The sequence below is a fragment of the Akebia trifoliata genome, chromosome 7 (genome assembly GCF_017979445.1).
Source record: "Akebia trifoliata isolate Shusen 1 chromosome 7, ASM1797944v1, whole genome shotgun sequence".
Lineage (NCBI taxonomy): Eukaryota > Viridiplantae > Streptophyta > Magnoliopsida > Ranunculales > Lardizabalaceae > Akebia > Akebia trifoliata.
In genome coordinates this window covers 28756362-28899427 of record NC_141381.1, presented here as the reverse complement: position 1 = coordinate 28899427, position 143066 = coordinate 28756362, and the positions used below count along the sequence as shown (strand labels likewise).

At 34.6% G+C, this 143066-nt stretch overlaps 11 protein-coding genes, 1 long non-coding RNA gene and 1 pseudogene across 30 annotated transcripts; 4 read left to right on the top strand and 9 right to left on the bottom strand.

The window, feature by feature from the left end:
- Positions 1-10162: 10162 nt before the first annotated feature.
- Positions 10163-18908, top strand: LOC147398836 (type 2 DNA topoisomerase 6 subunit B-like). 2 transcript variants are annotated; one of them, XM_086448169.1, is made up of 12 exons: positions 10163-10263; positions 10393-10501; positions 10763-10846; positions 12078-12104; positions 12572-12680; positions 12768-12843; positions 13741-13761; positions 14311-14507; positions 15528-15675; positions 16499-16695; positions 16823-16946; positions 17636-18908. In XM_086448169.1, exons 1-12 carry the CDS (start codon positions 10228-10230, stop codon positions 17906-17908), a joined length of 1401 nt encoding a protein of 466 aa, XP_086304295.1. In that variant the 5' UTR covers positions 10163-10227; the 3' UTR covers positions 17909-18908. The 2 variants fall into 2 exon arrangements, with proteins under 2 accessions (XP_086304295.1, XP_086304293.1); XM_086448167.1 differs by having other exon boundaries at positions 16817-16946; positions 17636-18906.
- Positions 18909-21263: 2355 nt separating this feature from the next.
- LOC147398835 (galactinol synthase 1-like) lies at positions 21264-24464 on the bottom strand. Its single transcript, XM_086448170.1, has 4 exons — positions 24001-24464; positions 22634-22957; positions 21766-21900; positions 21264-21664 (listed from the first exon to the last, which is right to left on the bottom strand). Exons 1-4 carry the CDS (start codon positions 24334-24336, stop codon positions 21443-21445), a joined length of 1017 nt encoding a protein of 338 aa, XP_086304296.1. The 5' UTR covers positions 24337-24464; the 3' UTR covers positions 21264-21442.
- An 11499-nt stretch (positions 24465-35963) lies between these two features.
- Positions 35964-41568, bottom strand: LOC147398834 (iron-sulfur cluster assembly protein 1-like). The gene is made up of 3 exons (XM_086448166.1): positions 40954-41568; positions 39993-40047; positions 35964-36172 (listed from the first exon to the last, which is right to left on the bottom strand). Exons 1-3 carry the CDS (start codon positions 41243-41245, stop codon positions 36013-36015), a joined length of 507 nt encoding a protein of 168 aa, XP_086304292.1. The 5' UTR covers positions 41246-41568; the 3' UTR covers positions 35964-36012.
- Positions 41569-42655: 1087 nt separating this feature from the next.
- On the bottom strand, positions 42656-47857 carry LOC147398833 (ADP-ribosylation factor 2). The gene is made up of 7 exons (XM_086448165.1): positions 47699-47857; positions 46679-46838; positions 44631-44701; positions 44303-44422; positions 43221-43339; positions 43008-43089; positions 42656-42817 (listed from the first exon to the last, which is right to left on the bottom strand). The coding sequence occupies exons 2-7, from the start codon at positions 46824-46826 to the stop codon at positions 42812-42814; spliced, it is 546 nt and encodes a 181-aa protein (XP_086304291.1). The 5' UTR covers positions 46827-46838; positions 47699-47857; the 3' UTR covers positions 42656-42811.
- A 3895-nt stretch (positions 47858-51752) lies between these two features.
- On the bottom strand, positions 51753-60483 carry VPS34 (vacuolar protein sorting 34). Its single transcript, XM_086446766.1, has 17 exons — positions 60160-60483; positions 59795-59891; positions 59615-59711; positions 59176-59334; positions 58876-59085; positions 58203-58383; positions 56696-56871; positions 56140-56275; positions 55897-56018; positions 55368-55562; positions 54940-55110; positions 54684-54821; positions 53795-53949; positions 52751-52894; positions 52314-52461; positions 52033-52219; positions 51753-51890 (listed from the first exon to the last, which is right to left on the bottom strand). Exons 1-16 carry the CDS (start codon positions 60269-60271, stop codon positions 52082-52084), a joined length of 2379 nt encoding a protein of 792 aa, XP_086302892.1. The 5' UTR covers positions 60272-60483; the 3' UTR covers positions 51753-51890; positions 52033-52081.
- Positions 60484-62786: 2303 nt separating this feature from the next.
- ECHID (enoyl-CoA hydratase/isomerase D) lies at positions 62787-67737 on the bottom strand. The gene is made up of 9 exons (XM_086448164.1): positions 67340-67737; positions 67083-67205; positions 65855-65956; positions 65696-65734; positions 65511-65609; positions 64454-64501; positions 63943-64038; positions 63330-63452; positions 62787-63050 (listed from the first exon to the last, which is right to left on the bottom strand). The coding sequence occupies exons 1-9, from the start codon at positions 67595-67597 to the stop codon at positions 62934-62936; spliced, it is 1005 nt and encodes a 334-aa protein (XP_086304290.1). The 5' UTR covers positions 67598-67737; the 3' UTR covers positions 62787-62933.
- Positions 67738-69350: 1613 nt separating this feature from the next.
- Positions 69351-75491, top strand: LOC147398830 (uncharacterized). Of its 4 annotated transcripts, XR_015180047.1 has the most exons (5): positions 69351-69613; positions 69810-69881; positions 71818-71961; positions 72111-75049; positions 75161-75491. It is a non-coding gene; the product is annotated as an uncharacterized LOC147398830 (long non-coding RNA). The 4 variants fall into 4 exon arrangements; XR_015180045.1 differs by lacking the exon at positions 69810-69881 and having other exon boundaries at positions 69353-69613; XR_015180048.1 differs by lacking the exon at positions 69810-69881 and having other exon boundaries at positions 69354-69613; positions 71910-71961.
- Positions 72343-76358, bottom strand: LOC147398829 (Pectin lyase-like superfamily protein). The gene is made up of 7 exons (XM_086448163.1): positions 75955-76358; positions 75136-75267; positions 74791-75021; positions 74652-74696; positions 74358-74565; positions 73446-73636; positions 72343-73090 (listed from the first exon to the last, which is right to left on the bottom strand). Exons 1-7 carry the CDS (start codon positions 76249-76251, stop codon positions 72698-72700), a joined length of 1497 nt encoding a protein of 498 aa, XP_086304289.1. The 5' UTR covers positions 76252-76358; the 3' UTR covers positions 72343-72697.
- A 7229-nt stretch (positions 76359-83587) lies between these two features.
- On the bottom strand, positions 83588-89328 carry LOC147398828 (PPR superfamily protein). 9 transcript variants are annotated; one of them, XM_086448156.1, is made up of 5 exons: positions 87023-89327; positions 86571-86650; positions 86373-86479; positions 85865-86008; positions 83588-84087 (listed from the first exon to the last, which is right to left on the bottom strand). In XM_086448156.1, the coding sequence occupies exon 1, from the start codon at positions 89143-89145 to the stop codon at positions 87148-87150; it is 1998 nt and encodes a 665-aa protein (XP_086304282.1). In that variant the 5' UTR covers positions 89146-89327; the 3' UTR covers positions 83588-84087; positions 85865-86008; positions 86373-86479; positions 86571-86650; positions 87023-87147. The 9 variants fall into 9 exon arrangements, with proteins under 9 accessions (XP_086304282.1, XP_086304280.1, XP_086304284.1 ...); XM_086448154.1 differs by having other exon boundaries at positions 83589-84087; positions 85865-85987; XM_086448158.1 differs by having other exon boundaries at positions 83589-84087; positions 85865-85987; positions 86373-86474.
- Positions 89329-96088: 6760 nt separating this feature from the next.
- On the top strand, positions 96089-103698 carry LOC147398827 (boron transporter 1-like; annotated as a pseudogene). The gene is made up of 12 exons (XR_015180044.1): positions 96089-97647; positions 97959-98041; positions 98134-98326; positions 99059-99197; positions 99607-99772; positions 99984-100150; positions 100425-100598; positions 100686-100781; positions 101526-101662; positions 101748-102067; positions 102815-103079; positions 103163-103698. The product of XR_015180044.1 is annotated as a boron transporter 1-like (transcript).
- A 4836-nt stretch (positions 103699-108534) lies between these two features.
- On the bottom strand, positions 108535-122652 carry LOC147398826 (Transducin/WD40 repeat-like superfamily protein). 6 transcript variants are annotated; one of them, XM_086448148.1, is made up of 19 exons: positions 122494-122652; positions 122162-122389; positions 117689-117783; positions 116117-116178; positions 115304-115465; positions 115030-115130; positions 114663-114769; positions 114409-114444; positions 114180-114265; positions 112449-112516; positions 112260-112370; positions 112036-112161; positions 110722-110865; positions 110116-110224; positions 109893-110029; positions 109758-109793; positions 109578-109671; positions 109364-109405; positions 108535-108893 (listed from the first exon to the last, which is right to left on the bottom strand). In XM_086448148.1, the coding sequence occupies exons 5-17, from the start codon at positions 115461-115463 to the stop codon at positions 109579-109581; spliced, it is 1314 nt and encodes a 437-aa protein (XP_086304274.1). In that variant the 5' UTR covers positions 115464-115465; positions 116117-116178; positions 117689-117783; positions 122162-122389; positions 122494-122652; the 3' UTR covers positions 108535-108893; positions 109364-109405; position 109578. The 6 variants fall into 6 exon arrangements, with proteins under 6 accessions (XP_086304274.1, XP_086304273.1, XP_086304276.1 ...); XM_086448147.1 differs by lacking the exon at positions 116117-116178; XM_086448150.1 differs by lacking the exon at positions 116117-116178 and having other exon boundaries at positions 108535-108841.
- A 5249-nt stretch (positions 122653-127901) lies between these two features.
- Positions 127902-130403, top strand: LOC147398825 (transcription factor MYB3R-3-like). Its single transcript, XM_086449002.1, has 3 exons — positions 127902-128363; positions 128869-128995; positions 129743-130403. The coding sequence occupies exons 1-3, from the start codon at positions 127954-127956 to the stop codon at positions 130217-130219; spliced, it is 1014 nt and encodes a 337-aa protein (XP_086305128.1). The 5' UTR covers positions 127902-127953; the 3' UTR covers positions 130220-130403.
- A 7600-nt stretch (positions 130404-138003) lies between these two features.
- On the bottom strand, positions 138004-141434 carry LOC147398824 (SBP (S-ribonuclease binding protein) family protein). The gene is made up of 7 exons (XM_086448146.1): positions 141274-141434; positions 141105-141171; positions 140925-140985; positions 140333-140389; positions 140121-140232; positions 138775-139139; positions 138004-138684 (listed from the first exon to the last, which is right to left on the bottom strand). The coding sequence occupies exons 5-7, from the start codon at positions 140224-140226 to the stop codon at positions 138148-138150; spliced, it is 1008 nt and encodes a 335-aa protein (XP_086304272.1). The 5' UTR covers positions 140227-140232; positions 140333-140389; positions 140925-140985; positions 141105-141171; positions 141274-141434; the 3' UTR covers positions 138004-138147.
- Between the last annotated feature and the right edge of the window lie 1632 nt (positions 141435-143066).

The window sequence follows — 143066 nt, the reverse complement described above, 5'->3', positions numbered from 1 at the left end:
CTCGGTCGGTTCGAATTCAGTTTTGGCCTTTGTCACTTTAGAATGAATCTTATTCATAGAGATAGTTTTTGTAGCATTTATTTGCAATAGTCTCGTGTACAAAGAGAGCACTCTAATATTGACTAGGGCTACAACTTGGGCTAGTTGGTCCAGCCTCAACCTGATTGATAAGAGAGCTTGGACCAAGTTATTTAGAACATGAGTTGAGCTTGGGTTAGAATAACTCAACCTAGGGCAAACCCGGCCTTAATTCAGATTGAGCTCGGTTCTAACAACAAACTCAACCCGAACCCAAGGCTATATACTATTATATACATATTCTTATTTATTTATGAAGTATTTTTTTAAATGGGTTCAGGATCCCTTAACTCCTAAAAATGACTCATGAAAAAAAAAAAACACATGATCCCAACTCTTTGAATGCAAAATTCAATGGTTGAGATTTATCCTCAAGACAAATATCTCCAAGATTTGTGTTATCAAGATACTCATAAATCTCAACCATTGGATTTTGTGTTTAAATGGTTGGTATCATGTGTTTTTTTTTTTAGTGAGTCATTCTTAGGAATCAACGGATCCCAATCCTTTTTTAATTATTTATTCTTTATGATATACAACTCAAAAAATACCTAACTTGGGCTAACCTGACTTTAGAAGCTCAAGCTTGGGATTGAACTTGGGTTAATGAGCCTAGGCTCAATGCTTGGGTTGAGGGCTCTGCCACTTGAGTTGAGCTTGGGTTTACCCTCCAATCCTCCCAAGTTGCAGCCTTAATACTGACAAAAACCCAAAATATGTCTCTGTACTATTGATTGAAATGTGGGGTATTCCAATATTGAACAAAATCTAGGGAGGAGGGTTGGGGTGCATTTAACATTGACCAAAACAAGAAAAGGTGGTTCTTATCCACATACCCACAATACGAACTAGTTCGTCTCATGTTGGTTCATGGTTCAACGTAGTAGAAATTCATATGAAAAACCTATCCAAACCCTTTAAAACATGAAATTTGTAGGAGATTTTTTGGATCTCTCACTCCTCGATATTCCCGTGACTTTTGATGCTATAGTCCTCGAACTCCATATTGTAATAAATGCTAATTTTGGTTGTTCTCTTTGATGATCTCTTTTTATTTGGTTGTCTTCTCCGTCTATCTTCACCTAAAAAGATACTAGTGTGGAGTCAATCAAAAGACCATCGACAATCAAATTAATATTTGATGAAAATTGCATAACAAAGTGAATAGAACAAAAGTAAGAGATTTTATGTGTGGTTTGTGCCTTGGGGATTGGGTGGGAGAGGTCTTCCTATTTATAAGGTGAGTTCTTTAATGTGGAATAACAAACTTAATTATAGCATTAAAAGCTTATGATACTTTGATGATATTGAAGACTCACTCCTTATGATTCTTGTAACTTATATCAGGAGTGATCTTAATTATATAACTGCTCCAATTCAATGGTCATTCGGATCTTTGAGTTGACTCAATCAAATTATGCATATGTAACTTTTCAGGGACAATATATGTTTTACCTTGGCGATAAGACTTGCTGCAATGACTTTTGATACTTGGGAAAGCATTATTTGTGATAAGATGGTGCATCAGTACTTCGTTATGTTGCTACTCGAGTGGCTTTGTATTAATCTCTTTGGAATATTTCCTTGGAAATAATAAAGGATTAGTTCATAGTTTGAAGTGAAACTTTAGTTAGTGAGGATTGGTCAAATTCATGTAGTTGATAGAGGGTGAGAGAGGCTGGCTTGGCAAAACCTCCTTTATGTAAAATGCTATGGGGAATCAACTCCTATGGGGTTGGACTTTCTTAAGAAAGAACGTTAGGGGGTCGACTTTGGGTGCCAAACCTCTTAGAGGAAATAAGATAAGGAGTCAGCCTTGGGGACTGCCTAGAGGTATCACAATGAGGGAGCGGCCTAAGGGGCCGGATCCTCCTAAAGGAAATAAATGAGGGATCAGCTCTCCCCTTCGGAGCCGACCTCCTATGCTCTCGAGTCTGGTTGGACTGGATCAAGTTGGAATGGATTAAATTGTTTTGATTTAGTAACTTTACTAATCCCTAGGAATTGAATGAAATATTTTTGGTTCCTAAAAAAATCCAATGGCAAGGATAAAACACACATCCTGAATATATGGTGTTTCTCATTTACACGTTGTTAGTGTGAGATGCTTTCCTACCATCTTTATTCCTCTGTTACAAGAATCTCATTATTTCTCTTTCTCTCTCTCTCTCTTAAAAAAAATAAAAAATTTATTTTTCAAAGAAGTTTAATTGACAAATCTATCAATTACAATTCCCTAAATTGGAGTGATCATCTTCACAACTATACGAGAGTAGTCAACAAGTTCACATTGAGAGAGAGAGAGAGAGAGAGAGAGAGAGAGAGAGAGTAGTCAACAAGTTCAATTAGTCCTAGACAGGTGAGTATGGTGGTGATATATATGGTCCCAAAAGGCACACATAATACCTTCTCTTACATATCATTCTCTATTTGATTGGTTTATTAACAAATGTAGGGTCTGTTTGGGATAGTTGTCAGCTTCTACTGTTAGGAACGTCGGAAGCAAAAATCCTAGAAATAGAAGCTAAGAAGTGTGTTTGGGGTAAAGATTGGTGTTTGACAACTATGCTAGAGAAGTGTCTGTCATGTGTGTAGGGTTGTCAATGGACCAGGCCAAATAAAAATTTACCAATTTTTCAAGCTCGACTTGGCTTGCAAATATAATAATAATAATAATAATAATAATATAGATAAAATTATCAGGTCGAGCTGGCCGACGAGCTTAGCTCCGAAGGTCAAGCCTCACAAAGGGCTGGACCAAAACCTAGCCCATTGATAGCTTTATCTACTTGTAGAAGTTGGGATTATTGTTTGATAAAAATAATTGTCAGCTTCACGATTTTGTCTAACAACAACAATTAATGTACGTAATTCCATCGCCAATCTATAAAGACCATTCATTGCTCGTTATGACTTGTATTTCAAAAAATAAAATAAAACTAACCATATTTTTTATATAGATTTTAGAATCTAAGAGCGGAGATGTTGATTGATCGATTATTCGTAACAACAAGCAACATCGACATATATAATGGAGTTATAAAGATGACTTATAGTCAGCTGTTGGTGTGGACTAGTAACCCAAAATAATAAGAAGAAAAGGATTTATACAAACTGGAGCAAAATGGGAATTTGAAAACATATTATGGCGAAAACGGAAAAATTCCAAGGCACTTTTCAATGATAAACTACTTCTCGCAAATGCTAGAAGCTGGTCTAAGGTGCTCTCCAAAACACATTCTTGGAAAACATACACTTATGGAATCAAGTTAAAAAAAATCCATTTAGCTTATATTATTAAAATAATTGTAATATAAAATAAAATTTAAACGTGATTACAATAAACAAAATATTTGTTCTCTGACCATCTTATTTAACAAACCTTAAACATTAAAATGACTTACTCCTAAGAAGGGTGTCATAATAGGGACAATTCCAATGACAATCAGTCTTATTAATTTGTAGATGTAAAAATTTGTATTACCTTGAAATCTATAATGATGCATTGTAATCTCCACTTCTTGTGTTCCTGGATGTACCTGCAACACAATCCTCCAATGCCCAAGTCAGATTAAAGTACAAAAAGGAGTGAAATAGTTTATAGAGGAGAAAAAGAATACCTTTATGGTGTTTAAGTCCATGTATTTATAGAGCTTTAACCTTAGGATCTTCGTTGATCTTCTTACGAATTCCATCTCTAACCGTTTTAATTTATTAGCAATGTAGCTAACCCAAATTTCATATCCTTACTGTTTCCTTCGGGTTTTCCGCTTAAATATTATAGATCTTTCGAATTTGACTCTTCCACGTCCTTGATTTTCAGGGATTTGATTCACAAATCCTATATGTCGTGTGTCCAAGTCTTCTGATCGATTGCTCGAGGTTTGACCCTTTTTTGAATATGAGCTCCAACTTATCAGTGAGCCCTTGCTCAGATACGAAATCACAGAGTCCTTTAATCAGTTATGAGAAAAAGTGATTACAACCACAAATATGTATTATTTAGCCATCTTATTTTATTTACCTTAAACACTAAAAATGATTTATCCCTAGCAAAGGCTTCATGAATGGGACAGCCACTGACCATCTTATTAATCTTCTTTTTCAATTGGTCAACCAAAAAGCTAGATACAAACTTTGAAGTAAGCAAAAGTTGCATGGAAGCATTACTATTGTTGGAGAGGATAAGGGATTAGACATACCTTGGACTTCATCATTCTATGGGAGACTAAAAATAAATGACTGAAATAGCCTCATCTGCACCGTCTTTGCAAGGGTGTACGAATTGACACTACTCATTAGGGTAAAGATTTGTCAAAACCGTGGGCTCTTGTTATTATATTTTTTTTTTACATGTCAAGAGAATTTTAAAAGATGAAAAACATATTTTTATTTTAAGACTAATACTGAAGTGACCTTAAGATAACACCTCACATCACATTTATTGACGTGAAAGTGTGTAGGAACCATAGATGCTTTTTAACTCATATTTCGATATAAAGTATCTACGGTTGCTACACACTTTCACATCAAGATATGCAATATGAAGTACAATCTTGAGGTCACTCCAGCACAACTCTTATTTTAAATACCATGCATAAATTATTTTAAATGCATAGGCGAAGCTGCTAGAAGTGCTCGTTTCTCGTCCTTGAATGATTATTCACAAATGAATTTGGAAAGCCAACAAAAGATTTGTTTATGACTTCGTAAAGTTTGTGCTATTGTTGCTTGCGCGTAGGGTCATCCCCCAATCCTGTCCTTTGGTGCTAAGGGGCTTTTGTTTTTGGAACAAACATTATTGTTTTGTTGATGCCTCGAATTAATCCTCCTTCGTCCCCCCTCAACATTTTATTTTTTCAATGACTCATAACTTCTTGTTGGATGGGTAATTTTGTAATTTAAAATAGTTATTTAATTAGAACTTCAGTCAACATTACCAACCCTCATAACTCTACTTATTGTATATTTATTCATTCATTGATCTTACCCCTCCTGGAGAAATATACTTATATTACACTTCAAAAATCAACTTGATTAGTGATTTTTAGTCATTTGATATGGGCCTTGTTTACATTATGGGCCTCATAAACAAGTTAATGGGTTAATTCTTGGCCCATGATATAAATGCTTTAATCGATGCCTAGAAATAACCGATCATTTTTCAATGGACCCAAAAAAAAATTGCTAGAAGGTACTTAAAGAAGACAAAGAATCAGCTATAGCAATCTAACACTCAGGAGTATAGGATCCAAACTCAAATTTCCTAGATTTTAAACGTTACAAAACAGATACAATCTAGCCCATTGGACCAAAAAGTATAGCTCGTCCATTACCCATATCTAACTCTAATAATAGTTTGTTGGGCCTAAAATCCTACCGACCTGATCATCCATCCTATAAAAGAAAAGAAATTCCGTTGGCACACCAACTTTTATTTTTTTATAACGCTTAATAATAAATCTAAGGGAACGTTTGAGTGCAGAGAATTTAATTTTCAAGAAAATTCAAATTCCTTGAAAAAATAATAATGGGAAAATGCATCATGTGAAAAAATAAATTCCACTCTTTGATTGCACCTGTGAAAATATATTAAAAGAGAGAGAGAGAGAGAGAGAGAGAGAGATGGGCTCACTGTTGGATTTGGTGGCATTAGGTTGGATTTCATTTTTTCCATATGATTTGGTGGGAAAATGAAATCCAACTAACACTGAAATTTTAGATGGTGGTGTAAACATATATATTTTCTTGGAAAATGTGCAACTAAAAAATTGAAAATTTTTCTTTCTCTAAATTTTCATCATGTCACCTAATTCCTTCTCTCGACAACCATAACCACTCCCATATAAACCTTACAATGAATTCAATTGTTTAGTTGAATTCAATGAAGCTGAAGGATTGTTTATGCCTACTGGTTTATCGGACCATAGCCTATGTCTAGTGCTTACCTCTAGAACCATGGCAGGGGGAAAAAAGCCATTCAAATTCTTCAACCATTGGGCTGATGAGAATGACTTTCTTACTATTGTCAAGGAAGCTTGGGACATGAGAGTGCATGGGAACCCTCTGTACAGATTCACCATCAAACTCAAAGCTGTCAAGGCGAAGTTGAAAGCTTGGAATAAGGATAAGATTGATAACAGATCTAAATCCCGTAGAGAAGCTCGTAGTAGGCTAGCTGCTGTCCAATTCACTGCTCAAACAGATCCTCGGCTTGCTTTCCCGGCTCAAGTAGAGAGAAGGCTTTCTCATGCTTATGCCACTATCCTTAGAATACAGGAATCTAAAAATCAACAAAAATCAAGAATCAACTGGCTGAAACTTGGAGACAACAACAATGCTTTCTTTCACCATTCTTTGAAAGCTAGGAGGGCTAGAAACAGGATCACCAGCATTGTTGGGAGAGAAGGTCATCTTATCACTGATGTTGCTGAACTAGAGCTGGAAATAGTGGAGCACTTTAAATCTGTAATGGGATCCATCAGCACGAACAATGCTCTGGGTAACTGGGAGAACATATCTTTCCCTAAACAACTTTCTAGGTTGGATCAAGATATTCTAGTTGCAAAAGTCCAAGATAGTGAGATCCAGAGTGCCCTCTTAAGTATGGATGAGTTCAAAGCCCCCGGCCCTGATGGATTCAATGCGTGCTTCTATCGGAAAGCTTGGAACATCATCAAATCAGATATCTTCAAGGCTATCAAGAGCTATTTTCGAAGTGACAACTTGCTCAAGGAAATCAATGCAACAGCTATACTCTTAATTCCTAAAATTGAATTGCCTAAGGATCTTTCTAACTTTAGACCTATCTTTTGTTGTAATGTGCTATATAAAATTATCTCTAAAATTCTTACCAACAGGATCAGTCAGGTGGTTCACAAACTTGTGGGGCTGAACCAGTCAGCCTTCATCAAAGGAAGAAGCATCTCAGACAATATTCTTTTAGCTCACGAGCTGGTCAGAAACTATCACAGGAAGAAGACAAACGCCAGGGGTGTGGTCAAAGTGGACCTAAAGAAAGCTTACGATACGGTTGATTGGGAAGCTGTCAGGTCTACCTTAGTAGCCTTCAAATTCCCCTAGATCTTTATTGATTGGGTGTTGGAGTGCATCTCGAGTGTGTCCTACACAATCTCCTTCAATGGCTCGTTTGTTGGGTGGTTCAAAGGAAAAAGAGGCCTTAGACAAGGTGATCCGCTGTCTCCATACCTATTTGTCCTCATTATGGAAATTCTCAACCCTCTATTCCAAGGTAAGGTCAAGAGCAATCAGTTTGACTACCACCCTAGATGTGTGAAGCAGGAAATTACTCATCTTTACTTAGCAGATGATCTTCTAATCTTCTTCAAGGGTAATAGGAAGAGCGCATAGGCAATCCGTTCAGTTCTATCTGAGTTTAGCAACTTAACAGGTCTGGAGGTCAACTCGGATAAAAGCGCGATATTTTTTGCGGGGGATAATAAACACCTAGAGGATGATATTGCGAATATTTTAAGAGTAAGAAAAGGGAATCTCCCAGTCAGATATTTGGGGCTCCCCCTTCTTTCTTCTAGGCTCACCACTAGACATTGCCAACCTCTTCTTGAGAAATTATCTTTGAGAATTAACTCTTGGAAAGGTAGATTCCTCTCTTATGCAGGAAGATTAGAGTTGGTCAGATCAGTGCTTCTTAGCATCAAAGTTTATTTGTGCAATTGCTTCATTCTTCCGTCCAAGGTCGCAAAGGAGATGGAAAGAATTTGTGCTCGCTTTCTATGGGTTGGTCCTGATAACCAGAAAAACTATAGCTCGGTGTGATGGAAGGATGTGTGAAAACCTACTAATGAGGCAGGGCTAGGCTTAGTGAGCATTACAGAGTGGAACAAGGCCTCAATAACTCGCTATGCTTGGATGATTGCTTCGAACCAAGATTCAATGTGGGTAAGATGGGTCAAATCACATCTTTTGAAAGAAAGAAATTTTTGGACTCTTAAGATTCCTAAGGAGGCTTCCTGGAGTTGGAGAAAAATCCTAAAAGCTAGAGACAATGCCCTCACCAACATTACTCACCTCATAGGCAATGGATGCAACACTAGGTTTTGGGATGATCCTTGGCATCTTCTAGAAATCCTAAGTCCTATGTTCAACGAGGATCTTTCCTATGACTCTAGAGTTGGCCCAAAGGTTAAAGTCTCAGCCTTGATCATGGATGGTCAACGAAGAATTCCGGAGGGAAGAGAAGGCTCCCTCTTTGAGCTCACGCATCAACTTAATCTAGTTCCAATCCACTGTGGAGTTACTGATAGAGTGGTATGGAAAAGGACAGCCAATGGAAAATTCTCAGTTGCTTCTGCTATCCGATTGAACCGTTTTGATATTCCTAGACCAAGTTGGACCTCCTTGGTGTGGAACAAATCTCGAATCCCGAGACATAGCTTCATAGCGTGGCTGGCTATGAGAAATAGGCTTAAAACTTTGAAGAAACTTAATGAGTGGGGCATAAGGGTGGATGCTACTTGTAGACTTTGTAGAGGACACATGGAAGACAATGCTCATCTCTTTAGCGAGTGTTCTTTTGCGAGATGCATTTGGGCAGACATCCTCAAGAGGTGCCTTTTGAATAGAGCTCAGAGGACTTGGGAAGAGGAAGTGGTTTGGGCTGCGGACAACTTCAAAGGAAATTCTATAATTCATAGGATTAAACAGGTTGCTTTTTGCGCCTTCATCTACCACATTTGGTGAGAGAGGTGCAATCGTATCTATCAAAACAAATTTAGGAGTCCATCATTGGTACTCCATAACATCTTGGAGGATATTTGGATCAAATTCGAAGGTAAAATTGACAATGTTGAGGACACAGATCACAACAGGGCCTTCATGCATGCTTGGGACTTACAAGCATCCTTCACCCATAGACGAGGTACATATTGCTCTTGGAAAAAGCCTCAGATTGGCTGGTGGACCCTAAACACAGATGGTGCTCTCTCCCCCATGAGAGGTGGCTATGGAGCTATTATCAGGGACAATGAGGGCAGTATGATAGGTGTTCTTGCTGGAATGGACACTCCCAAATCAGTCCTACATCATGCATTGCAAGGAATCCTCGAAGGGATCCGTTTAGCTATCGCCCATCAATGCACTCGTATTGAAGTTCAATCTGATTCCCTTGTTGCTGTTAATATCCTAAACAACATGTGGAAGACCCCTTGGCATGTTCATCATCTTTACTTGGCTATCTTAAGGTTAAGTTCATCTTTCCATGAAGTTATTTTCTCCCACGTGTTCAGAGAAACTAACAGGGCTGCTGACTTCCTTGCGTCGCTGCAACCCGTTGTTGGCTGCCATGTGTTGGATTGTAGCTCTTCTCCTATTGATCTTTTGTTGATCCTTGATAAGGATCGTAGTGGTTGGCGGTTCCTAAGGTTGTAGCTGGTTTGGGTCTGGCCTTAACCCACTTAATCTTCCAAAAAATATATATATATAAACCTTACAAATAAAAAGTGCTTTAAAAAAATCATTTCTGTAAATATTATTTAGTCATCAATCACCCCCCCCCCCCAATATATATAAATATTAGAGTTAATGGTTGATTTATTTGAAGAAAATGAGGCTTTGATGTGGAAGAAATTAAAAGATTAATGATTTTTTGACGCCCCTCTGACATACGTTCCCCTACGCCCCATGGCGTGGCATGTGCTAGAATCATAGATTTTCCTTGGAATACATAATTGCACATATTTATGGGGATATACAATTGTGTATCCCGAAGAAAATCTATAGTTCTAGCCCATGCCATGTCAGGGAGCGTATGTCAGAGTGGACGTCAGAAAATCACGACTCAAATTAGAAAGTAAGTGAAAAAATTTAGGAAATTTAGAACAAGTATAGGAGGCATGAGAAATATCATGGTCTTCAAAGTTGATATGCCAATAGAATCTCTCTAAATTTAGAGAGATTTTATTGTCTCACAAACTTTTACTAGGAGCACCCCAAGACGTCGTGTTAATTCTTTGGTGATTTCATATGAGTTGCGGCGCTCTATTAGAAAGAGTTGGTGTGGCAATAGAATCTCTCTAAATTTGCAGGCGTATAAAAAGCAAAAGTTAGTGCATCCCACGCTTGTAACAATTTTGCGAGAAAAAGCGCGGGAAATCCTTCGAAAGAACTTCCATGGAGACGTCTTCCACTAAAAAACTCAGCCAAAATGTGAGTTTTAATCTCCATTAAACGCCATTTTCGTTTGATTTATTCTTCAATTTTGTATTTATTGTTTGTTTTCTGTTCACTATAATGTATCACTGATTATTATTTTTCATCTCTTTGTGTTTTTTTAAGCTAATCTGTTCTGCGATTCAAAGATGCCGGATCTCTGAAAATATCTGCAGATTATCCGTTGTTCTTAAATGTTCTTCAGATCAAGATGGTCCAATCGTTCGGATTTCAAGTGAGGATCCAATTTTCTCGAATCAATTCGATTTATGTTCAATTTTTCGTTCGAAATTTGTCCCGTAATCCCTCTCTATACGCCTATCTTAAATTTCGAATGGATTTAATGTGATGATCTTAATATTATCAAAATTTCCTTCAAGGACTGTTGAAATTAACTAGAAATCAAAAGTTTCCATTGTAATTTACCCAAAAAAAGTGGAATATTATTTAAATTGAAAAAAAATTCTGAAAATATCCTCAATTTCGTTTTGAGCAGTTTCTGATACGGGTGTTGGAATCTGCTTGGAGGAGTTTCAGGACCCGAATTATACAAAAAATCACGTTTCCGCTGAAATGTGGGGTAAGTTCAGTAATGGAAATTGTCAATATATCTGATTTCTGTATTTTAAATTGAGCTACTATAGTGTTTTTTTTTTTTTTGTTAAGTTTAGTCCCACATTGGACACAAATTGCCTTGTCTCTCTCCTTATTATAAGCTCCTGGGCCTCTTCACTCATTGCCAATTGGTTTCGAGTTGATCCCCCAATTTATCAAATTTTTTTTTTTGTTTTATGGAAAACTTTAGTACATTTATAGTTATAGATCGAACTGTGTCATCCAAGCGATAGAGACACCTCTTATATTAGATGTAGCCCAAAGATAAACCAATGATCAATGGGACCATTTATGTGGTGCTTTGGTATATAACTTTCGTAGACGTTCAATTTTATACTTTGGGATACTTCAAATCCATCAGTTCTTCCATTTCTAAGTATCACTTAGCATGTCTTGGACATTTTCTATGGAGAACTGATTATATTTACTGGATCATTGTACCAATTTGAACAATTGAGCCAAAATTGTTTTTACGAGGGGAAGGGCATGTCCAATGCTTGTAATGCTGAAGTAATGTCATTACTAAAGTTATTTTTGTGAATGATTGAGGGTTTTTTTTTTTTTTTTGTGGGATAAATTTATAGAGAGTTCACTTAACCATACTAAAAAGAATTTAAAATAGAAGTAAATATGAAGTTTATTATCAAATAAAACTATCTAGTTTTAAAATCATCGTGAAGTTCTCAATGGGAGCTTCCCAACATGAATTTTTTTTCAGGGCTTGGACCCATAGCTCAACTGGTTTGACACATTGCAAAGCAACTTTGAGGTTGTGTGTTCACGTCCAGCTTACCCATAAAAAAAATGATTTTTTTTAACTTTAAACCAACTTACCGGTTAACAGTTGTGGGATTTTAAGATTTCCAGGAAGAAAAAACTTTTGTAGGGAAAACAAGAATAAGAGGGAGAGGAGGAGATAAGAGATTGTGTGTTGTTTCTTTAGGTTATCTTATATCTTATTAAAATTACAGAATTGCCTTCATCTTTTTTGTAGATATTTTAGAAAATGTATAATGTATTATGACTGGAGATTCTAATAAAATTTCCATTGTCGCAGAAGGTGGTGTGTTTTTGTTATTAGAATTTAGAAAAGATTTGTACAGGCATGCTTATAATTAGGCAGGCAATATTTATGATTATATAACTTGCTTGAGAAAATTAAGGAGATAAGGGTAATCTTTAATGTTTTGATGCAGATGGAGTGCTTTCCATTACAACCACGAGTAAGTTTCCATGACAACTATGAGTAAGTTTCCTTGTTTAAGGTTGGAAGTCAGAGAAGCAGCCTTCACTTTCATAATTGAGATTGCCACAAACTGTGGTGCATATAATGCAAAAGTTCTTGACATTACTCAAATTTACCTCAGTTCACATATTAACATATACATTTATATGTCTATTGTATCACATTTTTCTTTATATATAAAATAAATGGTTTGTAAATCTGTTGTCTAGCATAATAACTACAATACTTCTGGAGCTTGAATTCTGCTGACTGAAGTGAGTAGTTGAAGGCCAAAATACTGACCTTGCCAACCATTGGGATGAGAAAACCTTAGAAAAGTTTGTACATTTTAGTAATAAGTTTACTTTTTTAAATGCAATAATATGAAATATGATGAAATTTTCATTTCTCAATCTTCTACAATATTTGTCTTCAGTTCTCCCACATTCTCTGTGGAAATTTCAGGCATTTGTGATGAAGAGATTTATCACTACAAGTTAAATTTAAGAGAAAGTGTTGCAGCGAGAAAGCTAACAAGGTTGGCTTCTACGTCTAAAAACGGAGGGAAATTCAGGCATGCATTTTTCCACAACTTGTAGATGGTTTTTTTTTTGCTTAGATTATCTTAGCTCCAACTAATTGATCATCATTTTTTTTTCAGTGGGACTGAAATATCTTTATCCACCTATGAAAGCGCTGACTACTTAGCCAAAGGGATCACTTCCTTCCTTCAAAAGGTTTGGCTTGCCCCACTTTGCTTTCTTTTGTACCATAAGGTCATTAAGTTGGTGAATTTGTCTTCCTAGGAGAGTGAAGCTTTTGATGAACAAATAAAAATATTTATTGAAAGTTCTGTATAGTTTCCACTTTTGGTTCCCAAGGTGACTTTTTCACGCTACTTATCACCAAAGAGAAATGAACAAGATAATAATTGTAAATACATTATGGGTAGAAGTCAATCTAGGATTCCCTCAAATTGGTGGGCGAAGCATAAAAGAGTTAAAGTTGACTGCCATGTCCTTCCTTGGTGCCAATGTTGATAACTGGAAGGCAAGTAGGCAATCTTATCGGTTCATTAGGTTGCACTATAACCAGCACAATAAAATTACTAGATAAGGAAATCCTGAATCAAGTTAACAAAAACACCCAACCAACTGTCATTGATTAGAGCCCTTTAATAGATGAATCACCTGATAATGAGGCTATCTAAAACCAGCTGTACCAACTCAGTGACCCATTAAGTAGCAAAACTCTTAGGCATTTGGTCTAAGACCCAAAAATTTTTTTTGCCAAGTTTTTCAAGTTTACATGGTGCCAGGTAACATTCTAACTTTCCACTATACAATATAGGGTGATCATGGTTCTTTAATTTTTCACTATGCCCCGATCACTGAAGGGGTAGTTTATTCTAATTTCGGAGCTTCTGCAGTATATATGCATGTTCTTCTGAAAAGAATATGGAGCCAGTATCTTCATTGCATATAGTAAATACATCTTAATTTCTGCTAGTTGGGAGTGCAAACATTTATGCATCAGTTTTGTTTTTCTTTGACGGGGTATTGGATATTGCATTTTATTTACTGTTTTTCTTTTACTCACTCCTTTTCTTCTTTATCATTGTTTTGTTTTTGCAGATGGCCATCTTAAAAATTCCTGTAAGTTCAATTCACAAGTAATATGTATAATATCAAGAATAATAATTTTCTGACGCCCCCCTCTGGCACGCGCCCCCTGACGTGGCATGTGTTAGAACCATAGATTATTTTCCTCGGGAGACACAACTGCACATATTTATGGAGATGTACAGTTGTGTATCCCAAGGGAAAAATTCTATGGTTCTAGCCCATGCCACGTCAGGGGGTGTGTGTCAGAGGGGGCATCAGAAAGTCATGACTCTAATATCAATTATTGATGAAAGCTCTTTGCTTGCTTAGCAAAAAAAAAATCACTGGTAATATTGCTTTTCGTTCCTTCATGTTTATCTGTATATTGTTACATCCTAAGGAATTTTCTTGAATAAGACGCCGAAGAAAATGAATTTTTCCATTAGTTTTTGCTCATATACCATGATGATGTTGCTTCATTATAAGGTCTGTTTGTGTGCTGCTTGGCAGAGCCATTCCAGAACTATTTCGTTTCTCTTTGGTTACTTGGTTGCGAGACCAATGTTCTGAATAAATTGTTAATATTTGATTATTTTCCAGAAGGTAGCCATTGAACTAACGGTTGATCGCGCCCACAGTACTGGGTCAAAATGTGAAAATCTTTTTCTGGCAAATGAGGGCCTTCTTTCCCTTACTCCAGTATCAAATATTGAACGTCTGATCTCTGGTCTTGAAGATCACGTGCTTAAGCATGGAAACACTTTAGATAAGGAATGCCAGTCTTGCTTCTCAAGCAGGTAAGTTTGTTAACATTACAAGCTCACACTGATTTATAAGTTGGTTTAATTTGCTATGGTAGTTTAATTCCTGATTTCCAAGTTAGTTTACCGAGAGACATTTTATAGTGAAAATGATTCACAGAATTCAAGAAGGAGAGGGAAACAATACCTAGCTTCTAAACCAATCTCTCAAGTGATTTGCAGTTCAACCCATTTGGCAATTCATAGGGTGTGGATGCTGGAGTTCACCACTAGGATTTTTTCAACTTATTTTGAAAGTTTACCTCTTCCATTATGTTTGATGTAGTTCCATAATATACTGGAGAAATCCTGAAGGTTATGAGCCTTTATTGGGTAAGATAAAACCATCAAAGTCATTTTCACAAGATTCCTTGAGTAAAATCTCACAAACCTGGCCTCTGGTGACATTCTTATGGTTCAACAAGAAAGGAATCTGTTTATCCATTGTAAATGGCACTGTTTCTCACCATGATTATCTAGGAGAGAAAAATGTGTGTTTTAAGTACATCTACTTGATTACACGGAGGTTCCACTTTCAAGTAAAATTTCAGATTATCACATTGCTCCATAGCTTTTTGTGGATTAATGATTTGACAGGTTCCATGGTTACTTATATCTCTCTCTCTCTCAGAAAGCATCTTATTCCCTTCTCTCAGCTTGTTTTTTGGGCCCAGTCATTACAACCCATGATCTCTGGATCATTGAATAAAATTGAACTCTTAGAATTGGCATCATATCACATTGACGTCTTGTTTAAACATATATTTTTTTGAAAAAGGAAAAGTAGTTTTTCTCAATAAGTTGAACTTGTGAAACATGATCCTTCAAGCATAACCTTCTTATAGTTGTTCAACATTGGTTCACTAACTGGAAATTTGTATTTCCTTTGTGTTTAGGCTGGCCACTTAATTCCATAATGGCATGCTTTACACTCTATCCATTATATTTCGCATTGCATTAAAATATTGTTGATGCGTCAAACTTAGTATATTTTTTAATTTTTTTTTCACTTACTAGAGAAGATTTAAAGGTTGGAATTGGAGTGAAATGCAGTGCAGAAAGCATAAAAAGTACAGGACAGGTGATTGAAGCTGTGATTATAATAACAGAATTACCAGAGCTATCAAGTCCTTCCTGCCTGGCTGCCTGCCGTACTAGAACGGAGGTTGGTTTCAAGTTACTCTCAATTTTTTTTTTTTTTTGATGGATATGCTGGACTTGAACCCACGTTATGAAAGTTCCATTTCAACATGCCAACAACTGAGTTATGGGTCCAAGCCCAGTTACTCATAATTTCTTGTTTCATGGGGCTTTATTGTTTGTGTAGTTTTAGAGTAATTATCTTGTTTTATATGTAGAAGTGGCATGTGACGTGGAAATTTTATGACAGAATGTTTCATTTGTTTAATTCTTCAGGATCCTCTCTCTTTAGGTATTTTTATATGAATTAGATATATGAAATCAATAAATTGATGTGTATAATCTAGGGTATATAACCATTTCTGGCTTCTATTATGACAGGATACAAATTCCATTTAATTGCATTATCCACTTAATAGTTATCAAGTTTGCCAAAGTCGCTACACTGGCTAAACAGTTGAACAAACAAAGGTGCCACACAGACCAGGTCTAAGAACCTACCTTCGCCCACTAACCAATATCCTACTTGGCTATTAAAGTGGCTAAATTAAGTTACTTCTCACTTAACCCACAAACATGTGGCTAAGGATAAATCACATAGATCAACCTGACAGCTAATCAGCTACCCGTTCCACATCAATGTGACAAATATAGGTATGAATGTAGTGAAGTTGCCATACATGTATCTGAAGGTGCACAACAATAGTGTTGCCAAAAGAAAAAGAACAATGGTAATTTATTTTGCTCAGATCTATGCCTTGGTTTAAGTCATTTGATCTATATGATTGCTGATGTTTATCATTCATCTAGTTTTTGATGATCTAACTAATACAGAAATCTATTTCCAGGTTTTTTATTTCCAAGACTTCTTGCCTTGTTCAATCCCTCTGTCATGTCTAAATGCATTGATAAGCATAGACTGGAAAAGTTACGGTTTGGGCTTGAGAACGAATACCATTGGTGAAGATGGCCACACGGTGCTAGAATGGGAAAAATTACCTCCATTTACCCATATTGATATTGTCATCCATTGTTATCACAAGCAATATCCATTATTACATTATATACATCATTGTGTTGATATTGTCCTCAACAACTTCAGTAACATGTTTGCCAGTTATTATTCTGAGTTCAAATTATTAATCTATTCCTTGACATATCATTAAGTTCACGATACCAAGAGCACGGAAAAAGGTTCGATTTGATAGAAACCTTGTAAAGAAAGCGATTAAGCTTGCATTGGATGATTTGAAGGAGAAATATTCAGGAATTTTTCTTAGTGAACATGCTCAAAAGGTAAATCTCTCTCGATATAGAAGCCAGCTTTAAAGTTTCTATATGTTTTTTTATTGTTATTTCCTATAGTTATTGTTGAAAATTTAAAGTTTTTGAATCAATCTCAACCGTTGGGACTGGTTGTCCAAATGGTGGTTTTAACCATTTCGTGGAACAGTGTAAAGTCTTGTGCCTTTTATTTTGACCCTATGATCACTTTTAAACTCGTGTTCTCTTTTAATCCCAAATTCCCAATAAATTCTTTTCAAAAAATTATCTCTTGAGCCTTAGGTTTTTTTTATCATAACGTGCTTTAGCAACCATTGACCATTTTTATGTGATATAAGGCGTTTCTTAGGCCCCATTTCTTCATCTATTTAAAAGGGTTGATTTCTCTCATTTGTGTACACAATTTCAATTGTAAAAGCTTATTTTTCATTCTCCCCTTATTTATCGAAGTATTATCGATATCTTGGTGTTTGGAGAAATGTGAATAGATTCTGCAAATCTATTACAAGAATTCATATTCGATCCATTGTATCCTGTAGCCAACTTTGCTGGTAACCCATTATTGAACACGTTTTACATGTTGGGGGTAAATATCGGTGTAAAGATAATGATATTTCTTGTTGGTTTCCAATTTCTTCAACAGTTATCACTTTCTCTGCCTGCTATCAAGTGTAACATTTGTTTTGCTTCTTCATCTTCAGATTCAGAGCTACGCCCCTGATCTTGCAAGAACAATTGCTGGCCTTGTCTTGTCGTCCAACGATACTGATTTCCAAGGAGAATGCATTTCTCTCCTTGGACTGCAACCTCAAGAAAATGTTGAAAGAAAAATTGAAGACTTGATTAAGGAAAAGATTATCACTGTTATAGAGATGAATGATAGGAAATCAGAGAGAAGTAGAGAGTCTGCACCATTCCTCCTCTTTGAAGAAGAAGATGAAGATGAGGAAGATTTTGCTATGATGGATGTCTAGATGCTAACCCAACCTGTTGGCACTATTTTACAAGGTGAGACTCATTATCCTGTAAAACTCTATATACTTCTTTATACAAAAATGCATGGCTTACACGTTTACACATTCAAAGGAAAATGTCAACTTTCTTAGATATATCTCTTAAGCATACTCATAGGAAGAGTAAAGCTCGTGATATAATAATTTTACAATGACATAACAAATAATTGTTATATTATGCAAATATTTTTCAGAAAAATGCATGCATACTATGTTGGGATTCAAACGGAGCCTAGCAGAATTTAATGTGCTTTTCACACAATACTAGGGCTGTCAATGGATGGATGTGGACCCAATCAAGAGTTTGGGTTCTGATAAGGATCCAATCCGATAACTTATCGGATTGGATCTGGATCCTCCATCTTCTGATTCAATAAGGATCCAATCTGATAATGTGTTTGAATTACACACACATGGGTCGAATTTGTAGACTCGTGGAAAAGGAACTTGTATGTTGACACATGTGAAATCCAACAGTTAAAATAAAAGATGTATCCCAAGAATACATCACGAACAAACTATTGAATTTCAAATTTATCATTTGGGTTATGTGTGAACATGAGTTCCTTGTCCACGAGGCTATGTATTCCATCCCATCTATACTTTTTCTTAAATCTAGTCAGGTTGGATTAGGGCCTATCTGAAAAAATATTAATTTTTTGGATTGGATCTGGAACAATACATATGGGCTTGGATTCACACTTAAAATAACCGGTCCTATTGGATTTGGATTAGGTTTAAGTCTATCGATGCCCAAATTTTATTATGAACATGGAGGATAGGTCTTTGTGCACGTCACGTACCAAGTACTTAGGGTGGTCCTACCACGTTTCATTGTCGTTCGATGTTGGTATTATGTTGGATTTTGATTGTCTCCATACAATCTTGGTCTATGATGCCTTAGTTGAGTGACGCTTCAATTAAGGTTTAAGTGGCGTAGTAAATACTACAAAGGAGGAGGAGGAGGAGAGAGAGAGAGAGAGAGAGAGTAAAATACAAAGATTTGTTCACGGGATTCGTCCAAAATTTGAACTATGTCCCCGGGCTTCGAAGAGTTGTTTCACTATCTTAAAGTTATTACAATATTACATTACACGAGAAAGAGAGAAAACCCCCTTGTGAGAGAGAAGTAAAGCTAGAGATAAAAAGAATGGAGCCCGATGAGAGAATCAAGTGAGGGAGCCAAGTGCGAGAGAGCCAGATGGGAGAGAAGTAGTGATAATCCTTCCATAGAGAGCTCCCTCGTATGTAACCATCTTGTCTTCTTTATAGGATCAAATGAAGGTGAAATGACCCATTTAATTTGCATCATCTACAAAGTTTAATAAATTTCTTATTAGATTAGAAGCAATTTGATACCAATCAGATCTGAACCTGATCAATTGACGGTCCTCATCTATAGAAGAAGGAAAATGCTGAAGTGATTGAAATTTACTTTTCATCGAGATAAGAGTGAAAAGCATCTATGATTCTGTGGGCATCTTCACGTCAGCAATGTCTGAAACGATGTAAATTTCAATGTCCCTACAGCACGACTCATAGAAGAAATCAAGAGGATTCTTTTTTTATCTTCCCCACCATCTGTCACACACTATTATCTTTAGTGGTGACTAAATGTATTCCAAGCTTTTCCTGTCTATATAAGAGATCCAATGAGGATATGCCACCTCGATGTGGCATAATTTACACCATGTCCAAAGAATTGGACTACGGTCCAACTTCAAAGTAGTCAACTAAAGCTTCTTTTAATAAATAATTATAATTATTTATTTGTAACATATGATATTAGTCAAGAACAAGCCCAATTTTAAAGTTAAAAATGCTCTTAAAAGTTGAAATCTATCCTTAATCAAGTGGGTTTTATAAAATAAAAAAAAAAGGGATTTGGTGATGGATTGATCGAAGATTTGAAGTCATAATAATAATAATAATAATGATCATTGAACGGTCAATTTGAAAGATTAGACATCCAAATCCTCATATAAATTTGATGCTCAAAGCATAATTCACTCACTTTGTCATTCCTTCAGATATGATTTGCTTTTAAAAAGAATTAAAAGAAAAGAAAAGAATGAAAGAGTGTCCAAGAATTCAGTTAGTAGCCTACTTTAACTAAAACAGATTTATTAGAATCTTAGAATCACTAATCAAGCTGATTCTCAATGTGTGGGCCCACCAAAACATTCATCATATGATTGCTGGATCCATACTCTTCTCATGAGTCATCGACTGAGTGAGAGACAGAGAGAGAGAGAACTGAGGTGTTTTTTTTTTTTGGTTCCAATCAATGGGCCCAGCTGGAATCTTCTACCTCAATGTATGTCCACCCAATTCAAGTGGTCTTAAAATCTTGCCAATTACATGGTTTTGACAGAACAGATCAATTTAGCTGATGCTTTAAACTTAAGATTATCAGATATATAATATTTTTTTGCATGGAAGATCCTTTAGAACCCAAACATGCTTGCCAGGTGTAAGATCATGCTCAGAAATGACTCCAAGTAGACACAAAAGGATGAACTATCCGTCGTGTTGCACTTGTACACATGTTAATGTTTAACCGTTAAAATAACAGATTAATTTCAACAATTAATTATTTAGGAGAAATTCTATTGGAGCAACATATTTTACTTATAACACACCAAGAGAGAGAAAGAATCATTCTTTACTCCTCCAAAATCCAAATACTCTCTTTGAACAGAGAAAAGTGATAATAATAATAAAAAATTAGAGTTTCATTCATGTTGGAGTTTTGAAATGCTGAAGGAGAGGCAAATCGAAACATTTATTCTCCTCCAAACGGAAAATCGATGAATTTTTCAAAGAATTTCCTTCTTAGAGAATTTTTAAAAGAATGATAATGAATGCACGTGTTTGCGTATGCGGTTGACATGGCCAGGGCATAGAACCGTACATCTTTTTCATATGTATCCCAATGAAAAAGAGCTATGATTTTGTGCTCTTATCACGACGGCCATGTACCCAACCGCATACCAAGACCACGTGCATTCATCATTATTCTTTCTTATATGATTTTTTTTTATTGTTACCTCTCCCCCTTCCTCATGTTACTTCCCTAATCCTAGTAGATGGTTTTAGTGTCTCTTTAATTTTGTCTGAATTGTAGTGTAAGTCCATTAATTGGTATACTACAGAAAAAGGTTGGTGCATCAATAGAAGTTTTCTTATTTTTGTATCCACTTAGCTCTGTAAACATGTGATTAGATGTGGTTATGTGTGTGTGTGTGTGTGTGAGAGAGAGAGAGAGAGAGACAGAGAGACAGAGAGACAGAGAGAGAGAGAGAGCCAAAAAAAATAAGAGGAACCATTAATCTATATCTGTGTAATAACCTCAACACATACATGCTATCTTTTTTTTTTTTTTTTTTCTTTTCTTTGATGTGGGAAGCAGATAGGCAGGATTGAACATATAAAAAAGATAGGGAGAAGTATTACACCAACTTTATCCACTCTCTTAAGAGATCTAATTAAATATTAAGCAGCAGAAGGTGCAGGGATGTAGGAAATAGTAGGATCAGGCATTGTAGCCATGATTGATGGCGCCATCGTATACGTCTCTTCCTCGGGATTGGCGTCATTCGCCTTGAAGTCGAGTGAGGCATCATTGTAGATATCCCACCATTTTTTCACTAACATCTTAATATCCTCTCTTTCCATGTTAGCTTCTTTGCCAGTGTACCTCCATGGCTTGGATCCCTATATTGGACAAACATTATTATTAAATAACTAACCTTTTTTTTTTTTTTTAATTATATATATTTTTTAAAGATTATTGTTTTAAGGTAGAGGGAACTTACAGCAGCACAGTAATGCACCACCTTAACGTTCTCGAGATCAACATTTTCGGGATGTTGCCATAGCATGGCTAATACCAGATTGTATATCGGGGGGATAGGCTTGTACATGTGGTTGAAGAACTTGTTCAAGAAATCCTGTCATTTACACCCAAAAACAAATTAAAATAAATAAATAAAATCCATGTTCTTATAAATTAATGGTGATGGTAGTGGTGGTGGTGGGGATGTGGTACTGAGGTCATGAGATGGGGTGGTGAATATGATCCACTCCTCCAATCATCAACCAATACCATCATCATCATCATCATCATCATCATCATCATCATTAACTAGGCAATCTTTATTAATCACCATATAGCCTTGAATAATATACAAGCATCCCAATTATGATTGTTACACTAAACCCATTAAAAATTGTAGCTTCAAATGTCATGTCATCACCATCAAAGTCTTATTCTAAAAATTTCGATTTTGAGAAATAAATCCTATTTCTTTCATTCAATATCATTAAAAGTCACGTCCTTTAATTAATTTAAGTGTGTTTATATCTGCTTTCATTGACTTGTATTTTTATTTTTTTTTGCTTTCACCTAGAGCCTTTGAAATTGTTATGTTACCCATTAAAATTCTAGCTTCAAATCTGTCATCTTTAACATCAAAGCCTTGTTATTTGATTCAATTTTGTTTAAAGTGATGATATCTTCTATTAATTTCAACTACTTTTTATATTTGCTCTCACTACCTCAATTTAATTACATTCTTTTTGGTCTTCCTCTCATGTTTTAGAATCTTTAATTTGCATTTTATTTAAAAGTGATTAACAACTAACAAGAAGAATATAATAAGATTGTAGGATGTAAGAACTCACTTGCTCGGCAAATGGTGTGGGAGTAGAGATACGAAGAGTGTCAAGAAGAGTTTGGTAAGTTAAGCGGCTAGGCTGAAACACAAACATGCCAGCATTGAAGTACAAGGGAGGAGGAGGAGAGTTCATGTGAGCAGGCCAAGTAACCTTGTCCGGGCACTGCTGGCAATACCCGATTGAGTATTGGGGCGTATGGCTCCACGTCTTCTCGCAAAAGCAGTCCATCACCGCGTAGAAGTAATTGTCTGGTGTGTCGAACAAATGGTCTATGTTTTCGAACACTTGGATATCGGCATCCAGATATATCATCTTGCTATACTCCTCAAACTACAATATATATCATTTAATCAATAAATCAATTAACCATATATTAAAAGGGGAAAAAAATAAAAAAAAAGAAGAGAAGAGAAAACTTTTCCTTACAACACACCTTAGTGTGCTAATAGAAGCTCTCAAAAACTTAGTGTTTGAGAGACACCAATATTTTCTTATAACAAATTAAATAATGAAATTTGAGCCAACCATCATGGAACTCCGTCGATTATTAATAATCAGATCCAATACATGTTAATAGAACACCACCGACTATGAATTTGATTATCTCATCCGTATCAAATCTGATATCTAAAAAAATTGAAGAATATTTGATTATTTAAATATGAATTCGAGTCAGATTCGAATAATCGACTATCTATAGACAAGGCCGCCTAAGGAAAACATGTCTCTTACCTTTTTTTATTTTTCGTTTTATTTTGGACAAATGATAAATTGATCTGAAATTCACTAGTGTGATGTGGCATGTGCACAAAATCATAGATCTTTTTCTTCGGGATACACAAGGAAAAATATCTATGATTTTGTACAAATGCCACGTCAAGCTAATGAATTTCAAATCATTATTTTATGTTTCAAAGGCTAGTTTATGGCTAGAAAAAATACTTTAAAGCTGCTCAAAATCCAATCTGACTCGATAAAATGTAGAGTGCTGATAATCTGACTTAGGCACATAGCAACTCAATCGACTTACCTGACATGATAGGCTCGAGAATTGTAGATGTGCTCTCCTCGAGATACAAAATTATGATTTTTCATTAAAAAAAATGCAGTTTTGTATCTCGATGAAAGCAGATCTACGATCTCCTCCTTGTCGATTGAGTATGTCACATGCCTAAGCCAGATGGTACGTAAGCCATAGCATATATATTTTATTAAATATATAAAGATCATTTAAATTCTATTCATCAAACGGGTCTGACTCGATTCGACCCAATTTAACCGGTTGAGTAGAGTTTTGGAGTTTTAAAATAATATAATAATAATAATAATAATAATGTTTTCCAATGAAGTGGGTTTGTGTGCGTGAAACTTACATCCCATATACGTAGCTTGGAGTAGTTAATGACATAGTAAGCCATGGCGAACTGGATCTGGTTATCGGGCGGATATATCGGTTCGATCTCACGAACGATGCAACCTTGAGATCTCAATATCTCACGATGCTCTTCGGGCACATCTGGTAATATTGCCACCACAAGAGGATACGCACTCTTAACCTTACGAAGACCCTTAGCTAATCCCACCACACCTTTCACGTAGTCACCATTACCAGCTAGAAAGGTCACGTACCCTCTCTTCGAATACCCGTATCCGTATCCGGCCTTCCCCGTACCCGTAAATACGTCAACTGTCGTCACTCCTGGGGACATTTTCGTAATTTCCTAATGCACCAACAAGAAGAAGAAGAAGAAGAAGAAGAAGAACTGAAATGAGGAGGGAAAGTAGACTTAAAGTGAATTAAACCTAACTTGCCTTTGTTCCTGAGTTCTACTATGGCCACCTTGCCTTGTTTAAATAGACATCAAATGAGAGTTAAATGTGTGTTAAATGAAATTCAAATGAAGATTCAACTTCTGTTTTTTTTATGTGTATGGGTCTTTTTCATGTTAATTATTTTATAATTTTTGTGGGTTGTGAGAAAAAATGTGGTTGCTGTGGAACCAACCGTCCATCAATCCTTATCATGTCTATTTGGACGGATGAGATTTATTTGTGTCATAATTATAGTATTTTTCTATAAGAGGGATGGTGGAGGCAAAGACTTTTGTTTTCATGTATATATTTAGAGAAAAGTTTGACCTCCACAACTATATTGACACGTGGCATTTTCATTCTAAATGAAGTCGGCATTTTAGTTAGTGGGTCCGAAATTGTGCTAGGTGGTAATCTCTTGCTTGTGTGGACATCAAAATTTGATATAAGTGATGGACAACGAAGATTTTCTCTCAAGTGGGCGTCATTTTCTCTGTGAAGGAGGAACGAATCTATGCTGACATGGCATTTCGAGGTCTCTTGCTTAATTTGGAGGCCACACACATCAAACTCGTCTTCGATGACTCGTTCCACATTTTGAATCGATTAAATAAAATTTCGGTCGAGTTATATTTTAGTGATTTAAATGTTATATATATTGGGTCACGATCCATCTACAAGTATATTTTTACTCATACATCTACATCGTGTTTTGTCCTATGTGGGTTAAAAGTTTAGGATTGAACTGATTTTTAGTGAGGATAGAGATCATCTTCATAAAAAATTAGCTTTATCCAAAAATTTTAACCTTATCAAAAGTGGTCAATGATTTAAGTTTTATGATTAGTTGATTTTTGGTGAGGATAATCTCTATGACTTTTAGCCTATAAAGGACAAAACACATTGTAGATATATGTGTACACGGATGCTTACCCACACATATATATATGTAGGGTAAGGATTCGTAGACACATAAAGCTACTAATAAAACTATAATGTTTTTGTCTTATATGGGCAAAAAGGTTTAGAACGAGCTGATTTTTTGTGAGGATGATCTCTATAGTGAGAGTATCACCCTTGTAAGAAATCAGCTCATTCCAAAACTTTTAACCCCATTAAAAGTGATTTACAAAAAATGGACGGTCCAAAATTCTTCAACTTGTAAACATGGGGCTAGAAGTTTCAGAATTGGCTGATTTTTGGCAAGGATGATCTCCTCACCATAGAGATCATCCTCACAAAAAAAAACTGCCCATTTTGAACCTTTTTGCCCATATTACACAAAACACATTATATTTTTATGAGTAGCTTTATGTGTATAAGGATCCTAATCCATATATATATATATATATATAGAGAGAGAGAGAGAGAGTCGGAATCCATAGACACATAAAACTACAACGTGTTTTGTCTTATATAGGCAAAAAAATTTAGAATGAGTTGATTTTTTGTGAAAATAATCTCTATGATGAGGAGATCATCCTCACAAAAAATTAGCCCATTCCAAACCTTTTTACTCATATAAGACAAAACACATTATAATTTTATTAGTAGCTTTATGTATCTACGTACTCTGAACTATATATATATATATATATATATATATATATATATAGCAGGGTGTTCAATGGCCAACTTTTTGGCAAAACATTTTTCAAAACATGAGTTAGAGGTTTTGGAATGGGTTGATTTTTGGTGAGGATGATCTCTACGGGGAGGAGATCATCATCACCAAAAATCAGCCCATTCCAAAACTTCTAACCCCATCAAAAACAGTTTACAAAAAATGGACGGTCTACGATTTTTCAACTTGTAAACACGGGTTAGAAGTTTTGGAATGGGCTGATTTTTGGTGAGGATGATCTCCTCACCGTAGAGATCATCCTCACCAAAAATTAGCTCATTCCAAAACTTCTAACTCATGTTTTGAAAAATGTTTTGCCAAAAAGTTTGCCATTGAACGCTACCCATATATATATATATGGATGGCGTTATTACGACCCCCTATTACGACCCCCTTTGCGACACACCATTTTATCTTATATGGGCAAAAATGTTTGGAATGGGCTGATTTTTTGTGAGGATGATCTCTGTGATGAGGGGATCATCCTGGCAAAAAATCATCACATTCCAAAACTTCTAACCCCATCAAAATTGATTTACAAAAATTGGATGGTCTAAATTTTTTTAACTTGTAATCATGGGGCTAGAATTTCATCATGAGCTGATTTTTGGCAAGGATGATCTCCTCACCATAGAGATCATCCTCACAAAAAATCAGCCCATTCCAAACATTTTTGCCCATATAAGACAAAATGGTGTGTCGCAAAGGGGGTCGTAATAACCCGACCCTATATATATATGGGTCAGGATCCATGTACACATATATCTACAACGTATTTTGTTCTATGTGGGCTAAAAATCTTGAATTGAGTTGATTTTTGGTGAGGATGATCTCTATGACAAGGAGACCATTCTCATAAAAAAACAGCTAATTCTAAAACTTCTAACCCCATATTTACGAGTTGAAGAATTGTGGACTGTTCATTTTTTGTAAATCACTTTTGATGTGGTTAAAATTTTTTGATTGTACTGATTTTTGGTGGTAGAGATCATCCTCACAAAAAATCAGTTCAATTCGAAACTTTTAACTTACATAGGACAAAACACATCGTAGATATATGAGTACATAGATCCCGATCTTACATGTAAATAGATTCTATTGGCACACCAATTTTGGTTAAAAACACCCCAATTTATATAAAATTAAGTCATGCTACAGTGACCTTATATCGCACTATGCAAACAACGACGTAGAGGTAGGCACAAGACCACAGATGCTTTACACTCATAAAAGCTGCACACTTCCACCAAGGAAAGTGGGATATGAGGTCAATCGCGAGGTCACTTCAACATTATTCTAAAATTAACACACATATTTTGGGTGCTCTTAATAAAAGTTGGTGTGGTAATAGAAGCTCTCTATATATATTAGAATAACATTTGGGACATTAATTAAAGCTGTTTATGTAAATTGAAAAATGGTGAATATATTTATTTATTTACGAAGGAGTTTTACTACCTTGACTGAACACTGCATATTCAACATTGCGCTGACGTGGTATTACATAGATAATCATAAATTTCTTTCCTCTAGATACAAGGTAAAAAATGCTAATATACATTTATGACGGAGAAAATAATATGGAACTTGTTGACTCAGAAACCAATCTTAATTTCATTGAAATAAAATATATCTAATAGAAGAAAAAATGTATTTAATATATATAAATAAATTAAAATAAAAGCTGATTTTTTTTTTTAGAGTGTCATGTAATTACTAAACAGGCCAAAAGAAGAGGGTTGTCATGGACATGCACCACTCAAATGAAAATATCCTATTGGCTGCTACTTGAGTTATGTGACGATAACATCGACAAAGAAAGATTCTTAAGGCCGAAGGATGGTGATGCTCGAAGAATACCTTAGGTCCATGGCTTCTCGGAACATCTAGAGAGCGTTCTACCACAAAATATGAAAAGATATGTGAATTACAATGCGGGATGGTTGAATTTAATCTAGAAACTTCTAACCCATGTAAGACAAAACGTTAGCTAAGAATTTGGTTGTTAAACCCAAATATTTAATAATGATTTTCTAATGCACCCTTCTGACACACGCCCATTGATGTGGCATGCTAGAATCATATATTCTTTTTCTTGGGATACACAACTGCACTTATTTATGGAGATGTAGAGTTGTGTGTTCTGAGGAAAAATATCTACAGTTCTAGTCCATACCACATTAGGGGGGATGTGTTAGAGGGGGCGTCAAAAAATCATGACTAATATATATTTAATAAAACTCAATTATAAGGCTCATATAACTACAATTTTGTGGGAGATAAATTTTCTATAAAATCATAATTGTAAGGGATAAATATTTTATCGAACTACAATTTTTTGTGAGATTTACTTTATTATCTTTACAATTTACTCTTCACCCATGTTAACCGTACTATATTTCCCCTTTCACCCCTTTGTTATTTTTCATCTTTTATCCTCTTAACCTTAATTTTTTTTTTAATAATACCATCCAATTTTATTTTTTTTGTTTTTACCCCTCTTAATTTCAAAGAGGTGCCTTTCACCCCCTCAAACTTTATTATATATACCTTTTAACTCACTTTATTATTTTTTATTTTTTACTCCCTTAATCTAAATATTTTTTTATAATACTATTCCAACTTTATTTTTTTTTCATTTTTACCCCCTAACCTCCAAAGAGGATGCTCATGTTGTAGGCCCGGGGTGAACTATGTTTATATATATATAAATAGTGTAAACTTGCTAAGTTGGTTAATGTCAAAATGTTGAAAGGACGTTTTGGATTCAAAACCTGCCTTATATATGTATGTATAAATAATATTTTCATTAATATATTATATATTTTTTTAACCAGGTCATGGTTGATATTTAGAATTTAATCAACTTGGCAAGTGGACACTTATATATAAATCTTAAAAATTAGTAAACATGCTCAAAGATCATGATTTATTACATATTAAAAAGAAAAGGTGACCCAGTTAAAAGATTAAAGATCTTACATCATCATTATCATCGAAGCCATCTTGATCAATGATTTAAGGTCGGCACGAAAGAATCTTATCTCAAGAATATAAAAAAATATCTAAAATTTTCGATCATCACAACTCAATTTCCTTAGTACCTTGAGTTATAAATATCATACATTGTAAATGTTGGATCATGTCAAACCCAACTTGCCTACCTTTGAGAGGAAAAGAAACCCTAACTTTATTGCCCACTTCTTTAGACTATAATATATAATATTTCTTTTTTAAAAGGTTTCTAGTACATTCGGATGTTTTTGGGTCCAGCCCTTGTAGTTGATTGTTTATGTGTAGCATCGCTTTCATGAGATTTGGATCTTTAGCTTAAAAAAAGCTAATGAAGATATTTTTATATTATTATAAATAATATTAATTAATTATCTATAAATTTAGGAAAAATTACTTAAAGGATCCTCGTGAAAGGACTTATTTTTAAATAGTCCTGTTGAGTTTAATCCCACATCGAACATAAATTACCTTGTCTTTCTCCTTGTAAGTACCTGGGCCTCTTCACTCATTGCCAATTGATTTTCAGTTGGACCTCAAAATTTATCATGGTATTTGAACAAGTCTTTCTCTCATCCACGTCACTTAGTTCATATCTCCACGTGCTTCGGCCTGCATATGTGAGGACGTGTTGAGTTTAGTCTCACATTGGACATAAATTGACTTGTCTCTCTCCTTATAAGTTCCCGAGCCTCTCCACATATTACCAATCAATTTTGAATTGGACCCTAAATTTTTAGCTATTGCTTAGTAAGACATAGAGTAAACTTTTTCTTTCTAAATGGTCTTTGGACCTCATCTCCCACATTTCTCACGATTGAATGTTCTAACTGTTTAAACTCGTAGTTTTCATTCAAAAATTGGATTTTTGACATCTTAGTCGATTTTCGGAGATTCTATTCCCGAAAAAAGGAGTTAAGAAAGAAGAAGAAATTATTTTCAAGAGTTTTTTCAAATATTTTGAAGAAGTATTTAAAAAACTAAGGGTTTTTACTTTTTTTTCTTAATTTTTGGATGAAAATCGATCAAGAATGGTTCTTTTGAATTTAAATCATCCAAACAAGTCGTTATTTCAAGTTTTTAGTCGATCTTTCCATATATTTTAGTCAGCAAAATTTGAAAATGGATAGATTTTACCAGTGTTGTGTTCAACAGTAAATAAAAAGTAGTGAACTCAATAGTAAATAATAGTGAGTTTGACAGTAAAAATTCTGAATTTGACACTAAATAATAATAAAAAATGTTGAGTTCGATAGATCATTTAGAAAGAAAAAATTTATTAAATATCTTGTTAAGCTATCGTGCAAAACTTAGGGATTATTTAGAAAGAAACCCTTTCACGAGTGTCTTTTTAAGTAATTTTCCCATAAATTTATCGTAAGGAGAGAGGCCAAGAGGGATAAAGATCTAACGAATAAAAGGCAGCATAATTTATGTCCTGTAGGGGCAACAAATGTTAGAATTACTTAAACAAATCCTCCAAAAATCATACAAACCCTTTCAAGATAGGGAAAAAAACCCATCCCCTCTGCTTTACTAAAGTAACCAATAATTATTTTAATAATTTTCAATGGAATCTAAAGTGCAATCATCTAAGTGTCGGTTAAATTTGATACATATAAATAATAATTCAACTTGCAGACTTCTTTTAGAGAAATAAACAAAATCGTACAAATTGTCATATTTGTAACAATTCAACCAACTCCATCTAAACTTTATTTTTATTTTTTTTGATTTTGTAACTATTTTTTTGAAAATTTAATTTATTTTTAAACACAAAATTATCTCTTATTTATAAAGATTGAGAATAAATTACAAAAATACCATCATAAAGTCAAATGTTAAATAGCAGTATAACATTATTTAATGTGAAAGACACAAATACCCTTCATTAACTAAGATTTTTTTTTTTTAATTATTGGTGAACCATTCACTAAGGGGGTGTTTCGGTCAGATTGTTGAACAAGATTCTTGTTCTTAATCCGATTTTAAAATCTACAAGATTGTTTGGTTCAGATTATTGAAATAGTTTTTTGATAATTGAAACACAATTTTTAAAAGTTAAAAAAGGAATCGACTAATTGCACACCACCAGTTGTTGGTTGCACACAAACTTTAAAAAAAATAATCTTTTTTATAACTCCTATTTTAAGTTTTAACCTATTAATTGTACTTCATTATAGTAACCTAAGGTTTAAGGCTTATTCACATTCTCATGGCTTCATTTTCTCGATAATATGAATTGTAATGCAAACATGTTTGTTATATAATCGAGAATTACTTACAAAATTATTGAACCAACAATAATTTTTGTGGGTATGGTTGAAGAAGAAGGAAAATAAAAATAACAAAGGAGTGCAACATTTTCTTTATTATGTTTGAAGTGCAATCATCCAAATGGAGTGCAAAAGGTAAAATTTTAAAGTGATGAAGTCCAATTGGTAGTTGGTGTTGTGCAACTAGTCAGCCCTAGAAAAAAAGAACGGCCTTCCATTCGTTTCTCATCAATTAATGGTTTATAGCTTTTTTGAACTAAAAGACAGAAAAGACCATGTAACAAGGTCTTGGTCATGGGTTCAAGCCTTGCAAAAGACAATATAAACAACCACTTGTTGAAAGAGGCGTAAAAAGGAAGAAATCATTCTCTTTACGGAACGTGTAATGCTCATTGTTATTTTAAAATACTACTATCAGTTATACATTTTGTTAGAGACACAACAAACGTTGACGCATTTCTGTTAGGTTGTTTTTTTTTTTTTTTTTTCAAATTTTACATAATATTTGCAACTTGTGAATCATTTGGATTTCAATTTTTACATAATATTTGCAAATTACATTTTGAAAAAATATAATTTGATAAAATTTTTCATTAACAATGTTAGCCAAACAAGATTCTGATATTGAATTGTAAAATTAGTTTAATCAAATAAGATTCTAGATTCTAAAATAGTTTTTATAATTTGATTTTAATAGCCCATAATCATAATCGATAATTAGGTTATACAATCCAAACGAAACACCTCCTAAGATTGTGCTATCTGTTCTGTAATCATGAATACGATAAGCTCCTTTGTCTTCTCTCTCTTTTTTTTTTTTCTTTATCTTTATTTATTTTTCATCAATGAATTATGATTACACTTAAAAAAAAGAAAAAAAAGAAGGAATAACAAAGTTTTACTTCACCTGATTTTATATTTTAAATCATTAAAAATATACCTTTTATATATATATATATATATAATATACAATGATATCTTGTGTGAAAAAAAAAATCTAAATATTGAAGAAGGAACAAACTTGAAAAAGGTGATATTTGCAAATCCAACCTTTAGGGTGGGGTAGGGGTAGGGGTAGGGGGTGGGTCCTACATTTCATATTTATTATTATATCTCACGGTGGGGTCCACAGTATATAACCTTTTTTCCATTCGTGTTCTCTCTCTCTCTCTCCGTTTTTTTTTTCTTTTTTTTAAATGATTAAATAATGATGGAAAAAAAGTAAGACCATCTTCCAACAGCAAGACAACATCCTTATCCTACTATGATGATATTTTGTCTTTGGAAAGACCCAAGTATGGGTTCTATTTCCTATTATTATAAAAAAGAGAACAAAAGAAAAGAAAAGAAAAGAGAGATATTGTTTGAACGTCAAACAATGTACGACACTCAGTGTCCATCCAATGTAGCCATCAGGTAGGGGTGTGCATTCGGGTTTATCCGAACCGATTTTTCTGGTTTGGTTTCGGTCTAGTTTTTCTTACAAAACTATAACCGAAACCAAACCTAACCCAATAGTTTTGGGTATTCTACGAGTTCGGTTTTATTAAAAATATTTTTTAATTATTATTTAAAATTGGTGACAATTTATTTTTATATAATAGTCATGTTGATTTTCACATGGGTAGGAGGAATGTTTCACAATTTTTTTTTTTTTTTTGAATTTTTAGGGTTTTAACCGGCTTGGGTTTGATTTCAGGTTTTCATTCGGTCCAATTTTCAAGGGGTCAAATCGAATTTTTTTGGATTTCCGTCTGTGTTTAGATTTCAAGTAAAATTTACAGCCCCTAATTCATCTATGGCTGATATGGTAAGATAGATACAAGTTTTTAAAAAGATTAATAATTTTCTTATGCTTGCCTCTGACACACGCCCTTGTCGTGACATGTGCTAGAATCATAGATTCTTTCTTTGAAATACACAATTGTACATATTTATAGGGATGTATAGTTATGTATCCCAAGGAAAAAAAAATGTATGGTTCTAATCCTACCACATCAGAGGCATATGAGGGCATGTGTCAAGGGGGTGTCAGAAAATCATGACTTTTAAAAAAATATTTCATAGGGATTAGGTTGTTTAGGGAATCTTTTGAAATATTTTTCCATCTCATCCCATATCTTATTTGTCTATTATTTGTCCTTGATTTTTCTAAAAATCAATGAAAAATGACCTCAATACGCTCATCATAATCATCGATGTTATCGTGATCACCATGACCATAATTTTTCATCAAAATCACTGTCGTCATCATCGCCTCCGTCATTAAATTATTCTCATCATTGTCAAGGTTGAAGATGATTGAATTCTATAAGAAAATTCAAGGGTTTTTATATCATCTTTTACTAGCATGGTTTTTAAACTTGATATCGCATCTCGTCTTGTTCAGTTCTGATATCGAGTCGTCTCGGACGAGTTTTCCGATACATTTGAGACGTCTCGTGAGATAACTCAAAAAATTACACTGTGAGACGTAAAACTCGGTCAAAAAATGACTTTGTGAGTTGGTCTCGTTCAGCTCTGATACCGAGTTAACTCGGGCGATACATCTCGATCTCAGACGAGTTTAAAAACCTTGTTTACTAGTCTATACGAGAGTCAAAGTCAAAGGGGGCATGTCATCAATTTGAAAACATAGGGGCACCTGAAAATATTTACCAAAACTTGGAAGTTGGTGTACTATTCTACGTAGGTATACGCTAGCAAATTAAATGTATGGCTGAAATGAAAGGAAACATATGGTAAATATATACTCTGATGTATAAGATATCTATGTTTTTCCTCCCATCTCAATCATTCGATGGTTAAAGGGATCGACGGTGGAGATAGGAGGAAAAAGCACAGGTTTCTCATGATCAAGGTAGGTTTCTTAGGGAGTCTCTCTCTTATTAGGAATCAGTAGGAATATCCTCTCATATCGACTAGCTTTTCAGATTAAAAGAAACTATGAAAATGACAAGTTAACACGTGGCACTATCTGATTGGGCAATGCCCCAGTGGCAAAATGTGTGGATGTGTGCCAATTGGCATCCAGCTGAAAATAGGGAGAATATTGATCTCCAACCTGAGAAGTTTGAAGAGCTTTGAGTGGTGGTGGTGGAGGTAGATATGGTCCTCACTCCTCGCTAAACAAAGAGTGGGGCGTCTTGGTTTTGGACTATTTATCATGAAAATTTATAAAATCGACATCACAATAACAATATGAGGTTTAAAAGGCCCTTAATTTCAGTAGTATTCATCTTTAGAAATATCTCTCTCTCTCTCTTTATTTTTCAGTTTTTTTTTTAGTGGTGATAATCTGACTATCCCGTGTGGCACACTCACTCGACGACTCTTCCGATGTGACAAGTTTGGGTGCCAAAAGATCTGTATCTCTTGAAAAACACAATTCCCTCGGGATACACTTTTTTAATGAGAAAGTGCACTTGTGTATCCCAAGGCCTACAAACTTGTGGCTCCCAAACTTATCACATCAAGAGAGTTGATTGAATGTACCACATGGGATGATCAGATTATTACAATTCCTTTTTTTTTTTTTTTTCTTCTGATATATTATGTGTTGAGATAGAAGACGACAAGGGATGGACCAAATATCCATCCGGTCGGTGGGTCTCCAAAAATGCCATGCGGCATAAAATGGGATGCCACCTGACCTTGGTGAGGAATGGGACGCTTAACTGGATCTCTACTCTAATGAAGTGAAAAAAAGTTATACAACCCCCAAAACCCTACTTAATCTCCTTGATTGGAGTGTTATAATTTGAAGTTGGTGTGGCAATATAAGAAAAGCTCTAATAATTTGAAGTTGATTGAGGTGTGTTTTAAAAGGTGAAAGGAGGAAAGAAAAGGAGAGATGTGTCTCCTTCTGGATTGAAGCTTAAGAGAAGAATGGTGACTCCCTCTAATAAGCCATCTCATACTTGTAGTTAAGTGGGGTCGGTAACACACACAATTTGTCCTCCCATCCATACATACATGGAGCCATCCCAATTTCTGACAAATTTTTAAGGAAAAAATAATAATAATAAAGTACAAAAGTTACAAGGGTTTGTGGACATAGAGAATGACATTGAATTTCCAGCTCCAGAAGATCATCAAGATTTGAAGTGATGTGAATCCCAGAGTACCATTGATGGTGTTTTAAGATCCAACGACTATGTGCCACTATAAATAATTGCAACTACAAGTGATATCAGTGGTCAGTTCACGGGTTCAACATTCATGCTCCAATCTATAACCAAAACACACGCAACATTCATAATTATTCCAAATTCGAGACCGCCTATGTCTTAGATCTCATAATATCATAGTAACTTCAATCTTAGAAGCAGCCGCAGATGGTATTAATGATGTTCATTGGGTACATCCCAAGTCATGGTGCACCCACTAAATGCATTGGATCGTGTAACGACAAAATATTTAGGCACCAAGTTAAAAAAAATCAGGGACTTTTACTTATCTACCTTCATAACTAATTTTACAGAATATAAACCCTTCTGTGACAGAATTCAGTAAAAAAGATAGACATCCTGTTGAAGTGGAAGTTTTATGTTCATACAGTATATAGATCATACACTTCTTCTCCAGACTTTTCTCTCTCTCTTTCTATCTCTTTTGTTTTTTTTTTTCTCTCTCTCTATTTCTGACATGTAAATTTTCATTCAAACATCAGCTGAGTTCTCAACAGGTGCAGCATTGGCGCTCCCTCCCAACTTGGCTCGCTTTGCTTCATAATCTTTAACAGCTGCCTTTATTGCATCCTCTGCAAGCATGCTGCAATGAAGCTTCACTGGGGGCAGTGAGAGATGTTTTGCAATTTCCCTGTAATATCATTGAAAAATAGACGGTAGGAAAAAAAAAGGAAGTGTGAGCAAGAGAAATCTTTTCCAAGTTTGGGTGTTAAAAATGTTAAATAGCCACCCCCACTAACCATAAAGAGACTAAAGGAAGTGAACATTTAAAAAAAAAAAAAAAAATTAGCCAAAATGTTTATTATGAATTCATAGCTATGATAATGAAGACCATGTACTCAATGGAATGGATATAAGGCAACAAAAAAAAAAAACATTCCATATTATAGTCTTCCATGTACTAGCTACAAGACCGAGTCCAGTTATTTTGCGGATGAGAAGGGACAGTGGACCCTGGAAAGCACCTAGCACAGCTTCATTATTCCAAGCTTGGGTGACAGGAACTTGAACACAATTTTCTTTCAAATGAAGTCACTATAATACCACAAGCATCATTAACCTGTTGTCACCAGAATTGTGTCCACTGTATTGCTTCATTGCCAACATGAGATTAACTTCGGTAGAAAAATCGTATTTTTTTTTTTATAACCCAAGACCAAAAGAAAGTTGAATAAAATGACGCAAAGTTTTCAGCCAAGAACTATAGGAAGAATGTCCTGATTAGTGCAGTCTCTTCTACATATTCATGAATTGGATTAGTGAGCCTAATGGGGTCTTAAATAAAATCCTTACACCCTTTACATTTATTTTCTCATTCCTCCCACCCTCTGACCAATAAACTAAAATATTTATAAAAGAAACAAAAAAGAGATTATCATTCCCCATGTACTAAAAATACTAACCACCTTTTCTAAAGAGATTGCCTTCGCAATGTGGTACCATGGATATGACTATTCAAAACAACCACCTATTATAATGATAACTTTAATGTATCATCATAGGTACAAGGTCCCTCTCCCAAGAAATAAGTTGAATTTCCCCAATCAATAGTGGCCTGGGATACCTTCAAATCCTTCATCAGAAGTATTGAATTCGCCTCATTAGAACTTAGAACCTTTATGAACTCAAGCCTTCTGCCACAACCCCACAACCCACCCCCTCATGCCCACATAGGGCGCCCTCTAATCCTTAAAAGAATGGGACTGCCAAAATAGCACTTTTAAAAGATTCATCCAACTCACCTCTAGCTTGTTAAAAGCTACTTTGGTAGCTGTTTGCTGTTCCTTTGCGCATGATAGCTTACAAAGACTGACTCTAAGTGATCCCCTGAATCATTGGAACCCATGCTAACAACCTGTCTACCTTAAAAAATGCTACAATTCACATACTCTCACAGGAGAAGAATCCGCTCACCCTCAAGTTCAGAGAGGAGGGCAGATCAATATGAAGTCTCTAAAGTTCCAATAGACCCAAGAAGACAAACCATAGAACCTGTATGCTACTTGTAATATTCCAATAGTCCAATGCCACCACACTGGGATGAAATAAAACAACTTGTATTACAGAGGTACCATGAAACAAACCACAGCCACCTGAACTACAAAAGCTCCAACTCTCTTTGTGCCATTCTGATATCACTGTTGGCACTAATACTGCATTGAAAGGAACATGTCACTTGGAATTCACATCAAACATCCTCCCAAGGTAAAATCTCTTTTTCTGTACCGATTTTATATCAAATCCCAACAACCAACTACTTCCTCCCGGATAAAAGAAGTGCTCCTTTGCAAACAGTAGGTACGGATTCCTCCTTTGGCTTACCTGGTCTACGAAACATGTAGCAAAAATCTATCAATAATAAAAGTATTTTCCTTTCTTTTTTTGCTTCTCTCTGTGCTCTGATGGTAACAGGGGAAGAGGGGAAGTCCCAACCCACTTGTCAAAGAAGTAGGTGGAATTATATATAGGCTACTCCCTGATCTGAAAGCCAGAAAAGGCTTGGAGTCCATCTCCTTATGATAGTTGGATCTAATGTTGGGCCGTGCTACAATAGTAAATTTAAGGGAGGCAAACTCATCTTATTAAAATCTACACCCAAAAGATGAAGTCAATCTAGGCGAAAAACTATCCAATTGAAATGACCAATCCTAAGATTACAGCCCTTTAGATGAAAAGACATGGAATTGTAATAAAACCATTTAGAATGGAAACTACTAAACTACCCCATTCAATTATTTTCCAAATTATATAGGCAAGATCCTATCTTTAGTTTCAGTTTGCCCCAACAGACAGTCCTTTGACAATGGAACTAAAAGCCACAGTATAGTTGTAGAACATAGAGACGCCTAACTAGGGTGTTGGGATAATATCCTTGAATTGCTGCACAGTACTTTACTAATATCATCCAGGTTTGTATCTATTTAATGCAAAGCATTCTTTGATTTCTCTAAAAATTTTGCAAGACTCATCATCATCATCAAAGCCCGATCCCTAAAATTTGGGATGGGTGTAAAATCCTTGCAAAAATAAGACAAAAATCACATAATTGCAGACCATTAAATGGATTAAACTCCAGAAAGTATACTTGAAAAAGAAATGGCCACATATAGGAATGAAGACAAGTAGTACCATGAAATAGAAATCATGAGAATTTCCTGTGCAGGTGTGCCTATCAACGAGGGAGTGGTCTTACATACCACAATAAAAATTAAAACCAAAAGATGTTGGAAAGAGTACCATCCTAAAGCAAGTGGATCATTCCTATCATGTCTCAACACTAAGATTTAAGACTTCCTACAAGTGTGTCCATGGGGAAGACTCAAAGCCTTCATGTCACACGTTTAGAATAAATAATTAAGTCTGGTTTTTCATTAGCTCGCGAAAGGAAAACAATGTTAAAAAGCACTAAATCCATGCAGCTGACCATATGTTATGATAAGGATGCTGAGACAAACATGCATTCAAAGTGATAAAGACGGATTCATGAGGGTACATACTTCTCGTATGTGTCATTCAAGAAGAAATCTCTCTACTACCGCTCCATCTTATAATAAAACAACCTTCTACAAAGGGTAGCAAACTATATGGTTTGCTTCTCTTTTCATTTTACCCAAAGGTGCAAGGGCAATTGGTGTTTATCGAGGGTACAAGTCATGGTGATGTCTAGTGCTTCATTTTACATAAGAGTATACAAAAGATCGAATTTGACAAGCAATTATAATTTGAACAGGGGGTGAGAGAAAAAAAAGAAGAAGTTACCACTATGGTAATTTCAATTCATACGTCTGAAGGGAGCACGGACAATAATTGAAGCATTCGGTTATAAGAAGTTTTCTCCATGGGCTTAGACCCATAGCTTAGTTGATTTGACAAATTGCAAAAACAACATTGAGGTCGTGGGTTCAAGTCCAGCTCATTCATTAAAAAAAAAGTTTCTCCATCCAATCAACTACAATAATGAGGGGGAACCAAATATATCCTCATCAAGAACCTTATCGCAGACAAACATCTCATATAAATTCCAAAAATAAGTTGAAATTTATGCAATGTGTTACTCAGGCCTCTTTATAAGGTCCTCAGGAAGGGTAGGTCAAGTGTTCAAAACCCCACGAAGCTATGAATTCCTTGGGGCCACCCTCCAGGGTTCGGTTGACCCTCAACTCAACTAGTTGCACACAGGACTTTCCGAGGGGGTGGTTTGTGTGATTGTGGGATTAGTCACACCCAATGGGTGGGGATACCCATGATAAGGGGAAAAAAAATATTATAAGAACTTCAGGTGAGACTACCCATGATAAGCTTTTAAAAAAAAAAGCATTATAAGAACTGCAAACATTTATACCAACTGAATACCATAGAATATTCTTATCAAACAAATAAAATGAGATCTATTATATATATATGAATAATAAAATAAGAAAAATAAAGGGAAACAAAATAGAAGCACTCACGTGTTTTTGATAGTTACAACTTCTTCCATTTGTTTCCCCTTTACCCATTCAGTGGCTGAAAACAACAATTAAAACCAGGAATCAGAATGAATTCTATTGCAAGCATCATAAGAATTGCACTAAGAACATTTATAGATAAACTGCCAACACCCGTTCCTGGCAGAAATCAATATTCAAAATATCCATCTGGATATCAGTTTAATAGCATTTGATGGTCTCTTAGGATCAAATACATCTGTTTCAAGAAAATGTAAGTAAAATAATTTTTTTTCTTTGCATAGAAAAGCTCTTAACTTACTTTTTTCGTGCAAAAATAGAAATTCAAAACAGATTATTCGTCAACTTAACAGTTAACATGAACAAAGAAAAATAAATAAACAAACAAATAAACAAAAGAGAGAATTACCAAATGACATTGTAACATTGAATAACCAAAAGGGCACACTATTCATTTTAATTCCAAAAACAGTAAATTGCCTTTCCAGAATTTTTTTTGCCAAAATGGTAAATTTGTGAAATGAATAGTAAATTTTTTTCCTATTCTATAAAACAGTAAATACTTTCCCTGTTTTAGTTTCAGTAAAACAGTTTTTAAAAAAAGTTTTGTTTTATAAACAGTGAATTTTTTCCCAACTTAAACGAAAATATTTTAATTCCGAAAAACCATAAATTACCGATTTCAGAATTAAAACAAACAGTGTGTCGTTTTGATAATTTTTCAATTTTCAGTGCATGTTTTGGTAAATCACCCTAAATAAAATTTCTTAAGAAGCCAAAGAAGAATAAAAGCTCCAGAAAATCAAGCAATATATATCAAATACAAAAAGAACAAATCTTTCCATAAAAAAATATCTTTAAAATCCTAGAATTCAAGAATCGATGGAAACAATATTCCAGATAGAATCAACAATCACATAATAAACCCTAAAAAAACAAAATCCAGAATTTTAATGGTACCAACCTACAGAAGAAGAAGCGATGGCGGATCCACACCCGAATGTCTTAAAGCAAGCATCGACGATCTTTCCGGATTCATCATCAACCTTTATCTGAAGCTTCATGACATCTCCGCAAGCTGGAGCGCCAACGAGCCCTGTCCCGACCGTCGGATCGTTCTTCTCGAAGGATCCAACGTTGCGAGGATTGTTATAATGATCTACGACTCTCTCATGGTAGAGACGCACCAGAGATTGTTTCTGGTTTTGCTGCTGATGCCCTAACCCTAGAAGTTTTCTGAAACTAGTCCTCAGCATCTCTTCTGGTATTCTGTGTTCTCAACAAAGATTTCACGATTTGATTGAGAGAGAGAGAGAGAGAGAGAATTTATAGGATGAAACTCCGGAGGATGGTTTGAGGGGGTTTGGCCGTTTGGTTACAACTACCAACCGCCAAATGTCCGAAAGATTGATGCTCAACGTAATTAAAGACCAGTAGTCATATTGTTAAAATGGGTCGGATATGAACATATTCATTTTGATTTAAATTTTGTATCTTGATTCAAATCTGAATCCAAGTCGATTCCGACTCGATAAAATAATGTCCAAATCATTTTATTGTCCATTAAATTGAATCCGACCCAAGCATTGGAAGATTTAGAGTGGGGTAACGAGGGCATCTGCCTCTTCCGTCCCCCTGTCAAAAAAAAAAAAAAAAAAAAAAAAAAAAACAAATAAAAAAAAAATACTGAAATAACAAAATGTATTTACTGCAGTTCTCACAAGTCTGATGTGAGCATAATCATAGATGTGTTTCCTTGCGATACGAGTAAAAATCATCTACGATTATGTATGCATATCCACGTTAGACTTGTGAGAATCACAATAAATCTTATCACCCCAGCATGACTCAAAAAAATATTAATTATTTTAATTGCTCTCAATGTAGACAAATCCTGGCTTGCCATTGCAAATTCAAAAAAATATTATTGTTTTAGTTGCTCTCAATGTAGACAAATCCTGGCTTTGCCATTGCAAATCGGGTCGAATGATTTTGGACCATTTCTTGTTTCACTTTACTTTTTTTATTTTTATTTTTCATTTTTTATAAGAATTTATATATTATATATATATATATATTATATATATATATATATATATATATATATATTTGAAAAATCAAAAAACAAAAAATAATTTTCATCTACATGCATATAGGATGGATCTACATCCAACCAAGATCAGACTCAGGTCAAGGGATATCAAAATCATATTCTCTACCAATTTTTTTTTATAATTCTGACCTATTCCAAGGCTACAAACTTGTAAAATTCAACTGTCAAATCCCTCAGATTTCAAGTCAAGTCCGACCCAATAGGAGATGCGAACTTGAGAATTGCTTTAGACAGTTATACAAAATTAAAAAGATTTACAATCTTTGGGCAAACCATGATTCAAAACATTATTAGTACACCATTGGATTAAAGCAAACCCAAGTGTTCAATATGCAAATGCTTGAGACTGCTGCCTATCGTTTCGAGGAAAAAGAAAAAGAAGGTGATGGATTGAAGAATTTCTTGACAAGGGGTTTCTCTTTCACTTGTGTTGCTGTTTTAAGAAGTGGAAACATAATATAAGGTGAGGGAGCCAATTGTCTTTGTCTCAAAATGTCTCAGAATGTTTCCTAATGAGATTTTAAACATTCGTTATAGTAGTTGTAGTTTCCAATTGAAAGCTAAGCTATAAATGGATTAGCTAAAGCAGTTAATCAGAAGTTAAGTTTGCAGAAATATAATTCGCTCTCCTATTACAGAAAGAGTCTTAAAGCAAAGAAAAAAAAAAAGATGCCCTTTTGGAAGCCCTTGCACCCTCGATTCAATTGCCTCAAGCCTGCAATCAAGAAGAAACATATGGAACCCAAAAAAAAAAAAAATCAGGTAAACAGATGGATTGAGAGAATTGGTCATTGTGGTGTATGAATTGGTACTCACTCTATGATTGATGACAGGGTGGAGTTGAATGTTTGCGGTTCAAAAAGTACTTTATAGTGGAATGAAGGAGGAGTAAGTCAAGAACTTGCCTTGTTAGCGATGTTGTTGGATAGCCAATCCAAACCCTCATAGAGGCCCTCCCCGGAGGTAGCACATGTGCTCTGGATGTACCTGATAATATCACCCAACAAAATCTCAAAAAAATAAGATATCTAAGACATATTCCATAGAGATTACAAAAACTAGAAAGAATAGATCATCACCATAGGAAAAGATAAAAGGAATTTTTTTTTTTTTGTTACCAGTGGCGTTGGCGAAGAGAGTGAAGGCCAAGCTTATCGGTGATCTCTGCAGCATTCATAGCATTAGGAAGATCTTGTTTGTTGGCAAAAACCAGTAGCACAGCATCTCGCAACTCATCCTGCAACCCAGAAATATGAGATTTAGTCCCATTTTACCAAAAATATTTCTTTATCAATCCCTTTATTCCTATCTCTACCAAATTTAAGCAGCTATGGAGTTCAAGCAATTACCAAAAGAAATATTAGAGGGGGAAAAAGAGGGAATGGTTTAGGGTTATCAAATCTGCCCTACAGGATTTAGGGTTTTGCTTGTGTTGAATGTTGAACAAAATGTCTTTCAGACTAAAACAAGATTAAAAGGAAATGGAGGAAGAAAATCTGAAGCAATAACTTAAAGAAAACAGATCAAGCAAAATGCAGAAGGACTGACGCAGATAACTAGGGATGATATACAAATTTTGGCATTCTAGCAAACATTCAATTAAGTATTTTTTTTTTCAGCTCATGAAGAGAGCTCTATCTCTTAATTATCTTGTAATATTGTTTGCTCGACTTACTAGTATTGCTGACAAAATTTTGGGAAGTTGTGTAGTTATTAAAAAAAAAAAATTCCAATGCATTGGTATTTGGAATGAGTCGTGCTGGAGTGACCTCAATATTGGACCTCGTATCGCACATCTTGACATGAAAGTGGATAGGAACCATAGATGCTTTTCACTCGTATCTCGAGGAGATCATCTATGGTTCCCATGCACTTTCACATCGGGGTGTGCGATGTGAGGTCCAATCTTGAGGTCACTTCAGCATTATTCATTTGGAATACCTAATATTGGTTGTCTTGCTTGTACTTTAGAAAGAGTTGTAGTTAAAATAGATAAGATTTTTTTTATTTTGAAAATTCATTGTTCTTATAAATGCAGAGAAAAACTAAAAAGCAATGCATTCCAGTGATTAAGAAATCAGACACCAACAGACATCCTAAGAATCCCAACAATTTTGCAGATGTTGAATTTAAATGTTACTCAAAATAGAATGCAATTAAAAATAACTACCACAAATGTTTTGTTTCCATGGTAGCATACCTCATTTAACATTCTATGCAACTCATCCCTTGCTTCAACAACTCGATCTCTGTCATTGCTATCCACCACAAAGATAAGACCTTGTGTGTTTTGAAAGTAGTGCCTCCACAATGGACGGATCTGTTTAAGAAATGAATCAACATTGTTTAAGAATCATATGAACATCAAACTTCAGAAAGGATCAAAAGATTTGATAACGACACTGATTAAACCAAGATTTTGGCTACACATATCAGGTTAATAGGCCTCAAAAGGGAGGGGGGAAAGCACATAAAAAGGAAAAGTCTGAAGAAAAGTGCAGAAAACAAATGAAAAAATAAATCCATACCTTGTCCTGACCCCCAACATCCCATACAGTAAAACTGATGTTCTTGTATTCCACAGTCTCCACATTAAATCCTGCAAAAGATGGCTATTGGGTGATTGGAATGCTCAACATTGTCATTAGATGACACTAAAACTATGGAAATCTTTTTGAAGTCTTATGCCCCAAGACTAAGCCTTTTTTCAATATCACCCACATGACATTGTAATTCTGTCCAATAAATTTGGACCCCAAACAAATTGACCTATCTTAAAACATATTTAGGGTCTGTTTGGATCATAATTTTTGCACCACGAAAAAAATAAAATTCTTTGTCTAAAACACAATTTGGGAACTGATAGTGTCTGTGACACCTTCTAATGTCACTCCCCATAACGGTGTAATTCCCAGCCAACATTTGTAAGGAAGTCCCCTAGTCCGTTAAAGGTTGCACTTTTTGTTGGGACAACAATGTTTAGGATCTTGAACTTGTATCAGCTAGGACAGATGGATATCTCAATCCTTTTTTTTTTTTGCTAGGCAAGTGAAATTAGTGATCAATATTTAGTAGGTGAAGGCGGATTTTGAACCCAGGTCGTGGTATGAACACTTAGAGACTTTAACAAACTTAACAACTGGCATCTTCATTTCGTTTTTTTTTATAAATGAAAATTTTATTGATAAGGAGGACAAGATGGCCTCCAAGAGAAACAAGAACAGAGATTAAGTTCTCCCTTTACAAAACAGCTTCCCACCTAAACAAGAAATCTTCAAAGAAGAAACCCAATTGAAATCTTCAATCTTCATTCCTCAATCCCTAATTTGATGTATTTTCAAATCTAGAGAACAAACAGTGTACCATCACCTTCTTCATTGTTCAGAAGATAGAGAGATGCCGGCTATTTTATTCTACTTTGGCATTAGGTGGACTATTCCAAGGAACTTGTTTGAATTAATTGAAGGGTTGAATTTCAATGAGTTTTCTTCATGCACTTAGATTCTTTGGAAAGTGGTCCCTTTTGCTACATGTTGCTATGTGTGGAAAGAATACAACCACCTCATCTTCAAATGAAAAGAAAGTGGCATCGGATACATAGTTATGATGGTTGAGACCTTTATCGATTTCTTGGGCATTAATCATTCAGGAATTAAGGTGTTTGAAGTTTTGAAGATTGATATTCCGATAAATAGAAATTGAATAATCAAATTGATATTTCGAGGGGTAGAAGTTGAATAGACAATGTAACGTAAGCTACTATTAATTTTAAAATTTTATGTTTAGGTTTAGTAAAATGCATTCTCACTAATTTGCTTCCTTCCCTCAATTTCCCTTGTAGTCTATCGATGTTCCCCCCCACTCACACCCACTCAATGAAATTCCTTTTAAACAATCAAATGAGAAATAGAAAATAAAAAATTGCAACCACATCTAAGACTTGTCAGAGATTGTCACAATCCTTAAGGTCTTCCCCCCACCCGCCCCTGCCCATGCCCATGCCCAAAAATCATAAACTTGCAATCTATATAATAAAAGACAATGGTAAGGCCCCACTTATGGCGTATAAACGTTTCATCAGCTACAATGACCCACTTTATTGCTTTCCTCCTTCCCCTTCCACTCTCCTCCCCCTCCCCCTTTTCAATAATACCCCCCTACCTTTACTACCTTTCCTCTTTTACCCCATCAACCTCTTAAATTTTTTTAATAATACCCCTCCAATTTTATTATGTCCCTTTAGTTTATATAATAAAACACAACTGTAGGGCTCACTTCAAGGAGAAAAACTTTCATCCGACTAAGATAAACATCCCATCCAACAACAATTTGTGTAGGGGCTTACTTTATTGCTTTTTCTCTTCACCCCTTCTAATTTTACTATATTTCATATTTTACTCCTTTAAACCACTTTATTGGTTTTCATATTTTACCCCTTAACGTAAAAAATAATAATAATAGCCCCAACTTTATTTCTTTTTCCGTTTTAACCCTGAATCAAAACCGTTCATCAATTCATAACAGACAATCTGATGAATAATGTAAAACAACAACAATTATAATAATTATGACTTACCTATAGTAGGAATTGTTGTCACAATCTCTCCAAGCTTGAGCTTGTACAAAATGGTTGTCTTACCAGCAGCATCAAGACCCACCATCAGAATACGCATCTCTTTCTTGGCAAAAAGCCGGCTGAAAAGCTTTGTGAAAGTCAGCCCCATATCTCTGGCTTTCTGTGAATCCATCCAAAAATGAAGCAAACAAATAAAGAATTCGGTGAATCAAATTTCCAAAGCAGTAATATCATACTATATTAAAAAAAAATTAAAATATCACCACTTCAACAAACTCAAAAAGAAAAAGGAAAAAAAATCAAATCAAATCAAATTAGTTTTCAGATCAAATAACTCATAAGAATCTGAACAAATAAAACATTTCCACAAGATTACAAAAATCTCACCTTATGTACAGAATAAGATCAACCAAACACACCATGAAGTGTCCAAAAAGAACTAAAATCGGCTAAAAGCCATCAAATACCTCTAATAAATCATAGAATAAGCCCAAAAGATCAATGGAAATAGGATTTATTGTGAAGATGTCATCTGGTGAATAGATCTGAAGAAAAAATCGTGATCCTCAAGAAAGAAGCAAAATAAAAATCTCAGATCCCTTATTCAAACCTAAAAAAGCACCTCAGTGAGCACTAAGCTCTATCAGTAATTGATATTCTCATAGAAAACGGTCCTTGAGGAGGAATTCGAAACACATAGAAATACGCCCATCGATTTCAAAAACAAACAAACGATCACATAACGAATAAAATACACAAAAAGCTTCGAATCAAAGCAACCGAAGATAAAAAAAGCGTCTAAACCATAAAACGCATTAAAAAAAAACCTGATTGGATCTCGGCAAATTCAAATGGAATTATAAATCACTCAAAAACAAAAACAAGATCCTGTCATGAATTACAGACATATATAAACTGATTATATAGAATCGAATTATCTCCAAAGATCTACGAATTAAGATTAGAGTAGATCGAAGATTAGGGTTTCAAGAGAAGCAAAACACGGCGAAGAGGATCTACCTGTCGAAGGCTTCAGAGACAGAGAGAGACTACTTTTCACAGGCGCCAGAAATGAAATTAGAGACTCCACCGAAAGAGAATAAAAAGATCAGAGATTTACCCGGCAGACCTAGCTGTTGCACTTTTATTACAAAAAAATCCCTTGGAGTTCTGACAACTCCAAGGGAACCTTTCTGTATGAAGTTTGTTACTGAGAAAACCCTGGACTGAGGATCCACGTCATCAATTTCGAATTTATGAGATTAATTCGTTGCTTAACATAGGTTGCGTGGATTCTAACCGCAGCAATTTTTTAAATTAAAAAACATGATCTGATGCGATGCAAAGGATTATAAATATAAAAAAAATTTCAAAAAAATTTAAAAATCGAATTAAAAATAATAATAATAAATTTCACCATTAAATTTTAATTTTAGATTTGAGTGCTCATTTGTCGTCCATTTTTAACATTTGCGATCAAATTCAAAATTGTTTTCCCCTCCAAATACGATTTTTTTCATGAAATGTAAAAGGATCTGTTGTTAGATTACTAATTTGATAGTTCATGTGGGTCCAACGATGAAATGTAAAAGGATCTGTTGTTAGATTACTAATTTGATAGTTCATGTGGGTCCAACGACCCTTAGTAAGATTTAAAATCTTACCAATTTAGTCATTGTAGTTGAATTCATAAATAAGGGAGATTTTTGTAATAAAATTGCAATAGATGGGTCTGTCCGGTAAATCTCTCTAAATGGATTAATAGAATCTATTGGCATAGTCAAATGACGAAAATACCCCTACTTTTAGGGAAGGTGGAAAAGCCTTTGGGGGCGTTTGATTTGGCTTCTTAGAATCCACTTAATGCCTATAATCAATTCTACCATGCAATTTTGCATTTGGTTTTGAACTTTTGATTATAAACGTGATTCTTCCATAATCAGAATAAAAAAAATCAAGAGTCGTGCTGGAATAACATTGAAATCGACATCGTTTGGGACATTGGTGTGCATAAAATCGTAGATACTTCTAACTCGTATCTCAATGAAAAGAATCTATAGTTCTATAGACATATCCACGTCAGCAATGTCTTAAACGATGTCAATTTCAATGTTACTACTTCAGCATTTTCCAAAAATCAATTCATATGAGAACCGATGAAATACCAATTCTTTTGTGATTTTGGAATCTATTTTTTATGTTTTTACTAAAAATGACGTACTAAAAAGAGATTATGATTTTAAATTGAATATTGCTACATTGACATCCTACAACACTAATTGTTCAGAGAATCATCAATTTTCCTCAAATGTATAATACTTGTATCTCGACAAAAAAATGTAGAGTTATGTGCACACCACCACGTTAGCTCAGTGATTGAGGCATAGTTGTAGGAAGTCAGTTTATCAATTTCCAGAGACATAATAAACCCCCCCCCCCCCCCCCAAAAAAAAAAAAAAAGCATATTCTTTTGACGTGGGACGTGACAGAATCATAGATTTTCTTTCATTGGATTACACAATTGTATAGATTTATGAGGATGTGTAGTTATATATCTCGACGTATAAAACCAATGATTCTAGCATATGCCACGTCGAGAGAGTATCTGTGTGTGCCATGTGGGGGAGTCAGATTATCACGACTCAAGGGATTTTGAAAAAAGTCGTGATTTTCTAACTCCCCCAAAACTCTCCTAACATGGTTTTGCATAGAATCATAGATTAATTTTTTTCTTACGAAACACAATTTCACACATTTATGAGTGAAGTTGTGTATCCCTAGAAAAATCTATGATTCAATGCACAGTCACATCGGGAGAGTTTGGGGGGAGTCATTTTATCATTATTCCAAACATGAGTTTAATAATCTGCAATCCAAAATCAGAAGCTAAGGTCAAGTCCAACAATCTGAATCAAACGCCCTTTACTTTTTTCTAGTCCCACTGGGACCCTACGTGGTCCTTGGTTGATACTAGTCGTGGTCATACACCTCCAATGAGAGTAACAGAGCCACCAAAATTTGAAATTTTTGTGAAAAATATATGAAGGACGCTTTTGGATTAAGTCATGCTGGTCAATGAAACGCATCAATGGTTCACATACATTTTCACATCAAGAAGTGTGATATAAGATTTACTTCTGCATTATTCTTTGGGATTTCTTAGTTATTTCTAAAAATTCATAGATTAATGTTGGAGTGACGTCAGTGAGGGACATCTTGATGTGATGGTGTATGCATACCCGTAGATGTGTTTTCTTTAAGATATGAGTAAAACACATCTATAGACATGCGCACGCCACCACTTCAAGATGTCTCCCGTGTATCCCACACCGAGGTCACTCCAGCACAACTCAAACCTAGAAGAAAATAAAATTTTGACGGTAAAAGTGTTACCCTTTTCCACTATTAATTGGATAAATCATTTATTAATTTGTCGATCTGTCGATTTAACTAACCAACCTTGGGGTTCAAAGAATTTTATGAGTTTTGAACAAATTCAGATAAAGAGTGAGTATCAATTGAATTTGAAGATCAAAACCACTTGAATACTAAAATTACCATTGCACAATCATAATAGCGTTTTGGATGAACTCTACAATATATTATGTACCGAAGATATTATTTTTTCTAAAATTTTTTTAAAGAAAAAACACCGCTATTTAGAAAGATATTGTAAATTATCTACAACAATCTATTATTTACACACATTATCTTTATTTCCTCTTGCATATGTTTTAGTTTGAATTTTTAAATATCATCGATCATAAATAAAAATTAATCTAATTGTTATATCAAACTTCTATAAACTCATCAACTTTTTCTTATTGCAACACAATGCTAAAATTAAATGGATTTTATAGATGAAAGAATAACTTTTCATTAAAAAACAAAAATCAGCATGACTCCAGAACAAAATCTATAAATTTAAATTTCACTCTTATTCTTAAATCCAACTATGCAAATCCTAAAAATTAAAATCACCCTTCTGTCATCATGTTTCACATTATCCAACTTCCTCCTTTTCTTCAATTGTCAATATCAATGGCTTAAATAGTCCATTAAGATTAATATTTGGTTTATTTGACAAAATAGGTATTTGGAATGAATTTAAGAAGTGAAGAAGAGGGATTTTAATAAATTTGAAGAGGTCCAACTGTCAAAGAAAAGAAGAATAATCTTTTTTAGGATTTCAGCATTGGCATTTTGACAGAATAATGCTGAAGTAGTGACTCAAGATTGTACTTCATACCGCAACGTGAAAGTGTGTAGGAATCATAGATGCTTTTCATTGTGATACGGTAAAAAAACAGCTATGATTCCTACACACTTTCACGTCAAGATGTGCGATATGAGGAGCAATCTGAAGGTCACATACCCTTAGATGCATTTTACTCGTATCTCGGAGAAACACATCTACGGGCATGAGTACACCACCACAACAAGATGTCCCCCACTGAGGTTACTCCAGCATTAATCTTTTGAAAATATACAAAGATTATTAAGGATTTGATCGTGAACATCACTCGCATCAGAGAGAGAGAGAGAGAGAGAGGAGGGGGGAACAGGACCCACGAAAACTGAAACCATTTGAATATTAATAGGTTTGTGTGTTGTGGCTGCATGTTCTCGCCATGCTCTAATGTTGGCCAAGCATGTGAACCTGAAATTAAATCTCAAAAAATAATGAAGGAAATTATTTATACAATAATGCTGAAATGCCCTCAAGATTGGACCTCACATTGCACACCCTGACATGAAAGTGTATGGGAACCATAGGTGTTTTTCCTTGAGATACCAGTGAAAAAGCATCTATGGGTCCTATCCACTATCACGTCAAGATGTGCGATATGAGGTCCAATCTCGAGGTCACTCCAACACAACTCTTATTTATATGGTGGACTTGAGCAATCATCCTTCATGGATCCAATCTTTTTTCATAAACATGGTCCACTAACTCGTGTACAAATCATTGGATTTGTGGGCCACACCATCCCATTGAGCCTGGTCAGATAATAGGATGGCGTGAGTTTAATCTGTCTACAAAGAGAATGATACTTTACAAGGCAAAACCAACTAGCAATAAAGAGAATGGATGATTAACACTAATTTGGAATAATTTTACAAGACCAATATATCATCAAACCTTGTAAACTCTATGTACATATAATATATCGCCTTGCTCCGATAGTACTACGAGCCTTCAATCTTCAAACTGGGCCGTAAATAATCAAAATGAGACAATAAGTTAGAATAGAAGATTTATTAAATCATAAGAAAAAAGATGGAAGTTATTTTGAGAAAATTCAGGAAAAGTTTAATAAACAGAACAAAAGACAAATAAAAGAGACTTTTACCTTAGTTACTGGATACAAAGGGTCGTGTAACCTTGAGGAGATTTTGGGATTAGCGCCAGTACTGGGCCCACCGATGAATGGTTTCAACCATTTGTGGGAACAATGCACTAACACTCTCGTTGATGAGATCCTGGAAGAAATGTATGGAGCCCTCATCGTCCAAGTCTAACCGAAACTTCTCTTGGAGCTAGTAAGCATTAAAAAAAAAGAACCCTTAATTAAAACAAGCAACATAAGTCATTCTTAAGGGAAGACGTGGAGAAAATGTGAAAGGAGTCCACCTTGAGAATGCCTTTCTCGGGGTCACAAGCTATGTCAGGAATGTTGGAACCAGCCATCAAATGGAACAAATTCAAGATTAAGTTGCTAGACTTCCGAAGGATATTGTATGCTTCACAACAATAGGATTTAAACCTGGTATAGTATTGGCTGCAGGAGGAAAAAAAGCCTCTTGACATTATTATTTACTCAGAGTTTATGGGAAACTCTGAGGTGGGCCGTAGCCTATGTACAGGTGAACCTGGTCACCACACATCTAGAACATTCAATCAGCTAAAAACTTGGACAGTTAAAAAATATACCATTAGTTGTAAGTTGTAACCAATCCAAGAAGTGAACATGTATAATATTTGACAACTTTTCGCAGGATCTTAAACCTACCGTAAAAAACATGTGATGGAATCAGAATAAAGAAGAAAAACATAACAATAAAAGATACCTTTCTGCTCCACCCATGGCCTCGACCATTTCTTTGCAAAGTTTCATCGGTGGTGGAAATGGTTTCGGATCTCGGCCAAGGATAAAACCAAAATCAACATGAAAGAGGCGCCCATCATCCCTGAGAAGAAGGTTGTCTAGATGCCTACAATCCAAGAATGTATGAAACAATTCTCCAGAAAAGATAACATGTGACATGGAGAAAAAGTTAAATGAGATAACCAACTTGAGATGTCAATTACATATAAAGATTAGGAAGGATTCTTATAATGGTGTATTGCATATGGTTAAAATAATCTATCAAGGATTCTACATTTTTTTTTTAACAAATTGTATGAAGTACTTAACTAAATTCAAATAACTAAGAAGGAAAAGTAAGAGATTCTCAACGCAGAGAAAGCTATTTTTATGTTTCATGAGGTATTATTTATATGAGAATATATGTTTCTACTTGTTATATCTTATATATGACCATGCGGATTGACAATGGCCACAGATGGAATTTCACTTACATGTATATGCAATATAGTCCAAAAATTTACCGACAAATAAAAGCAGCTGTAAAACAATCAGTACTTCAAATGGCAATATATGAGTTTCTATAGACCCTAATGGATCAAATTATGTCTCTAAGGAGTTCTGAAATGAATCATCAAAATTCCGCTCAGCCCAGTTCAACTACAATAGCTAGGCTGCCTTTGGGTTGCAACCCATGATACAAGTTTTCACAGATGAAGCACAAAGGATCTAAGGTAGCAGTCGAAGTGCATTGTTTTATTTTTTTTAACTTTCATCTTCCTTTTCAATTTAAATTATTTTCTTTTGAATAATCCTTAGATATCTTTTTGAGTTCCACATTCTTTATTCATTTTAAGATTCAAGGTAAATTGAATAATCTTTAGATTCTTCAAGATTAAAGTCCAAAAGATTACTTTCATTAAACAACAAATATACAGAGTATTTATACCAATCAAAAGAAAAATAGCAAGAGCATTTCTATGATATACTCACATTTCAGAACTAAAAGTCTAAAACTGATGATTACCTGTCACCTATGCCCAATATATATGTGATAACGGAATATCCAGCACAGCTTTTTATAAATGTTTCAAGGCATGTAGCAGTTATCCCAAATGGTCCATCATCATCAGGGTGAAACTTCTGCAGATAGCTTATAATACTACGATGCTCTGATAGAATCTGGAAAATTGAACAGATCAAAGTCATCAGAAACTGCAAGATAGTATTTGCTACATTTTTTTTTTTCTTTTGACAGGTAAGCTGGACTTGAAGTCTCAATCTCAAAGTTGCATTGCACTATGACAACCAACTGAGCTATGGATCCAAGCCCATACACGTTACAAGTTATAGATGAAATCCTATATGATGGCCAAACATGATGCAGCATTTTTCCACTCAAGGCAATGTTTCAGTCAGGAGAAAAACTAAACGGTCAAGAGTGCAACATTCTGAGACATTATGAAGCATTCCAAAATATTCCCGAAACATTGAATGTTTCGAGGATCAATGTTTTGGCCAAAACCGAAGTGTTTTGCTGAAACATTCCAAAATGGCATGAAAAACCTATGTGTTCCACTGAGCTACAGGCGCGAAACATTCTAAAACGCCACGAAATTTTGAACCATGGAGAAAACTAGTTATTAGCCCATCACAGGGTGCAAATGGAAAAAAGAGAGTTTACACACACAGAGGTACACATAATAATCATCATTAATGGGGGAAAAAACAAAAAACAAAATACATGTTGCTTTTGCTTTGCAATATACTAGCTTGGACATTTGGTGATTATTGATTATCATGACTTAAGTCTAGTTATGGTTTGCAATACAATTATTTGAGACAACGTGTGAAACTGTTTATTTAATACATTACTCCCAGCAGGGACAGCATTATTCAAACCCTTTTTTCTTTACCTGCGCTAAAGAACTTGATGGTATGAATTCGAGCATTCCTTCGTCTTGTCCAGTTGCTAGTACTCTATATGGAGTTAAATGCAAGTCAAGATTCTCCAATTTAAGCAACCGATCCATAAGAGAAACCATTTGAACTACCTAAAAGAACCACACAGATAAAATGATCAATGATGTCAATGGTTACTAAAGTTAAGCACAATTAACATTCATGAACTTAGGTGCAGCTAACAACAGTAGCAAAAGGTTTCAAAATTACCAATTGGTCTTGTCGTATGTCATCCCCTTTCTTAAATATGATTTTGCAACTTCCACCACTTGCTGTTCGGAAGGTCAGACGCAAAGGGTGCAGTGCACTCTTAAATATTGAAGATTCTGATGGCACAATCCCCGTGATGAGTAAACCGGGTGCCAATGGTGATCGTATGGGCTGAATATGTAACAAAGGAACAGACTATTACACTGCATACCTTTAACAGAATGGACCACACATGGCAAGCTACGCAAAGTTGAATAGATAGAACAAAAATATGTCAAATATTTTAGCGAGTTAGTGGTTAGTAATTCGTAGGTGAAGTTGGGTTTTAAAGCCAGGTCGCAGTATCAACATTCACAAAAATATGTTGACAAGGGGATTTAGTAGATAGCATGATAAATAAACAAAGATATTAAAATCAGAGAAAGCACCTCTTCAAAGTAGGTAAGCTCACTAAGAAGACCACAAAGCAGCTGTCTTAGCTTTTCAATTTTCTTTTGAGTCCCACCACGTACATTTCTGACATCTCTCATTATAGAACATAACTGAGCAGTCAATTCCGTCTGGCGCACCAAACTTTGCCACAACTTGAAGCCATCTTCATCTCCATCCATGCCAGCTGCCAACTGTTTGTAAGTAGATGTTACCACTAAATTTTCAGGCTAATGTAGGTCATAAAGGCAAGAATCGACATTTTAAGCTTCCGGAATCAAATGTTCTGATTATATTGGTTGCAAATTGTCAAGTTTGATTAAGTGCAATTATATGTCCCTTAATATTTTTTTGATAAGACCATCCCTTTAATATTTTGCAATAAAACAATTACATGGACAGAAATTTTTCATTCAATGGTTTCCCCTTAAACTTGTATATGCCTTAAGTTTCATTCTGCAAATATTTGTATGTTTTGCAACATGGGAACATAAAAATATGAGCTAATGGAAGATGAGGATGCCATACTTTCATCATATTGTCTTCCAGGATCTCATAGGTACAGTAAAATCGCTTTGCATATGCAGGATCATGAAGTTCCACAGCGACATACCAGCGAAGAAAGCTAGCCAACTCAATGTTGTGCAGTGCTGTCAAAGTTCAAAAGAATGCTTTCAGATGCATCCAATAGGTCAGCTGTAAAATACTGTTAGACTTTGGCACATTAACCACATCTTTGAAAGATTTCTTAGAAAGCTACAGTAAACATACAGCGGTGCACAAGGAAATGAGACAGGCGCGATTTATCAGACCGCTCAAAGCGAAGAGCTTGCACCAGTTGAAGTAGGTAACACTGGAGTTCTTCATCACCGGCTCTTTCAAGAACACTTACAGCATATGCACGGACCTGTCAAGAGAAAATTACAATCATCATATCAGATAAGAAACATTGAGAATTACAAAATTCCTTTATGAATTGAACCAAATCTGTAGAAGACAAATTTCTACAGATTTCTAGAAGAGGTAAAGGGATCAACCTAAGGGGTCACTCATATCAAGGCTGGAAATCAATCCCAAGGGATCAATCAAATCTGTGGTGTATGGCAGGGCTACTTTCACTGATTTGTAAAAGGATGTATTTATTATCAGTAAAAGGGTGTATTTTTTTCATTTTGGTTGGTCATCTCGACCAGCTGTTGTATTTGCCTTGTTTTCTTAATAAAATTTATTCTTATCAGAAAAAAATATATATGTCATAGGTGATTACATTGAAATATAGTGGAAAGGGATTTTATGCCTGAGGCATGGCGGTTCTTTTAATAGGTACCTCTTCACTTTCAAAAACGGGAGATAGAAGCTCTAATGCATCACACACGTCAATAGTTTCCCACTTCCCCATCAGTTCGAGTGCCTGCTTTGCTTCCTGATAAGATATCAGCAAATTAATCTTCAGACAGAAATAGTTGGTATCATGTTTAACAGCAATAGAAGCAAACAAGTGCACTTAAGGAAGAATGCCTGCTCAACAAGAAAAATATAATCAACCACAATGGAAGGCTAGAACTAGTCAGCATTATTCATAATATTATTCCAATTCAAAATGTCTCAGCCAAGATGAGTGTCTCAGAGGTAGCCACAATGATAAAAATGGTATCGGTTTTGCTTTTGTTTGTTTCAGTTTCGCTTGCCGTTGTCTTGTTACGTATCATGCTCTCTAGCTTGACATATCAATTTTTCAACTAACTGAGATATACTATAAAACAAATACTTCAAGCTGAGCTAGTCAGGAAGCAATTCTAATCTTTAATGAGCACAGAACCAAACCCATTTGACTATTTGTTTAAGGTAACTCTCCAACCTTACAGATTGTGATAGTCAAGTAATCTAGAGAAGCAGAGCAATCTTTATGGAGGACACATGAACAACAAAAGTGGCAACCATAAAACAACCATGGTGTGTGGTCTTTAACCCCAGTGATTCAAGATGAACATAGGAGGTCCATTGTATGACTTTGGTAAATGGACCTGTAAAGTTGTTTAACATATGATTAAGAATAGCTACAAAAAAAAAAAAAATGGAGTAACCATTAGAAGTATGAAATATGTTATATCCTTACACAATAAATCATAATTGTATTATATAGGTATATACATGCTACTAAGTCCCAAGTATGAATATCTCATCCTTTTTAAAGGCTGCAGCTTCCAGCCCATTTGTAACTCCACCCTTCCAGGATCAAGTTTACAAGCTGATGGAAATAGGAATTGGCAGACTAATCATATCAAAACCTAAATACTCATAATTGATGTGAAAAGAAGAGGAAAATAATACAAAAGTAGGAACCATGGTAAAGATTCCATACATATAAACAATCAATGAGCAGGATACATCTTGCATTGATGCGGAACAAATGAGATGTAACTGGAAAGAACATAAATTATAAAAACTGTAGAACAAGATCAAACTGACAATGGAAAATCATTTTCCCCTTGTAAAAAATTAAAAAAAGTGTGTGTGTGTCCGTGTGTGTGTGGGGGGGAGTCCCTTAATCACTCATGCTAAAGGACACCGTAACACATGGGATGTTGCACCACTCTTTAGTTAAAAGAGGAATGCTTACTCTACAAACCATCTGATAGGACAGTGATGAATGACAACAAACAAGAGATGCACATTTCGAAAGTGGCATGTTCACAACATACAACCCCCTTATCCCCCCGACCCACCCACACACACACATCAAAAAAGAATAAATGTGAGGAGCACCTTCAAATTTTATTTGATATAGAGAGCAATAAACAATCCTATTTTGAATGAGGAAGAACAATGAACTTACTTCCTTTCATTAGAGCTCGGTTTAAGATCCCTGTCTATGATACCACGATTCAAACTTCTTGCTAGCTTCAGCTGCTTATGCTCAGAAGGATTTGTTCTTCCCACTTCTGGATCCCACACAGTAACAATCTCATTTGTAGAAGATACAGGAGATGGTGAAAAAAAGTTTGCTCCAGACTCCTACATGTTCAACCTAAAGATGTTACTATCATGCAAACATTCATGTCCGCAGGAAAAAGAAACAGAAGATCCCTTCACAGAAAACATGTCAACAGAAAATGACATTGAACAAGGCAACATATAGACAAGAAAATAAATTGTAAAAAAAAGACTTCAAAACATTTTTTTTTTATAGGCAACAGAAATATATTAACAAGGAAAAAGGATTACAAAAGGGAGGATGAGCTATCCAACCCAAAAAGATAAGAAAACAAACAAACAAACAAACAGAACGAACAAAGATTTTGAAACATTGAACATGACATAGGCTGGCTAAATTAGCGAGAGCATCATCAAAGCCTTACCCAAAAAGCACTCAACACCAACAATAAAAGATGAACCACCAACATATCAAATAAATTTAAAACAGAAGCGCGAGGCATAAGTAAACCATCAAAGAAATATAAAAGCTGATAAGGAAATCAGAAACATGTAAAATGCGAAACATACTACCTGGAAAACCACTCTGTGTTCAAAACTGCAGAAGTCGACAATGAGGTTCAAGTGAGAATTTCCACTTCTAGACATTTCTTGTTCCTTGATTTTTTCCATAGCTTTAAATGTAAGGCGATCCAGCCAATCAACAGGATGAATCTGTCCTCTTTCATACTTATTAATAAGCTTTTCCAAACGCTCCAACTCACCACGCTCATGCCTTGGGACCTGAAGAGACTTAAGCCATGGTGAGCAAACAAGTGACATTAAAAGAGATACCATGACAGCAACACTGAAAAAAAAAAATTAACAAAGAACCTTCCCAGGAGTTGTTGTGGGAAATGATCCATCGGCTTCTTTTCCAGGCCAGAGCCTAAGCTTTTGTTTCCTTGTTTTAAGTTGTTTTTTGCTGTTAAAGAGAAGAATGGTAGCCCCACCAATCAATCCCTCATCTTTATCACAAGATACATCCCAAACCTGAAAGTTTCAAGAAAAACACCACTATATACATGAAGAGATGGCTAAACTCTTATAAAAATATAAGGAAAATTATTGCTTTTTCACAATTTTTAAGCATGATAGTTCAATTACACAAAGAAATGTATGATTATCCGAAAATACAATTAACGAGATGGTAAAAAGATCATAAATTATATTAGCTATATAATAAAATTAGCTTAAATTTTCAAATTACAAGAAAATGTACCAAATGTATTATCAAATCACATTTATTTCAAAAGTTTTCAACTTGACTTACAGTTAGTGCAAGTTGTGATTGTGCAGTTAGGTCTCGATATTTTGTGGTGAGCGTGATAAGTTCATTCCAGCAATAAGGTTGTCCAGTTGTTTCCAGCCTGACATTCGGATAAAATTTGAAAAATCAAACCATCTAACAACAACTATAGTGCAGATTTAAAAGCTAGAAATCAATGAAAACCTCGTTCTCGAAGAAAGCCCAAAAGGGGCACCATCTATGTACAGCGCACACTCGACATAAAGCTCCGCCTTCCTCTCCTCGATGGTAGAATCAATTTCTGCTAAACGAATTAGAACAAAATGCAATTGTCAACCAATTATAATTTTTTAACTAATCCCAATTCCCAACTAGAAACCTAATTTACGATACAAATAAGTAGAACCCTAATCAATTTCAGTAAAAGTTTCTCGCTTTTACTGTTCTGAGATTGATTGGCGTGATTATCAAAGGAATCGGACTCAAATGAAATAACAATAATTGCTACTGAAATTGCATAAAAACCAGAAATTGGAGCCGAAACCCCTAAATTGAATGTTCAAGCTTACCTGAATCCGAAGACTTCCTGGCTGGTAAATTCCCTTCCAATCTCTCGATTCGAAAGGTTACGGGAAGATTAATGTCACACGATAAGAAGAATCGGAACTCATTCCCACTCATCTTTTCGAGTTCATTAGCTTTGAATTCTGGTAATTAGGGTTTCAAAAAATAATTGATTGTACTTCTTCTAGCTTTCCTATTTTACAGATTGAAGAAGATAGACTGTTTGATCATAATATATGTATCTGTGGACCCCACAAGATTTATGGGGGGAAATCAACACCGTTCGATCACTTAACCAGCACACACACCGTATTACTTTTGGACGGCCAAAAATAAAAGGAGAGGAGTATGAGGAAATGTGTTCTTTGTCATGCGGTTGAAAACATATCTGTCTATGGAGTCCACTAATGACAAAGCATGGAGCATTGAATTAAATTGATACTTTTTAGTCACACTTACTAAGTTGGGTTTAGGAATAATTTGGGAAGATTAGGAAAAATGGCAAATTCATGATATTTAAAAATATATACATCTTTAATTATGAAAATATATAAATATATATGATAAAATAAAATTATATATTTATAAAGAAAATGATTTTCCGAAACTCCCCCCCCCCTACTCTCCTAACGTGACATGTGTTAGAACCATAGATTTTTTCATTCAAATACACAATTGCACATATTTATGGGGATGTGAAGTTGTGTATCCGGGGTAAAAATCTATGTTTCTAACACATGCCATGTTAGGAGGGTATGGGAGAAAATGTCGAAGGGGGGAAGGGGAGGGGGAGTCAGAAAATCACGACTCATTTATAAATGAAATATTTTTTTGACAGGTGAACGGGAGTGAAGGCAGACCCCCTACTAGAGACAAGACAGGGCAAAAAGATTATAATCCTACATAGCCCTGCTTGGAGCATCCTCCCTAGAAATGATTCCTAACTCAAGGGATGACAAAGATGGAGATAAGAAAATCTCATATTTGTTTCTAGTTGTGGAAGTAAAAAAATCAACTGCTCTATTATTTTCAAGAAACATAAAAATAAATGTAATATTTATAAATAAAAAAAAAGGCTATTTGTCTTCCAAATTTGAATTGTAATCACCTTTGTTCTCCACGGACAATCAATTTCTCTATTAATGATCTTGATAGTCGTCAATGAATCAGAAGGTATAATTATAGAATAGCATTGGTTGTTGATGGCTAGTTGCATACCTTCAAGGATGGTATCTAACTCATGCCATAGCACGGATCTGCCTTCAGTGCTTCTCGAACAAACTGCTATTATTGTGATTTGTGGAGCCTGATAGTACTGGTCAACAAGGAGGTACTGTAAATCAAGCCAAGCTTTCACGCTGGTTGACGTGATCCATAGACGTACCTCAATCTTGAGGGAATCATGTAAAATTCTGTCTTTTTGGGCATGATTTGTGTTTATTTCGATTCATTTCTTGGTTCAATTGTTCCTCTCTCAACAACTATAACACCTCCTCTATAGTCTCGGAACACTGCCCCTTGACCCCCTTGGTCTCCTCTATATGACCCATCAGTGTTAACGGTCCAATGCCCTTGTGCAGGAGAAACCCATGAGCATAGTAGAGGTTGAGATATTTGGAAAGTTCCCACGATGTATAGGTTAAAATGTTGGACTGTCCAATGAGCTACTAAAATGTGGGACAATAGTTGAATTGCCCATGATCTTTTGCAAGCTCTTAAGTCGTTGGATTGTCTAACATGATATTAAAATGTCGGACTGTCCAACGAGTTACTAAAATGCTGGACAACAGTTGAATCGTGTAACTCGTTCGATAGTAGTTGAATTGCCTATTATCTTCTATACGACAATTATTAAAATGAATAATGATTTTCTAACGCCCCCCATATGCCTCCTAACGTGGCATGGGTTAGAACCAGGTATTCTTTACTTCGTAATACACAACTGCACATATTTATGGGGATGTAAACTTGTGTATCCCGAGGGAAAAATCTATGGTTCTAACCCATGCCACATATGGGGGCGTTAGAAAATCACGACTCTGTTAAAATATTTGATTGTCCAACAAGTTATTAAAACGCTAGACAGTAGTTGAATTACCTATTATCTTTGCAAACTCTAAGTCGTTGGATTGTCCAACAAATTATTAAAACACTGGAAGGTCCGGTGTTTTAAATCATTAGTAATTTTCGAAAAAAAAATAGAATCATTTCATAATTAATACAAAATTTCATAAATATAATATTATACAAAAAATTTCATTAAAACACTCAATAACGAATCATATCTCTATTTAAAAAAACAATAGCGTTGTTTTCATTTTGCACTAGCCAAAAGCAATAAAGTTAATTTTGCTTTAAAAATAACTTGTAAAGTCTCAACGGTGTAGCTGGATTTTTGACGTCCAAGCCAGGAAATTATTGAAGATATTTTTTTAAATATTTGTTTAAATTGGTTTAAACTTTTATTTTTCATCGGCAACCCTTTTTTTTAATGAGACCAGTAATTCGGTGATGGCTCGAACTGAACCCAAGATACCATAGACCTTACTACTAATATTTTCATCAAGTACCTAGACCAAATCCAATAAGAATGCTACCATATTAAATACCAAAAATACAAAAAGAAATAGAATAGAATACAAATCAAAGATGTTTCCCTTTGTTATTTCTCAATTGGTTTTGATAACTATTCCTTAAGACTTAAGGATTGAATTACAAGTTACAAGCGTATATTGGAAAATGAAAGAAAAATAAATTAAATAGGTGACAATCACCATCACTAAGGCCGTCGGGGAAACTTTGAGAAATCCGGGCGTCTATGTTGCATATATGCCGTCTTCCCCTCATTTCCCTCTTCTGTGCCATAAAACAAGAGTGTAGCATTTCCACCGAGCTCCTATAATTGCAATGAAAAAAAGAAAAGCTAAGTAAAAACTATGGATCTTAGAGATGAAAATGATTTTCTAATGTCAATTGTTCATGCCATGAAACATCCATCCGGAATGGTTGAACCAGGTTGGCATGAGTGGACAAAAGGTCAATTATTTCCATTACAGGGCTCAAACAGTCTACATTGTGGGATTCGTGGTGTTTGAACTTGTGTGGCCATATAGTATGTTATATTGGAAGCTATACTGAATTCAGCCTCATTGCTATGTAATTGTCCTGAAATTACCTGAAGGCCGGAATGGCCGTCATCGACTGCATTTAGAGAAGATTTGATTACCCGAATTGCAGTTGGGCTGTTCCTCAGTATCTCCCGACACCACTTTAGAGTTTCTTGTTCTAATTTTTCTAGCTGTTCAAAAGCAGGAAACCATGAATCATTAGGAAATCTCACTAATATTACATATTACAGCCTCCAAGTACGAGAGAGAATTTATGCATTTATGGATCTTTCCCATCGAATAATATACAACACCTCTTTTTTAATTCTTGTTAACACATTTTAATTCAAGAAAACAAATCCATGGATTCTCTCCCCTTTTCAGCGGCCTTCCCATTTTTCTTGAAAGAATGGCTATGAATGACCTGTTATTTAAATGAATTCTAGTACATCCTCTCTTCCTCTCACTTTCATTGAAGTTAACCACTACTATCAAATACGATGAAAAATGAAGTTCTTAGTCTAAGAGACCACTAATATGAATTATAAACAACATACCTATTGCATATAAAAGGGGAAGGCACGCCAATTGAAGAGTCCCCCTTTATTTTCGAGTTGTTTAGCCAGGTAAATTGTATATTTATATAGCCCTCAAAATGGTTGAATTTAGCAAGGAACTTACCGGTACTACAATATTCACCAGTCCCATTTTCTCTGCTTCAAAAGCAGTGTAGAATCGTGCCAGAAACCACATTTCACGTGCTTTTTTCGGTCCAACCTGGTCAACCATTAATCAAGTCATAGAATAAAGGGAGCAAAAAGAAAAGTACAACATTAACCTGTAAAAAAAATAATAAACTCCCACTCATCATTATCAAAGCCTTACCCCAAAAAAATTGGGGTACATGAAAGGATCTTGTTCCTCCATTCAATTTTGTGCAGAACAAGTCCATCATGCACCACTATCCATATATATAAGGTTAAGTCTTCACTCTCTGTCCTGTGTGGTGAGTGCAACATCCAACTGAGTTTCACCTGGGGTTGTAAAGGCTAGAGTGCCAATGCTGTGTCTGATTCTACCATGTTATATTCCTTTCTATGATTTAAAAGAAAAAGTTTATACATGCTCGGGTTAACAGTAAAAATTTATGAGTACATGAGTTCCATTAAAATGAATAATTTGGTTTACTCACCAAGCGAGACATGATGGAACTTCCATAACCTGCATCAAAACTTCCTACCTGCAATAACATAGCACAAAAGGAATTATGATCATAGCATGAAGAAAAATCGGAGTCCAACACTTTATCCATAAACTGTGATCCAAGCAATAATACCATTCTAGCATTCTACCTGTATTGCTTGAATATGAATTGTAGTGGACAGTAAAGGCAAGAAAGTAAAACATATAGGTTCTGTTAACATGAAAAACAATATTAACCCATGACAGATTCAGAACACTTCAGAGAAGACAATTTCAGTAGCAGGGGAAGGACTAATCATTTTTTCAAGTAGTCCTGCCATGAAAATAGAGGTTTCACAGCAAGGGTAAGCTCTGTGGAGAAATCAATGATAATGGGTACTCACTCACACACAAAAGAAAAAGAATTTTTATTTTTATTTTTAAAGAGAACAATTTGATCTAATGCCAGAGGGAATGCCAAAGATTTGAACTATTTTTTAGGTGAATACACTCAAATGGTGCACACAGTCTTCATTCATTCTTAAAAGTAATTACAGCTCAATTCAGTTCTGTATAATGATTGGTAGTCTAAGATCCAGCCCAGCAGATTAAAACAAGTTTCATATTTGCAATTTTTTTTTAAGTCAGTTCTGTTCATGCTTACCTTATTTCTCATTAATTGATCATTGATCAATAGAGAAATGACAAAAAAGTAATCTTGGAATAGAGGCTCAAAGTAGTTACCAACTATCAAGCTCATCGAATGAAATAATACGTGATATGAACTTGAGTCTTCAAAGTCAATTTGTTAGGAAGTTGTCAATAGAAGTAAGAGGATGTGTTTATCTTCATAATTGCAAGATGGTTTCCTATGTGTTGAAGCCAAGAAAATCATAACTTCATAGGCTGCATAAAAGATCATGATCAATGACAACCTACAAGTAGTGCAACTTAAAGTTATCCATAGCAAAATTACATGGACCAAAATAGAACAACACTCAAAATAAACCACGAACTTGTTTTATGAAAAATGGGGAATGATCAGCTGTGAGGTAAAAGATAAGCACCTTTGGGCCTGTTTGGCCGAAAATAGCATTGTCAGCAGAAATTGTTAGATCACAAACCATGTGCAATACATGTCCACCTCCAACAGCATAACCTGCAACCTAGTACCGATATAAAGAAGAGTTATTTATACATCAAAAAAAGGATTAAAAACATATCAAATGCAAAGTGGTAAGAAGAAGTATACCATTGCTATTACTGGTTTAGGGAGACGGCGAATCTGTACCTGTATAAGGGGGGGGGGGGGGGGGGGGGGGGGACACATAAAAGAAACAGTGGAGAGAAGTTTCCAAGTGAAAGACACAATCCAAAAAATAAAAGTTTGCACAAAATACAAGTGGCATACCTGTAAATCTAAAACATTAAGACGACCAAAATTTTCAAAATCAGCATATCCATCTGTGCTTCTCAATGCTTGATCGCCTCCACTACAAAATGCCTTCGTACCCTACGGAATAAACTTTAAAATTCAATAAATGAAAATGGTACCTCAATTTGCATTCTTTTGGCCATAAATCATGGAAAGGCACAAATCTAAGTGCTAGAAATCATTAATAAGCTAATCCTTTGAGTGTTGGTGCACCAAAGGGTGAGCAAAAAAATTTGACTCAGTGGGTCCTCTAGTATGCCATGTGGCATTTTAGGGTGTGGGTTCATTAAGTATATCCCTAGGTATAAAATTGGAAGGGGAGAGACAAAAATGGGTTGAATATTACTATTGTTAAGCAAATTGAAAAATGTTGTAATACATATCTTGAATCTAGTAGGTGATTGATCACAGAGAAAGTCCTTGTTGGGATGACACATCAAAATAGCATCATTCTTGGACTCCTAACAATCATCAGAAAAGATAGATCTCCATGTTTCTGATTCCCCCAAGTTCCTACATGAAGTTCAAGTTCTTGAACAACCTCCAGAAATGCCAATTAAGATGCAAACTTTTAAAAGATTGGGCTGTAAAACATAATACCTGACACCAAATCTTTGGGATAAGGCTTGGAGTTTGTTCTTGAAGATTTTAGTTTATGTTGTGTAAATGTCTTGTAGTCTGTTAGCGGTACGCTGAGTTGTGGGGGTGTAGGGGGCAGCACCCGGACTAATTTTTAAGGGTTACTAAAAAGGAAATGATATAATATCTTCTTAAGGGGCTTTTTCTATTTTTTGGGGAGATAGACGCTATTTAGTAACTCTCAATTTTATAAATAGAGATCTCTAGGGCTGTAAAACCAAGGAAAGAAAATAGTGATTGTTCTTGTTCTGATCCGTGGACATAGGCACACTGCCGAACCAGGTAAATCCTTGTTTTTCGTGTGCAAATTCTGCTTTTTTGTTCTTTTTACTGCTTCGTTGTTTCACAGTTTAATAGTACTCCATCACAAGCACTTGATGTTGTGTTTCTTCCTCTTAACGGTATAATAATGCTTATCCCTCCAAAATAAAATTTTAAACAAATTACACATCCTTTTACAAACTCAAAACATACCATCGAGATTAAGATTTGCAAAAAATTGCAAGAAAGCTGAAACAGAGCTTATTAGTACTCAAATACAAACAACATTGATGAAGTGAAGTACCTTCCCAGTGAGAATGATTACTCCAACAGAACTATCATCTCTAGCATCATTAAATGCCCGAATAAGCTCTTTAATCGTATGTGGCCGAAAAGCATTCCTTCTCTCTGGTCGATTGATCGTAATCTACAAACAACGTAGAAATGAATGAGTCGAAGCTTTTTTTGAAACAAAAGAACCACATTTTAAGATTTTCTTGATCATAACTACAAGTCGTTTCAACCTAATTGTACTCAAATTTTAAGGAAAGGGGGAACTACCTTAGCGATCCCTTCTCCTACAGCTTTCTCGTAGATGATGTCGTTAAACTCCTTTCCCGATTCATCACAAGTAGTTCTCCACTCAGCGTCATGAGTTGGAACCTCTCCATGAATCCGATGGTAGCTATCGTTTGTGGAAGTGTTACAGAGACGAATTGAAGAAGAGTTTGAAGGTGAATGAAGTGGAAAGAGATGATTAAACAGTAATTCCACTCTTCTTGACATGATTCTAGTGTTTTTCTCTGTAATTTCCGCCATTAGTGGACCTTGTAAAGATTCTATTAGGGTTTTGTTGATATGTAAATAGTGATTCTAGGGTTTTGAAGTGTAACCTATTACGGTTTTTCTGGTTATCGCTTTGAGGTGAACTTGGATTTTTGTAATCTGGTTGAGGATAAGATGTCCGAAAACAACGACTGTTCAAAGTTGTAACGGTAGTTATAACGGTATGACGAGTTGACGACAGCTGCTATTGTCGTTAAGTTGTTATTCGATAAGAGTTTTTACTTTTAACCCCTCTTTCAGAAATTATATTTCCACGCCAAAATTCATTATAACAGGCCAAAGATTAAATTAGTCCTCTTTGATGGCGATAAACACTTTTGTTTTTCATCACCGCACACTAGATATGTGGATCAAATTCAAATTCAAACATAAATGAAGGTGAAGATTTCAAAGGCAAATGTAATTTTATTGACACTCCAAGAAACTCTAAAGGCACCTCTTAAAATTAAAAAAAAAAAAAAAATTGTTTTGGGCACTTCATGTTAAACGTAAAATTTTAAAATTTTGTTTCCACTTTGACCCACCCTTAGAGTTCATGCTGTGTCAATAAAATTTCCCAAATGAAATTACCTTCGTAACAAAAACTTGGTTTTGGTTTTAATTTATGTTCTTCATTTATGTGAACTAATGATTGCATAATGCCTCATCAATGACTTATCATTGCATTTTAATAAAGAAAATTTGATACAATAAGAATTTAGAGTAGAGAAAATTAGATATACATTTGTTTACTAAGTTTTCAGGGATTATTCAATCAATATCATGCTCAAGGACATTAGCATGTGTCGAAATCATAATGAATTCTATTTATCTCGTGCTTGGGTGACGTAGACACATCAGTGTTGGCTTCGATCAACTATTTCACTAGATTTACTATTTTTTGTTAAAGTAATATCGTTATATACCATAATATCCAGAGGTGGAACTATTAAGGGGACATTGGGGGTAAATGCCCCCACTCAACTTTTTTGGGCATTTTAGATACCCTCAATTTACTGGTATTATTCAATCAATATCATGCTCAAGGACATTAGTATGTGTCGAAATCATAATGAATTCTATTTATTTCGTGCTTGGGTGATGTAGACATGTATCATTGTTGGCTCCGATCAACTATTTCGCTAGATATACTACTTTTTGTTAAAGTAATATCATTGTATACCATAATATCCAAAGATGAAACTATTAAGGAGACATTGGGGCCAATTGCTGCCACTCAATTTTTTTGAACATTTTAGATACTCTTAAATTTATGCTTAAATTCGAGATACCCCTGCATTTTGAATTATTGATATGTCCTCCCTCCCTCTCTCCCTCCCATTAATTATAAGTTTGCCCTCACTAAAAGAAAATCGTGACTCCGCCGCCCTTGATAATATCATAATGAACAGATGGGCAAATTAACCACTCTTGTCAATGTGCGTGCATGGTAGGTAACCTACCGAAATTCTTGAATTGAACTTGTATTCGGGTACAATGGAGTAGGTTAAGTCTCCTAAAAGAAGTCCCATAGGACTGAGTATATCTCCCTACTTTTTTAATATTCATTTTGGCATTAGTGATGTCCCAGAGATGTCGCAAACTCAAATTTGCTACATCTCGAAATTGAATTTATTGCATCTTATTCAAACTCATTTAAACACTTTATGTGAAATTAAAATATATTCCCCCCACCCCCCTCTTGAAATAAAAAGGGATTTTTGGTTTAGGTTAAATGGAACCCATTGACACCCCTAGTTAGTAGTTGGCAGGGCAGTAAATTTCTTTTTTTTACAATTTTACCCAGAAAAGGTCACAATAAAAAAGCTAAAATTACCAGTCGTAGTTGTCTACTACTCCCATTTTAACTGTTAGCCGAACATTGGGCAAGGCTTCCCGCTAACCTGCGCTGCTTCCAGTATTTTTCCTCCATCAATGGAGGTCTCTGCTCTGGCGAAAGTCTTCTTTTTTTTTTTTTTCTTCCAATGAAAGTAAATCAAGTAGCTTCTCGTAAGTTAACTTCACATTTGCAGATTTGCTCATATTTTCTTCGCTGAGTTCGATTTATATTTCTTGTTTCAGTCTGTGTTCCACTTACAAAAGTAGCATTTAAGTTTTTATTTTTGTTGTTGTTTTTTCCCTCTTTAATGTTAAGGTTTTGGACATTATGATGATCTAAATTATCATAATTCTGCTATGGTTGTAGCTGCTGATCTCTCCCTTGAAGCATTTAACGAAAACCTAGAAGTTAGCCTATGAGATGTTTGACGTAGTTCAAGTAGGTTCTCTCTTTATAGGTGTGGCAGACTTGTTTATACTGAAAATCGTTGAATGTTTTCTGCATAATTTCCAGATTTCACAATTCATCTGAACGTTAGGGGTCTTTTTATTTGGAAAATGTATGGGTAATCTATAATTATATAACCGGTTGGTCGGTTGCTTGTTATGACCCCAAACAGATGTGGGCTTAGCATTCCGCACCATGAACACTTATGCATTTTTTGGTGTATTGGTTGGGTTCGTATAATTGGGTATTGTAGCCAGCACCACGTCTCGGTTACAAACCTCAGAAGGGGTCGATTGGGTAAAGGGTTACTTGGGATCTAAAAATAGGGATTGCAGAGATAAGTCACCACAAATTGGGCATATGGGCATTTGTGGAGGGGTGATCTAGGGGCCCAAAAGTAAGAGTACCAGAGTGAAAGCCACCACAGAGTGTGCTGTCAAGAAGTTATGAATCCAAAGAGTTGGGGTTGCGGAGTGAAAGTCACCAAAAATCGGCATAGGGGCATTTGTGGAGGGATACCTAGGGGCAGGGCCTCAAAAAAGGGTACCAGAGTGAAAGCCACCACAGTGTGGGCCATCAAGAAGTTCTGAATCCAAAGAGTTGGGGCTGCGGAGTGAAAGTCACCACAAATTGTGCATAGGGGCATTTGTGGAGGGGTGATCTAAGGGTGGGGCCTAGAAAAGAAAAAGGGTACCAAAGTGAAAGCCACCATAGAGTGAGCCGTCAAGAAGTTATGAATCCAAAGAGTTGGGGTTAAGTTTCCCCATCACTAAGCTTAGAAGGTAGTGGGCCAAATGTTGCAATTGAGTGTCACTAGATAATGGGAGTTTTCCAATCTTTCAGCTATTTCGGCTCAACATGTCCCTACCAACATCACTGTTGGTGGTTTGGCAGGGACACATGGTGTCTTTTCCATGGGAAATCCATGTGTGAGGTAAAGGTCTGGGAGGTATCCTAGAAAACAGTCATGAATTAAGGAACAATGACATATTTCATTAGAAAAAAGAAAAAAGAAAAAATCAAAGTTCTATTTATTTATAGTTGAATGCACAGGCCACAGACTATCCCTCGAGTGTGAAAGAAGATAGATATTGAAGGAGAGTAAGCAGGACTTGAGATTCTCACATGGAGGTGGTCCATATATAATGAGAATGAAGTTCTGCTATGCTGTTAGGCACATGAAGACAGATAAAAAGATAATCCTTGCTTTTATATGTTTCCATGAATACCCCATGAGAAGTTCCACAATGGAAGCCAAAAGGTGAGCAATCTGATTATTATATATAGGTTTGGGGAGTTTTTTTTTTCCTCTTTCTCTTTTTAGAATTGAACTGAGTGGTCCCATAAGAGATGATGGAGGACTACTGAAGAAATACTTCATTGGGGTAAGTCATCAGCTACCGAGTTTACTATGTGTACATAGATTTTCTCAATTCTGGCACAAGGAATTCATTAAACCCAACATTATGATTTTTCCATGCCATTGAAGTATACATAGAATGAAGACAGCTCATAAATATGTATTGTTTATTTTTTATAGATAAAGCTCTACTGTTTATCTGAAATCTCTAAAAACTAATTATACAGAATTCTACCCCTTAAATAATTTTTATTTTTATTTTTATGTTAACCATGTGCAAGTGCATGTGCGATATTCACTGGTATATATAAAGATAAAACGTTCTTCATGTATGAGGCCATAGAACTTGAGTCTTTCTTTCCTTACCTTTAAATGGTTGTTTGATTTGTCGACACTTCTTGGATGACCATAACCCCAAGATTATCAAATCGGACATTCTAACAGTCTTGCGTACATACAATTAACTTTTCTACTAGTTTTTCTAGTTTTAGCTCTTAAATATATTGGTAATAATTTTTTAGCTCTTAAATATATTGGTATAATTTTTTTTTTTTTTCTGTCATACAGGTCTATCCCAATGTTGTGCATGGGCCATGTGAGTAATATAGGATGTTGAAGAGTCTATTAGTAGTTATGGACCATTTTTCTTGTTCTGATAGGTGTTGGAGGGTTACACATCAAACAACACTTTTGACAACCAAATGCCTTATTGTGAGTGAAGCCACTTCTATCAGCTATTTTCCCCATATATATGTATATTTCATGATTATTCTTGATTCAAATATTACTAATTTTCCAAGAGTTTCCATTATTGGCATCTTTTTTAATGGTTACCGCTTTTTTCTTTTTTTTTCATTTAGGATAATGCATCAAATGATGGTCTGATGTGCATTCATGGATGTGAGTATAAGTTCATAACCATATGTTCTGAACTCTCTTTTATGTTATTTGTATTGCCTGTCCATGTTTGTTGGAACACTTCAGATTATTAGTCATACGACGAAACCTTGAAATCGATCACTGATCCAATTTGAGTACCTCCACAGGATAGACCTCAAGGATGAAGCACCGTATACCACTTACCAAAGGATCTTATCTGTGATAATCCAAATATATTACATCATCTATAGAGAAAACCTTACTAACTGAAACATTTGAGACAGATATGTCTCTACACCCTTTTGTCTAAAAAGGTCGACTCTGTACCATCTATAGTGACTCTGTACTCTCTAGATATGATGAAAAAACTACCATTGGTACGGTGATCATGGAGAAATCCACCCTGGTACTGTAGAACACTAGGAAATTACAATCTGTATACTCTTGAAATGAGAACCGATGTGACACTCGTAAGCAGTAATTCCAATAGACTAGTATAGCTAATAGTGTGAAGGGGTCGAAAAAATCACGACCACACATGGATACACCATAAAATTCTTGAACAGGTTCAACAAGAATCGTGATCAGACTGAATCCGACTTCTTAATGGCTTGCCAATTTGCAAACAGTCAATTGGAGGGACAGTGGGAGTTCTCAATTCCCCAAAGGTCTGCCAACAGAAGGGGTCATATAAGTGGTAGCGTTCTTGCTGGGGTTTTAGTTCTATGTTGGTTAGAGTGACATCCACACACGGTAAACTGTCACTACATGCGAAGTGTACAGGTTTTACAGTGTATGTCCCTCTTATCTTTTCGTAGGTGATTCCCGATAGAGCTACTGCCGATGTTTGGTTCTTGCATGTGCTCTTGTCACAATAGAATTGGTCGATCACAATGGGAAATTCAACTTCGGAAACCTGAATGTTCGAGAAGATGACACCTTGAACAGAGCCCAAGCCACCCTACAAACATTTGAACCTCTTAATATCATTTGAATGTAGCAATAACAACGCATATAAGTTGAAATAAAATAGAAATTCGGTCTCTGAGTCCATGTTTACTTAGTGAGTTTTTAATCAATTTCTTTTGAGTTCTCACATTTTGGTTTAGGGAGTGCTCATCAAAAACGAGAACAAGAAGAACACAACTTGGATAAAGAAAGAGAGATTCTATTGCCACACCAACTTTGGCTTACACCACCCCAATTCATATGTAAATCACCAAAGAATTAGCATACATTTGGGGTGGTGTTAGCAAAAGTTGGTGTGGCAATAGAAGCTCTATTAAGAATTGAAAAGGTTAATTTGATGGGTTTACCTGCCATGTCTTGATCCTGACACCATTCATCGTGTTTTGCATCATACTATCTCGAACGGTAATGTTTGAGACACAAGCTTTGGTGTTATCTCTTCCTAACCCTCCAATGCTTATTCCATGTCCTGGACCACAGTTTACATTGTGTATGTATACATTTGAGCATCCGGTTTGTATGGATACACAGTCATCACCTGTACAATGCATTTAGAAGATCACATTAGCAGACTCAACTCATAAGCCAAAACTCTCCCAAAAAATGTCCTTGTCAAACGTGTCTGACTCATGCTGTGATCGATTTTATTAATACAACAGAATACATATTCTTCCTTTATGTGACTATTATTTGTGTAATTGTTCTTTTCTAAGTAGGGGAAAAAGAAGAGGAATGAAATGGTGTTCTTTTTTACTGACAATTTATTTATTTCATTAATATACATATTTAATGCTCTGGTTGTGGAAGAAGACAAGGGGAAGAAAAGAGAGTACAAGTTCTCATTGTGAAGAATACAAGGGAAAGGAGAAGGAAATACAACAAAGAAGGGGAAAAAGAATAGGAATGAACTGGTGTTCTTTTTACTGACAATATTTTATTAATATATATTTAATATCTGCTCTTGTTGTGGAAGAAGACAAGGGGGAAAAAGAGAGAGTACAAGTTCTGGTTATGAAGAAGACAAGAGAAAGGAGAAGGGTTATCTTGTTGAATGTGGGACCCAAAACATTATCCTAAATGGGATGGACAATCAATGACTCTGGGTACGACAAGTGTCAAAAAACAAAAAAATGAAGTCTACTAGGCCGTTAATCTATGACCCTCCATTTGCCATGCGTCGTAATTTGATTGGTTGTGCTTATTAGATTATGTTGGAACATGAAAAGACAAAACTGCCATTCTATTTGCATCAAATTTACCGCAAGCGAGGTTTGTATTGTGGATCAGCACATCTTTGGAGTTCTGAAGGTGGATTCCATCTGTGTTGAGGCTGTCACCAGGGGAAGAGATGCTCATGTAGAAGACATGGACGCCAATGCAATTGTCGAACTTCAGATGGCACTGTGGACTGTTTAAAATCGTTATGCCCGTAACTGTCACATTATAACTCCCGTAGAATCTTAGCGCCTACAGATAATGTGTACCAGAATACAAGAAAATTATTCAAAATTCCAAATTCATAGTCATGAAAAGATTCAGGAAACGGTTCTTACAGTTGGCTTGGTGCTTGGCATTTTTCCGCTAAGCTCACTACGTATCTGCCATATGTGATGGTCGGAAATAAGATTAATCTAGAAAATCCAAAAATGATACAGAGATGTAGAAATGGATGAAGGAGTTGAGTTTGGTTACCGGATTCTTTGAGTTTTCATCTTCAGTATTGTTGGCTATAGGGACAACCAATTGTGTTTCGTCGTCTATTGGATCATCTAATGGCGAACCATTCCACCAAACCGAGCCCTGACCATCGATGACACCTCCACCCTGTACTGCAATCCCTCTCAGCTTTGTGAATTCAAGCCATTGTAACAGGCCAGAACCCCAAGCGTTGGAGCTTGTAGGAGCTATTATCTTACCGTCCAACTGCAAGAAATCTGGTCGTTAATCGAAGGTCCCACTCTCTTAACCTTAATTTGATTAGTATCAAACACAAAATTTATGTTCTTAATGTTTTTATTATTATAGTTTGGAATTTACCTGAAACACAATGTTTGATTCACAGTAGGGACCAGAGAACGAGATGGGTCCGACGAGGAATATGAACGATGATGGCACTAAAACCGTCGAAGCTTCTACCTTACAAGCAGCGGCCCATGCAGCTTGGAAAGCCTGCGTTGCACCGCAACTAAATAAGTCAGAATTTTAAAATAGAAACAGAAACAATGATGATCACAAGGTATATGCTGGTAGTTTGTATACAACTGTTCGACAGTTAGTGTTGGAATCCTTACCAAACGGCCTTAATTATAACCATTAACTTTCAAGTGGGCCCCACTTGATGCTCTTGTAGTTTTCTAGTATTCTAATTATATATTATCTGATGTTATACACCATGGATTTTCTCCTGCAAGTGGATAATATGCTTCCAATTTATCAAAGAGAGCTGCTATTGCCACACCAACTTGTACTAATACCACACCAATTCCTATGTAAATCATCTAAGAATTGCACACAGTTGGTGTGGTGTTAGTAAAAGCTGGTGCGGCAATAGTAATAACTCTTTTTACCAAATTACCCTCAGCATATTCTGACCCACAATATGCTAATTTGCACCATGTACCTAAATTTTTGGCATGGATGAATAAAAACATTGAATTAAGAAATGGTCATTTCCCTTCACTTTATGATTATCATGCAATTAACACGTCTTACCTAAGGTAAAACTATTTAATTTATGAAAAAATTCAATAAAAAATGGTCAAATTTTCAAATTAAAATTCTTAGTAACCAGAGTGAATTCTCCAAAATGCTAGATGGGTCGACGTGGATAAGAAAAAAAGAAATAATAATAATCACCTTGGTGTCATCAGTATGTCCGTCACCCTTTGCGCCAAAATCTAAAACATTGAATATGCGGGAATGCCCACCAATCGGTGGCTGCAATGGACGTGGTCCTTGTGGTGGAGATGTTGGGTTTGAGCCACCATTGTGGTGGCCACTACCCTTTCCTTTGTTAGATAGAGAGGCAGAGGCAGCTCTACTTTGCCTCCAATGCTTGCCTCTTCTAGCATTGCAAGGTTCAAAGGTTGATGACCAAACAAGGAAGACAAAGAGGAGAGTGAATGTGAGACTTTTTAGACCAAAACCATACATCCTGACGTGAATATGTGTGTGTGTGTGTGTGTGTGGATAAAGAGAGTTGGACGAGAGAGAATAGAATGGTAGTGAAAGAGGGAAGACAGTTTTCTTCTTGATAGCCAATATGGGAGATGGGCTGGGGTTTAAATAGAGGAAGTACTCGAAAACTCATGACACAATGCAGACATAAGCAATCTATTCTATTCTATTCTATTCTGGTAATATTATTTTAATTTATTTACTCATTAATACTTTTTTTGTTTTTTTGACAATTGGTTGGTATTTATTTAACCCTTACTATGGGACTGTTGAGCTTGCTTCTTGCACGTGACATCCAAAAATACTCATGAAAGGATGTTGTGAATCTATATAGTCGAACCCAAATGTTGCAACATCGAAGCATCAAGTTCGACTTGATGGAACCAAAAATAGAAGAAATCATTCTCTAAACATGAAATAAAACTCATACAATAAGTTGTGATTAATAATTCAAATATCATAAAAATTACCACTCACAATATCTAACTAAAATTATACATTTTCTTTTATTTTGATATTTAGTTTAAGAGTCTTGATAATATGACGCCCTCCTTTGACACACATCCCTATTATAGAATCGTAGATCATTTGCTTTGTGATACACAAGAAAAGACTTATGGTTATGTGTTTCCCGAAGCAAATGTTCTATGATGGTGGCGTGTGTGTGTCAGGAGGGGGAGGGGCGGCCGAGTTAGGAAATCATTGCATTTAGTTTAAAGACTTCTCTTTCATTTTTTATTATTTTTTAAATTTATATTATATGTGTATTTTTTTTTTTTTTCATGCAAAAGCCAAAGAGACAAATGAGTGGTCTATAATAACTTGTGAAAGGCACTGATTATAACAAGTCTTGGATGTGTCACATGCAAGCTCACGGGTGAGAGTTCTGTACTTTGTCTTCATAAGCAGCAACAAATAGCAGATACCATAGGTCAGTTGGTAGTTAGAAAGTCCCTTTTTTTACCTCTCTATTTTCAATCAAAATTTGAAGTACTCTCTTAATATGGAAATAATTTTCTTTTTTAAATAAAATAAAAAGAAAACAATGAACCCTTGAAAGAGAAATATATCAAGTCTTATCCAATCTGTTCTTATAAATTATAGGCCTTTGAATTATGAAATTATTAAAACAACTATATATTTTGCCAAAGTGATTGAACCAGTCTTTATTATTATTATTATTATGAAAATGTTTATGGACATTTTATAAATTTACCTTTATGCCCTAAGTTAACGGACCGATTCTACCTCTGATTCGATTCATCGACAACACTATCTACATCAATGGGATTGTGGGAGAGTTAGCCTTTTAGGGGTTTTAAAGAGTCGGTTCCGATTCAATTAACCAGAACTAAAATCGTTAAATTTTCTTGGTTTCAATGCTCAAATTATCGAGATTAGAATCTCAAAAAATAAAAATTCTTTTTTTTTCTATTCTCGATTCTAATAGTTCCAATTCTCAGCCAGTCAATTTGTTCGACCTGATTCTAATCAATACCAATAAGGGATTCTCGAATTCTGTTAAATCGGGAACTTTACAAAATTATAGAAAGTGATCGCCCATCATCTTCTTACTATTATAAAGGGGGAAAGTGTTTCTTTACATCAAATTTGGAAGACCAAAAATTCCCGTTCTTTTACATTTAGTGCCACTATTATCAAGGTCATTTTCGTCAAAATCATCTAAGTTAATATTTAAATGACCAAACAATCCCCTTATAAAAATAAGATATAAAATTAGATTGCCTATTTAAAAAAATTAAAAAACTAGATTGACATTTATACCCTCCACATTCTATGAAAATGACTTGGAATTGAGTGGAATTTTCTTTACGTCACTAGTATCTTCTTTCTTCTCTATTTTAGAACCCGTGTGCATGCCATGCATGTTGATAGTTGCCCCCACAAAAAAGATTCACTCCTCGTGAGGCTTTCGATCATGGTTTTGGGCCAATGACCACACATATGCGGCCACGTGTCACTTGTTCTATATGTCGATGGACTATTGTGTTTAATACATTCTGCACGACATGAACAAGTAGGCATCATTTCTTCTGCTACAATAGGAGATAAAAACCACACATATTTATAATTTAATTTATTAATTTATTTTTTACTTTTAAAATTTAATTTTACTTGAATGTGGTTGATGGGTAATGTAATTGTGTGACCACCATCAATGAATATAATACGGAGGCTTGAGTGATGTGTATGACCTTCTTAGCCGTCCTTTTGTGCTTATATGCTCGTGATCTTTGGGCCCACCTCTTTCACTTCATGTCTACATCGTTAGGGTTCCTAAAAATTAGGTTCTACAAGTTACAACAATCCCCATGGACTACAATTTTTTTTTTCTAGGGGGGTGTGTGTGTATTTTCAAAAAGAGTCTTGATAATATGACTCGTGAGGTGGCATACTCAATCGACTCCTCGATGTGGACAAGTTTGGGAATCGTAGATCTTAATGTCTCGGGATACATGGCTCCCTCAGGATACATTTTTTTTTATGGTGAAGTGCAGTCATGTATCTCGAGGTGTACAAATCTAGGATTCCCAAACTTATCACGTCATGAAGTCAATTGAGTATGCCACCCGACAAGTCATATTATCACAATTCTTTCAAAAAAGTCAATCAAAGGTTGAGAGTAAACTGAGAGGGAGTAACTAGTTTCAAAGTAAGAAAGAATAATTATAACATGATCAAAGTCTTGGTGAAAAATGTTTAGATATTTAATTAAGTATATTGGTTTTGTTTCATTCCTATAAGGATAAATTTTTTTTCGCTCATAGAGTTTTTCTTCACAAAGTTCACACGATTTGGGAGGTTGGGACCCATCAATCACATTAATCCGCATGAATTTAAGGCATCACCAAATGCGCAAAACCCTCATTAAGTTGTACATGTCACGCAATAGAGAGCACGTGAGCAAAAAGATTTTCTTATAAAAATTAAGTTTTTGATAGAAGGAAAAAAAAAAAGGACTAATAATAATCTGATTCTTTTTATTGTACACTCCCTAACTTGGTAGTTCATAAAATCATAAATCTTTTACTTGTATATCCCAAAACAAAGGATCTACGATTTTGTGAAGGGAGCGAACAAAAAGAGAATCAGATTGTCACGACTCAGAGAAAAAAAAAGTATATTAAAATAAAAAGATAATGAGTTTTGCAAATATTACTTTTGTCCGATCATGTTGGCAAAATATTCATAAAAGGGTCATATATCTGTTTTGATGTTTATTTAATTTTATCAAAACAGGTACCTGCTTTATGGTCACATTCCCATGAAAACCCATGACACGAAAAATATATTTAGTGTACATGGCTTATTTCAAATTGAAAATGAGGGTATAAAAGTAAATTCAACTAAATCGATACCTTTTAGGATAAAGAAAAACTGTTCACTTATATGAATTTGAAAACAAAAAAATGTATAAAGGTAAATTTAGTTAAGCCGTACAATTGAATACCCATTTTGGTAAAAATAAACAAATCTCAAATTGGGTATATGACCTTTTGAAAAATATATCAAAAATGTGATTGGACCCATAATTTTGGCAAGATACATGACTGTTTTCGTAAAACATTCATTTTGATATCTATTCTTGGAAGATTCTACCACGTTTAGGAAAAAAAATATATAATTATTGTTAACTTGATTAAAGTCTCTAGGAAAAATGTTATATTTAAAAAAAAAAATGTTAAATAATATCAAATCATGCAATATTGTTGAACTAAAAAAACGGGTCACGGATCATTCTAGAATTTGTAGCTAAGAACAATGACAAGTGCCCTATTTTTATGAGTGGGCACCCACATTACACTTTTTTTCAAATAATCCCATCAGTGGGGGCATTGCTGTAATTATCTAGTATATAGTGGTTCAGCGTTCCTTGATTTCATAAATTCTCAGCAGCCAACCTACAATACAAAAATTAGTCTGATTGGTGCTTTAAGTCGTTGGAACACTCGAATCCATTGGTTGGAATCACCAATCACACTGATTCTCCATTTATGGGTAAGTGGATCCCACTTAGATTTCATTGTTCTTTGATGCAAACTTACTTTTGTTTTTATTCGATAGAAAATAAATAATTTCATGAGAAAATAATTTTTATAAAATAGAAAGTAATTTTCTTTTACTTTTTAATATATATATGAAAATGCTGAAATGACACAAAGTATTTATTGTGATTCTCACAAGTCAGACGTGGGATGTGCACATAATCATAGATGTGTTTCCTCGCGATACAAGTAAAAACCACCTATGGGTATGTGTGCATGTCCACGTTAGAATTGTGAGAATCACAGTAAGTCCTGCATCACCCCAGCACAACTCATATATATATATATAATTTTTTTAAATGAATCCAAACGAACTTTTTTACTTTCAGAACTAAAATAGTTATATTTTATACGTATCCAAACAGGTTCTAAATATCACTAAATATAGGATTTCACTGTTTTATTGGAAATTATGATGATTTCATTGTTTTATATAAATTACGATGACTAAAATCTTCAAAACAATATATATGTTGCTATATGGTGATGCTAATGTCCAATGTTCAATGGGATGTTAGTTACCTCCAACTACGGGTTTTTTATTATTTAATAACATCATTAATTGATTTTGTTTATTAGTGATAAAGGTAAATGTGTTTTAGTTTTTGGATAGTAAATGTTTGTTTTTGATATACAAATGAAATACAGTAATAAGAACTTATTTTTTATATAAGTAGCTCCAATTTTGTTATTAGATTCACATATTTCCAACCTTTGGATTTCGTATTTACACAATCGAGATAATATGTTTTTCACACGAGTCACTAATTCTCTATCCATCTAAATAATAAAACACAACGACGGTCCTTACTGTTACAGCTTATAAAAAATTTCAACAGTCCTGGACTATCTAAGGGCATCGATTAGTAATGATTTTAAAATTGTCAATAACTATCATTTAAGTCAATGACTACCTTTTAAATGACAGTGGTCTGTTGAAACTGAAACCCTACAATCAGCACATATAGATTTGTGAAGTATCAAGATTAAGATAAGGGAGTGAGATCTACATAACCCCACTTTATTATCTTTCCTCTCTCCCTTTCTTTCAATTTTATTATTTTTTATTATTTTTTCCTCTTACTACTTTAATCCTAAAGAGAATGTAAGTGTCGTAGGTATTAGGACTACAACCCAAGTGGTTAGGGCCTTAATCCACGCCTAACTCACACTTGACAAATACCAACCCATGCCCACACCAAGGTCAGGCATGAAACGCTCAACCCAAGGTCAACTCATTCCTCATTAATATTAGATAATTTAGTAATGATGATGACTTGTATAATGGTAAGTGATATGTGAAAAAAAAAAGTTGCGATTATTTATCCTAAAATTATATTTCAAAGTTCACATACAGAAATTATAAGAAAATGTTAAGAAAACGATGATGATGATCAACTAAAATTTGCAATGTGAATTGGCTAATGAGAAAGAAACAAAGATATTTAAAAGTATAATCATATTAAGTTCGGGTTTGAACAAATCGGACAACCCCAATGTCTATACCAAAACCCAACCCTATTTGGTTCAATCATTTTTTTTTTTTGTTGCTCAAACCCGAGCTTGAACCCTAGCTAACTATGTTCAGACCTGATCTAAGGTCAGGTTGAACTCGCCAGATTCGGGTTTGGCCCATCCAAGTTGCAGTCCTAGTACACATGGGCAAAACTCTATTAACTATCTATATATCAAAGGGAATTTTCGATATTTTATATATATTTTTTTCTATTTGGATTAATTAAAGTCACTAATACCCAATCCATGTCTATATCTATTAAAGAGTATTTTGATATTTTACATTTTCTTTTACTTAATAGAAAAAAAATAAAATTAATAGGGAGCACTTAATAAGAAAAAACTCTATGGTGTAGTAAGTAAATTTTTTTTTTTTCAAGATTGAATTACCTTCTGTTGGGGAAAATGAAAGTGATTGTTGAAAATGGGTAAGCTCCTATCACTTTCTGGAACAGTTACTTATGAAAGAAGAAAGATGCATATGGTGTTTTGTGCCTTAAATTGCGGGAAGGACAAGCGCAGCCCACCTGTTACGGTTTTGTCTTGGACTTTCGAATTTACATATGGTGGCCTACAACTACACGCCAATCCCTCACGGATTTCTCTATATTCTTCTTTCTTGTTAAACTCTCTCTTTCTTCTTGGCCTCTTCTAATGCAGAGTGGGACCTAAGACCCTATTTTCCACAACCTTACACTTGGACACAATACATCACAAGAGACAACGCAGACATACACAGTCACATACACAATAATGTTGGTGCATAGTTGCAGTTATGATCTCACTTGGGACAAAATTATTTAATAATTTGAGTAATTGAAATATTTAATGCAAAAGGATTTTATTCGAGTCTGACTACCCTTACTAAGGGTCCTTGGCCTCACCTTATGGCATCCAAGAATGTGATCCGATGCTTCAGAGTTGTATAGGACAAAATTTTATGAATTTTCAAAATAAAAAATAAAAAACAAAAAATTATTTCCATGGTTGAATTTCAATTTTAAGTTTTGGAGTTATGTGAAAGTTCGATAGCCGTCCATTTTCGTTTTTCGATGAAACTTATGAGGACTATGTGGTGTAGAATGGATATAACTTAAAATTTATAACCAAATTTGTTAGAAGACAAGTAAGGGGTCAAACACTAGAAAATGATGTAGAATCAAGCAAAGAGTAAAAAATTGAATCTAATCAAATGATAAAATTATTTTAAGGTTTTTAAGTCACCAAAAGAAAATAACGATTGCTGGAAATTAAATTAATAGAAATGATGGTTTAGTTAAAAACAATGGATGAAAATTACCATTAGAGAGAAGATCTGCCTAGAGCAACTAGCCTACCAAACTTAGCTTATATTCTTTTTTTTTTTTTTTTTTTTTTCAACTCAATTCAAGAATTTGGTGTTAACTCCTTGGTTTGGAAGATTTAACAAATAAAAACTTAATTTAAAAAATCAAATGTAGAACTCCTTCACTCACTAAAATATGAAACTCCTACTACCAAACATCTAAAAAAGCATGAAACATCTTTATCTTATCTAAGAATGATCCATTAACTCTAACATATAAGGTGTAAGAGTTTACTATAACCTTGATCCATAGGAGTTGGACAAAACTTAAAGTGAACTCATGAACATTTAAGTAAGATAAGAGAATTAAAATCAAATAATAGTAAAAAATAAACTTGCTCTAACTTCTCTACATTTCAATAGAGGGGAGATTTAGCCTAAGATCATTACAAGTGATAAAAAAAGATAAATGGAGAAGAACAAGTCTTACTTCATTGAATAAAGGTAATTACACTATTTTCTTCACTCTCTCACTTACAAATTTATAGAACATTAATGGAAAACCTAAGTTATAAATAGAAAATATAGGAAAAAAAAAAAACCAAAGGCTTTAGGTTAAAGGAAGAGGGATAAGGAAAAAATCCTAAGGACTAAAGGCTATTTCTACATTGAGAAATGCTCTATTTATAAAAATCCGAGGTTATAGAAAGATCCAATTCAAACTGCTATCGCATTTGCAGATAAGATCACATGTAGAGTAAACTCTCGAAAAAATAGGGCGATCCATCAAAATTCCACCTTGGCGCGGTGATGACTCACTGCCGCACAGTAACGTCAGCACTTTTGGGGCTGAATTTTGATTGAGTTGCTCCATTTGTCCTCCCGGTTGTAATGCAAAATCGTTTTCTTGATTTTGGATTCTTCCTCGATGATTTGATCTTTGACCTACACAGTGAACACACGCGTAATCAAACTTCCGACAAATGCAATTATTTCATGTAAATAAGTCTATTTAACATGGTGGAACATGCAATGTGATAATCGAGGCTTAACATGATTATTTACCTAATATAACAAAATAGAGACGGAAACCGAGATAAATGCCTAGAAAAAGTACGGATACATCAATGTTTTGAGACACTGATCATTATGATATTGGATTACTAACATAGTAATCCATTACCTTTGTACGGCTTAAAATCTTTACTAAGGAAAATGTTTCTCATTTTATTTTGGAATTTACGCATTTCAAGATCTCTTGATTTAAAGTCAACATGGGTTTCGTCAAGTATCAAACAAAAATTTAAGAGGTATTTTTTTAGGGTAAATACAATAGATCATTTGCCGCGGGATATGCAGAACCATAAGTATTTTCTTGTGTATCTCGAGGCAAATGATCTACGGTTCTGTGATGGGGGCGTATGTCAAAGGGGGAGTTAGATTATCACGACTCAATACAATGTTTTGGATTTCGTGGAGTTGATTTAGGATTGGGAAATGTATGATTTTACAAGTCAAATTGCTTTCTATATGATAATTTAAAAAAAAAGAAAAAAAGGATCAAACAATCTTCATCTTAAAATATTCTGATTAAATAAGGATCTGAAAGAGGTGGTTCTTTAATCTTTCTCAAAAATGGTGAAACTTAGCCAAACCACCGATAGATCTCATATATTACTAGATTTAGGGATCCATACTCACATAATTGAAGAATAACATATGTATTTGTTGACTTTCTCAAATTTATCTTTTAATTAAATTTACTCTCTTTTTTTTTAAAAGGATACTCTTCTAATTAGGCTCAACTACATCAATGTTTTGATTTCAAGGGTTATCCTTGGTCTCATTTTGTAATTGCTAATTGATTTGTCACAACAAATCTTCTCTACCCTCCCTAATAGGTGTTTGAGAAACATTTTCCTCACTAACCTGGTAAGATTTTAACCCTTACCAAGGGTCGTTTTGCTCAAATTGATAACCTGGTAAGATTAGCAAATCCAACACTACAGCCCTCTAAATTTCATTGAAAAACTCAAATCCATTTTGCTTTTTTTTCAAAACACAATTTCTTTTGGGCTTGATCCAAGGTGTTGAAAATGGACAGCTACCGTAATTCCACCTAACTCCAAAATTTAAAATTAAAATTCGACGGAGAAAAATAACTGTTTTTGTCATAGTTCATAGAATTCTGTCCTCTAAAACCCTGAAGTATCAGATCATGTTTTTTTTTTTTGCACAAGGTGAGCCCAAGGACCCTTCCTTACTAACTTAGTAAGGCTAGTTGGACTCCTAAAAATTTTCAAAAAAATGAAATCCAATAACCATGAAGATATTGCAAGAGTAATAGGATGAAATTTTGCATTAACCATGATAGTGTAAAATGCAACAAAATTCATAAAGATCATGTTCTCTCCTCCAAGAATGTAGCGCCAATAAAAAAACAGAAACAAGCACCAACTCTCACCTAAAAGTGGCTTACAAGTACCCAAAAAACCATAGAAAACCCAAAAATTTCTTGTTATATCTTTGACTAACATATAACAGGGAGTATGATTCATCTGACGAAGGTGTTATTCTCTCCCCCATTGGCACTAGTAATCGCTGAATGACAGTGCCGAGGCTTTTTAGTAAATATGTAATATGTAAATTCCTAAACGAATTATCAAGACAGTGTACTCTCATTGATAAAATGTCTAAATCATTAGAGGTTTAGATTACGTACGGATTCTTATGATGCCTTGATTCCTCATCGGATTCCCTTTCACGAACATGACCAGTGCCCCTACCAATGTACATGCCAAATCTCGCTATTTCATGGTGCACCATACAATGTACTGCAGGTTGCCTGAGAGACACAAAGTCAAGGCTGAAACCATGAGAGTGTTACTTTCCTTTGAAAATGGCATTATTAACATTAACCAAAAGTAACTAAAGCCATGAGAGAAATTCTAATATGCTCAACTAAGAACTTGTGACTCCTCCAAATCCAATACACATCGTTATCGAGATGAAGACGCAAATAAACAGAGCCCGTTAAGTTTGAACTCTGTTTTACACTAGACATAGTTGGTTTATATCATCACAACATTTGGTTGAGTAAAACGTACTAACTTATAACTATAGCCCATTATTTATTTATTTATTTTTGCAAAGATGAAGAGATGAAGAGGAGGCCTTAATCCTTTATATGGAGATTTCCTGATTTGCAATTGGTGGAATACAAGAATTACCTGTTAGTCTTAATCCTGAGGCTGTAGTATCCTTAAGGAGTGGTATCCAAAATAACCTTTCTGACTATGCTCGAGATGACATCCTTTCCAAGGCTCCATATACTAGGCTAAAATAGCAGCAAAATTCAAAACTATAGAAACCCTAAGCTTGATCATTCTCACAAAATATCCATGTTTAAGAGGACTAATCAAGTGTACCTGATTCCATGACATGGTCCCCTGTACATATTTTTCATCTTGTTGCATGAACTGCAATTAAATGAAGATACAATCTTCCCCTGGACACAACAAACAAGAAAAAATACCGCGACTTATTAGGATAGATTGACACGAGAGCAGGTACATATTCATTTCAAATGGGTCAATTTATTGATCTGAATAAACGGGCAATATTGGCTAATATGTCACCTATCACCTGTTTTAAACAAGATATCATCCAATGATAGTTATTATAAGAGTCGGGAAAAACTGACTTAAAACCATAAATTTTTACTCGAGATACACAGGAAAAATCTATGATTTTGTTCTGTGCATATTCCACGTCAGTTGAGTTTTTTTTAGTCAGTTTGTCATTATTGTAATTATAATTTGACTTGATTATTGATCATAAACATTGGGTCTGTAGACTACTTTTGGACAGTTATACATACCTTCTCTGATTCCATAGAATACGATAGATTCAAGACATCCTCGGGCCTGGTGCAGATGTCCAATGTGGCAGCCATGGAATGGTGGATGTCGAGCTGTAGCGTTTATGCCATGTGTACAGCTACGATTAAGAGTAACCCTGACTATTGATCTCAATCAAACTGTAACCAAACTCCGTTCTCATCTTTCTTGACACCTTAAGATCCATAATTTTCTTTGAGACCTCCAAGTCTCCAATATCAGAATAAAAACCAGAAACTTGTACATAAGCTGAAGCATCATCAGGCTTAAGATCCATCAAAGTTTCTGCAGCTCTCTTCCCCACCTCGTCATTTCGGTGGACCCTACAACTACGCAATAGTGAACTCCACATCACCGAATCACCCTTAACGGGTGCTAGTTTTATCAACTCTTCTGCTTCATGCAACAAACCCGCTCGCCCAAGAAGATCGACCATACATGAATAATGTCGTCGGTCTGGGTTGATCCCATGATCCGTTTTCATTGATTCAAACACCAATAGCCCTTCTTTCACCAACCCTGAGTGACTACATCCCGCTAATACACTCAAGAACGTTATGGCATCTGGCTTCAAACCATTTTGAATCAAAAAATAAAGTACCTCAAGGCCTTCTCTCCCCATTCCACAACGAGCATATCCAGTGATGATTGATGTGAAGCAGATGAGATTGGGATCCACAATTCGTTCAAAAATCTTGCTAGAAAGTTTAATATGCCCAGATCTTGAATAGGCGTCCATCAAAGAACATGAGACCACAATATCTGATTCAAACCCCGATTTTATTGCACAACAATGCACCAATTGGCAGCTCGATAAACTCACTGAGGCACATGATGATAATGCTTTTAGTGTTGTGGAGAAAGTCACGTAATCTAGTCCCACTCCTTCATCAACCATCAAACCAAACATCTCAACTACATCCTCTACTATACCACAATGTAGTAAAGAGGTCATCAATGAGTTGCAGCATTCTAGAGTTCTCTCAGGAATTTCTTCAAACAAGGATACAGAACACCCAATCTCACCGCACTTTCCATACATATCTACCAATGCAGATTGAACATGAATGCTTCCTTGATCAAAACCCAATTTGAGAACAAAATCATGAATCTGCTTCCCAAATTGAAGATTCTGAGTCTCACTAGATAAATTCAAAAATCCCACAAATGAACGGATTGAAGGCTTCTTCCCCCATAATTGCATCCTAGCAAAGAATTCATGGGATTCAAACAAAAACCCATTATGGGCATAAACTGAAATGATCGAATTCCATGAAATCACGTCCTCAGCAGGAATAAATTCTATCGACTTCCTCGCATCAATCAAGCTTCCACAGCTCGAATAAAAATCTACAAAAGCGTTGGAAACAAACAAATTTGATCTTACCCATCCAAGCTTAATCACATGGCAATGCAGTTGCTTTCCTTGATCCAAAAACCGCCCGTTACTGCATCCACGGATCAAATAACTGAAAGTAACAGAATTTGCCTTGACACAATCCTTCATCCTTTTGAAAAGCTCTAGCAACTCATCCGAACAACCCAATTCACAAAACCCACGTAAAACCAAATTCCACGTTGCCAAATTTCTCTCAGGCAATTCTTGGAACAATCTCAAACCAACATCAGGAAATCCAACTTGCATATAAAGATCAACGAGTGCAGACCTAATAAACAAATTGGAATCAAACCCAAGAAAAATCGTCCTGCAATGAACTTGAAGACCTTCTCGATGAAACCCAGCACTACTACAGATACCCAAAACTAAAGAAAACGTTGACGGGTTCTCTTTGATTCCTACAGAAGCCATTTTCTTAAACAGACCAATTGCTTGTTCTGGACATCCATGGCGAGCTTGACCAGAAATTACTAAGTTGTATGAGACGACATCATGGGCTGGCATTTCTTCAAATAAGTAGAGAGCAGAGTCTAGGAAAACAGATTTTATCATATTATTGATTCTTAAGTTATTAGAATAAACATCATTATTGGGTCTTTGTTCGAAATCTGGAAAAGCTGAAACAGAAAGTGGAACTAAAGCTGAGAGTTTGGGTGTAGAGGTAGTTATGCTGCGGGTGAAGAACAGTAGATTTCTAATTTGCATTGCTAAGTAGATTGTTTGCTTGGCGGGTATTTTTGTAACGGTCAAGTTAAAATAAAATTATTTAATGTACCCTGATTTAGGGACTTATTTATAAATACTTAACTCTTGGGGGTAACTAATTATCAGAGTTTGTAACTTTTCTTTCTTGATACCACTCCTAACCTTATAAAGTGAGTCATGATTTTTTGACTCGATGTTTTTCACTTGATTTGTACTCTTGGCTGATGTGGCAAGGGCACAATACCATATATCGTTATCTTCAGATACGTGGTTTTGTGGCCTTGTCCAAGAGCTTTGGCTCATGTGGGGGTAACTAAGAGTGAAAAAAATAAATTTGTGAAGGTAACTAAGAGAGGAAAAATAATTTGTGAGGGCAATAGTGACTGATTTCTTTATCCACCACTAAAACCCGTCGCAATAGCACATTAATCCATGGTATTTGAAAACTCTTGTGGGGGCAAATGTCCCCACTCTAAATCCACCCCTACCTTTGCTACATCAACCGAGTACAGATTGAGGGAAAACAATTGAGTCAAAAAATCATTAGCCTATAAATTGTCTAAGATAACCTTTTAACACCTCTTTTAATTTATATTCGAGGAATGATGATGAATGGAGAACAGCATACTCATAATTTTGAAGATTTAGATGGATAAATCCTTAAGAGTGGCCCCAAGAGGAAGGGATTCAAACTCAAGACCCTCCATTTCTTGAGGTGTAGTTTGGGCCATCTCACCAACCCTTAAATTATTGAATAGTGCTGAAGGGACTTCAAGATTGTACCTCATATCTCATGTCATGAAAGGGAGATATGAAGTACAATCTTGAGGTCACTCCACCACGGCTCTAAATGATTATCTAAGTGTCTTTTCGTTATTATTATCATTATTATATATATGTGTGTATGTGTGTGTGTTTTCGATGTTTCATGGAGATCTATCTGATGACAAGTTCATCATTTTTTTTTTTTTTTTGATAAATATAAACTTAAATTAATAACGAAGCGAGAAGAGGAGGCTGAGATAGCCCCCCAAAACAAGAAAAAGAAACAACAAGAAAAAAAACAAAGAAAGGAAAAAAACCTCCCCAAGAAGAGAGGACCTAATCACAAATAGCTTCCCAATTACTAACAAAATCATGGAAGCTCACTCCCTCAAAGTCTCTACTCAACTTTGACCAAAGGAACAGAAACCCCAGAATCTTTAAAATCACAGAGTGAGTTGAGCTCTCCTTGCCATGGAATACTCTGTTGTTCCGTTCTCTCCAGAGACCCCAAGCAATGACCGAGGGAAGGATAGCCCAAAGGTGCTTTTTTCTCGAAGAGAAGATATTGAAGGTCAAACTCTCTAACAACGCAAAAAAGATAAAGGAAGAATCCAATCCACCTGAAAGCGAGAAAAGAAAAACATCCAAATAACACGGGAAAAAGAACAATGGATAAGGATATGATTGGCAGACTCCCCGTCCCTCGAACAAAGGAAGCAAAAATTTGGGGTAATCCACCCCCGACAAATCAATTTATCCAAAGTAAGGATTCATCTTTTTAAAAGTAAGAAGTATCAAACTTGAGGCTTCATTATTTCTTAACCTCTTATTTTGTTGTCTTTGAGTTCTCATCTTCTCTCCTAATTCAAATTCTATAAGGGATAAGATTGTACATAGTTATCTATAGGAGTAAAATTAAAATAGGATATTATAGTTCTAGTATAAGTCTTAGACTTATTTCTTATAAATAGGAGGGTTGTAGCCAAAAAGATTGGCAAGTTTGATAACTAATGAAATTGGCTAAGTGAGATTTGGAGTCGACTATCTTGAATTTGTCATATTCTTTCCCTTTAACCTCTTTTTATTTATGCAGTCCATCTAGATCTTATAACAAACCCTAGAATCGGCCTTCAAATTGGTATTAAGGCCTCTTAGGCAGGCCAACCTGTCCCATTTACACAACACCTACGCGCATTCAAGATACCGCACTATTAGAGAATGAGAAGTATTGTCTTAAGGAGCGTGAGATACAATGTATCATTACTTGTGTACCTTAACCAACTTATGAAACTACCATAATACAAATATTTTAATTTATCAATACTTTCAATCTCTAATATCTTAATTTATATATTCTAAATATACCATTCTCCATCACAACCTTTCACTTGTGACAAGAAACATTAGCGATGATTCAATGTATCTCATACATCTTAATATAATGCATTTTACTCTCTCTCTCTCTTACACTTTGTTTGGATTGAGAGAAATGGAGAGAAGAGGAGAGAAAATAAATGAAATTTTCTCTTTTTCATCTTGTTTGGATTGTTAAGTGGGAAGAGAAGATAAAAAAATTAAAAAGAAAAAAATGAGAGTTTTCTTTCTCTCCAAAAGTGGAGAGAAGAGGAGAAAAACCGTTTTAAAATATTTTATAATTTCAAGTCTACCCCTAAAACTCTTTTAAGATATTTTAAAATTTCAAAATTGTCCCAAGTTCTCTCCTATCAATCCAAACATGATGGAGAGAAATTGAATTTCTCTTCTCTTCTCTCCACTTCTCTCAATCCAAACATAGACTTAATGGGTTTCTCTTCTCTCCACTTATATCCATCCAAACGAAGTGTTAATTTTTTGCAAACAACAAAGCCTGGACCCAACTGAAAAATAAGCCCAAATGTAGGCCGGTTAGGATTATCTAAGCCCGACAAATGTGGACCAATTTCTGGGCCGACGCCCCTAATGTCAACTTGATCATTGAATATTTTATCTTTGTGATGAAAGCGCATCAATGAAACAATCATTTGATTAACGTTAGTGATAAGTTCCATATCTTTTTATCATTTTTTTTTCTTTTATAACTCAAATCAATCCACTTATTAATGTGCACTTATCTATGTAAAAAAACAATGTGAGTGTGAAACATTTTAAAAAGGTTAGATTCACAAAGGGTATGTTATCATGGACTCATCATTCTTTTCTATTATTCTCTACCACCCCTTTCTAATCTAATCATACATAAGCTAGAGTTGTCAATGGATCAGGTCAGACCCAAATGCCAATTTGCATCCATATATTAAGGTTCCATAAGGAAGAAAAAACCAATATGACAAAGATCTCATCCCATTCTTATTGTATCAGATCCAATCCAATCCTTTAAGTAATTTGGTTATAGGCCAACAATTTGATACATTCTATGCTTTTGTGTGTGATTTGTAATCAGCATCTCTTCCCATCAACAACACTATTTATTTATCTAATGGGTTGAATTAAGGTGACCCGTGAAAAATGACCCATGAGAAAACGCATGACACCTAACAATTGGGATTTAGGGCTTGGACCCATAGCTCAGTTGGTTTGACACATTGCAAGGCAACCTTGAGGTCGTGAGTTCAAGTCCAATTTACCTATTAAAAGAATAATAAACAATTAGAATTTACACGTATCCCAATGATACACATCTTGAGGATACTTATTCCAAGGAGGATAAAATCCTTACCATTGGATTTTATGTTTTAAACTGTCAAGATCATGTGGTTTTTCCATGAGTCATCTTCATTCTTCATGAATCACTGATCTTGGCCCTTAATTAATTTACCTAAATAAAGTATCCATAGATCCAAACAAGAGTATAAAATTGGAGGTTACGTACACCCAATTAGGCAACCACTTGCATGATGACACAAGTATAGTAATTATTATTATTATTTAATCATCTCAGTCTTTCAAAGGATTTGGTTGTGATTGGCCTACCTAGGAATGCCACAATGTGTCATGTTATATTGTTATGGAAAGTCTTTTAATTAAAAATAGTACTTGTTAAATAAATAAGAGTATCTTGCTCCACTTATTATTTCAACCACGGGGACTATTGATAATAAATTTCTCAGATTTATCTCGAGATTTGTGATATAACATCGTAAATAATTTTATTGACTTTGATAAAATAGAGATACAGATCTTAGTGTTTTTTCTTGATTAACAGTCAAATACAAAATAAGAAAATGACGGGTGTGTAGTTCTTTTCTCTTCGAACTTCGCACATGATGGGATGAAAAGATTACTTTAATGATGGTTTTATTTGTGTTTGATCTTCTAATAGAGATTTCTGTAGATTTTCTTCTCTCTGAACTTCGTACTTTATCGACTAAGAAATATTTTTTGACTTCTGAAGAAAGACTTTAGGTTTGATCTTTTTATTAATTGAAGTTCGGGTCTCTTGAAGAACCTTGCTTCGTCTCTAAAGGAGGGTTTGAGGGTTTCTTCTTCTCTAAAGGGAGAATTTATGTCTTCTGAGAGAAAGTGATCCCGATCCCTCTAAATGAGAGAGACTTTGATATTTACAGACTTAAGGTGAGAAGATATTTCCAAATATGCTCCAACCTAATTAGATTTTACACAATCAATTTAAATGGTATTTCATTATTGATCCAACCCATTTTTGTAGGCTTTGAATTTAACTATGGGCTAACTCGTTTGTTGGGTATATGGGCTCAATATTTAAAATTTGTTAGATCATGGGTATTATATGCGAAAACTCAAACCCAAATCATATGCGGTTCATCCCAATTAACGAGTCCTAATTTAGGCTTGTGGGCCCAATTTTAATTTAGGGATTTTTATTAATTTAAAAAACGATGGGGGCCAATTTAAATTTTGATTCCTACAAGGATATTTCAAAATTAATAAGATATTTTTCAATCACTATCATCACCAAATTTATAAATTCAATTCATTGGTTCAAGAATTTTATTTTATTTTTTAAACAAAAATTCATAACATTCATATATGGCACTAGTGATATTTATTATAAAAGACATTAATCTCAAACTTTGTTTGCGGTAGAACATCAAATGCATCATTGAGATTAGAGAATATTCTTAGAAATTCTCTTAAAAATCATATAAACAGAAAATTTATATTGAAATCTAGGAAACTTGTCTTCCATATTTATATCTAAATTGAACGTTCAAACTTCATTAATTTGAGATTAAGATTTTTCTTCTTTTTATGACAGGAATGTCCAAATTTACCTCCGACTAGGGGGGCCGGAAGAGCCAAGGCATATGGGTCCCTCCCTCGGACATGTGCAACGCCTAGACATTGCACACACTGGGTAAGTGAGGGTGCGCCTTCTCGAGTGGCCCCGAGGAAATTCTGCTCATATTGAGTATCGAACTCACAACCTATGGACTCTCACCACTTATTGGATCCAAAATTTCCATTGAACCACCCCTTTGGGGGTTTAGGAAAATTCCTTTACCTATTAGTGTAGGGATTTTCTAACTCCAAACCACGTCTAATTCATGACATTTGATTAGACACAAGAGACAAGCCAATTAATGTATTTATCATCACGATGATGGATGAATCTACGTATTTTTGAGAGAGAAAAACAGAATGATAAGTCTAATTTGAAGACGACTGGACTATTGGAGATGACTATTAGTTTAATCCACCACACGCGTGCGTGCACTAAAAAAATAAAAGAGTGAGTGGGGTGGTTACAAAGATTTCAAAATCCAACCAAACTAATGATTCCTAAACATCGAATCAATAGCTTCCTATTTCTATCATTGATGGCGGGTGTCAAGAAAATCCTATATTAATTGATCGAATCGATTAATTTGCTCATCCTGAAATCTGATTTGATTAGAAGGTTAATATAATTAAGAAAGTTACTATTGCCACACCAACTATGTGCAATTCTTTTGATGATTTACATAGGGGTTGGTGTGTCATTAGTAAAGTTGGTGTGGCAATAGCAGGTCTAGGTAATTAACTTAGGGCCTGTGTAGATACACCTCTCCGTGCAAGAGCAAAAGCTCAATCACTCCCCGCAAGAGCAAAAAACCTCTCCGCGGAAGAGCAGGTCTTTGAAGCTTCTCCACAAAGAGTAAAAAACCTCTCCCCGCAAGAGCAAAAACCTCTCCACGCCAAAGCAAAAATCTATCCAAACGTTTGCTAGCTCCCCGCAAGAGCAGAAGTCGTCAAGAAGCTCTATCCAAACGCAGTGTTAGTATCTGATTTATATTGTAATCCAAAAGATCTACTTCAAAGGTTTTGTGGACCCGTCATGACTATTAATAGTAAGTGGGGATCCCAATGTGTTTTAATAATAATTTGAATATATAATTTAAAACCATTAACAATAAGCAATAAACAACGATAAGGATTTTAAAAAAAAAAAAACTTCTATTAATCCAAAAAGTTTTGCTTATTAAACAACAATTATTACCACATTGACACACAAGATGTACCTCATATCGCACATCTTGACGTAATAGTGTGTAGGAATCATAGATGCTTTTTGGCTTGTATCATGATGAAAATTTTCTATGTTTCCTACACACTTTCACACCAGGATATTCGGTATGAGATACAATATTTAAGTCATCACATTAAAAGTGATGAATTTTAGGTGAAAAATCAAGAATTTTTTTATTAAAAAAATAATAAGAATTGCCAAATTAATGATTTTGACAATAAATTGAAGAATTAAGGGGTAGTAATTCCATCATTTTGTAGTTTTTCATAGAAGGCCACAATCAACAGGCGTGTAACTGTGAGATGATGTAAAGGGATTTCTCAAATATTCAGCAAACAAGTACTAATAATAAACTTTAAGTTTTTTGAATATTTATCTTATAAGATTAATATAATTTTATCTTTTTTATTAAAAGACAAAATATAAATATAAAAAAATTATTAAAAAAATAAATTTATTGGACAATATTAATGGTAGCATTCCCATTACTCATCAGAAACAATGCTACATATATGTGAATGAGTGTTTTTGGTTTCAAATGGATTGGTGTTGCAAGTAAAATATTTCATGTTTCACAATCCAACGGCTATTGAAGTTTTTTTTTTTAAAATAGTCTTTTTCGGTTTGTTTGGTAGTTTACAGCACAAACAGCTTCAATTGCAGAAACAACTTCAGCATTTTCCTCTGTTTTTTTTACAGGTAAGAAAGCTAGAACAAAAACTACACAAATACCCACATTTGTTCAAATTTATTGAAACCACATAAAGAATTTTGTTTCCACTGTAATGGTTCTTCTCTTTCTCTCACCTCTCTCTTCAACTCCCGTACAGTCCCAGAAAGATTTATTTATGCTTAGTCACCATACACACACTCTCTCTCTCTCTCCCACACACACAAACAATATTTCCACTTACAGAGTGTGTTAGTTTGGATTCTCTCAATCTTTCAGTTTGTCTTGATTTGATGCCTCATCTATAACCTCAAAAGCCATCTTGGACACATTTAAATTTGTTGAGTTTCTCTGAATTTGGTCTCATTGTACTCTAATCCTTGGATTTCTGCTCTCATAGATTATGCAACTGAAGGTTAAAGATCGATTTTCTCATATTTGAGTTCTCTTTCAGTTTCTAAAAAGAGTTTTTCTCTGAAAATGCAATCTTGAAGGGGTTCAATACCACCTTCACTATCTTTAAATTTTGAGGTTTTTGGCTCTGTTTAGGGAATGCCCATTTGCTTTAAACTGTTTTAAATCATCTTGAATTAGTTTATCCTTATGGGTTCTCGCTGATTTTGCTGTATAAGATCACTACACCTTCATAATCGACATAGTGGGGAGTTTTCTGTTCACATTTTAACTATATTTCAACGTTTTCAATTTCACTTAGTGACTACCCATTTGCTTTAAATTGTTCTACATCAAACTAAAATCAGTTTATGCTCATGGGTCATCGCTAAGTTTTAGGTTCCTAGTCCATCTCAACTTACATAGTCGAATCTTAGGAAAATTTTATGTGAGTTCCAACATGTAAGTGATCTATTGAGTTCTGATGCATTTCTGTTTCTCTGGGGACATTGGATTTGGAAGTAGTTTGGTTGGTGGGAAGGAGCCTTTCTGATTATTGAAAGAGGGGAAAGAGAATGAATTTGAGGTCTGTGAAAGCCAATCGTTTGTCCGAGTCTTTGAGTTCTGCTTAGATCGAGTGTGTTCGTTAATCCAAGGTCTGTGAAATCCTATCGAACTCTGCTCATTATCAGTTTGATATGGAATTCAAGTAAGATTATAAAATATAACAAATCAAGAACTCCATCATTCTCTTTTCAATTTTCCATTCAGTCATTATCTTCTTCTTCTTTTTTGGTTCTTCATAGTAGAACACACACAGACACCATTCTTTTATATCCTTTAAGATGTAATATTCCATAATCATAGAGAGAAATTAATAATTCAAGAATTCCTATTTGCCTGCCCATAGCTTTTCCTATTTATCTTGGGTAATGGAAATTTAGGTGTCCTAATGGCCTTCCGAGTCCAATAAATCTGTCTGAAGTTAGTGTTTTCAAGTCTCGTCTCTTATCTCTGTAAGTTGTTTGTCAAGAGAAAAAAAAAAGGGTATAAGATCATCTTGCCCACAACACTAGAATAATATCATGGAAGAAACATTTGTGCCATTTCGTGGGATCAAGAATGATCTTAAAGGAAGACTATTGTGGTACAAACAAGATTGGACTGGTGGTTTCAGTTCGGGGTTCAGGTTTGTGTTTCTTCCCAGGCTCATCTTCCATGAACTTGATAATTATTATTGTTATTATTATTTATTTTTTATAGATTTCATGTACTTTCATGTGGTGATAGATTCTTATATTGGAAGTTGAGTTTGCTGGATATGTCCAATTTTTCGCATTTTCTTTATTTTTTCCTTTCTGCCCATTTAGTTTTTGGAACAAAATTTTGTTAGGTAGAGTAGTACATGATCAGATCTTGATTGTGTTATAGTTCTTGGATTTACTATTTCATAGATTCCATCTAAAATTATGTTTTTTTGTTTTGTTTTTTATTGTTCAGAATCCTTGCTCCCACAACGTACATATTCTTCGCTTCAGCAATTCCAGTTATATCTTTCGGAGAGCAACTAGAGAGAAATACGAGTAGATTGACTAATAGAACTAATATTCTCTCTTCTTTCCTATTTTGATGGAAACACTTGGTGAGACATGTTTCATTTGATCTGTTGTGACAGATGGAACGTTAACAGCAGTCCAAACGCTTGCGTCAACAGCAATTTGTGGTATCATACACTCAATTATTGGAGGGCATCCCCTGCTTATACTTGGAGTTGCTGAGCCAACAATTCTGATGTACACGTTCATGTTCAACTTTGCCAAGAACAGACAAGATTTGGGGCAGAAGCTCTTCCTAGCATGGACCGGATGGTATGCTCTACTTACTTTTAAAATTCAAGCCCCACCGTCATAGTAACAAAAAACAGCTTTTATTTATTTATTTTTAAACACTTTTAAAACACGTCGTTTACCTCTGGCAAGTAAAACGATAAAAATAAAAAAATAAAAATAAATAAATAAATAAAAACACACACACACACTTTTTTTAAGCTGCATTTTTGTTTTTTTTTTTTTTTTTTTAAAGTCACATTTTTTATGTTTTAAGCACGTTTTTTTTTTTCAGAGAATAACATAAAACTAAATACCTTCTTTGTAGCCTTATGGTTGGTTGTGATTTCATTCATGAATTTGTTTAATGTGGGATTTGATACATAATAAAAATTTGGTGATTCATAAACATAGAAATATTAGATTTGATGATAATATCTTGATGTTATAGTTTTCAATATTGTATTATTTTGATAAAAAAATATATTGATGAGTAAACTTTTTTAGCATCATAACATATATAATTTATATTTGAGCACATGTTATATTGAAAACATAGAATAAAGTAAAATAAATTTCTAATGTATTATTTTGTATACACATTATATATATTATGTTTCATCATTTTTGTTGCATTTTTTCCAAAGTTTTCCCTCGCCGTTTTAAACCTGCACTCCAACTTTGTGAGTATGCCCACCATGATCCGCCATAATACTTGTTTAAGTGCCTCTTCTGGTAGATATTGAAGAATTTTGTTCTTGATTGGGCTTTCAGGGTTTGCATGTGGACTGCACTCCTCCTCTGCTTGTTGGCTATTCTGGGTGCATGTTCCATTATCAATAGATTTACCCGTGTCGCCGGTGAACTATTTGGTTTGCTTATAGCAATGCTTTTCATGCAGCAAGCTATTCGGGTGAGGATACTCTATATTCTTTCTTTATGGATGTATTAAAAGGTTGCAAAATTTGGATGAGTTAACAAGATGAAATTGATCCATGGTTTACGTGGGCACTGATGTCTGTCTTAACATTGAAGTTGTCAAAGTCAATTCCACTCCATCTACCCCATTCGGACCCAAAAAAAGTGAACAATTTTTTGTGTGTATTAAATTAATACATGGGAAAGTGAGATATTTCAAGACATGCCATATCTATGAATCTCAACTCAATGGCGTTAGGTTCACAACTACCATATTTGCGTAAACACCACTCGGAGTCTCTTATATATAATTGTGCGGGAATTACTAATTTGTTTCTCAGATCGAATGCCAATCATCATCCACTCCGTTCTCTTCTTTGAAGCTCATGAATTGCATCCTATAGGGAGTTGTGGATGAGTTTCGCATACCCCAACGAGAAGACCCAAATCAGACAGAATTCCTACTGTCTTGGCGCTTTGGGAATGGAATGTTTGCATTGGTTCTGTCCTTTGGCCTTCTTCTTACTGCATTAAGGAGCCGCAAAGCTAGGTCATGGTGCTATGGGACAGGTATGGTTATTTGTTTTGAACCTCTGAACGATGTGTTACGATTGGAAAATGGCCATTACCCTAGTTTTTGGATTATGGGATTGAGTCTACATTCTCATTTTGTACAACTGTCCTAAAAGATTTTTGAAGTTAAGTGTAATAAAAGAATTAATCAGCAGTTGTTTCTGCTTTTTAGGATGTTTAATTAGTAAGCATGGTTTTGAAAATGTAGGTTGGCTACGTGGATTTATCGCTGATTATGGGGTCCCACTTATGGCACTTGTATGGACTGCTATATCTTATATCCCAGTTAATGATGTTCCAAGAGGGATCCCGAGGCGCCTTTTCAGCCCAAATCCATGGTCTCCAGGTGCTTATTCGAATTGGACAGTTATCAGGGTACTTACCTGCACATATATTCAATCATGGCAATTTCAAGTTTTAATTCCTTTTCTATATTGAACTTGCACTTATGTTTGACATTCACTTTTGAACGGAACATTTAGGTACAATCCCTTTTCATTTTTTATAATAAAATAGAAAAAAAACAGAAGATAACCTTTGTTCATCTATACAAAACTCATGGTTTGAGGTGCACTTCATTGCTTCCTTACATATTCTACAATGACTTCGACATGCTTTGCTAGAAACTCATTTGTTGTTTACTGGGCAGGAAATGTTGAATGTGCCACTGATATATATTATTGGAGCATTTATTCCAGCTACCATGATTGCGTTGCTCTACTACTTCGATCACAGTGTTGCATCTCAACTAGCTCAGCAAAAGGAGTTCAATCTCAAGAAGCCACAGTCTTTCCATTATGACCTTCTTCTTTTAGGTTTCTTGGTAATCTTTTTTGTGTTGGAATCTAAAATTTTCATATTTTAGTTGAAAGAGTTTCTTTCAACAATTCTTACTATGCTGTATGAGCAGGTCATGTTATGTGGACTTATCGGCATCCCTCCTTCAAATGGTGTTATTCCACAATCTCCAATGCATACAAAAAGCTTGGCTACTCTGAAGCATCAGGTAATGTTAATTATATGCAGTTGACGTTAATGTTATGATCACAAACTCAACACTCTTACTTATTTAAGTTTATATGCTGAGTTAGTTGTTATGTTGTATGTTTACTTTCTAACTTGTGAGTTCAGTACGACATCTATTGTTTACCGCCTATTTCCCATATCTCTGTTTGCACATCGGGGCAGGAATCCTCTTGTTTACAAAATAGATCTCTGCACATGTCAAAAGCATGGCGAACAGTCATATGATGGGCCCTACATATGATATCTCTACATCAATTGCATGGATATACTTATAAGGGAGGGAAAATTTCTCCCATCTTTCCTATCTGCTCGGAGTGTTTCTCATCTTTGTTGAGAATCTCAACCTGTTAACCAACCAACTACTCCAAAAGACCAATCTGTTGGAGAGGGGTAGAACTATGAATATAAGAGGGTCACAGGACTTAATTAACTGAGGTATGACACACCCGAGAGTGGAGTAAAGGGTGGAAAGAATCGAACCTAGCGCTCTGATACCATGTTAACCAACCAACTACTCCAAAAGACTGATCTGTCGGAGAGGGGGAGAACTATGAATATAAGAGGGTCACAGGACTTGATTGGAGTATAACACACCTGAGAGTGGAGGAAAATATACACTCAACACAACCCCTTCTGACTTTTGCATGATACAATGTTTTTGTTTCTTTTATCATTGTTCTTTTGCTTTGCTAACTTAAAATGTACTAATTAGTAACTGTAACAGCTTATGCGCAACAAGCTTATGTCAACAGCACGCAGAAGTATCAGCAAAAAGCAAGCTTGAGTCAGTTATATGAGAGCATTCAAGAAGCATACAATCAAATGCAGTCTCCATTAGTCTATCAAGCTCCACAATGCCCGGTAAATTAATCAAAACTTTGTGTTGAACATAATCAATAATTCGACAACTATTGACCGTTTTCCTGATATTTTGTGATATAATCAGGGACTGAAAGAGTTGAAAGAATCCACAATCCAGTTGGCTCCAAGTACTGGCAACTTTGATGCCCCTGATGACGAGTCTGTGTTTGACATTGAAAAGAATATTGATGATCTTTTACCCGTAGAGGTCAAAGAACAGCGCCTCAGCAATTTTCTTCAATCCATCATGGTTGGTGGTTGTATTACTGCTATGCCTCTTCTGAAGAAGATTCCTACTTCAGTTCTTTGGGGATACTTTGCTTTCATGGCCATAGAAAGCTTGGCGGGGAATCAATTTTGGGAGAGGATATTGTTTCTTTTCACAGCTCCGAATCAAAGATACAAGTGAATCTTTTCTCTTGCCTTGGCTATATGATAATATTCTTAATTATAAGATGTTTTTATTGTTGTATTGTCTAGATATTGCAACCCCACAAAGTGTTAACCAACCAACTACTCCAAAAGACCGATCTGTTGGAGAGGGTGAGAACTTTGAATATAAGAGGGTCACGGGGCTTACCTGGAGTATGACACACCTGAGAGTGGAGGAAAACATACACCCAACATTCCCCCTCACCCATAAGGGTCGAAAGAATCAAACCCGTGACCTATACGAACCTAGTGCTCAAATACCATGTTAACCAACCAACTACTCCAAAAGACCAATCTGTTGGAGAAGGGGAGAACTATGACTATAGGCTTAACTTGGGTATGACACACCTGAGAGTAGAGGAAAATATACACTCAACACAAAGCACACACACACACACAAGAAGCCTCTGGGGCACAATACTTCCAACATTTTATTTTTCAAATTTGTGGTTGGCGAAAGTTTGAATTTAAATAAGTTCGCCGTATTGATGAAAGCTCTCTGGGGATGTAGAAGTATACTTGTATCTATTCCCATTTATGGATTATTATATAAAAGTTCATCTTTTTCAAAGAAGTTAACTAAAACATTTTCCTTTTGATAGGAAAACTTGAACTATATTTTTGGCACATTACATATTGCTATCATGATCGTTGCTGCTGTTGTTGTCATTCTTGTTATATTGTATTGAGTTAACTAACCTACATTTTTAAATCTGTCAGAGGTTTGGAGAAGTATCATTTGACATTCATTGAGACAGTTCCCTTCAAGGCAATTGCAACTTTCACCTTATTCCAGACGGTTTACTTGCTTGTTTGTTTCGGCATTACATGGATTCCAATAGCTGGGGTCCTTTTCCCTTTATCGATAATGCTCCTAGTCCCCGTGAGGCAATACTTGCTCCCCAAGTTTTTCAAAGGAGCCCATCTCCAAGATTTGGATGCTGCAGAATATGAAGAAGCCCCAGCTATAACATTCTCATTAGATGTAAGTTCCCTACCTATTTTCCTCCGTATTCTCCATGATCAAAAGCATCTGTACTCATCTCACAATCGGTATGTATATGACAGGATCATAATCCTCAAGTGAGAAATGGTCACATAGATAGTGAGGAAGTTATGGATGATATTATCACCCAAAGCCGTGGAGAAATCCGACATACGTTCAGTCTGAAATTGACAAGTTCAGCTCCAACTTCACAGAATGGTACTAAGTCCGCATACAGCCCACAGGTGTCACAAAGGGCATATAGCCCTCGTGCGAGAGAACCAGGATAGAGGAGAGCCAACATTTCAAGGGGAAGGAGCCTGAAACGACACAAACACCCAGTCCTTAGCCATCTTTGCTGGGGAAAAGTGCGTAGTGTTCAACATCAGGTTAAAACCTAAACAATAAATTTGGGTAAGTCGTAAGTAATGCTCAGGAGGTCTTATGTTAAGTCTATGAAAATCAGTTATCTTATTGAAGCGCATGTCTTGGTTCCTATTTCTAACCTGTGTCAGTGGTGTAATCCGAGGTAGTGTCACATTTTCTTGTATTTTCCTAATGGGCTGGGCAATGTAATAATATGATATTGTACTAAAAAGGGTGTTTTTGTTTTTCTCTATATTTGGCATAAAAAATTCCTATACTCATGCTTCATGCACAAATAAAAAGCAGTTTGTCTCTCCATTCATAGGTCATCTTTGTTTCTTAAATCGCGTTTAAAACGAGAAAGTACATGTACATGTGTACAACCATTTAACTCTGGATAGGGAGTGGACCATCCATTGCAAATCGAAGGATGACGATCTAGGCAAGCATATATGTACTTGGTTATAATCATAGTTTCACTTGGGCTTTCTGCAACAATTTGTGCTCAATGATGCTCTATTGGTGCTCGATGGCATATATTGAGAGTGATACTGACCATCTCATACAAGAAAGTTTCAACGCATAAAAAGCTAGAAGGGATATAATTCGGTGTACCGATTGATTGCTATTGGTTTGTACAATTGGCTTCCTTATATTTTTGGGATCCAAAGACTAATATCTATGAATTTATGTATGCTTGAACAAAATGAGAGAATTGAAACTAAACCAAAGGGATTTGTCTTCGATTAAAATAAAAGGTTTGATTGTTTGGTGTGTTGGATTGCAATAAAATTTGGTGGTTTTCTTGTTTCCTACATCCTCTGTTAAATCTCGATTTTGTGAGTCATGATCATCCAAATTTCTAATGGAAAACTAGTACTATTTGGATGAGGAAAGTAGGCATAGTTAGCAATTTGACGTACAATACAACCAAAAAAAGATTAAATGTGGTATGATTTATATTACACCCAATAAACATAAAACTGCAAACATACAACCAATTTGATGTTATAATTATCCTTGGATTGGATGAACTATCCGAAGAATATCTTTTAATTGTGGAACGAGCACAAAAAATTCTTAAACAATGACAAACATATGGTAGCCATGGGTATGTCTTCGTCAATAAATCGGGGGGGGGGGGGGGGGGGGGGAGAGCGAGGTTATTCCAACTTGATTCTGTAAAAAAATCCCGACTATTTCATGAGAAAAAATTCATCTTGGAATCATTTTTCCCTCGTGAAACATATCTTAGTCCCCGAAATGGGAATTAGATGGTTTGTTTGGAAATGTTAAATATTCAGGGTTTAAGTTTTTTAAGGTTAGTCCAATGTTAGATTAGGGCATTTATTTTAGAGTCGAACAATTTGGACAACTGAGTGTCAAATGTATGGTTGAGATGGAAAGATACACACAAATTGCCTAGTGATATAGAACATGTTTCATATAATCAAATCCTTGGGAATTCCTAGGTGATTTCCTCCCATCCCAACCGTACAATGGACATTGAGTGCCCCCACAAAATGCACTTTAATAAAGAGTCGTGATAGTTTGACGCCCCCTCTGACATGCACACCCATCACAGAATCATAGATCATTTGCCTCGGGATACACTAGAAAAAGATTAATGGTTCTGCATATCCCAAGGCAAATGATCTACAGTCCTGTGATGGGGCATATGTTGGGGGTGGGGCATATGTTGGGGGGGGGGGGGGGTGAAATCCCAACATTCAAATTTTGAAAAAAAAAAAAAAAATACAAGATATTCCCAATGCAACGGATCACTAGGAAAAAATCTGTACTTTAATTTTCATCTTAGCCGTTAATCATTATGTTCATTTAATGATGTCTGACAGATTACCTTGGGTTGTTTCGTTAATGAATTCTATGCCTTGAGTTGTACATTTAATTGAGTCCAACACATTTTGATTCCCCCTATATGTCACTTTCTTTATATATATATATATATACACAGCAACGAAACACCAGCAACAACAGGACCAACAACAACAACAATGGCTACTATCAGGAGCAATTCTCATGTCTTCAAACTTGCTCTAGTGGTAACCTTGGTATTGGCATTGTGCTCGTGCATCCACTGCAAATCGAAGGACGATGATCTAGGCCAGCATATACTCGCTTATAATCGAAGTTTTAGTTGGACTTTCTGCAACAATATTTTTATGAGGACACTCTATTGGTGCTCAATGTGATAGTTATACTGGCCATCTTGTCCAGGGGAGTTATGATATGTACAAAGCTTCAAGGGAGACATATTAGTGTAGTGACCAATGCTATTGGTCTATACAATGGGCTGGCATATATTTTTGGTACCCAGATACTAAACTCTATTATTTTATGTATGCTTGGCCAAACTGAGAGAATCCAAACCAAATCATAGGGTTTTGTCTCAGATTGAAATAAAGTTTGATGGTTTGGTGTCTACAAATTCCAATCAAGTTTGATTGTTTTCTTGTGTCCCAATCCGTATGTGTTGAGTTTAGTCCCACGTTAGACAGTCATTGCCTTGTCGCTCTCTCCTTAGCTCCGGGCCTCTTCACTCATTGCCAATTAGTTTTGAGTTGGACCCCCAAATTTATTAGTGTCTCAATTCACTACAAATAGTTAGCGGACACAGAACAAAAAGAAATAGAGGACGACAAAAATACAATAGGAAGACTTTATTATATTTAATTAAACTAGAGGATACATGTGTTGTATTTGCATGTGTTTACAGCACAGGTATCTTCCTTAGGGTAAAAGAGGAAAGATAGTAAAATTAGAGGAATATTATTGAAAAAGAGAGGGAGGAGAGAAAAGACAATAAATAAATCATTTTACCCTAGAAAATTACAGTCTAACCTCAAAATACAATTTTGTAGAATAGAAAGACAGTGGGATCCAGGATTGTGCTTTATTGAATGATAATACATTTGTAAGGGTATAATAGAAAAGAGATTGAAAGGTAAATTCAATAAAGTTGAAAGGAGATTATTAAAAATGATAGAAAAGAATATTCAAGAAAGTTGGAAATGTATTATTAAAAAATGGGGATATAGAAAAGGGTAGGGGTGTCAATTGGTACACATTTACCCTGAACCAAAAACGAAAATCCCAATTCCAATTCCCTTTTTATTTGAATCAATTAGAGTCGGGTTTAAAAAGGAATCGAACTGATAGAAACCGAAGCTATTAGGTTCTATCCAATGGGTACCCGCAGGTACCCGGAACCGATTTATTTTATCATTTATTTTTTACATTATACATGATTGAAGGTTTTTCTTTATTTTAAAATTAACACATATCATATAAGGTTCTTCAAATTTCATACAAAACTAAATATTGGAGTTTAAAATGGGTTGTTTCTTCTTAAATTTATTACTTGTGAAAGAGATGAATTTTAAATTTTAGAAATAAAAGTCATTAAACCATCTTTTCAGTGGAATAAATTATTATTAAGTTGATACTTTGTAAATAATATATTATTTTTTAGAAAGAATTTTTTTTCCCATTCGATTCTTGAGAATCAGAATTGACGGGAACTCTTGATTTTTGGTGGCTCTGGTTCCACTTACTTTAAAATCAGAATCGAAATCGAAACCAACAAGAATCATAATCAAAAAAAATATAGTGCTTGTGATTCTAATTTTCATAGGAACCAAGTCGAAACCAACCCATGGACACTCTTAGAAAAAGAAATAAAATTTAAATTGTTTCTCCTGAGATTAAATCTGAACCCCCCTACTTACATTGGAGATAAACATTGGGATGATAATGTTTGTGTATTATAATATAGATTCAATGTTAGAGAATTAAATATGAAACATTGTAATAAGGTGTATTGCGACACACTGAAGCATATTTATGAAGATTTAGATCGATTCAAGATTATGATTGAATTAAATAAATTTAGATAGGATTAGATCAACTTAAGATTAAGATAGGATTAGATCAATTTAAGATTAATAAGATGGCATTAAATGGATTTAGATAGGATTAGAGCAACTTAAAATTAAGATAAGATTAGATAAGATAGAGTTTATTTTAGCCAGGATGTGTTACAATTTTCTATATGGGATATGGTGACTAATTTAGTTAAATCTCAAATCTTACTAATGGTCATTAGGCCCACACAGTGTGCAACAGATTTAAATAATAAATAAAAAAAAAAAAAAAAAAAATTGGCTTGATCTAAGACTTTAAAAATAGACAGCCAATGAACTCTTAAATTTCAAATTCAAATACAATGGTGAAAAATTATCTTCGTTGAAATTCTAAAAAATTTGTATTCTACATCACTGTAAAATCCGATTATGCTCTTTGATGCCAACTGTTCACTAAGAATCCGATGTTTCAAACTGATTACATGCCCCTTGAACTCAGTCTTCTGTTATAGAATGATGGAAGTGACGTGAGTGCCCTAGTCTTCAAGTTATAGCCAAAAATTCCTTGATTTCTTGCCTAGATTTTTTTTCAATTATTTTTTTTTACCTTGAGAGGACAGGAAGGAGCAAAGCTACAAACCAAAAATCAATCTCCCCCTTTAAAAACCCAAGTCCCACCTAAAGGGGAAACCCACAAAGAAGACACCTCTAAACTATATAAACTGTTTACACCAAGAAAAGAGAAACAGTAAAGATTTTCTCACACACGCCACCATATGCCGTCGGACATTGCATGTACAAGAATCATAGATTCTTTTTCTCAGAATACACAACTGTACATATTTATAAAGATGCACAATTGTGTATCCCAAGAGGGAAAGTCTATAATTCTAACCCATGCCATGTCGGGGGCGTAAATAAATAGACTCAAAGAAAACCAATAATATCAATCAAACACATCATGAGTAGAATGCTCTTTCCCCTCGAAGATTCACCCATTCCTCTCCTTTCACAAGATCCTCTCTCTAACAATTATGCCTTGAGGGATGAGGGCATTTAGATAACTTAGCAAGTCTATAAGAGGAGGAAGGCCGAGGTCAAGGGTAGATCATCAGCTTAAAAAAGCACATGGCATCTCAGACATTCACCAAAACGTGGAGGGGTGTGGCTTAATCACCCTTAAATAATTGCAAAATCCACCCACATTTATCATAATCAATCATATTAAACAAATCATCAAATCAAAATTTAAAAATTTACTACAAAATTTTGGCTTTAATCTTTTCTGCATCTGTTTAGTTTTTCTCTGTGAGAGGCACTTCATGGAGAAGAAAAAACATTGTCGTACAAAATTTGATGGAAATGAAAGCCCTTCCAATCACATAAGATCCATCTCAGTTCATTTATAGATTTAGCATCTAACAAAAAAGTAATTGTGCACTTCCTCGACATCCATAAAAGGGCAGTATAGGCCTGACTTAAACATACATGCCGAAATCCAAATCCTCCCGCCTGCCTCATTTTAACGGAAGAATCAGATTTCTCTATAATGTCTTCTCAATATCTAGCAAAACAAAGAAAAAATAGACACTAAATGGTCACGGAAGATCTACTTTAATACGTAAGTACAGCAGGAAAAAAAAAATTAACAAAAAATAATGGTTTTGATCATTTATGTCAAGAAACAAACAATCAAATCTCTCCTATAACACATCGCGGAAGGGTCAAATGCAAAAAGAAACATACCATAGGAAAATCCTAAGCGTCCAACATATAGACAGTTTTTTACCCGAATTGTTGCTATAGAAGTTCAAGCTTTGGGTATTAATTGAATGGTTAAGATCATCCCAATTTGTACAATTTTCAAGCTATGACCGATCCAGGACGTGTCAAGCTGATTTAATGCCCATAATTTTTTTTTTTACCAAGTGAAAATTTATTGATAAGAGGACAAGGTGTCCTCAAAATTCAATGCCATTAATTATGCATGTGTGTCAAAAGAAATTATGATCTTAAAGGAAATGGAAGTTGTACCTGTTACAGACGTAAACATAAAGGGTCTAGCTCTCTCCTACTCTGCAAGTAGGTTGGAAATAGTGAGAAGAAATGGAAATGGTTTAAGAAGATTTCAGTAGATTGATTTAAAGAGAGAAGAGAGTATGATCTAAATATTTTTATTGGTGAAAGTAAAGACAAGTGAGACAGAGGCGAACATATGAAGTGAATCCAAAAGATGTTCTAAATCTACCTCACATGATAGAAATTTCAGAAGAAATGCAAAGCTTTGAGTCTGCTCCGCCACTAACCACAGAATCACCTTTCCACCAATCAGCACAGAGCACCTGCATTTTGACAAAGACCACTAAAATTAGTCAAATCCAATTTGTCCATGTGGGGCTCATTGTACAAAGAGAGGACAAGGAGATACTTTGTCTTTGTGTGAATCAATTACTGCCACAGGCCACTGCAACAAAAAAGCATTTTTGTTCAGACAGCAATCCCAAGGTGAAATGGATCAACATATATGATGAAATTGATAGCTTAGAGGTAGAAAAGACAATACCGCAGTCCTTAGATCCCACAACATGACCTTCCCATCATAAGACGCTGAAAGCAAATGAAACCACGATTGCTCATGCCACTTGCAAGCAGAAATCCAAGAGGCATGAGATGAGAACTTAAATATAGGAGCCAAAGTTCCTATAAAAAACACGCAATCTTTAGTGACATGTTGATGAAATATATCGATAAATACTTGGTTATATTGTTTCACTTAGCCAATTCACCTGGTTTGCGAGGATCCCATATCCTCAGGACGGTATCAGAACCACCAGCGGCGATTAGTGCATTGCCTTCACCTCCAACATCAAGGCATTTGAGAACTTTCCCCGAGAACTATATGTTAAAGATGTTAAACATCAAAACCGAAGTAAATTATTGCTAATATAAAAACAAATAAACTGCAAGTAAAATATTAACACCTTAACCGAAGCTAAAATGAGGTGCAACATGAAAGTTCATGTTTCTTTCTCCATCGACTCGCCCCACAACACCTAATATAGGTGGTTCCTAAAATTGAATTGTTGGGCTTCCTAGCCCAACATATCTGTTTAAGGGGCTCCCCTTCTTGGACCATCCACCGAGTGAATGGTTAGGTTAAGCTTGGATTTTATTTTTTATTTTGATAGCTTAGGTTAAGCTCAGATAAGGGTCACTCCCATTTGACAGTAACCCATTTAGTTGCAAGATCTTTTAGTACAGTATCCACACCAAAGTCTTTTCTAGGGATAGACAGCATCTCAGTTTTCCCCATACTATTTATTCTAGTTTTATGTCAAGAACAGACCTTTTAATGGAACGATGAGGCCCAATATAAAATTATCAAGACATACCATGTTCAAGGAATCTTTGCCTGTTTCAATGTCCCATCGTCTGATGGAATGATCCCATGATGCCGAATAAATAGATTCCTGTTGTGGCCAGACAACAGAAGACACACACTGTGTATGCCCCGTTAATGAAGCTATAGGTTCCGCCTGCCATACGAAGTTACAATTGAACAAAAAATAAATAGCTTATGCTGGTAGAAACATAAAATAAACTAACATAAGAAAGTGAAAGAAGGAAGCTTGGTTAGAAAATATAATAAAATTGACGGAACTTAACATCAAATAGATGTAGTATAAATACATTAGGGTCCATCCATATGCTACAAAAATCATCTGGAAAAATTTGCTCTTCTCTGCTTATCTTCAGCATTTTGCTCAGAAATATATTTTCCTTCGGAAACCAATTTTCCTGTGATAGCAGGTAAATATTTTCTCATACGCTACTGAGGAAAAAAATTGAGTTCAACTCTCCCAGATAATCCCCACCCACTGCAATTAGTTTTGTACCAAAAACCTGATTTTCATGCACAATTAAATGCAGGCAATCCATTTTCTACGAGAAATTGTTTGTTCTACAAAACATTTTCCCAAACTATCTTCTAGTGAAAATGTTTTCTCAGAATGAATATAAGATAAATATGATCTATCAAAAATATATAATATACAATATTCTACATAAGATAAATATGATGATATGGCGTCCACTGGTAGTTGTATGCCTTCGGTGAGATCTTCTACAAATAAATTTATTGAATCTGTCATTGTATGAGAGTAATTCCAAAAGGATCCACACTGAGAAGTGGATTAACAAGCCAATTGCATGGGATTTGAATATCAGGAATTAAACTTTGACCATTGGTCAGCCAAAAACATCTTGCCTACCCCAAAGAATACAAAAAAAAAAAAACCCAAGATAATAAGTATGAAACAATTCCATTTAAGTGATTCAAGTTTTTCTTCTTGTGGCATCAAAGTTGTTTCTTGAGATGGTACTTGAGATGAATATTGGTATCCTCAGCTCTAATAAGTATAAATCTAGAAAATATGGTTGTAGGGTTAAGGCTACTCAGTTTATCAGGAAGGCATCTAGAAATACGCATGGGGTGATGCAATACATTTTATCAATGAGATTCTGGATAGATCAAAGATCATAGGACTTTATTCAAATAAGTTTCCTTACAATCAAATTTCATAATTACTAATTAGCTAACAAGGGAGACATTAGAAAATTAACAACTGCAAGCACCAACTTTTTTTTCTTGTTGGGTAAACGCTAACTTATTGATCATTATTTCAGGTTAAATAAAAGATTGATACCTCTGTCTGGAATTCTTCAGCATCAACATCCACTGTTCTCTTCTTTATGGACACTAAACCATCTTCGGAATCAGACTCATTTGTTCGCCACAAATTGATTGTACAGTCCCAAGAACCTGAACATACCTAAGCAAATGTAACAAAAAAACCCATGTGCTTAGGCTGTGTATTCAATCTTACGAATGATACTGACAACTACTCCAAGTGCAGGATATAGATCCTACCATATCTCCAGAAGGCTGTGCAGCAACACTTTTAACAGCTTTTTTATGCCCTCGCAGGATTTTATATGCTTTAATATTCAAGGGCTGACTTAAGTGCTCTTCTGCATCAAGCTTTCAGTAGGAAAAAGAGATTAACAAAGAGACATGAAATATCCATACTAAGTAAGGCTAGTAACTTGTTTCCTTTACCTTCCACAGCCTCAACGTTTGATCCTCAGAAGCAGTAGCTATACGTAAGTTGGTCCCCCTCTCAGTACCTGCAGCGATAAACACTTCCAAATCAATGAAAAATGAAATGATGAGGATTGCTTATATGCATACTCATATGCATATATTAGATCAGTATATGTATATATTTATGTATGTATCCAACAATGCGGAAAAATGCATCCACTTGTAGACATATTACTGAACAAAAGCAGAAAAGCAACCGACTATCAAGACCACTTCACTACAGAGAAATTTATTATGTTCCATAGGATCACTGATGCAAAAGGATCAGACAACAGATAAAGAAAAAAGAAGAAATAATGATCTAATCTTGATTAGAATGGTGATTGTGGGGGCGTTTCCAACAACAGTCCTTTATATTATATTAAGGGTGTTCAAAGAAAACCTAATCCCAGGGCCAATCCTAACCAATGGATTGCCTAATTAAATCCCACTCATTAATTTATCTAAGACTCCTAAACCACAAACCCACTTGAGATCTGTCAGAACCCTTTTACAACTACTTCATTATAACCCTCAAAACCTTCAAATGGGGAGCACCAGATCTCCCCTGAAATAAGATACAAAATAACAAATTATAAATAAATAAAGGATTTTAAGAAAACCCTAATCCCGACGCCAATCCTAACTAATGTATTGCCTCATTAAATCTGACCCCTCTATTTGTCTAAATTGGACTCTTCAACTGAGCATTAATGTATGTTTGTGTCGGAACCCTTTATGACAAAGATTAATTCATTAAAATCCTCAAATGGGAAGCTAACATATCTACTGTTAAGAGAGATGAAACTGTAAATAATAACTTACTGTGTGTTTTCATAGAAAACTCTACTCCGAGGGCCAATCCTAACCAAAGGATTGCCCAAATCCCAACCCTATCTATGCAGATAAGATAAAAAAATATTTAAAAAATCATGATTGAAACTATCGGAATGTATCGGCTGTAACGTATATGTACCAGTCCGAGACTGACACAAAACACTCTAATACATGGAAGGTTTTGGAATGTTTCAGTCAAAACAGTATTGGTTGTTCTCTTGATTCAAAACATTGCCTCGGGATGAGATTTTAAACCTTGAGAAAAGTAACCTAGAAACGTAAAACCCAACATATGCCAAATCTTGAAATGAAAACCTGATTCAAATTGCATAAAGGCCAGATCTTTTTCGTATTCGGGCATTTCAAGATCTAATAAGAATATTTAAAGTTGGTCCCTCACTATCGATTAGGTCAGATCAACTAATGAACCAAATTAAACCCCTTATTGGGGATTTGGGTTTTTCAAATCCTTTTGACAATCTCACACCGTGAAAATTATAGCATATTTTTTTTCTAAAAAGTTTGGTAGCATAGTCGGTTCTTTCCACATGAGGGTGACACATTCAAGACACTTGATTTTGGGGGAGATGAAATGAGTAGTTTATGTATATGAATATGACTTGGCTCAATATTTGCCAAGACCACAAATTTGATGGTAAGTCAACCAAGTAATTTTCTACAATATCAAAATCAGCCCTTGTAATATTTCAACTTATGAAGCCTCTTTATATAGAAGAGACAATCAACTTGCAGAATTTTATTTTCTCTTTTACTTCTGTGCAAGTTTGCCCTTTATCAAAGGAAAAGAAAAAAAAAATTTACATCAAATAACCAATGAATTAAATTGATATAAAATCCTATCATATACACCTTTTGGATTGATGATGCTGACAGAAGTAATCGCATTATTGTGACCCTCCAATATATGAGTGCACACTCCACCAGCTTTCCATATCCTAGCAAAGGTACAAGTTGGAACACATGATGACAATCTTCAAATTTACTGAGTTCTTATGAAGAATGTACCAAGAAAAGAAACACTATGAAGATCAAACAGATTCAAACAATAGAATGTATAAACACTTGCTGTAAAATTCACCTTCCAAAACTGTCATAACATCCTGTCAATATGAACCTGTTGGAGGACATATGTTAGAGTGACATTTTCAAATTCAAGAAAAGCATATATCACTAGAAATTAAAAGAAACGAAATATGTGCATTACCCATGCATTTTAATTAAAAGAAAAGGAGTTAATGCATCAAAGTAGGCAAAAATGCAACAAAATCTGATATATGGAATAAAAAGTAACCAATATGATGTCACAATGTTTTAATGACTCATGTGCATTACCCACGATTAGCACCACTGATTGCACTGATCCAATCATCATGTAAACAAGGCTCTTCCTGTTTTCGTGGGGCTACAGCCTTTATGTATTCGATTTCAAGTACTTTCTCCTGTATCATGCAACAGATTCTAAGTAGGAATCACACGAAAAACAAAATAGAGAATGTATAATGGGGATAGAAAAATGTCTTCGTTACACCAATTCAAGACTCAACCCATAAACCCATAAAACAATTCGGTGGGTACCCAAAGAAACAACAACCACTACAAGAAATTGAATTTTTCTCAACTATTAGCTCTCAACAGCTTAAAACACATAAAATTTGAATTCAACAGTAGCACAGAACAGCCAAATAGGGACGAAAGGTACCGCAGAAATGCCCTTGGCCAGAAGAAATTGTTCAAGTGACATCCGAATCAGCTCACCATCGATGATGAAATCAAAAGGTTGCGGTTCCAAATCAGAATTTCCTGATGAAATCAGCATTCATCAATTAACAAACATGAGAATAGAAGAAGATTTAAAGAAATGGGATAAAGGAAGTACCTTTTTCAATAAATTAGATGCACATTTTGAAACAATTACCGTCAGAAATCAAATAAATCAGAAATGAAACAAGAGATTTAGATAATAAGTGGTTTACCAGCTAAGAGAAGGTTATTGACGACTGCAGAGAGACCCATTCTAGTAAGGTTGGAGGGAACTGCAATGGATGTTTTGGGAGCTTTCAGAGGAGGCTTCAGTTTAGTGACGAAGCGGACCTGGACTCTCTTAGACACCTCTACATCCCCATCAAAGTCCATCGCTGTAGGAGAGAAAAAAAAAACGTAAAATTCATAAGGGCTAGGGACACAAATCCATTGCCCAACTTATTCAACCATTGAAGAGGCCTAAAATTAGGGTCTTGGCTAGAAAAATCCTTGATACTATAAACTTTTCTAAAATCTCAAGCAAGGTTTAAAGTTCTCCATCACACACACGTGTGGATACACAAGCTAGAAGTACTTAGAACTAAAGTACTGTTAGAAGTACTTATTGAAGTACTATTGTGTTTAGATGCAGATTCTAAGAAGTACTCTCAGAAGTACTTTTGATAGAGTTTTGTGTTTGGGAACTATTCTGGATTATTTAAAATGACCAGAATGCCCTTTTATGTAAGGGTTACTATTTTTAACATTATAACTCAACAAATTATACTCCAAAAAAGTAACAGGACCTGTTTTTATTCAATAAAAATATTATAATATCATTTTATACTCATTATATACTTCTTTTGTTTTAAAAAAAAAAATCGACAAAACCTCCCCTAAATATTGGACATATGAAAAATAAAACATGACTACTATCATATGATAAAACTTGTATCATCATACATAAAACTACTTCCTAAAAATGACAATATAGGTCCTTTCAACAATTAACATGGATCCGAGGCATCTCCATGGTCAATACTTACCAAAGTCCACCAAAACTTTAGCCTATTTTGATATTTTTGGCCATATGAATTCTAGATCGAGGCTAGCTTCATCAACAGGTCATTGGTTTAAGAATCATGCAAAACAATCAACAGCTTAGATTTCTGAAATAACTGTACCAAAAAAAGTTCATTTCACAACAAAGAAGAAGAGAGTTGAATTCAAGTCCATAAAAAATGCCATAGAGTAAAACTCCAGAATTTTTTGGAGCTGATTTGTTATGAAAGTAATTCAAAGAGAATACATGCATATTGTCTCTTTAAATTGTTTTCAAAGAATGAACATATCCAACTGAAAAATCCAAGGTTCAATCCAGTAACAAAAAGAATAGAATTCTCTATAGTGACTTAGTTATGAAATCTAATCAAAGGTTTTAAAGAAGAAAAAAAAACAACAATTTCTATAACACCCACAAATAATCAACACACGTAAAAGAACATCATATAAAAAAAAATCCAAGATCAAAAGCATATCAGGTCCAAAAATTTCTACAATCACCACAAGTAAACCACATGCATAAAAGAACACTGCAATCCTGTAAAGTAAACCATGTATGTTTTGGAAAAAAAACCAATTATCATATAAAATGGATAACAGAGAGTTAAGGCAAGAAAAAAAAAAGTTAATTAAGGTTACAAGAACAACAGAGCTTTTGATGTCTGTTTATTAGACGTTTTACACTACAAACCAAAGCCGTTCGATTGGGCGCAATCCAACGGACGAAATTACTTCAAAATCAAAAAACCGTGTTTACTTAATAACTTTACAAAATTGTGAAGACCTCCCAATGCGACCTCTTGCAACTCGACCTCTCTCTCTCTCTCTCTCTCTCTCTCTCTCTCTCTCTCTCTCTCTCTCTCAGACATTCTCCATCTCCCACGCGCTGAACTCTAACATTTTTTAGGGCCTCACGATTGAACCCTAATCACCCAAATCCAATCAAAGAAGCACGTATTACAGAGCCATTGGAAATCTTGGTAAATCACTCGCTTTCACTTTGTTTAGTAGAGTTGTTTTTTAATTAATTTGATTATGATTTTATTTTTAATAATCTGATTTTTATTCAATTTTTTTACACGAATTTGTAACTCATGTAGAGATCATTTGAAGGCATTTTTGGATAATACAAACAATAAAATTCACGTTGCATTTTTGGTCCATTTTACACTAGTTGAGTTACCAATAGCAAATTTTCTTTAACACTAGTTGTGAAACAATGGCATGCCCAATGGCTGAGAGGATGGCCTACTAGATGGCCTGCCCAATACCCTGCCCAATGGCCTGTTGGATGGCCTACCCAATGACTTGTTGGATGGCCTACCCAATGGCCTGTCAGATGATCTGCCTAGTTTATTAGCTCCTTAACCTAAACCGACACCCTTGAACCTATGATTTACTCTAATAAAAAGCCCTAAACACTTAAATTAATCACTCCAAATAGAAACCCAATTATACTATCTCAGAATCCTTGTATAATAGATAATAGCTTATCCTTATAAGAAGATAAAAAACTAAACCAAACCAAAAAACCAAGGATGATCCAAAAAGCTAACCTGTACTGCTCCTTCGGGGATACTTTCAACAAGAAGTTGAGATGTAGGGGATTCCTTGAACTTCAAGTAATTGTACACGACAACAACACAAAGAGCTGTAAAAAAAAGTTTAAACGTACACATGAACTATTAAGAATGGTACAAAGGTGTGGTTTTACAAAGAAATTCAGCACAAAGAGAAGTACCAATTGCATAACTGATAATATTCAATCCTGGCTAAAAGATAACTAAGACTTCTCAACACATGGGTTCACAATTACAAAAGTAATTTTATATAGTACCACATACCCAAAGGCATGACCTAGAATTATTTTCGGTTTGCACACTAAACACCATGTAGAACTTCAACTTATTCAGCTTACCTAGCAATGTCAATAGTTTAGCGGTCAGCAAGTAGGATATTTGCGCCACATATATAGGTTCCTACAATCAAGGCTACCTTCAGTTTTTTTTTTTTTTTTTGAGTGGATAATTGTAAAGCATTGAAAGCCTGCAACATTCTAAAAGCGGGTATCAATAATATCCCTCAATGTTCCAAAGGTATCTCTAGCACCATTGTCCTATATTCGCTCCATTCTACAGTTTATTGAACCCATTTTGCAATTCTTCAACAATCAATGGTACTTTAAAAGAGCCAATGACACTTTCTTGTTTTTTGGAAAAAAAAAATTAACCAAGTATTTTACATAGAGGGCGCCATCAAGTATTTTGTATTACATCAGACATACTTGAACCACTCTCTATCAAAATTGTTTTGGGGATCTATTATGCATATAGCCACTTCTTGCTACTCAAAACAAAAGAACCCATAGATGAATAAGTTCCATTTTATTACCTTCCACAAATCATAAAGCTTTTTGAAACTCTCCTTCTACAAAGTCTAAAACTTTGTACAAAATGCCATATATTTTCAGAAGCCAACGGTATTATATCACACAAATAAACATAAAAACAATAGACATACAAGCAAATCAATGGGGAGCACATTCGGATACTATTATTTTACATGAAAATTCCTCATTCCAGCCCCTCCATTCCAGATATCATACCCAGATAATCTTCAATACAAACCAGATATCATAATCCTCTACATAACCCATTGTTATGTGTCGGTTTGGTCTATAATTAATTGTTATTAATTTTCATTCTCTTTGAAGAACAGAATTGTAAACTATTTGATTACTTACACTATCTCAACCTACAATTTTTCACATATAATCCATAAAAATACAATTAAAAAAAAATGATCATAGTTAATAAGAACAAATCTACACTAAAAACTGAACCCATTTCACAATTTCAACATATTTACTCAATTTCAAATGAAACTCATCTGTTTTTTTTTTTCAAAAAAACCAGAAGAATGAGAGAGAGAGAGAGACGACACCTCACGTCGTCTCCTACTCAAGGTCGTCTCGAGGTCTTCTCCTACTTGGGTTCGCCTCCTTCGTTCCACATCGCGTCTCTAGGGTTTCTAAATCAAATTAAATTTGTTTGTTTACTTGGGGTGTAAGTAGTAACAGTTGGTCTACCAACATTACTTTTTTTGGAAATTTTGAAAATAATGAGAAGAAGCTTAGAATGTAAAATTTCTTTCTCTTTCTCGTCCCTCCTTGTTTCTCTATTTTTACGTTGTGTTTGGATTGAGGGAAGGGAAGGGAAGAGAAACTCAATGAGGGAAGGGAAGGGAAGGGAAGGGAAGGGAAGACTAGTTTCTCTTCACCCTGTTTGGATTGAAAGAGAAGAGAAGAGAAACAATCAAGTTTCTCCTGTTTGGTTAGGATTCATAAGAGAAGAGAAGAGAAATTATTCTTGTTAATTGACTATTATACCCTTCATAGTCTAAAGAACAAAGTTCTATTTGTACAATAATACAAAATATAAACACCTAAACTCATTTATAAAGAATATGATAAAGATTTATCTTTCAACCAAATATCATACTAAGAAATTATTTTTAGTCCAAATGACTATTATACCCTTCATAGTCTACAAATAACCATTGCACTTAAAATTAATATTAAATTTCTATATTCAGGAAAAATTACTTAAGGGACCCTCGCAGAAGGATTTTTTTTAATGTCGAACTCACTACTATTTATTGACAAGTTCACTTTTTGTTTACTGGAGAACTTGATGCTTTTTTAATTACTATCAAGTTCATCATTTTTTTCAAATAAAAAGTTGTGAACTTGACATTGATAAAACCCACCCATTTCCAATTTTCGAGTTTTTTCGACTAAAGAACCAAACCAGCCCTAATTTACCTCTTGAGGAGAAGAAAGCAATAAAAAGTCGACTATGGCATTATTGTTGTAGCAATCATCGATGCCAATGTCACTCTCACCGATCTCCCTCACATCCTCTACAACCTTCAATTCAATGCAACCGTAAATGTTAATGCAGTTGGATTGAAGGGTGTGATTATCAATGTCAAATCTCTTATATGGGGAGAGCTTAAAGATGTGGGATCAATTGGAGAAGTGTTTGATGTTATCTTAGGTTCTGATGTTGTTTACTACGATTACTTCTTCGAATCTCTTCTTAGTACACTTCGATTGTTCTTAAATGGAGACAATGATGTCATGTTCTTGATGGCTCATCTGAAGAAGTGTTTTGATTCCATTTACTTCAAAAAGGCGAGGAAGATGTTTGAAGTTCAGAAGATTCACTCGGATCCTCTATAAAAATTATTGAACCATGCAACTGAAAAAAAAAGTGCATTAAATGGTTTGGCCAACACAAGGGGTGCTGTATTTTTAATTGAGAATTGTAACTAGAAAAACTCTTTTCTTCGGATTTTAATGTTCGGGGCTGAAACAAATTGAAGAAATCACATTAGTTTCCTCAAGATAAAAACAAATTCAATCGTGCAACATAGTTTAAAAAAAAAAAATTATTTTTAGAAGTATTCACAATTTTGGATCATCGGCTCTTACAAAACACATGGTGGTATAGAAGTGAAACTGAACCAAATGGAACTTGTGTCACATAAGGAAAAGAAAGTATCTTCTTGTTAATATATATAAACTATTCTAATATAGGACAATTGGGTTACTTGAAGCATCACAATGTCACCACTTACAACCTCTATATAGTATTTTAATGAGTAGTAAGATAGCCGCAATACTCTCCCAAGCAATAAAAGAGACACAATATGAGATTCCATCCTACTTTCAGAAATCAAGATATTAGCTACCATAGGGAATTTTTACAAGAGGGAGGAAAAGCACAGTATGCTTAATTAGATTCTGTTATTAACCATTAGATACAGTGGTCTCCACTATATTTCCCGACAAACAAATAGGGTGTGTAAGCAACACCCCACCCTTACTTTTGAAATAATTAACTTTGGTCTAGTATTTTATTTTTTTTTGCATTGATTTGGTTTTAGGAATCTATACATGACAAGCGAGGGCTATATAAATATAAACTATAGTGACTTTCATGACTAAATCTGAGACCCAAAACTTTATGTTACCTCACCATCTTATCAATGAAATTGAATCTAAATCTTTCAATATTAAGAATCATCTCAATAAAGTGAAGTTGCACCATTTCAAATTTTAGTGAACGTATCCTAGTATTGAATTTAACAAAATTACGGTTCCGGCAACCAGTTAAGGATCCAATATAAGGAATCCTAAATCATTCTACATCGATAAAGTCTACTAAACTTCATCTTATTTTATTGAGTAAAGGATACTCAGTTACAAACATAGATAGTACACAAATGAAAGCTATGGGGCATGGAGAAAATATATTAAAACTCGAGAGAGAATGAAAAAAACCTTCTGCTACAACTTAATGGAAACTGTAAAAACACAGCATTGGATCAATCCATGACACCCAAAAGGAATTCTATTTGAAAATACATCTCAAGGAGAATCCAGTTGCCTCAATCATTAGAAATGGTGAATTTTCAGGTTTTGCATCCAAAGAACCCTTTTGCACCAACATTACATTTTAATTATCGGTACTTTGAAAGTAATGCTCCTAAAGGTACTCCGAATGCAAGTTAGTTCAGCCCACTATCTTATAACTTTTGGCCCAGCTCCAAAACTCCTTAATGATTGATCGTCCATTAGTGAACAATACCACTTAAGAGCATGTTGGTTAATTTCCTGATACTATGTTCGTGATAGTTTCCATGTGATTTCTGGGTACTTATCTTATTTGGACTGTTTTGTGTTGCAGGGATCTCTACGCTTCGTACATTGTGGAAAGCTTGAGGCAGTAACTTTCCTTCGAGTCTACTAAGTAAATGGCTATAAACTCGTAACTATCACAGTTTTTTTTTTTAATTTCCTCTGTTTTTTGTCAACAAATTAAAAGTCCCAATTATGTGTTATGTACGTACTCCTCCTTCGCTTTATCAACACTCCAATTAACAGAAACAAAAGCTAAAAAGAGAATAGGAGACTAAACATAAAATAGGACACATTACATCAGAGAACAAAGTGGGGAACTTACAGTAGGATTCAGTGGTTCCTCCTCTGGCTTCTCTCTGAATTCAAGAACTTGATTTTCAGAATTTACTTTTAGAAACCTGAAACATGGATCTCGATTCTCTGTAGCAGAAACAGCAGCAACCGTGATATCTGCTCCACTATAGAGATGGTGACCAGGAAGGACTAGAAACTCAATTACGGGATGCTCTTCCAACACCCATAAGCATCTTCTGACAGCATCTGCAGTCCCCTGAAAATATAAACAAAACCCATATATCCAATAAGGTAAAGAATCAGAACTTCAAAATCTCTAGAAGAAAATCAGAAGAATGAGAGAGAGAGGTCGTCTCCTACTCGAGTTCGAGTTCGGCCTCCTTCGTTCTGTAATCTGTACACCTCTAGGGTTTCTGAAATCTATTTTATTACTTGGGGTGTAAGTAGTAATAAACGGCCTGTCAATAGCTATTTCTTTTGGAAATTTTAAATAAGAGTGAGGACAATTTTGGAATAGAAAATATGGTCTCTTCCCTGCTCTCCTCGTCTCTCCATTTTTGGGGGGAACAAAAATTTTGAGTTTTTCCCTTCTCTTCCCTCCATTTTGCTTTTCTTCCCTCCTCACTTAACAATCCAAACAGGAGAAAGGAAGAGAAAATAGCATATTTTCTCTTCCCTTCCCTTCCCTCAATCCAAACACGGTGTTAGAAAGAATCAAATTTAACATTTTTTACCCCTCTTCCCACCACTTTTCTTCTCTTCTCTCAATCTAAACTGATTGTTTTAACTCCCCGAATCAGAAGCACTTAGAAAAGGCAATCCACACATGTCCTTAGAATTTGTTTCCAATCAAATATATTCGGCTTAAATCAAAGATCTCAATGAAACAAAAAAATTTCTCTTCTTCACAAACTCTTAGTTCTCAATCGAAGGTGTTTGAATCATTGTCTGAAATTGTCATTTACATAATTATTTTCTTTTATTAATAACTTAATGCTACATACATTAATTTATGTAAATTTATAGTCCATTTTGGATAATTTTTCGATACTAATCTAATGATATCTTCGAATTTTTTGGAAACGACTTATACAAAAAACTCATATTTTGATTTGTTATTTGCACACTTAACAAGACATGTATCAATTTTTTTCGTTTGAAATCCAATCTCATATATTTATAATCTTAATTATATTTTTCACATGTTGTAAACGTATTCCCTTAAATCTTTCGACAAGATCAATTCTAATATTAACTTAAAATGCATCGAAATACCATAATTTATAACAATTATTTATATCGAGATGCGTAATAAATGTTTAAGACATTACATTTGTTAAAATAGAAAACCGTACTTACATGACAGTTAATGAGTAGTGTTGGCTACATTCATTATTTTAGATGTTCTTAACTAATAAAGAAAAAATCTTGGAAATCTTGTTCCTTATGATGTTGCATCCAATTCAATTTTAATCGACATTGATTATAGCTATTACTTAACCACAACAATAATAATTGGATGTAATAAAAAAACTAATAGTTCATGATCAAAATTTGTTAGTTGGAGCAAATGGAAATTAGATTTGTTGGATCCGAGCCTAGGGTAGAGTAGTCGGGCTCTAAGTTAAAAAAAAATGGGCAAGTTACGGGCTCATGAGCAAGATTTGCTTCACTAAGTATAAACTTGATGGTGTTCATCCATTGTCATATTACAAGCAAGCCATATGTATGTTTTTATTTCACAAAAACAATCTTGCTCAATTGTTTATTTCTCTCTTTCCTTTGATCTATGCTCATTTTACTTTTTATTATAAAAAATGATTTTGAGAAATTAACTAGTGTCGTTACAATGTATATGTACAATCTTACAACCTTAGTAGCATTTTGGGTTATATTATCAAAACTTGTCAAGTTGAGTACTAAGCTGAGTCTTTAATGATTATAGTTGTGTAAAATTTAATTAGTCTTTTTTATTATTTAAAAAAATAAATTAAATGATACATTATACTATAAAAAGTGTATCTATTAGCATCAACCTCCATAAAAAAAATACACATTTAGAGGTGAGGAGTGAGAATGAATTGCTTTAAGATGCATGTATAATCTTTATTCCACTAAAAATAAATGGTCTTCCAAATTATGATGAATCTACCTTCAAGATACAATAGTCTACTTTATTTAGAATTATATGTTGTCAAAAAATTTATGTTAACAATGAAGAGAAGTTGTCATATAAATTCTCATATACACAATTATCTCAATCATTAATCATGAAATAATATATTAGAATGTACTTGTGCATCAATATGGGGGGGGGGGGGGGGGGGAGAGAGAAAAAGAGAGGATAAGATATTTGATTTAGCAATTGGTTTGTCTTATATAAATGAATTTTCTTGAAAACATACTCATTCAGATAATATTTTGAAAAGTCTTTTATTGTGTCATTATTGTTGGAGATGCCTTTTAGAGTTAAGACCCATTGAAGCATACTTTGGTGGGAATCCTATGGAACTGAAAAGTCTTTTTAGCAATGTAGTATTCTTGGGAAATAGTAGTGACCGACGTTTGCCAGACGGGGTTGGTGCCTAACACCTTCCAATCCCGTAACTTGATCCCCGGACTTAGTTTTTTTTTGTAAATTAGTTGTTTTATCATTTTAGAATCGATGTTCAGTTCCTAAATCATAATAAGTAGGTGGTGACTCCCAAACCTCAAAAATCAAAAGGGGATCCGCGCACCCCGCGGATCGAGGGCGCTTTCAATATATGCACACAAATTATGAATATAACAAGTATAACATCTTTGATGCATTGTTGATAGGGCATATGAACAAAGTATCAATGTAAAAAGTACATGTAAATGTATATCTTGTAACTCTAATTATGTTCTTTTCTTTTCTTGCTAATCAAGGATTACAACTACAAAAAAATAGAAAGTAATTGAAACACATGCTAAACTTGTTAACAATAGAGACCTCATTAATGGCTTGTTAAGTTTGTTTTGAGTATTCAATGAAGTCTTCACGAGCATCAATTGCCACCAACGATATGCGTTATCAATGGGACATGATGACTTAGCACCCCCCTTTTATTATTGACGACAATTGATGCTTTGGGTAGCGGTGTTAATGGATATCTATTTAACCAGAATCGAACTAACATCAAAATTGAAACTCCAATTTTGATCCCCTTTTTATTGGAATCAATTAGAGTCAGGGGTACTTATGACCAATTTATTCTGTCTTATGACCATATTTATTCTGTATTTATATATATATATATATATATATATATATATATATATATATATATATTATATAAAGACCCACCCTCAATTTTTCAAATAAATTATAAATTGGAGATTAAAATGGGTTACTTCTTCTAAAAGTTATTACATGTAAAGTAGATGAATTTTAGTTTTTGAAAAAAAAAAATATTAACATGTATCTTTAATTGAAAATTGTAATTAAGTTGAAATTTTTGGTAAATAATATGTTAATAATTTAAAAGAAAAAAGTTTAATTTACAATGATTTGAAATATGTTTTTTTTTCTTATTTTATGCTTGAGAATTAGAATTGATGGGTAATCATATTTATTGGCAATTTTGGTTCATCTTATTTTAGAACTCAAACTGCAATCGACAATAATCAAAATTGAAAAAAAAATTATGGTTCTGGTTATTATTAACCTAAGTATGAAACACCTAAGACTTAAAATGGGTCGAACCCTGACCAAATATAGGTATATCATATTTAGATATGGTTCTGGTTCTTATTATATCAAATAATATCCGTATCATTTTGCTTTTACTTGATTCAAATCCGACTTGACCGAATTGCTTGATTCATATTAGGTCATGTCAGATACTTTTTTGTTGTTTAACATTATTTTTATTATATTTCTTTGTTAATTACTATATTATTTTATTTTACCATTATAATCATTTATTCTAAAAGAATTCATATCATATTAACCTAGAGGGCTAGATCTGTATTTGACCCAGACCCGACTTGGATCGATGGGCATCAAACTATATTCAACCCATTTTTTGTTCGAATCTACTTTGAGGGTCAAAACCAACTAAACTCGGATTTTAGATCACACGGATTTCAAATAAAATTCGACCCATTAAAATATTGTGAGATATTTCAAAACATTCTGAGATAAAATGATTTTGATATGATTTTATCTCATCAATTAAAAATACTCGATTACAAATTTTCAAAATGATATTCATACACATCTAAATCCAACTAGAAAAAATCACTATTAGAAATCCAAATGCTATCAGCTAGTTGATGTTCTTATCATTGAACTATATAATCATGAATATCAATTGCATGATGTATTATAATAAGTTATACTGTGATACACCAAATCATTATCTATGAGTATTAGGATAAGAATATATTTAATTAGATTAGATTTTCTTAAGATACAGTATTTAATTTCTAGATAATGATTCAGTATATCATAGTATACTTTATTACAGAGCATCATATCTACATATTCTAATATAATTTAGTTTTAGGTTACTCGAACCAAAGTTTGTAATGGCCTTGACGGTCCTATTGATTATCGTATAGAATAACACCATGAAATCTTTGATAGACTTGAAACAAATTCAACAAACCAAAATGGTTGGAATTGCAATTTTTTTTATTACACGGTTCATTGTAATTTGATTATGTATTTAATACAAATGTTTATTATTTTGCAAACTGATTGTTACATACCTGTTCGCAATTCGATTTAGTAGGAATAAATCTTATATTGAAATTTAAGGTCTCACCAAAATTTTAGTTATAAAAATTACTTTTTAATATGGTGATAGGTGAAGTCTTGCTAAGTTGAAATCTTCTTTGCAAATACTAACTTCTAAAATGACTAAAATATGGTCTCCTTCACAAATATAATTGGGTCTTGGATAAGAATTACAAAAATATCATAATATTTTGTATTTTTCATTTTTTTTATGGGTTAGAGGAAATGAATTCTTATAATTCTTTGGTGAAATAAAAGAGTTTGTTTAAGTGAAAATTTATAAAGAAAATGAAGATTTGTGGTTCTTTTCTAAATTGTAAGAATAAGGTCAAGTTGCTCATCTGACAAAAATAAGTCCCCACATTTTATAAGTTTTCAATCTGATTTTCCATGAGAAGCAAGAGGATGTGTTGTTGGATTGCCAATGTTGTAACGCATGTGGGCCCAGTGAACCTTAGTAAGATTTGAATCTTACAAAGTTAGTCATGCTAGTCTAACTTAATAAATAATCTTAAACTCGTCCCTCACATAGACTGATTTGACTCGTTCAAGCCATCTTGTTTCAGACAAGATATAATCCTTGAACTCTATTTAAAATTATTTATTAATATATTTATGTATAACTAATTATAATTTTTTATTAATAAGGTGGAATCGAAGATTTTTAGTCACAAATATTTTAAATTAGAAAATAAATATTTAAAATATAATTATTGTAATAAAAAATACACAATTCTATTAATTTGACCTACTTTAACCGATTTGACGGTTTTCAAAATATTGTCAAATGAGACAAGTTGAGAGAAATTAACGATTTACATTGAATATCTCACCCGCTCTTGAATGATATTGAGACGAGTTATTGAATCATCTCGTTCTTTGATGAGATTTGAATCAATGGTTAAAAATGCATTCAAATCCTTACTCCTTTTTTTCTTATTAATAAACATCCACCTCCAGGACACTTAACTCTCTATCTATCTTTCTCTCTCTCTCTCTCTCTCTCGCACGCGCGCGCGCACACACACACACACACATCTCTCGCTCTCTCATTCATGGAGTTTAATACGAAGTACAACAATGATCTGTCTTCCTGGTCGGTATTTTCGACGAAATATTTCATGCAGTCGGAGAATCGCATGAAACCCGTCGATGGTGTGGGGTTTTATTTTGAAGGAAGTTCATCAAAAGGATTTCCTCACGATCTTCATCGTTTTGATCAATTTCCTTATGTTGATGGGATGTTATCGAATTCAAAACAAGGGATCTCGACGCCCTTTTGCGATCCATTCGATCCTGTTACAAATGGATTTTCTACTAATATCGATACTATCGGATCCAAGATTTTTAGCGAAGAAGAACATGCAAGGATCCCCGATGGGACTTCATGCAGGGCGGCGAAAAATATACAGAGTCATAAGAAATCTACTAAACTTGAAAGGAAATGGACTAACGAAGATGATAGGTGCGGTTTTCCTTTTTCTTTTTTTTTTTTCCTTTTTTTTTGGGGGGGGGGAGGGGTGCTCAAGAGGTATTTTTTTGGTATTACGATTTAAAAATCGTCTGAGACTGAGATGACTCAGAACTTGATAAATGGACATGCAGATGAAAAGCCCAGTACAGGTCATATCTATTTTCTTTCCTTTTTTTTTTGCTCAAGAGTTATATTTTTTCCTATTATGACTTAAAAAATCGTCAAAAATGAGATGACTCTAAACGATATAGAAGCCAAAGCTTAAATCCTCGCATCTTTTTTTTTTCTACTTTATAATTATTATTATTTTATTCATAGATCTATGAAAAAAAAAACATATCGTTTGAGATAACAGGATGAGTCATCTTGATCATGAGAGATGAAATTAAAATCCAATATTGGAAATCATGTTTGGTATTATATCTAGTGAGTTTTTATGCTTGATATTGTTATAGTTATAAATTAGAAATATTGATCAGTTAATGAATTTTTTCAGAAAATTGACTGGTCTAGTGGAAAGCTCTGGAAAGCCAAAATGGTCGCAGATGGCTAAATTATTGAAAGGGAAAAATGGTAAACAATGTCGAGAGAGATGGCAAAACCATTTGAAGCCCAATATTAAGGTTTTTCCTTTTTTTTTTAAAATCTCCAGTCATCTTCTTCTTTGAATCAATATATCTACACATGATGGATATATATTCACATGTTTAACATAAGACATTTAACATAAGACATACATTCATACATATATTTTTTTGATAATTCAATATAGCATCAATGCGTAAGAGTCAGTTTTCTTTGGATGCCATGCTACATTTAGTTTATGTTTAGGCATTGTAATCCCTTACAAATGTATTGTTCTATCAAAAACCTTTATTGGCTAAAGTGTGCTCGTTCATCATTGGCATCAAGTTTTAAATTTCGTATACTCAAGTTGAACATCACCAAGTAGAATAGTTGATTGACGACTCACGACTCACAAGTCAACTCGTACAAGTCAAAAAATATATATTAAATTTACAAATATTTTAAAAATAATTTTATGAATTTTTAAAATAAATAATAGTATTTTTCTTTAAGTGAATATTAAATATACTAGTATAACTTGGTTGAATTTTCAATCCTGAAAAATATTTTTTGGGTTGACTTAGCTGAGTTAATGAATTGAGTTGGCAATTTGTTGAGTTAACTCAATGAGTTAGTTTTATCGTGTTTTGGGATTAAGACACCTCAAAGTCAACTTGATTGAGTTTTGAATAGACAAGAAGAGTTTTAAAGCTATGGTTGGCATCTAGCATTGTCATGGGACTACGAATACATTCATGCATAAAAAAATATGTACACATAATGTTTGATCATATTCCTTGCAGAAAGGTATCTGGACCGAGGAAGAGGACAAGATATTGATTCAAGCCCATATAGAAGTAGGAAATAAATGGGCAGAAATTGCAAAGAGGTTGCCAGAAAGAACTGAAAATTCAGTGAAAAATCACTGGCATTCAACCAAAAGAAGACAATTCTTAGGGCAAAGATCTCAACCCCCAAAGTACGATCACGCAAGTGCTCTTCTTGAGAACTATATCAAGAGTTTGGAGTCAAAAAAATCTTCTTCCGATGATCTGAAGAACACATCTACCGACGTCGACATGACGGTTGCTCTTACTCAACTAGAGACGACAGATGTTAATGAGGAACCCATTGCAAATATTTGTTTGGACACAAATATTTCCCCTGAAACATTCAACACCGAGTTTCTATTTGATGATGATTTTTCTATAACTTTTGATACTGTTGCGGAACGCTTGCCATCATACCCGACTTCATTGGATGATCTTTTATATAAGTGAAGAAGGAGATGTATTTGGTTGAGATAATTTCTCAGAATAATATTTGAAACACCATGTAGCTTTTAGGTTTTAGTTTACTTTTTATGTGGACTTTAGAAGGAAAATAAAAAAGATGAGTACTTATTTAAAAGCATTTTATTATAACTTTTCTAGTCCAAATTAGTGGTTGAAATGGTAATGTTATTCATAAAGAAATAAAAAGTATTATTGTTTTTTTTCAAGAATGTTGTGACATAAATGAAAAATCTGGATTGAAAGTATGAGATTGTTATGGTTCTCAACTAGGATTTTGAGTATAACCATTTTGTTTTCTTCACATGAACTGTGCCTATAATGCTTGACCCTTCCTATTATGTAGACAACATACATCCATGCATGTCATAGGAATTTAGTGGATGAATAGAAGATGGAGTGTATGTGATTCTATATATGCATTACAAAGTACATATACATATGTTAGTTTACAGTATCTGATATAAAAAAAATTAACTCTATTTTGGGTCTTATTATTAATAATTTGCTTAATTTGTTTCAATTTTCGAGTACTCTAACAAGTCTTCATTGATTATTGGGCTTATACCCATAGCTCAAATGGTTTGACACATTGCAAAACAACTTTGAGTTCATGGGTTTAAGTCCAACTTACCCATATAAAAAAATCTACATTGATTATGGTTGCGTAAAAACACCCTAACATTATTAGAATGAGAAGGTTATAGAATGTTGTGGAATGAAAAAGGGTGTCTATGAACATCGATCACTATCACTGATACGCATTTAGAAGTGGAGACACACAAAATTGCTCTTAGGCATATAGATTATCCTGATGTCCTATAGACAATAACCATGCCCACTTTGCTGGGAAATGAATGGATTATACATATAGTGACCATTTTCCCTTCAACAATTATTTGAAATATTATAACCTACTAAGAAAACATCCAAAAAAGTAATTTTATACATGTGAAAATGAAGCAACCAGTTACAAAGTTTCTCTTCATATCTTCAATATATCGTTTGGCAAGCAAAGGAAACTTAATTGGGAGTGAAGAAATGTTAAAAATGGATAGGGTCATTCCCCCATTCCATCTCTCGCTTTGTAGAAAAGATATCGACACCAACTCTTCCTAATAGGCGTCATTGGCTGTCTAGGGAAAGATTGAAATCAAAATAAAACCTTTTCAACATCTGAAATTCAGAGACATGCTTTGCCAATGGGTTTGCTACTTGATTTCCTCTTGGAACATATGAACACTGCTAATTATATAAGATTATATATACATATATATGGGTCAGGTTCGCCAACCAACGAAAAAAAATCAACATTGGGAATCAATATTTTGTCTTATATGGGTTAGAAATTTTAGAATGGGCTGATTTTTTTTGTGAGGAAGTTCTCCTAAGTGATTTACAAGTTGAAGAATCATGGACCGTTGATTTTTACCATTTATAAACTACTTTTGATGGGGTTAGAGATTTCAGAATGAAGTGATATTAATTTTTGATTTTTTGTTTATTTTAAGGATGATATCCTCACCCAAGAGATCAACCTCACAAAAAATTAGCTCATTCCGAAACTTCTAACCCATATGGGACAAAATATTGGCTCCCAATGTTGATTTTTTTCATTGACTGGTGAACCCAACCCTATGTATATATATATACATTTTTCATTACGTAGTACATAGGATATGAACTAAATTAATTTAAAATAATTCGTGCACACACATATTGTAATGTGTATAAGAGATATGATAGTATGGAAAAATTGTTGACTGTGTATATGTATTAAGTATGTATATATAAAGCGCATATACATGTATAAATCACAACCCTAACAAGTTTGAGATCTTCCGTAGGTGTCAACTAGCTCAGTAGGTAAAGTCTTTAGGTGATGAAAACATAGACTTGGGTTCCACCAACATCTAGAGTTTAATTTACAGATTAAAAAAGGTAAAAAATCTTTACATTAATGACTTTCCAAGTTTGTTTTCAGTCTTCAAAGAGTAACTCATTGATTATGGACAGATAAAACTCATAGTATTTATTTTATAGAAAATTTTGTAAAGATTCTAAAGAAATGTGTTAGAGCATTATCTGCCAGTAATTTAGGGTCGAAGCCTGGTCCGTACCTCGACCCAGCCTGGGATTGAAAATCTGGCCCAAAGCCCGACCTGATTTTTTCAGGCTAAAAAACCCAGCCAGAAGTTAGGTGTGTCCGACCAAAGCCCAATGTAGCATTGGACGGGCTTTCACTCTCCTAGCCCAGCCCGAAGCCCATCCATTTGGCTCGTCCTCAATTAAATTAAACCCCCCTTAAAATTTTTATAAACTAAATATAAACCCCTCTTTTTAAATAAATATTAATAAAAATTATATTTTTTTTAATAATAAAAAATATTTGACCCTATTTTATAATTATTTTTTAATTGTTATAAGGGTAATTTACATAATTTGACCTACTGTCTAGCCCGTCCATTAGCCTTAATGCCAAGCTCGACCCGCAGCCCGAAATCAGTATATAGTAGGGCCGGGCTCGGACTGTAGTATTCCCCATATCTAGGCCCGTTATTATTTAGGCCTGCTGTTAGGCCCTACACTGTTGAGCCCCGACCCATTTGCAACCCTACTGCGGCATGGGCATTACATTTGGAAACCCAACCAGAGAAAAAGCCCAATAGATCCAACTAGAGCACAACCCAAATAAACCGAAAATAGGTCTAACTCAGCCTACCAATTATTTTTTCCTCAAAATAAGTCGTCTTCAACACTTTATTTTTCATATTAAAAAATAATTCATCTGCTTTAAATTAATGGAATTTTGTGTAAAAAAATGAAGGATTTTCTAAAATCGTTAAAAGTTAAAGAGCTTGAAGATGATGGATTTGGGCAATGGAGGGCTAAAGGTTGAAGCCAGGAACATTTTGCACTAATCTTTACTATTATAATGAGATAAGGTGGAGTAGAATGGTTTGACACCAAAATTTAGATACCTAAAAGGCCCCACCTTAACATCTAAATTTAGTATAATCAAAGGTCATTTTGATAATAAAAAAAAACGAGAAAATTGAAATCCCATGTCCTTAAAATCTCGTTGATTAGTTTTAAAAATTAATATGCAATATTCAAAACAATCCTTTAATCAATATTTTAAATTACAAATAAATCCATTGTAATACATGTGCCTTTACACATGCCACCTTCTAGTGTACATAAAAAATAGTGTCGATCCAAAGCTTGCTTTGTAATCCAACCCGCCGAAGCCTAGTTTAATTTACACCCACTTTTATCGTTGATGCGAGATACCTTTTCCCCAAAGCATAACCCATGTTAGATTCACTCATATGCTTCAGATGTATCACATAAGAAATATTATGTACTCTCGAGTAAGTTTAAAATCTCATTTTAAGGTATCGTTTCAAGGTTCTTTACTGAGAGGAAGAAATAGTAATTATTTTTCTATTTCTTCTTTTCGTTGTTTGTTTTATTTTTTCCCCTTTAATTTTTTGTTGTTTCTCTCAATAAGGTTGAAAGTTATTTGTGATTTGCACTATTTGGTACAAAAGTTGTTTGAATACCTTTGTAGTAGACAAGATGCCATCAAGGAGGACGTATGACGAACTAACGACTTGATCGAATGGAAAAAAATGTTAAAAAAACTAGATCTACTAATGCAAGGGCATATAGTAGATTTGGATATTGACGGTGAAGAATATGAGGATGGGATGAATGACAGAAGGGGAATCGTCTGTCATCATCACCTATGAAGGCGTTTGATCAAAGTTGGTTCGAAAATCACCAAAATCATAATCAAAATCGTGATAGGGATTATGGAATCAAAGTAGATATGTTGGAATTTCATGGTAGAATGAATACGGATAAATTTATTACATGATTGGGGAAGGCACAAAATATTTTTGGATTGATAAAAGTATTGAATAGCCGTAGAATGAATCTTGTGGCCACCAAATTCTCAGGCTATGCACTAGCATTGTAAGAAGATATTCAAACGATCGTCTCAAAGAAAAAAAATTTCATGGCTAAAGTGAAAATCCCATTAGACATTAATTCATCTTTATCAATTGTCAACAATATATAGTAGTGTCATTCAAGAATTTTATCTCCTCAAGACAAGTCAATTTTCATGAATCGAAAACTCATCAGATGTTACATCAATGATCTATGTCCACAAATTCAATATGAGATTCTTATGCATAGTATTTGGAGGGTGGTTTAAATAGAAACTTCAATTGTTGGACATTGGGTCCAAGATATTCTTTTATGTACGCTTTTAAAAAATTTCAATTCATTTCAAAGTAGAGGTGTCGATGCAATCAAAGTAAGGACTATGGATCCTCCAAACCCTAGACAAGGGAGATGAAAATGTAGAGAAGATCTACAAGGAAGGAAATTTGTTTATGGCATATTTGCGCAAAGAAATTTTTTTAGAGGCAGTATAATAAATTGAAACATAAGAAAGATCGGGCCAGTTCAAGATATTAAGAAGATTAATGATAATGCTTACAATATAAAACTACCCGATGACTTGACATGACCCCAATGTTCAATGTGACCGATATTTTTTATTACTATAGAGAGCACAAAGAAGGGTAGGTTGTGCCAATTAATCATTGAAGTGGAAGCAATGATACTGATCACGCACAATGAAACTTGCCATATTGCTACTATCAAGACGATCAAGAGACAACAAAGAGAGCATCAACAATATCTATTAAAGTGGAAGAATCATCCCATTATGCATAATACATGGATCATCTAACTTGACTTCGAAATGTGGAATAAAGAGTAATTCGACTTGCTTGCTCAAAACAACTTATTGAAGTTGAGTTCTTTCCAACCCGAGAAGGATGATTCAGTTCAAATTGCAGTCCCATAGGCTATAACAGGTTACGTGTGTATTAGACAGTGTTTGTTTGCGTTATTTTTCAACGTTTATTGCTGAAAAAAATAAATTTAACACTTTTTGTCAAAATAACGCGTTTGTTTATTCTATATTTTCAACGTTTATTACTGAATAAATAAAAAAAATTCAGCATTATTTTGATGCTGAAAAAAATGCTGAAGCGGTAAGCACTTCGTTTTTTTCGACATGGACAAGTATGCCCTTCATTTTTTTGAGCACGGACAAGTATGCCCTTATTCTTAAAAGGATATTACCTCTTATATCCCATGGATAAGTATATAAGCACCCCACAAATTAATAAACCTACACTATGACTAAATTATTTTGTCTTATATGACTTAAAAGTTTTGGAATGAGTTGATTTTTAGTGAGGATGCTCTCCTCATTAGTGTATAAGCACCCCACAAATTAATAAACACACACCATGGCTAAATTATTTTGTCTTATATGAGTTAAAATTTTTGGAATAAGTTGATTTTTGATGAAGGTGATCTCTACAATGAGGAGATCATCCTCACTAAAAATCAGCACATCCTGAAACTTCTAACTCTATCAAAACAAGTTTAAGAACCGTAAATCGTCCCTTAAATTTTTTTTTTTTTTTTTACGAGTTAGAAGTTTCAAAATGGACAGATTTTTGGTGAGGATGATCTCTAGACCATATTAGACCATCCCCACTAAAAATTTGCTCATTCTAAAAACTTTAACCCATATAAAACAAAAAAATTGGCTATGGTGTGGGTTGCCCTTATTAATTCATAGGATACTTTTATAATTACACATCTTTTATTTCCATAAAAAATTATTCATCCAAAATTAAGTTCTTTCAATGTTGATTTCAAATTTTGGTGACTTGTATGACATTATTATTTTTAATTTGAAATTTGTGGGCTTGTATAAATAGAAATTATTATTTATAAATTGAAGATTAAAAATGAATTGTATTTTAATTTTATAAGAAATAATATATTGATAAGAAATAGGCATTTGAAATATGCAAATAATGTATAATATGATTGTAAGGGTAGGTAACAAAGACAATTTATCAGCTTCAACAATGTGTAACAAACATGATTCAGTATCTAAATAAACAACTTTTTCAACACTTAAATTCAACGCTTATAAATTTCAGCGCTTAATGTTATTCAACACTTATTTTTTTTCAGTTTAACAAATAACACCGTAGTCTTATTGTGTAAATGTCTTGTATTTTGTTGTGCTACGCAACGGATGGGGCCAACATTCCCTCCAAAGGGTGCAGGGGCTTAGTCCTGTCCCAAATTAAGGGATATGAAAAAGGTAATCGTGTAATATTTTCTAAGGGTTTTCTATTTTGGGGAGTTTTTACATTTTTTTGATAACTCCCAATTTTTAGGGTTATAAAACTTATGAGAGAATAGTGTCTGTTTTTGTTATGGATGTATGTACACTTTTGAACCACGTAAATCCTTGTGCATTTGTTCGTCTCTTAGCTATTTCGTTTTTTCACAAGTCTTATTTTTGATGTTTTTAGTTCAATTTTAAGATAGTGATTAATTTAGAAATATTGTGCAAGCAAACTATCTCATTCATGTATCCTTGATCAATATAAATGAAATTAGAGTGCTGATTTTCTAACTAGAAAGTCTTCGCTCGATCAATACTCGGCTGACATGGCACAGGCACGGAACCATAGATCCTTTCCTCTGGATACACAACTGCATATCTCCATCATTATTCATGAAATTATAGTGTCCAAAAGGGTATTTTACAAGCATAAACCCCCCCCCCTCCCTCCCCAGCTAAAAAATAAAATAATAATGTATAGAATTTTCAATTTTGAGGAGTATATTTCTGAAAAAAGATGTTTCAAAGCAATTCAAAATACGAAATAAGTTCATTGGTCTTTTTTGTGTTGTTTTCAGTGTATATAGTGAAAAATAAATAAAGAAAAAATATATATAAAGAAAATGAAGCAAGGGAGCTCACCACGATTTTCATCAGATTTGCAATACAGAAATAATGCTAACTTAATAATTCATCAATTACAAATAAAAGATAATTTTATGTTTCACATAATTAACATTTTAATGGTGTTGAACACTTTTTAGTAATTTGTACTCAATCGTTGCAAAGAAAGGTAATCAAACCATCATAAAACAAATGATTTGTGTTTGAAGAATTTGTAAAGTTGAAAAAGTAACAAGACCTCGACTGTGGAGGGGAGGGAATTATTTCAATTTTAAGGGAGAATATGTATAGAGCACTTCCGTTTAGAATCTGAGGACTTATTTTAAATTATTATAGAAATTTAAAATCATCTGTTTTATATGGCAATAAAAGCAGTGACCTTTTAGAAGCTGGAGCCAACTACTTGTGCCTGACGAATGAGTTGGAAGGGCATTAGGTGAGTAGCTACAGTTCGTGTTTTTGTTTGTCTTATTTCAACTTTCAACCACTAATGCTTATCTACTTCAACCCCACTTCAATAACATGGGCTCCATCACCCTTGCCCAACACTTCAATTCTGCTTGTTATATACTCCTTCTCCAGCTGAAATTATTACTACTAATTATTAGAAAACGTTAAAGCCTAAAACAAAAGTCACACACAATGATCTCTATTATTAAATGCCACACGCACCAAAAAAAAAAACTAGATTGATAAGGCAACAACCTAACCTTGATTTGTATAGATTGATGATGAAGCCAAACACTGAATTTCTCTGGTCTTTCATGGGTTACATATTATAAATTATGAGTATAGTGTGGACAACATGACATCCAAGAAGAATACCGAGCACCAAACCTGCAATCTTAAAGCAGGCAAAATCCAAGAAACAAAGCTTGAAGACAAGAAGCAACTCGATTAAAAGCACGGCTTGGGAGTAAAGGAATAATTAAGTTTTAGTAATTCCCTTACATATAAGTCATAAATACAATTACATAAGTCGCAAAATTCAGCGAAAATAAGTGTAATGATAACCTTTTCTTTTTTTATTATTTTTTTAATGGGTTTTATCTTCTCATGACATGTATACCTGAACAATGGCAGTCTTCGTTGAGTGGCAGATGGGGCATACATCAATAAACCCTTCGCAATCATTACACAAGCACAGATGCCTACAAGGAAGTAGAAGGATAGAAACCTCCTTACGCTTGCATGCCCTACAAGCCATCTTCCCTCCCTTGTCGGGATACCTAGATCCACCCGGGACGACGCTCAAATGGTTGTTTGGGTCAATAGAAGAGGCCGCGTCATCAACTTCGCTGTCCCCGCAGCCTTCCTTCACTTGGTCAGCACCCTGTGCAATGGCCTGCCTGAGGTTGTTCTTCAGAACATTTACTACCGACTCATTGTACTTGGCTCTGTAGTGCCAAGACTGGGCTTCCATAGCTACTTGCTTTATTCTCTCAACCAGTTCCCTGTTTTTACGGTTTATGTTCTCTATCTCGATATCTTTCTCTTGTAGCTTCTTGCCCACTCCTTTTTCTATGGCACTAAGAAAAGAAGACGTGTGCCTCTGTTTCATCTCCCTCACTCCCTTTGCTATGTGTTCTTCCTGTTCACCAAGAGTTTCTCTTAAGCATGCTAAAACAACAATTCAAAAGCTAATGCACCAAGGGATTATAGTAAAAAAGTGGTTTGATACCTGAACTTTGATGTAATGGTCAAATTCTTCCTTCTGCCGATCAATCTCGCTCTTGAGATTGTCACCAAGGTGAAGAATGACAGGAAGGGTTGCTACCATACTTCCGCTTGCTGAAGTCACAGTGGAGTTATGTTCATCATCGTCATACGATAGTCTCAGCCCAGTTGACACAGGATTTTGGTTAGGAATAACTGCTAAATGTTCAGTCTCTTCTTGATAGAAGTTATTATTTAAGGAAATCTGAAGCTTTTGTTGCCTTGAAATATCTTCCGCAACCTCCCTGCCTCGTTTAGTTGGCCGATTTGGAGTAGAAACATGTTCTTTTCCCACATAGTTTACTGGATCAACACTACATCCTCCTGGAACTGTAAAATAGATTTGATATTGACAATGTATTAATAGATCAGACCAAACCTAGGTAGAACACTTAAAAACCTCGAAGAACTGCTGAGGTCATAGTAAATACATGATGTGAATAGATGGTGATAACACTATACTAATTAAAGAAAACACAATATAGGCATTAACTATTCATAATAATCACCTATGCCTTATTCCAAATATTGGAGTTAGTAATATGAACCTATCATACCATTCAGACAGTAGAACAAAGATCCATACATCAGTAAAAACAAATGAAGGCATTATGGAAAAAAAACTCCAAGAATGATGAGACACTCTTCTATGCCATATTTTTTACAAGTCTTTCAAAACAACATGGTGAGTACTGTGTTTGAGAACGATATTGCCTCCTGCCCACTTCGTTTGACTATGAAGCAAGTCCTTTTTCTTATTCTATACTATTTACCTTTGATACAGAAACCAGTAATGCATCTTAGAGTCACCACAACATAAGAAATAACAATGGTTTGAGTCCGTATCTCAATTTGTATTCATATTGCACTACAACAATGAAGCTACAGATCCATCCCGGGATAGCAACTAAATTAGAAGTTGTCAGAAAACTAGATAAATAGTTATCATTGACTAGGGCACTGAACCAAATAGAAGTAATTACCAAGAATTTGATGAAAAGGAATTTGCAACCTAGTGTAACGGAAGATTCTCTAAAAACAACTTGATTATAAACCTCCAACCATCACACTCTTGTAGACAGTCAAAATAGTATGGAGAACAGAGCAAATGGTTAACAATATCAATAAACAAAAGATAATCAAAACAGCCAAAGAACATCGCTAGAAGAAAAAAAAAAAAAGGCCTGATTGGATGCAAACTGCCACAAGCCCACAACCTTATGAAACAACATGCCAGGAGAAATATAAAACAAACATATTATTGATTTTAAAATTAATCAAGAACAATGGCCAATTAGATGAGTAACTCACAATTTCCAAATAATTGCAGCTGAGTGGATGCCTTAGAATCATACTGGAAACAGTTTTCCTCAAGAAAAAGAGGGAAAACTGGATTACCATTATCACCCCCATACATCTTTTCCTGGGAAAAGCCAAACCATGGCCATCATAATTCCATAACAAACCAACCAGAAAAATTTTAAAGAAAGAATACTTGAAACATGATAAGGCAGACAAAATACCTCAAAATTTAATGCTTCAGAGGAAGAATATGTGAAGAAGAAACAAATCCTATGTATCTGCACCAAAAATTAATCTAAATAAATTTCCTAAATTTATCACAATTAGAGAAACAAATTCGAGCATATTTAAGTAGGTGCATCAACCCTCTTTTTGTAGGTTTGTTAAAAATTGGGGTTTAATCTAGGTGATCAAACTCCTCTGAAAACCAACCAATAAATTTATAATCAAAATTATATTACAAGTGAAAGATCTTTCCATCAATCGATACATAAAAGAAGAATGAGGATCATGACGGATTCAAGAGATCAACAATTGGAAATAGAGCTTCAAATCAGATCAAAACCACGGGCAGAGTATATAGAATCACTTCTTTCTCAATCCTCAAGAAAGCCAACACAAGAAACACAATCAAGAAATCAAAAAGAAAATCTTTAAAGTACAAGATAGCGAATCTGGTTTAGTTTCAAGATCCATAAATCCGAACTCAAATCCAACAAATCAACACATAGAAAAACATAAAGCATCTCTTCTGCTAAGAATTCAAAAATCAAAATGAAATCGAGAACCTAAATGAAAGGATCTACGTATTACCTCAACGAGCTTATTTTTCTATCCAGATTCACCACAAGTAATCACATCAGATCCTACAATCCTGCATCATCATCATCATCATCATAAAAAAAAAGTCAGAAATTAAATAATTAACTTTCATGAATCATTTCGGGAGCAAACTCAATCAAATATTAAATCCAGTAATCCGATCAACAATACCTCCAAATGTTAGCGTTTCCGCATATAATCAGATCGATCGATCGGGCAGAATCTCTCCTCCACCGATCTAAATCTCCAAAAAAAAGAGGAAAAAAAACACATAAAAATCAACGATTCGGTTAATTAAAGAAAACCGAGAACGAAACGTAAAGATTTACAAAATTAAAACCTCGAAATCTGGTCTGGTTGTCGGTTACAGAAACAAACTTCAGTTTTTTTTACGATCGAAAGATGCGGAGACGAACAAGTTTTGGTATCGCTCATCTCTCTCTACCTCTCTATTATATCTATCTCACCCTCTCTTTTCGTTTTCCCAATAATTTAGACTTTTGTATCAGTAATATATCCTTTCAAATACGTTGTTGAGTTTATATGACGTACATTACCCCTCATATTTATTTACATAAATACCCTTTGAAAGGAATAAAAGATAATATGGTTTTGAATAATAAGGGTGTTTCTGTAATTTCATATATTATTTTTTCTTTTATTTTGTTTTCTCTGCTGTCTCGTTTTCTGCGGGTCGTGGTGGTCGGTACGAAGCCAATCAGTAAGAATTAAATAAAAAGCGGGAAGAATCACGAAGAACGATGGCATACTGTGGAAAGTGGGGACCACCTACACGTGGATCCCACGTCTCTCTCGTTGGGTGACCTCGTGGGTATGACTTATGAGTGCAACTTGGACGGTTCTACCCGAACCAATTAGTCTACCCCTTGGTTAGGTAACTTATTTCGGGTTTGGATTTGGGTTGGGTTTAAAATCTTGGTGAATCCGAATGATCCGGGTATGATTACTTTGCATCTAATCTAATAGATAATCTATTTTACAATTTCAACTTCTATTCTGCTCAAGTTGCACACCAATTTGAGGATGAGTAAGAAGAGGAATAAAGGATTACAAGAATCATGAAAATAGATGAATGGCCCAATAACAAGGATATGAGCATTGATCTAGTGTACACCATCCATCGGACAATCGCCAATCACAATATATTGGAGACCCCACAATTAAAAACCTGATAAAAAGACATAAACTTAAATAAAAGATCATCAATCATGTGAGGGTAAAAAATCTTTCTTACAGATCGAGATATAAGCTACAAAATGTAACATATGTCAAATTACATGTAAATCAAACATTAAAATTAATTTTTAATTTTAATAAAACATTGATTTGTATTGGAGAGAATTATATATCATAACCTTTTTTTAAATAATATTTTCAAGATGTTTTGACATGATTTTGCAAAAAATAACAATTGTGAGGACATTTTCTCATGATCAATGTTTATGGATCATGCTTTAGAAGACACAATGTATATTTTTGTACAACTTTCATTTATTATAATTAAATTACATCATTTAGATCTCACAGGTTCTTTTGGTAGGTGAAAGTTTGTGTTGTTTGTTCTACAACTTTAATACACCTAAACATGGATGAACGCGGTGCCTTTCTATTAGAAGGGAAGGATACAGTTAATCTGCTCGCCTTCATGTCTATTCCAGAGTTGTCCAAGATGGTTGTTGGGTTCGATAGACGATTATTGTACGCTGGGGATGCCATCATGATTTTTGTACCCTCTACATGTTATGCCTTCGGTGGACGCCTTCACACCTAACTTTTATTGGTGATTTTTAGCCTTCAAGTCCCCATCATTTTTACACCCATTGTCTTCATGAGCTAACTTATAAATGGAACCCACCTCAATTATTAAATTAAAAATAAAATATAATAAAATAATAGGGTGAATTAGACATACACTTTCATGTTTTTGTGAATGTCCCTAGACCCCCAACTCTGATTTTTAATAGCTTTAACTCGGTCTTCTATGAGAGACTAAAAGAAAATGACGTAAAGCCCTTATCATAGACGGGTTGAAGAGGTAAAAGCTCTGGTCATAAACATAGTAACAAAGTTCGGATTCGACAATTATTTAGTGAGGGTTCACTTTGATAATTC

What these genes read in the sequence shown, in the direction of transcription:
- LOC147398835 (XM_086448170.1), bottom strand. Translation starts at nt 24,336, where the DNA reads ATGTCCCCAGGAGTGACGACAGTTGACGTATTTACGGGTACGGGGAAG. An exon ending in CCAAGCTACGTATATGGGAT is followed by an intron (nt 22,958 to 24,000) that starts GTAAGTTTCACG and finishes TATATATTGTAG; the next exon opens with TTTGAGGAGTATAGCAAGAT. An exon ending in TGGTGCATTACTGTGCTGCT is followed by an intron (nt 21,665 to 21,765) that starts GTAAGTTCCCTC and finishes TGTCCAATATAG; the next exon opens with GGATCCAAGCCATGGAGGTA.
- LOC147398829 (XM_086448163.1), bottom strand. Translation starts at nt 76,251, where the DNA reads ATGTATGGTTTTGGTCTAAAAAGTCTCACATTCACTCTCCTCTTTGTC. An exon ending in AATCAAACATTGTGTTTCAG is followed by an intron (nt 75,022 to 75,135) that starts GTAAATTCCAAA and finishes GATTTCTTGCAG; the next exon opens with TTGGACGGTAAGATAATAGC. An exon ending in TGCCAAGCACCAAGCCAACT is followed by an intron (nt 74,566 to 74,651) that starts GTAAGAACCGTT and finishes CATTATCTGTAG; the next exon opens with GCGCTAAGATTCTACGGGAG.
- LOC147398833 (XM_086448165.1), bottom strand. Translation starts at nt 46,826, where the DNA reads ATGGGGCTGACTTTCACAAAGCTTTTCAGCCGGCTTTTTGCCAAGAAA. An exon ending in ATGTTGGGGGTCAGGACAAG is followed by an intron (nt 44,423 to 44,630) that starts GTATGGATTTAT and finishes TTTCTTAAACAG; the next exon opens with ATCCGTCCATTGTGGAGGCA. An exon ending in TGCATAGAATGTTAAATGAG is followed by an intron (nt 43,340 to 44,302) that starts GTATGCTACCAT and finishes TCTGGGTTGCAG; the next exon opens with GATGAGTTGCGAGATGCTGT.
- LOC147398836 (XM_086448167.1), top strand. Translation starts at nt 10,228, where the DNA reads ATGGAGACGTCTTCCACTAAAAAACTCAGCCAAAAT. An exon ending in TCCAATCGTTCGGATTTCAA is followed by an intron (nt 10,502 to 10,762) that starts GTGAGGATCCAA and finishes CGTTTTGAGCAG; the next exon opens with TTTCTGATACGGGTGTTGGA. An exon ending in GCTTTCCATTACAACCACGA is followed by an intron (nt 12,105 to 12,571) that starts GTAAGTTTCCAT and finishes TGGAAATTTCAG; the next exon opens with GCATTTGTGATGAAGAGATT.
- LOC147398825 (XM_086449002.1), top strand. Translation starts at nt 127,954, where the DNA reads ATGGAGTTTAATACGAAGTACAACAATGATCTGTCTTCCTGGTCGGTA. An exon ending in TGGACTAACGAAGATGATAG is followed by an intron (nt 128,364 to 128,868) that starts GTGCGGTTTTCC and finishes GAATTTTTTCAG; the next exon opens with AAAATTGACTGGTCTAGTGG. An exon ending in ATTTGAAGCCCAATATTAAG is followed by an intron (nt 128,996 to 129,742) that starts GTTTTTCCTTTT and finishes TATTCCTTGCAG; the next exon opens with AAAGGTATCTGGACCGAGGA.
- LOC147398824 (XM_086448146.1), bottom strand. Translation starts at nt 140,226, where the DNA reads ATGTATGGGGGTGATAATGGTAATCCAGTTTTCCCTCTTTTTCTTGAG. An exon ending in GCTGCAATTATTTGGAAATT is followed by an intron (nt 139,140 to 140,120) that starts GTGAGTTACTCA and finishes TCTATTTTACAG; the next exon opens with TTCCAGGAGGATGTAGTGTT. An exon ending in ACCATTACATCAAAGTTCAG is followed by an intron (nt 138,685 to 138,774) that starts GTATCAAACCAC and finishes CTTGGTGAACAG; the next exon opens with GAAGAACACATAGCAAAGGG.
- LOC147398826 (XM_086448148.1), bottom strand. Translation starts at nt 115,463, where the DNA reads ATGGACTTTGATGGGGATGTAGAGGTGTCTAAGAGAGTCCAGGTCCGC. An exon ending in CACAGCCTTCTGGAGATATG is followed by an intron (nt 112,162 to 112,259) that starts GTAGGATCTATA and finishes ACATTTGCTTAG; the next exon opens with GTATGTTCAGGTTCTTGGGA. An exon ending in CTGAAGAATTCCAGACAGAG is followed by an intron (nt 110,866 to 112,035) that starts GTATCAATCTTT and finishes TTCGTATGGCAG; the next exon opens with GCGGAACCTATAGCTTCATT.
- LOC147398834 (XM_086448166.1), bottom strand. Translation starts at nt 41,245, where the DNA reads ATGCTGAGGACTAGTTTCAGAAAACTTCTAGGGTTAGGGCATCAGCAG. An exon ending in CATCGCTTCTTCTTCTGTAG is followed by an intron (nt 40,048 to 40,953) that starts GTTGGTACCATT and finishes TGTTGTTTTCAG; the next exon opens with CCACTGAATGGGTAAAGGGG. An exon ending in GTTGTAACTATCAAAAACAC is followed by an intron (nt 36,173 to 39,992) that starts GTGAGTGCTTCT and finishes ATGATATTACAG; the next exon opens with GGAAATTGCAAAACATCTCT.
- LOC147398828 (XM_086448161.1), bottom strand. Translation starts at nt 89,145, where the DNA reads ATGCAAATTAGAAATCTACTGTTCTTCACCCGCAGCATAACTACCTCT.
- VPS34 (XM_086446766.1), bottom strand. Translation starts at nt 60,271, where the DNA reads ATGAGTGGGAATGAGTTCCGATTCTTCTTATCGTGTGACATTAATCTT. An exon ending in TCATTTCCTTGTGCACCGCT is followed by an intron (nt 56,019 to 56,139) that starts GTATGTTTACTG and finishes GAACTTTGACAG; the next exon opens with CACTGCACAACATTGAGTTG. An exon ending in AGCTTACCTACTTTGAAGAG is followed by an intron (nt 55,111 to 55,367) that starts GTGCTTTCTCTG and finishes TTACATATTCAG; the next exon opens with CCCATACGATCACCATTGGC.
- ECHID (XM_086448164.1), bottom strand. Translation starts at nt 67,597, where the DNA reads ATGGCGGAAATTACAGAGAAAAACACTAGAATCATGTCAAGAAGAGTG. An exon ending in CTAAACCAGTAATAGCAATG is followed by an intron (nt 65,610 to 65,695) that starts GTATACTTCTTC and finishes TATCGGTACTAG; the next exon opens with GTTGCAGGTTATGCTGTTGG. An exon ending in ACGGCCATTCCGGCCTTCAG is followed by an intron (nt 63,051 to 63,329) that starts GTAATTTCAGGA and finishes TTGCAATTATAG; the next exon opens with GAGCTCGGTGGAAATGCTAC.